The sequence below is a fragment of the Ceratotherium simum genome, chromosome 26 (genome assembly GCF_057802395.1).
Source record: "Ceratotherium simum simum isolate JZ-2026a chromosome 26, ASM5780239v1, whole genome shotgun sequence".
NCBI classification, from domain to species: domain Eukaryota; kingdom Metazoa; phylum Chordata; class Mammalia; order Perissodactyla; family Rhinocerotidae; genus Ceratotherium; species Ceratotherium simum.
This window is the reverse complement of record NC_141925.1, coordinates 40,051,510-40,188,469: the sequence shown is the minus strand read 5'-3', so window position 1 is coordinate 40,188,469 and position 136,960 is coordinate 40,051,510. Positions and strand designations below refer to the sequence as shown.

Sequence of the window (136,960 nt, the reverse complement as noted above, 5' to 3'; positions counted from 1 at the left end):
GGTTATATGTCAAACAAGGCTTGGGATGTCGGTGTTATCTATGTGTGGAGGAAGGCAAGGACCAGGGTTGTTACTTTTTCCCTCAATCTCTAAGAAATGCAGCTGGGAAATGTGAAAGTGAGGTACCTGTTATCTCTTCCTGTTGCTGATTCATCCTGCCAGCGTCTTCAGTCATGAGACGAGGGGTTGCAAGGTCATTTAGACACAGGCTTATGAGGCCTGCATGGCTGCGTCACAGGACAGCATGGATTTCTGTACTGACTTTAAGCCTATGTAGCTGGCTTGCTAGATTTGCCTGTTAGACCAGGGAGAGGGGTCCGTGTTTCTTTCACACAGTGGGCAAAAGACGAGGACCCTGCCCTGGTAAAGCTTACATATGACAGGAGGAAGGGATGATAAACAATAAACATTAACAGTAAGTATATTATATAGGCTCTTAGAAGGAGATACATGCTATGGAAAATTTTAAATATAGAGGAGGTCAGGATTAGGAGCATGGCAGCAGGCAGGTTGCAATGTTAAATAGAGGGTCAGGGTAGATCTCATTAACAAGCTGACAACTGAGCAAAGATTTCAAGGAGATGAAAGTGTTGGCCAAGGATATACCCAGGAGAAGAGGGTTCCAGGCAGAGGGAATGCAATGGTGTGCCTGGTGCGTCTGAGGAACAGCAAGGAAGCCAAGTAACTAGGATGGAGTCAAGGGTGGGAATGCGATGGGGAAAAGACCAGCAAGGTTAAGGGAAGGACATGGCATGACCAGGAAGGGCTCTGTAAGTACATTGGTTTTTGCTGTAAGTGAAGAGAGAGCCATTGCAGGATTTTGAGCAGAAGATGGACATGGTATGATATACATTTTGGGTCCCTCAGACTACTGTGTTGAGAATGGACAGCAGAAGGTTAAGAAAGAAGCAAAGAGACTGAAAGGTAGGAGGCCTCAGCCTCAGGTTGCAGTAGTAGACATGTCTACCGTGATTCATTTCTGGATATATTCTGAAGACAGCACCTATAGGATTTCCTGAGAGACAAAATGTGGAATGTGCCAAAAAGCGGGAACTCACAGATGGCTGCAGGGTTTGGGGCCCACTCACTGGAAGGACAGAGTTGCCATCCTAAAGTGGAGAAAGCTATAAGTGGGATATGTGGGGGTGCAGATCAGGAGGTTGGTCATGTTTATTAGACATCAAGCAGAGATGTTGAGCAGATGGTTAGATACACAAATCTGGAATTTGGCAGAGAAGTCTGGGCTGGAGATCTAACTGTGGAAGTTAAAGTTAGGAGGCTAAGACCACCAAAGGAGGGAGAGTGAATGGAAAAGAGGAGCGAGGTCTGAGCCTGAATGCTCCAATATAAGGAGGTTGGAGAGAAGAGGTGCTCGCAAAGGGGCTACCAGGAGAGGGAGGTGTCCTGGCACCGGAGAAGAGCACATCTCAGGGAGGAGGGAGCGACACTGGACTGATGATGGCCAGGGATGACAAGAGCTGAGAACTAACATTGGATTTAGCCATTTCTGGGAGTGGTGGGAGTGTGACACCGACTGGAATGGGCTCAGTGAGACCAACAGGAGAGTTAAGACTTCTTGCAAAAGGCTCCAAGCACTTTCTGGTAGTCATCATGTTTTATATTTTCTGTATTTTGTGATGCTTTGACATCTTAGGGCCTTGTGGAACTGCCCCTCCCAGAGTTAGCTAACTCGTAGGGTAGCAAACAACTTGCCTTGAGCACACCTTTGATATGCAACCCACCCAATCTTGAGTCCACGCCACCACCCCCGCCTCCTTTCATCAAGCTCTTGCAGCCAGGACACCATCTCCCTGCCTGAAATCACCCCAGGGCCAGCTACCAGACAGCTAAAGACCGCCTCTATACCCCAGAGCCCACCGAAGTTATTCAAACTACTCACTCCTAAACCTGCTCAGCTGCTGACACTTCCTCGCCCATTCCTTCTTGCAGAAGCCACAATAAAGGCTTTTGCCCACATTTGCCCCCTGCTCCTTATGCCTCTTGACTGACTGGTGCATCCCCATGTGGCCGTGTGCCCCACCTCTCAGGAACTGTGAGTAACACACTGTCTTTTCAATGGCAAACACCTCCTGATCTGTTGGCCCCACCATGCCTCAACAAAACCCAAATCCTGGCTACATTTTTAAACAATTCTGCTTTCTGCACTGATGAAATCCCTGAAACCAGGAAACTCAAAGAAGCTGGATCCCTGAACTCCAACTTCCGATCCCTCTCCTGCCCCCAAGCCCTCACCGTCTCCCAGGAGCCCTGACACTGGACGGATGCCCTTGACTTTGAGAACTTCCTCTCTTCCAAGAACCCCCATTTCAACTTAGCCAGGATTCCTTTCTATACACGTTTCCGTTAAGGGCTCCCCTCCTGCCAACTGGTTTCTCTTCAGGAATATGACATTCAAGGTCCTCCCTCAGGGTATTTCTATAATCTGGGTGGCCGGGGAGAGCAACAGGAGTCTGGATAAGTGACACTGGGGCCTGCAGAAAAGGCAACACTTATTCTATGCCTGAGGCTGTAGCCTCTTCTGTCTCCACTGATTGTTTTGCTTACAAATAATTGCTTATAGTTCTGTCCCCCGCACTGGGCTCCCAGCTCCAAAGCCCTCTGGCTTTTACCACCGAGATGTGTGGCACTCACCGTCCAGCTCCAGCAGCTCCTCCTCCACTGCTGACAGCATCCTGGGCTGCCTGGCTGGCCACGTTGTCCACATGATGGGGGACTCCACACTTCGGCAGTGGTGAGAGTATCTGTGTGACACCGTGCCTTGCGAGTGGCCGTGAGGGGAGAGGGCAGGACTCCTAAGAGAAAAGGACAACTAGTGCATTGAGAAGGCGAGTGGCCGTGAGGGGAGAGGGCAGGACTCCTAAGAGAAAAGGACAACTAGTGCATTGAGAAGGCAGAACACAGCTATCTTGTCGATGAGGCAAGATGCCTGGATTTCAGGAGCGTGATGTGGAAGGACAAGGATGCCTGGGTTTGGGGCAGGGGAAGGGGTGGGAAACAAGGTGTCCAGATTATGCATAATCTCAAGAGTTAAGTAGATGGTCAGGGGCTCTAACAGGAGAGTAGATGTATTTGAACAACAATGAGTAGATAACCTTGGCTGGAACTGAGTATTCGCCAGGAGATATCGGAGGAATAGGGTCGGAATTTAAGAAAAGAAGTATAGAGAAAACCAGGGGTTTATCTTATGACATTTGGGAGACACTGAATGTTTTTAAGCAGAGTTTTCAGTTTATTGGGCTGATTGAATTGAAAAAAGAAAACCAAAGACCAGTTATAAGACAATTGTATGGTCAACATGCGAGGTGATGAGAGGCTAGATTGGTAAAGAAATAGAGTGTAAGCAGAAAAAGAAGTATTATTGGAGGAATTGACAGTCCTGCTGACTGATTGGTTCTAGAATGAAGGGAGATGACCAGATAACTATGGATAACTAGAAAGTGAACTCAAAATGGAAGTTAGTGGGGTACCTGACCGGCTGTGGGAGCAAGGTACAGGAATGGGAGAAGTTGGTCATTTATTTTATATCTCTTCATATTGGGTTAAAGAGGTGGGGAAGCGGCTTCTGGGGAGCATGTGGATGAGGCATTTGAAGACACAGAGTTGGAGTTGAAATGAGATGTCAGATTTCAGACACAGTTTTGGTATTTATCCCCCTGAGGATATAAGTTTAAAGAGGTGAGTGTCATGCAAGGTGAGTCCCATCTGAGTATCGCCTTTCATACACAAATTCCACACTATAACATAACACAGGTTAAGGAATGTTCTTTATTAGGGAAAGGGGCAACATGAGAGCCAAGGAAAAAAAGAACACCAGCACCCAGCCCCCTCCCACACCTGTCCTCCCATCATCCCGCAGAGAGGTGCAGGGCCCACAGGTGGGTCTGTGCTCTCATGGAAGGGACCCCCTCCCCACCCCTGCCACCAACAGCCCTCCCTTCTTGCCTAGAAGTGTGAGAGCCACCTTATTGGGCTTCTTGGCACAAAATCATCCGGATGTGGGCTGCCATTTGTTTACAGAAGTTGTCTGAGAATACCAGCTGCCCCCACCTGGAGACCTTGAGGTCTGTGGGATGTTGTCTACCCTTCTGCTTGAGGGATCAAAGCCCCCAGCCTCCCAGGAAAGTTAGTCTGGGTGCAGCCCCTCCCTTTGGGAAAAAAGGAAGCTCCATTCCCAGCTAATTCAAGGTTTAGGCAACCTCAAGTGACCTCCTAGGGTCGCTTTGGACAATTCTGCTCATGGCAGGGTGGAAAGGATAAGTTTCCTAAGCAAGAGATGTTTTTAAAGATAGATAGAAGCTCATGATAGAAGGCTGGGAAAATCAGAGCCTCTGCTAGCTGATCTGGCACCTTTCTGTGAAATAGAGAAAGGCGCCCTCCACACCCACATAGCCCTGGAGCACACAGTGGGGCAGCCAGGCAGGGATTTTGTGCAAAGAAAAGGCCTTTTCTGCAGGTGCGTCCAGCTCTCTGTCAGGGCACACAACTGAGGGAATAGACTGGATTTCAGGAGCCACTGGCCCCCTAGGCTGGCAACCGTTGTGCAAGGACATCAACTGGACATCCCTGAGTCTGTAGCCTGGGGCAAATCTTTATCCAGGGGTTGCTGAAAGGAGCCAATGGATGAATCTGAGTTGGAGTGCTTGGTCAGATAGGAGAGTGCTGAGAGTGACAGCACACTGCCAAGCAAGGAGAGGGTTTCCAAAGGAAAGTCAATGTGACAAAATGCTACAGGAGCCAGGGAGGCTGAGGGCTGAGAATAGACCTTCAGATTTGGTAACAAGGAGGTCACTGGCAATATTATAGATGAGGGAGAGCAAAATCAAGTGATTGGACCATAGGATACTTGAGGTCTAAGAAGAAAGTGATCCTAGATCTTTTGTGTTTTCAAATAAGGAAGTACTGTCCTATGTTAATCCCTAAGCCTCCTCTCTTGTCCTCCCCACAGCCCTGAAGCCAGTGGATCTACATGCCACATATCAGATGGAGCCCCTGATGGCCCTGGAGACCACTTGGGGCATCGTGCTGCATTGGTGGGCCCACAGCTGGCCCCTGCGCTCCCTCTGCACACCAGTGGCCACCCTGCACTCCGTGGTCCGGGAGCTCGGGGGCCTGGCCCGGGGCCCCCACACCGTGGTGGTGCTAGGCCTGGGTGCACACTTCACCACCTTCCCTCCATCCATATTAGTGCTACAACCAGCAGGAATCCAGGCAGTCGTGTCTGCCCCACTGGCCTGGGAACCCCGTACTCTTGTGGTCATCAAACTGGCCAACACCGGCTACCAGTCCATGTATGGCAGTGACTGGTTCACCCTCCAGGTGAACCGGCTCCTCTGAGCTGCCTCTGCTGACCTGCGTGTGGTCTTTGTGGACGCCTGGGAAATGACCTCCAATCTGGCACAGCCCGACAACATCCACCCAGGGAAGCTCATCGTCCACAATGAGGTGGACTTCCTCCTCTCCTTTGTCTGCCCCACCTGAGCGCTTCTACGGGTCCTGGGCTGGGTGGATGGAGAAGCTAGTGCAATGATCAAGCCTGGAAGCCCTTCCCCTCAGCTGCCTATACTGCTTCTCTTACCTCTATCTAATGCACAAGCATAAAATCAACCAGTAAGAATTGGGATGTGGGTGGTGGCAGGAGAGAGAAGCCTGGCAGTGGTCCAATGCATCTTGAGAGGTTTAGTTGCCACATGGAAAAGCAGTGCTGAGGGGATGAGGGTGGGGACAGAGCCAGCAAAATCTATCACATCAGTACATACGAGGATTGTGATTTTCTGTGTTGGGGTGTCCATTTAGATAGTCAATAAAGATGTGAGAGAGAGATTCCATTTCAGTTTATCAGAGCCACCCTAGTGGAAAGCCTGCCTATATATATAAAGACTTTTATAGACTGATTTGTAAAACAAAATATTTCTCCCAGCTGTAAAAATTAATGCATGCTTTTTGTAGAAAAATTTAAAAAGTACTAAAAAATTAACGAAGAAAATAAAAATCACCTAGAATCCCATGACTGGAAGATAATCACTTTTGAAGTACATATATCTCCAATATTTTTTCAATGTCCAAAAAATTTTCTATCCCTCTTCCTTTTTGTTTTGTTTTTTTTAAACTTGAGATATAGATGGGCTTGTTCCAAGGTCCTAATGGACATTAAAGAGGACTTTGATGCGCCCCTTGGTCAGTCCAGGTTCTCCAAAAGGCAGACGCCAAGACAGGATTAGAAGTGCAAATATGTTTGGAGGAAACACTAGTGAGAGGTAATGGAGAGGTAGCCAGGTAAGGCTGGGAGAGTCATCAGACCATGATGCAAGGCTGACCTGGAGTAAAGAAGAGAGGGAAAGAAGGTTGGGTAGTAGAATTCTAGGTCACTGTGCAGTCTAAAAAAGCTTGGCAATACCATTGGGAAGTCCTTGAATCCACGTTGACCATCAGAGGAGTCCTGCATCTCTCAGGAACAGGCAAGCCTCAACACCCCAGCCATGCTGTCACTGGCTGGCAGCGGCCCACGGCAAGAGTGGCCTTTGTTAGGAGGGATATCAGAGTGTAGCAGCTGGGGCTCTTGATCAAGTGTGACCCCTGTAGTCAGAGGTTGAACAAGGCATTCTCATGGCCACACAGTACACCCCTTGCACTGGGCAGATCTATGTTTCCATACAGGTTCAGAGAGCAGCTCCTCCATAGTTCCCATGGGCTTTACTTCCTGAGAGAAAACTCAGAAGAGGGAGGTTAGTGAGATGACATACATCCCCTGTTGCTGCTGTGGGTCTCAGGGCTGCAACTGGCACTCATCTTCTGCTTCCTCCACTATTCATTCTACATTCCTTTTCCGTTAACTATCGCCTCGGCAGGTCTTGGTGGCTCAGCTGGTGGTGTGGCCCCCAGCTTCATTCCTAAGGGACTTGACTCATTGATAATCATGCCCGTCTCAGTCTGGGTTTGCTGCACATGTCTGTCCACAGTTGCAGTGGTGTGTGGGAGTACCAGGGGGTGGCCAAGGACATCATCTGCATTCCACACAGATTCCTCCCTGCTCTCACACTGTGCAAGTAGCCCTCTCTCCTCCTGCTGATCAAGATCAATTATCTCTGCCAAGTTGGTGACTTGTCTTGCACAAGGAGTCCAAAGTGCCCTGATGGCAGCAGTAACTTTAGTTCAATGGCATCCTTGCTGTATCCCCGAACAAGAGTGTGCCCCCTTTGGGGATCAGGACCTCCAACCCTGGAGGAAGCATATAATCCCCCAGTGAGTCATTGGGAGTGATGCTTCCAACCCTTGATTCCTATTGGAGACACAGCACCACATAGGGGTCTCTGATCTAACAAATATGCTGAAGGATGGCATGCCATCCTATTAGAGTGTTTCCTCCAAGCTGGGGCTTCAGCTGCACCTTCAGAAGACCATCCCAGGGTACTGTCAGGCTGGCTGAGTGATGCAGTATGTGATAAGAAAAACGGACCCCACGGTCGGGGGCTCAGTCCCACTCCTCCTTTTCTGTGAAGTGGGTCCCCTATTTGAACGCTGACCCGTGTGGGATTCCATGCCAGTGGATCAGACAATCACTAAGCCCCAGGATAGTAGTCCTGGCTTAGGCTCTGTGGGCAGAAACAGGAAAACCATACCTGGACTGGTATTCAAACCTGTGCAGACACTGGCTTTTTCAGAGCATGGCAGTTGGGACCCTTGGTCAGTTATGCTCCCTGTAGTTGAGGGTCTGTGAGCCACTTTCTCATGGCTGCCACAGTCCCTCTGTGGCTGAGTTATATTTCCTGATTAAAAAAGAAACACAAAGCAATGTGGAGTTTTTCCATATGAACTTTTAATCTTTTGTTATTTAAAGCTTGAATTAAAGGGATGATGTGGCAGACGCGAATAGTTTCCCACTCAAGTCCATTCTTTCCTTCCTACTTACTAACAAAATCTTGATTTTTTTTTTTCCAGAGTAGTCAAGTGCTTGGAGAACAAGCCACATTTCCCAGACTTTCTTGCAGCTAGGGGTTGCCATGTGACATAGTTCTAGCCAATGACCTATATACGCTGACATCTCTGATTTGGGCTTCATGAAAGTTGTTTAACAGGCAGAGAGACTTGGCTGGTGTATGTCTTTTGCCCTTTTCTCTTTCTCTTCTTTACCTCCTAAGATGCAGATATGGTTCTGGAGGGGAGCAGGCATCTTGTGACCATAAGAAGCAAAGTACGTGCTAAGGTTGGTTGAAAGGAAAGATACAGGGATCCAGAGTCCCTAACAGATCTGGTGTCATAGATCTGCTATGCCAGGCCTGGGCTGCCTAATTCCAGACTTCTCATTATGTGAGAAAAATAATTTTTTTCTAATTTGTTTAAGCTCCCAGGTTTGTTTTTGTTTCTGTAATTCATAGCTAATCCATGTCATAATTCACACAATTGTGGGTTTTTCAACTTCTTGTAATTCAGACCATTTTTCTTTCACATGTTTGGAGTCTGTGTTATTACATGCATACCAGAAAATCTGACACAAAACAGCCAGCGTAGGGCATCACTTGTAAAATCACTGGCTTTTAAAGATAAAGAAAGAATCCTTTTGGCATGTAAGCAAAAAAGATTTAAGTCATCTACAAGAGAAAAATTTAGATTAGCTTAAATTACTAAGCAGCAACGTTCAACACTAGAAGACAGTGGAACAGTGCTTGCAAAGCCTGCAAACTAAAATCTCCAAGAATTTTACACTCAGATAAAGTATTATTCAGCTACAAAGGCAACAGACATTTTAAGTATGCAATAACTCAGGAAATATAGCTGGCTTTCGTAAAGAACGACACAAGTCAGTCAAACAAGACATTACTGATATGATCCAGCAATTCCACTTCTGGCATTTATCCAAAGGAAAGGACAACACTAACTCAAAAAGATATCTGCATCTCCATGTTCACAGCAGCATTATTTACAAGAGCCAAGATATAGAAACAACCTAAGTGTTCACTGATGGATGAATGGATAAAGAAAATGTAGTATATGTATTCAATGGAATATTATTCAGCCATAAAAAAGAATGAAATCTTGCCATTTGTGACAATAAGGATGGACTTTGAAGGCATTATACTAAGTCAAATAAGTCAGACAGAGAAAAACAATTGCTATATGATCTCACTTATATGTGGAATCTAAAAAAAAAGAAAAAGATCATACATACAGATACATTGGTGGTTGCCAGAGGCAGGGGAAGGGGGAGTGAGTGAAATGGTGGTCAAAAGGTATAAACTTCTAGTCATAAAATAAAGTCATGGGGATGTAATGTACAGCATGGTGACTATAGTTAATGATACTATATTGCACATTTAAAAGTTGCTAAGAGAGTAGATCTTAAAAGTTCTCACCACAAGAAAAAAAATTACTAACTGTTAGTGACGAATGTTAACAAGACTTACTGTAGTGATCATTTTGCAATATATACAGATATCAAATCATTCAAATCATTATGTTGTATACCTGAAACTAATATAATATGTCAATTATATCTCAATTTTTAAAAAAGAAGGTGTTTCTTGGGTTAGTCATCTGATAGAATTTCTTCAACGATTTATTTCTGTTCTTGCTACAACTTTTTAAAATAAATTCAAACCAAAAAGGATAAAAATACCACCTTATAGCAGTTTATAAATCCTTAGCCTCACTGATGAAGTAATGCTAAGGAATAAAGGTGAGGTGAATATATACCAACTTAACCTTCCACTCTTCCTCCTACTTAAAACTTTAAAATGAGATAGGAGAAACAATCCAAATAATCACAAGAAATGCAAAAAATTAAATAAATAACTAAATGGAAGATGGTCAGAGTTTTAGAAAAGCTAGTAAGATCAATGGGGTTAAGTAAAAACCCTGTAAGCTTTAATTTTAGTTGGAAGTATCAGTATCAAGTCATGATGCCTTTTGAGCTAAAAAATTAAAGTATTTTATAGTTGTGTCCACTGAAACAGTGACTGGAGACATGACCAACCATGTGGAATGGGTACTCCTAGAGCCCAGATTATAGTCTTGAAATATCATTTCCCACTGAAAGGAACCAGGGCTAGTTGGGGAAATGCCTAATTCCAAGTCTGGGATGGAGAATGAATAAGGTTTTCCTGGAATATCTTGCAACGCAGTTCCTCAAAAAGGTAAACATGGAATTACCACATGAACCAGCAATTCCACTCCCAGGTCACATATATACCCAAAAGAATTGAAAACAGGTACTCAGATACTTGTACACAAGTGTTCATAGCAGCACTATTACAATAGCCAAAAGATGGTAACAACACAAATGTCTATAACAGATGAATGGATAAACAAAATGTGGTATCTATACCTGATGGAATATTCTTTAGCCATAAGAAGGAATGAAATTCTGAGACACGCTACAACACAGATGAACCTTGAAGACATTATGTTAGGTGAAATAAGCCAGATACAAAAGAATAAATATTGTATAATTCCACTTATATGAAATACTTAAAATAGAAAAATTCATAGAGACTAAAAGTAGATTAGAGGTTACCACAGACTGGGGGGAGGGAAAGTGGGGAGTTACTGCTTAATGGTTACAAAGTTTTTGTTTGGGGTAATGAAAAAGTTTTGTAAATAGATAGTGGTGATGGTTGTACAACATTGTGAGTGTAAGTAATGACACTGAATTGTACACTAAAAAATGGTTAAGATGGAAAATTTTGCTATGTATATTTTATCACAAGTTTTTTGATTTTTTTTTTTTGAGGAAGATCAGCCCTGAGCTAACATCTATGCTAATCCTCCTCTTTTTGCTGAGGAAGACCGGCTCTGAGCTAACATCTATTGCCAATCCTCCTCCTTTTTTTCCCCAAAGCCCCAGTAGATAGTTGTATGTCATAGTTGCACAACCTTCTAGTTGCTGTATGTGGGACACGGCCTCAGCACGGCCGGAGAAGCGGTGCGTCGGTGCACGCCCGGGATCCCAACCTGGGCCGCCAGTAGCGGAGCGCACGCACTCAACTGCTAAGCCACGGGGCCGGCCCTACCACAAGTTTTAAAAGTTAATAATCTAATATACCAAAACCCAGTCAACTGTACGCTTTAAGGGAGTGGATTGTATGCTATGTGAATTATATCTCAATAAGAGATAACTGTTGTTTTTTTTAATGGGGCCAAAAAGTCTTAACGACGTGTACTAGAAATGAAGAGACACTCTTAATTAACTTGTGGATCAAAAAGAACTTAAAAAGGAAATAGCCAACCACTTGGAAAGCAACAAGAAGGAAAACATGTCCTACCATAACCTGCGGACACAATGAGAGCTGTATGCAGAGAAAGTGTCCTGTCTTACAGGCAATCGTGATTAAAGAAGAAAAGTCAAAAAATGAAATAAATAAAGAATGAAAAATAAAGTGTGGGGGTCTGGCAGAGACTGTTATGTGTTCCTCAAAACCTAGATCCTTTTCCTACCTGTTAACCGAAATGAGCAGCTTTACGAGGCAAAAATGAAATTTCAAAGAAAAAGAGCCTTTATTAAAAGGTTTGCAAACCAGGGAAGTATACCTCAACCCGCAAGTTGATAGGTGAGCCCCTCCATTGGTCTTTGGGTGGCTAGTTTTTAAAGGCAAAAAGTGGAGGGTTTGCAAGGCTAAGGCTGAGTCCAGTTCGGATTGGTCGCCATTCCCAGCTACACTGTACCTTGTGTCCAGGTCTTTCTAAATGTCCTAACTGCAGGGAAAGACTACTGCATTGCTCTCCGGCCATCTGGAGACAGTCAAGGTTAAAATGTAATTTTTTATTTCTGCCCATAATTCAGCCTTGAGGTGGTTATGGTAACCATCACGTCGACTCTGGCCTTGTTCTTATCTCTTTCTTTTATCATTTTCCCTTTTGATCATAGGTTTGCCAAGGCAACACCTTTGATCAATTTGGAGAGTATTCAGGTCCCTCAGAGCCCACGTGCCCCCTTGGCTGCTTGGGTTCCATCTAGTCCCACATGGGAGGCATCAGAGGGAAGCATGGGCTGAACGTAGGTGGTGGCTTGACCCAGCATCAAGTGGGTTGCCTGTGGTGGGGTGGCATCCAGATACCACTGCGCAATGTTTATTCAGGTGAGGGAGAGAAAAGTCAGCAAGCTGCTCTCTTATCAGCAGTCCTCCTATTCTGCAAAACGAGCTTAGAAACTTTGGTTACTTTGTTTCCCACGTCAACCTTGTAGGTATGAGGCACAGTTTTACCCTAATCCAGGGAAAATTTTAATTCCTTCCTTCTTGGTTTCAATCCCATTGTCTTATGATCATTCCTCAATCTTGGGAAATGGCGACAAAGATCTCTTTAGCTACTTCCTGCTACGAACGGGCAAAGATCAGGGTCAGAGGAGTGAAATTGTTTTACCTTTATTTGAAAATATGTTGGGTACCAGGTGAGGGGAGTGAGGAATGTTCTTATGACTAATATTTTAGTACTCTGATCAGTGGCTTTGGAACAACACTTAAGTCCATATTTTATAATTACATAGATCACCACATATATTAGCAAAATAGCCCAAATTTTAGAATCTCCTCCATAACAGACTTCAATCCTTGGGGAATCCAGGAGAAGAGGCCTGTAAACCAATCAATGTTAGGGCCTGGAAACTCAAGTGAAATTTGATGAAACAAAAAGAAATATAAGATTAATGGTTGGAGCAAATTATAAATTAATTCTTGAGCCCAGGAGATGGCCAGTCAAGAAAATTTCTATATGTCAGGGTCAAAGCATTTTTTGCAGTTTGAGATGTCTCTGATGATATCATGGAGTGTTCAGGTAAACTTTTTGAGTGGCTTATATAGCAACAGGCATGAAGAGTGTCTAAACATGGGCCATCATGATGATCTCTCTTAAGTTTATACCAAGCTATCCAGTTTCAGTTTGCAGGGCCCCAGGAAAAAAGGGTGGCCTCAGTTTGCAATGATTTCAAATGAAAAGGATGGAAAAAATTGAAAATATTAGCTTGGAGATTTGTAACAGATATTTGAGGAAACTAGAAGAATTTAGGATACAGTCCTGTTCACAGGTAGAAAACCAAAACCTCAAAGATAATTAATAGAACTAGAATCCATTATCCACAAATGTGTAATATAGTTTGAGAAACATAATTTTTTTCTCTATAATTACCCTTACTTTTACCAAAAATAGCCAAATTAAGACTCATTTGTTTGCAAAATGTCTAGTTTTAATAAAATTGGCCCAATTATTTACATAAGTACAGCAAGAATAGTAATTGATCATATAGGCTCTTTTAAATCTGGTTTGCTGGAACTTTTTATAAAGAATCTCAGATTGAACTTTAAAAGCCTCTTGAGGCCAGGAAAGCCAAGCCAAGGACTTGTCATCAGACTCTGCCTGTAATACCTACAGATTTGGGTGAATTCCTCTCTTCTCAAGGTCCCCCAAATACCCTGAGGTTCTTGCACCTGCCAGGGAAGGGACCTTCTTCACTCACCTGGTAGAGTTGCTGGGAACCCTGTAAGAAAGGTAGCAGGCCAATATTTCCAAGTGGCTTTATGTGATCCATGACGTCAATCCTTGTTCCTCAAAGCTGTTTGGTCACATCCAAGTTCATGCATGTTTTTCTCAAATACGACATTCCAGTCAAAGTTTTGGTAATATAACCAGTGTTTCCAATTGTGTCCTGCTATAAGGAGAACAGATTCTTACTGAACTTACAGAAACAACTATATCGCCATGAAAATAAAGATACTCACTTATCAAAAGTTTTTAAATTTTGGAGGGATCAGGTAGGGAGAAAAAGAGAAATGCTTCAATTCTGTTTACAAATTGCTATAAGTCATAGTTAGCTTAAGAAAAAATATTTCTTTAAATCTGGAAAAATGAAACATTAGAGCATCTTTCCCAGTTCATGTAGTTCCATGTAATTTAATATTTTTTCTGCTTGAATCCAGTTTTTTCACTAGTTTTTTTTAACTTTGTCTGATGATTGAGGATGATAGAAACCAAGAAGTTTAAAAGGTTTTTGTTATGATTCGTATGATTTTCCCAGTGACATGGGTGCCTCGATCACTGGAGACTGTCGAAAGTATACCCCAAGTGGGAAATACATTTTCTAATAATTTCTTTGCCATTGTGAGATTATATTGGCTTTGTGACAAGGGATGGCTTTAACATCTGGAAAACATACATACAATAACAGGAACATAATGACAACCCATACCAAGTAGAATTGGAATGAAATCTAGCTGCAGGTGCTCGAAGGACCCATATGGAGGAGTTCTGAGGCCTCTGATGACAGAAATAGTTTTTCTTAATGCACTATGTGGGTGAAAGAATGTAAAAACAAAAAAATGGGGCTTGCCAGGGAGCCAGGAAGAACCAAGCAGCCATCTTGGGTTTCCCATAGCCCTGACTGTTTGTTTAATTTACAGCCATTGTTGACCTATCTGAATTTTTCTGATTTAGGAACAGACTGTTGCCATGTTACAAGGACATCAGAATGGCAAAAGTCTGGCAATGAGGGGTCAATTTCTTTTGCAAGAGAAACAGAGTGAACTTTATCTATATGTTTCATAACCTTTATAGATTTTGTTGTTACTGCTTTTGTATGAAAGTCAGCTAAGGGTACTTTCCTGATATTCAGTGTAGGCCTCAATTTTGATGACAGACAACATTTTATACAGGGACATATTAGATTTTCAGGAATTTCATATAATTTCTGGAACTCTTACAACATATATTTATGAAGACATGACAAAATGTAATTTTTTTGTGTGTGTGAGGAAGATAAGCCTTGAACTAACATCCAATGCTAATCCTGTTCTTTTTGTTGAGGAAGATTGGCCCTGGGCTAACATCTGTGCCCATCTTCCTCTACTTTATTCCAGATGCCACCACAGCATGGCTTGACAAGTGGTGTGTCAGTGCATGCCTGGGATCCGAACCTGTGAACCTCGGGCTGCCTAAGCAGAGCACACACACTTAACCACTACGCCACCAGGCTGGCCCCACAACAAAATGTAATTTAACATATCAAACAAGTCTAATTAGTTTAATATCTCTCTCTTTATAGAAAGAGAGAATAAATTCTTTGAGAAGTCCCAGGTCTGATTGGAAATTTTCAAAGTTTGTTTTTAAGTCAAAAGAAAGATTTTACCTAAGATTTGAACCCTGGGGAAAGTTTGTTAAAAATATCATGAGGGGGGCTGGCACCATGACACAGCGGTTAAGCGTGTGCGCTCTGCTGCTGGCGGCCCCCCTTCAGATCCCGGGCACGCACCGAGGCACCACTTGTCAAGCCATGCTGTGGCGGCGTCCCACATAAAGTGGAGGAAGATGGGCACAGATGTTAGCCCAAGGCCAGTGTTCCGCAGCAAAAAGAGGAGGATTAGCATGGATGTTAGCTCAGGGCTGATCTTCCTCACAAAAAAATATATATATATCATGAGGTTTTAAAATATTTGATCAAAAAGGATCACAGACTTTTATGAAACAATACTTAATTATCAATTTAACTAAAGTGATAAAGAGATTTTAAAGGCAAACATAGAAAGTTGCATAGTTCTGAGCAAATCCCAGCTTTTCTGAGTAATTGAAGACTTGATAAAGACAAAATACAGACTCTTTGTTTTCTAGGCAGATTATATCAAAGGTAAAGAAATTTTGTTTACAATATTTTACTAAGAGCAGACCAATAACCTGAGAAGACTTCGTCCTTTAATAGAGAGAAAAGCCAAATTTTAATTTTTGTGCCAGCTTGCTTTTGATTTTAAAACTTGTTTTTAAATAAATTTATTTTAATCTTAGCCAGCTTGACCATGCACAAAACTCTTTCCTCAGGGTTTTACTTCCACAAACCTTTTGTCACTTGCTTTTTACACTCAGAATTTGTCCCATGCCTTCTTTCCTTTTTTTCTTCCCTAGTGCGTGAGGACAAATTTCTCTGTCTTAGCAAAACAAACAAAAATATTTCCATTTTTTATACTTTCTTACTGAAAACACATATTTTATTGTCTACTTTTAATATGCAGCCATTTTCTCAATTTTAAACCTTATGAAGTTTATCTAGAAAAGAAATGATTCAAGGCAGTTGTTACAGAATAATTACAGATTTTACTTTTAGAGGATAGCATGATTGCCTATGCATTACATTAAATAAACATAAATTTCTCTTATATAGTATAGTTAAAAGAGACCATACACTTTTTGGAAATTACAGTATGAGATTTACTTATGTCTATAGTTCTGCCAAACCAGGAATGATAGAATAGGCAGAGTCAAGAAGATCCCCACATTATTGCTACAGAGGGTTGCTCTGAGTTGAGTAAGCAGAATAAAGATTTGAAAGATGGAATAACAACTTTTAAACTGATGGCAGTTTAAATATCTGGAAAGCCACTACAAATATCTGGAAAGCCACCACCAGAATTTTTAGCTCTCCGAGTAGTTATAAGAAATGGGGGAAGTGCTTTTAAACAAAGATTGTTTCTTGGCTGTAATTCTGAAAAGACAAGGCAAAAGAGTTTGAGCCTGTCAGAGAGTGATTGCAGCTCGGCCTTGAGGAGTTGTCATTGTGTGTGCAGGACAGAAATGGTGGTTGTCCTTTGTTAGTTTCTCCATCTGGCCACAGAGACCCTTCTGTTGTTCAGTTTACTGTGGTAAAGGGCAGTGGCTTTCCAACATGTTGGAGCATTCCATAGTAAGAAATATAGTGTATGTTATGGTCCAGCATATACATATATATATATATATGTATATAAAATCATATAAATAACAAATAAAAGTTTAATAAACTAACGTGTATTTTTTTTTTTTTTTGGTGAGGAAGATTGGCCCTGAGCTAACATCTGTTGCCAATCCTCCTCTTTTTGGCTTGAGGAAGATTGTTCCTGAGCTAACATCTGTACCAATCTTCTTCTATTTTGTATGTGGGACACTGCCACAGCATGGCTTGATGAGCAGTGTGTAGGTCCGTACCCAGGATCCGAACCCATGAACCCCAGGCTGCCGAAGCAGAGCACAAACTTAACCACTATGCCACCGGGCTGGCCCTGACATGTATTTCTTCTTTTCAATATATGCCATACATGTATTTTATGAAATTATTTTCTTCTATTTAAATACACAGATTTTATGATAAATTTATCTATGTATTATAAATAAAATTGAAAATATATAGTACCCATTTATCTATAACAATAAGTGTAGATGTCATGTACATTTTTTATTTAAATAAATGTTACTTATAATTTATCAATGGTCTGTGACCATAGTTTGAAAACTAAGAAGTGACAGTAAATCCTTCCATAGTAGGAGAAAGCTCTCATGAGACTTCCATTGTTTCTTATCTTTCAAAGGGGCTCGTGCTGCTTTGTCTGCATTCTCTCAGCATCAGTGCATCCAGGCTGCACAAAGTTAATTTACATTTATTACTGTAAGTGTTCTGACATTTTCTCTTTGATTTCTTTTGTATTTTCAGCTCTTTTTCCAACTTTTTTTTTTAATTTTAACTATTTGTATTCTTTGCTTTCCAGTGAAAACTAGGAAGCAAGCAACTGTGAACTATCTATCATACATTAGCATCCGGTAGTAGATTAGCAAACCCATAAACACATTTCATAATTTCCAGAAGCATATTTCTCTTTACAGAAAACTTTTTAATGTGGCACAAAACATGTCTATTGATAGACCCAAATATTGTTCGTCTCTGTAAAAAAAATTAGAAAGCCAAAACTAGACAAACTTATGTTTAGTAATCAATGTCTCAGTATACCATCCTATCCAGAAATGATTTAGATATTTAATGAATAGCTATTATTTAGTTTAACTTGGTATAAGCTTTTATCTTATTTACATTTATTTTTAACAATTATGTTTGGATTAGACATTAAATACTTAACCATCATCCCAAGTCATTTTCCTTGCTGACAGATTCCACAATAGAAACAGCACGAGCCCATCCAACCAGTAAACCCAGACAGAAAAACGTGTATGTTTGTATCATTTTTAATGTTGATAACTCTGAAGACATGCCTGTTTTTATTAAACCAACAAACTTAAACAAGCTTTTATTTAACAAAGATCATTTTTATATCATGTTAACTTGAAAGACATCTGGGCTCCTTTAGAAATTTTACCATCTGGAGGCAGACAAATATATATAGAGAGAGACTTACATACATAAACATACACACACAAATACCCAGAAACAGAGATTTTAAAAATTTTAGCCATGTCTCAGGTACAAAACTTAAAAGAATAGTTGAGGGCCGGCCCCGTGGCTTAGCGGTTAAGTGCGCGCGCTCCGCTGCTGCCGGCCCGGGGTTTGGATCCCGGGCGTGCACCGATGCACCGCTTCTCCGGCCATGCTGAGGCCATGTCCCACATACAGCAACTAGAAGGATGTGCAACTATGACCTACAACTGTCTACTGGGGCTTTGGGGGGGGGGAAGAATAGTTGAAAGCAAATTGCTCTTTGGCAGATGGACCTACTCAGATGGCCAAAGATTTTACGAAAAATTTTTTTTCTTTTTGCTATAAGGATCCTTTTTAAAGCCGTTTTTGAATTCATTTTGTCTTTTAGAAGCTTCTGCATATTAATCAAAGAATGCATTCTATTGTTTCTGAAAGGTTTTGAATCCTCTCTTTCCCAAGTCAGCACACAAATAAACCAATTTGGGAATATCAAAGGAGCTCCATTGTGACCAATGTAATTTTAGATCATCTGTAGTAATTTGGACCCAGGTGGCAAGGAACTCGCAAGTATTTGGTGCACAATTTTTGTACATAAAGGCCACAGGAATGGTGGCAGGCAACTGGCCATTTGCTCTTTTCTCTAGAGCAATCTTTAGAACAAAAGGTGCCCATCCTGAAAGGAGAAACCTCCCTGTTTACAGAAACCTCTCTGCAAATCAGCTGCAGCTGAACTTTATGAGGGAACTTTCTCTTTAAAAATTGAGGGAATCCTCTCCTAAGAAATTCAGGGAATACCCTCCTTAAAGAGCCTCTAGACCTCTACCAAAGCATGGGAGTTGAGTCAAGGATGTGAGAGGGCCTTACCTTGCTAGTCCTCCTGAGGCGGTTGGAGGTGCAGAGGAGCAGTCAAGGGGCTCTGGGTTGTGCCCGCATGCAGTGTCCCGTTGACCCCTAGGAGGAGATCAGGTGGCTGCTTCACATCCAATCCTCGTCACCAGAAATGTTAACCAAAATGAGCAGCTTTATGAGGCAAAAATGAAATTTTAAAGAAAAAGAGGCTTTGTTAAAAGGTTTGCAAACTGGGTAAGTACACTTCAACCTGCAACTTGATAGATGAGCACCCCCCCACCCCCCCATCCCCTTCCCAGTCTCGAGGTGGCTGGTTTTTAAAGGCAAAAAGTACGGATTGCAAGGCTAAGGCTGAGTCCAGATCTGATTGTTCACCCTTCCCAGCTATAGTGTATCTTGTGTCCAGGGCTTTATAAATGTCCTAACTGCAGGGAAAGACTACTGCATTGTTTTCTCACCATCTGGAGACAGTCAAGGTTAAAATGTAATTTTTCAGTTCTTCCCATAGTTTAGCCTTGAGGTGGTCATGCTGTCAGATCAACTCTGGCCTCCTTCTTTTCTTTTTCTTTTATCCTAAAAGACACACAAAATTATGGGCTCCTATATACCTGTTTTCATGTATTTTTAATGATTAATTTTTAATAGAATATTAAAGAGCTAATAAAATATTGAAAAGGAAGTCTATTAAAACTCACAACATGGGGCCGGCCCGGTGGCTTAGCAGTTGAGTGCACGCGCTCCGCTACTGGCGGCTGGGGTTCGGATCCCGGGCACGCACCAATGCACCACTTCTCCAGCCATGCTGAGGCGGCGTCCCACATACAGCAACTAAAAGGATGTGCAACTATGACATACAGCTATCTACTGGGGCTTGGGGGAAGAAAAAAAAAAAAAAGGAGCAGGATTGGCAATAGATGTTAGCTCAGAGCTGGTCTTCCTCAGCAAAAAGAGGAGGATTAGCACAGATGTTAGCTCAGGGCTGATCTCCCTCACAAAAAAAAAAAACTATTTTAAGTTTAAATATGTTATTCACACCAAAAACAGAGTTTATTATAAATTTACCTTCCTGGCTTTAATGGAAGCAAACTCAATAATATGTTTAAAATCTCCTAGGTTTTTGGCATCCCCTTAAATCTTCAGTCTGAGCCGAGTGCCTCCTTGCCTCCCCCTCTCTTACAGGTCGGTGGGGGTCAGACAACGGATTTCTGGCCAGTGCAGTGTGGGAGGCAGCGACGTGTGTCACCTCCAGAGGAGTGCTGGAAGACCCTCTCGCGCAGTCCTCCACGCTCTGTCTCCTCACTTGCCAGGTGAATGGAGAGGACCCTAAGGAACTAGAGGAGGTGAAGCTGCAAGAGGAAGGAGCCTGGGTCCCTGAATCACCGACTGGAGGAGAGATGCCCAGGAAGCCTTTGACCAGGAACGTCCACACTGGAATGCCGTACGATCCAGGACGGAACTTGCACTGTGTTGATCCACGGGCATTGGGGCTTGTCTGTTACAGCAGAACTGGGATTTACTTTATCCCGTGCGCCTCGGGTCCGAGAATGAAAAGAGATAAGCTATTTCTTTTGTTGACTATAGACCCCTTTTCTTCCTGTCTACTTTGTGGCTCTGCTCTCCTGTAGCGGGCTTTTCAGCAATAAATAGAACAGAGAGCCTCGGGGCACTTCTCCCTTTGTGTCGGCCGCCCGGCGGCCAACAGCGCATTCCCGCGCCGCATGCCCCGGTCCAGCCGCGAAGCAGGGCGGGTCCCGGCCGGAAACAGACGGCTCTCTCAGACGAAGGCAATTGGAAGAGAGCTCAGGAAAGGGAATACGTATAGAGGAAGGGGTGGGCAGGGTGCCGGAACACTGGAAGGGACAGAGTGGTGGCCCAAGGCCCGTCCAGCAAGTCTGCAGTTATGTCTCCAGGTCGGAATCCCGACAGGAAGAGGGGGAGGGGCAGCGGAGAGGGAGCGCGCTCCAGGCAGAGGGCTGCTTGACCCGGCCGTGACCGGCACCACCCCTAGAGGCAGACAGCAGCGACCCTGCCCTGGCGCCAGGCTCCAGAAAGTCTTGACCGTAAACGCACAAGTGAATTTATAGAAGACACATGAACATCCGGGTCAGCTGCAATCCAGCACCCAATGCTGCCCCGCGAACCTGTCACGTGTAAGGAGGGATCTCATGCCTGACACCCTTCAAGCCCCAGAGAAGTGCTTCTCCCCACAGTTGCCCCGTGTTCTGGCGCAAAGGGGAGTGGACCCAAATGCCATAAGGGTCTGGGGGCTGTGCCCTCGCTGACATGGAAGATTGTCTTTGCATGGGCCTGTGTGAAGGAACCGAGCAGAGGAGGTACGTAAGTAACAGAAAAGACAAGTTAAGTAAGTTGTGAAATCTTTCCCTCAGATAACTTGAATGCAATAGATTTTGCATAACAAATAATTGTCTCCTGGGCCCGCCCCGTGGCTTAGCGGTTAAGTGCACGCGCTCCGCTGCTGGTGGCCTGGGTTCGGATCCCGGGCGCGCACCGACGCACCGCTTCACTGGCCATGCTGAGGCCGTGTCCCATGTGCAGCAACTAGGAGGGTGTGCAGCTATGACATACAACTATCTACTGGGGCTTTGGGGGAAAAATAAATAAATAAATAAAATAAATAAATTATTGTCTCCTAGTTGAGTCAAACATCTGCTTTCTTTCTTCTCATGTTCCAATTCATGGTTCCTGAGACACAAATTAGCATGCTGTGCATAACAACTGCAAATGGCAGCTGCAGAACTTTAAACAATTCTTATCACATATCTATATAGATGCATATGTGTGTACATATATGCATTAAATAAGCATATATGATATATATGGGTTTGACATATCATGCATGAAGCAAGCTACTGACGGTGCTCAGGGCAAGCTGCCCCAGGAAGCACCACTCTGGTATGCGGATTATTTCGAGCTGAAGACAATAAGGACTCAGAGAGCTCAGGAAAAATATTTGAGTTTCCCCTCCCAAACTGCCTAAAGAATTTAAAACCAAAAAATCTGTTTTAGGAAGGGGTTATTATCATGACTGCTATAAAAGATAATTTAGGATAGAGGTTACAATAGAAAAGGCACCAACAAGCCCATCTTATCGGGAGTTCTGTCTCTCTGGCCACATTCTTTGGATGGCCCTGCGAGGAGTTGTCAGACAATCATTTACAAGGGAAGTCTCCATTTGTAAAGGTATCTCCCTCTCTGTATTGAGAAAAGGGGGGGGGGGTGAGCTCATTTCTAGTAACTTATCAATGTGGAAGATGAGGCCTTGGGGCTGTATAATAAACCTTACTCTTGTTTACTGTGCTTTAGTGGTAATCTCCTGTAACTGACTCCCCCCACCCCCAAAATCCTCCTTTGTCATTGGCTGAAAATGATATTTAAGACGAGAATTTCTGCTATTGTGTTGAGAAATGCAGTGTCCCTGCTTTCTCCCATGTATACATGTTATTAAACTTGGTATTATTTTCTCCTGCTAACCTGTCTGTCGATTATTTGGCCAGCCAGAAGAACCTTAAGGGAAAGGGCAGTGGGAGATTCTCCCTCTTCCCCCGACAGTTTTGGCGAGCCAGGCAGGAGAAGCACTGGCTGGCAAGTTGCCTTCTCTGGCTGGAAGACCTGCCTTCTCCCTGGACTACTGCAGATAATGAGATACGGGAACGCCTGACGAAAGCCGGCAAAAGGTAAGATTTCTTACCACGTCAGCCTCCCGGAATCTCTATCTGCGGAGTCCGGTAGAAGAAAGTGGTGAGAATTTTTTTCTCTTTCTAAATTTATATTGGCAGGAGAAAATATTTGGGAAACTAGTTTCTTGGGCTTTTAGTGACTCTTGGTTTTTGATCTTGATCCCTTTTCCTCCCAGAAATAGTCTCTGTTTTTCTCTTTTGCCTGTGTCTTTTGTCATAAGAAGGAAATACCATAGGGTAGGACGCAGGCATAGGCCCTATAAGCGTGCTGTCCGGGCCGGCCCCACAGACTGGTGAGTTTGCGGGTCTCACCAGACCGGCGTCTACAAACTTTGCTGTGGGTTATTATGCACATGAAGTGAACACCATTGCCGAGGGCATCTTGGAAGCCAAAAATGCCGCAAATTTAAGTGGGCGCGGGTCGAGCAGTTAAGAGCCATTAGGGCGCTCGCCACTTTCAGAAGACTCCCGTGACAGGATAAGTTGGGTCACGGAACGGGGTAGATGACACAGGTCCCCCGCCAACTGCAAGAAAATGTCCGTGCAACGACGAGGTACTCTGTAAAGCACACAGTCCCCAACCCCGCGGCACCTCCCCCTCTAGGTATTATTCTGGCTCCAAGAGACCTAAGGCGTGGCTAAAGCTGTCATTGTGCACATAAAAAATAAAAAGAAAAAAAAACGGATGAGGTTTTTCCTTCTGTCTTGTTCTGTGTCCTGAGAAAACTTGGCTTTGTGACCAGTGAGAATATTCTCCTTGGTCTCCACCATATGGAAGGTGCATTTACCGGGGTGCACCTTGGTGGCCAGTCGAGTAGACTGGGGTTCCGAACTGTCTCTGTCCGGCTGTGCCAAGCTCTCAGGGGAGTCTGAATATCTTTGGGAGTGAATTCTGTGGATCACGGGGGCTACATCATCTGCGCCCTCACCAGGGACGCCTCTTGCGTCCATGGTGAAGATTTATTCTAAGCGTGGAAAGTTACCTCCGGGTCTTTCCTTAAAAAGGCTTATTGGTTCGAGTCACTATTGGAATAAATATACAAATGACGATCCTACTCGTCAATGGCCAGACGACGGATCCTTTGAATTGGAAAAACTTCTAAATTGGGGAAAAAAAAAAATGTTTTGAGAGCTCTCACATAATTGCTTAATTGGTACCTAAGAATTAAGGCCAGAAAAAGGAAGGGAAAAATTTGACTAGTCTTAAGAAGGAAGGGAAAAATTTGACTAGTCTTAAGACCTGGACTCAGGTTACAATTGAATTGAGAACATGTAAAAGTGTAAGTGTTGATAAGATTATAAAGGTTGGAATGTTTGAGCTAATTTTATACAAAGAGGTTACATCAACTTTGCCTGAGTATGTTTTAAAATGTCTGACTGGGAATGCTTCCCTTGTCCAAAATTATAAGACCAAGACCTATTGATAAAAATTTTAATGATAACTATGTTTAAAGGTATAACAGGTGATGAAATTTACATAAAATTTTGTAGAAAAAAACTGATGTTATTTCTATTACAGAACTGGTTAACAAAAATAGTAATTTAAATGATGGCTAATTTTATCTGAAGTCTTATGAAGTCTTGTAGGCAATCTAAATAATTATTGGGAATAAATAACTAAATAGTTGTGAAAAAGATGAATGTTGGATTAACTTTAAACAATAATTATGTGTTATGGTGGTTACAGCTTCCAAACTCTTTTTTGGTGACTTAAAACTTCAGAGTTTTGCTAAGTTTTATGATAAAAATTCTCTGAGTATCATCATTTCCAAATAAGATAAGATATTAGACATTGATTGCTAAATGTACATTTGTCTACTTTTGGCTTTTCATTACAGGAAAACTAAAAGATATTTTGGGTCTATTGGTAAACGTGTTTTATTAAAAGATTGTACTATAAAGTAATGTTTCCAGAAGTTATAAAGTGTTTATAAATTTTCCAAGCCACAAGATACTAATGTAAAAGAAAGTTTACAATTGTTTACTTGGTTTTTACTTACAAATTAAGGTTTCTAAGGGGTAAAATTCCTAATTAATATATGTGATTGAAGCTACTAAAAATTAAGAAAAATATGTCTGTGTACAAGGAAAGTAAGATGTATAAAGGTACAAAGAATGGAAATATTTTGTTTGGTTAAGAAAGATAAATTTGTCCTCAAGTACTAGGAGGGAAAAGAAAGACATGGGACAAATTCTGAATGTAAAAAGAAAGTTATAAAAGGTTTGTGGAAGAGGAATTCTGGAAAAGGAGTTTTATGCATGGTCAAGTTGGCTAAGATTGAAATGAATTTAATTAAGTAAATGAGTTTTAATAGCAGAAATAAGCTGGTGCAAAATTAAAATTTGGTCTTCTGTCTCTTAAAAGGATAATTTGCTTAAACTTGATAAAGAGGTTACAAAAGATCTTTCTTTACCTTTGAGTAAGTCTACCTAAAAGACAGAAAAAAAAAAAAAACTGTTAAAATAATTTCCTACGTTCAAAAGACTGAGGTCTCTCTATTAAGACTTTTGGACTGTTAATGCTCTGTTTGCTTTGATTGTTTATATTTTTGACAAGCTCCCCCAAAATTCATATCTTAAAGTCTTTTTTTAACTTTTAGTTCTTTGAGAATTTTCAAAGGGCCCTGGAACTTCTCAAAGAAATTTGCTCTCTTCCTATAAGGAAAAAGATACTAAACTTATTAGGCTTATTCAATATGTTCAATTACATGGAAAACATTGTCAGAACAGTGATGATAAGCCTGCTTAGGTGCTATTATGTGGGCAAATGTTATTGACATAAGTGTTTTAAAATTGTATAACATTACTGAAATTCTGATCTGTCCTGGTTATCAGTCATAATTCTGGTTATTATTATTTTAAAGTGTTGTATGTCACAAAATTAACCAAATTTCCTTGTCAATTGCCATTTTGAGGTCTTGTTGTTTACAGACTTATTTCTTTGCTCTAATGCTTTTGCAAAATGTTTCAACTTCAGAAAAATTCATGGAAAGGACTCTGACATTTACACTAAAGTACAGGTTTCTGACAAACTTTCTGATCATAAAACTGAACTGGGTAAAAAATTATAGAAATCTGATGGAGAGACTGATAACTTCATGAAGCTGCTAACAAAAAGATTGGGATCAAGAATGGATTACACAGGACTGAATGAACTGATAAGGATGATTATAATTTTTATGATTTCTCGTTTGAAGTATTGCTGAATTTTTAATGTTTTGTTTTTTTCAGATTTAAGGAAAACTTTTTCTCTTTTCTCCTGAGCTAGCTATGACTTATAGCAATTTGGTAAATGATACTTTTGTAAGTAAAATTGAAATATTTATCTTTTTCTCTCTACCTGATCCCTCGAATTTAAAAACTCTTAGTAAGTGAGTATTGTTGTTTTCATGGCAATATAGTTATTTGCATAAGTTCAATAAGAATCTGTTCTCCTTAAAACAGGACACAATTGGAAACACTGGTTCTATTACCAAGGTTGTGACTGGAACATCATATTTGCAATATAACCATACAGCTTTTGAGGAATGAAGATTGGACTTTATGGAATAAAGCCAAGTGGAAATATTGGCCTGGTACCTTATGTTCCAAGCAGCACTTACCAGGATAAGTAAAGAATGTCACTTATCTGGCAGGTACAAGGAACCTTGAAATATTTTGGGGAAACCTCGGAATAGAAGAATTCACCCAAATCTATAGGTATTGCAGGCAAAGTCTGATGACAAAATCCTTGGCTTGGCTTTCCTGGCCTCGAGAGACCTTTAAAGTTCAATGTGAGATTCCTTATAAAAAGTTCCAGCAAAGCAGATTTAAAAGAGCCTATGTGATCAACTGCTATTCTTGCTGTACTTATGTAAATAATTGGGCCAACTCTATTGGAACTAGACTTATTTTGCAAACTAATTTTAATTTTGCTATCTTAATAAAAATGAGGGTGATTTTAGAGAGAAAAATTATATTTCAGTAAAAACTATTTCAGTATAAATTTGCAGATATTAGATCCTAGTTTTGTTGTCTTTTGAGGTTTTTGTTTTATATCTGTTGACTAGACTGGATCCTGATTTCTTCTAGTCTCCTGAAATATCTGGCTACAGATCTCCAAACTAACGTTTTTGATTTTTTCCATCATTTTCATTTGAAATCACTGAGAACTGAACCTGCCCTTTTTCCTGAAGCCTTACAAACTAAAGCTGATGAACTTGATATAAACTTAAGAGATGACCTGACGACACCATCAGAGACATTTTAAACTGCAAAAGATACTTTGACGCTGACATCTAAAATTCTTCCTCACTGGCTGTCCTCTGAACTCAAAAACTGGTTTACAATTTGCTCTAACCATTAACCTTGTTTTTCTTTCGTTTACACAAATATGCTTTTAGAGTCTGCCATGCTGTTGGCACAATTTGAAAATCCTGTGGATTCTTAACTTTGGCAAGAACTCCTATTGCTAATAGACACTTAATTGCAGCCTTATTACAAGCTATTCACCTTCCTTCAAAAATTGCCCTTGTTCATTGTTCAGCCCATACTAAGGAGACTGATGTCATATCTTTAGAGAATGACAGGGCTGACAGAGCTGCTAAACATGCAGCTCACTATGGACCCCCTTATCCGTTTTCCACCCAATTTTTAAATCTGCCTTTATCCCTGACTGATGTTATTAACTATCAGGCAAATGCCCCACAATCTGAAAAAGACAATTGGATACAAAAGGGTGCCAAACAATTATCAGATGGATTAGACATTGGACCAAATGGACTTCCAGTAGCTCCTTTTCTTTTGACTTTTTGGCTTGCACTTATCTCCCACCAAATGGGACATATGTGCAAACGGGGGATAGTTAAGGAACTGAAAGACAATTGGTTTTGCCCTGGCATCCATAAAATTTCTGACCAAATCACCTCCCAGTGCACAACTTGCAAATCTTACCAAGTCTCTGGGAGAAATCAGTGTGATCCAGGAAGTCCTCCCAGGCCCACGCTGCCTTTTGCGGCACTCCAAATGGATTTTATGGACTTGCCTTCAGCTTTAGGTTACTCTCACTGTTTGGTTATCGTCTGCATGTTTACTGGATGGACTGAATGCTATCCACCAGACATGCAGATGCCACAACAGTGGTAAAGAAATTAATAACTGAAGTTATTCCTCGCTTTGGCATTCCTTTATGGATTGTATCAGACCAAGGAACTCATTTTACAGCAGAGATAAACCACTTGCTTGCAAAAACTCTGGGGTATTCATTAAAATTTCATACCCCATATCACCCTCAGTCATCAGGGCAAGTGGAACGTAAAAATCTAGATATAAAAAGAACTCTAGGAAAAGTCTGTCAAGAAACTGGACTTAAATGGCCAGAGGCTCTGCCCTTGGCCCTTATGAAGATTCAAAATACTCCAAATAGAAGGCATGGACTGACTCCTTTTGAAATAGTTTTTGGACGTCCGATACCTACTGGCGTCTCTAAACCTTCAATTCCTGGATTAAATGAAAATTATGGGAACTTAAGTGAACAATTTGATGCTATGACTTGTTATATACAAAAATTAACTGGTATACTTGAAGCATATCGTCAACAGGTAAAAGAGGCATGGCCCCCACCTTCTGACAAGCCTTGCCATCCCTTTCGACCAGGAGACTGGGTGTACATCCAGGTCTTTAGAAGAAAACACGCACTGTCACCTCGCTGGGAAGGACCTTATGAAGTCTTAGTGACGACCTGCACTGCCATCAAAATAAAGGAAAAATCTTCCTGGATCCATGCGAGCCACGCCAAAATAGACCCAGAACATCGCTCTCAAGACAACTGAGAGATAATCCCCACAGGTGACCTTAAACTAAGGATTTCGAGGGCCAAAACCCAGGCCCCAGAAGCAGCCGACATCACGAAGTAGACAGCTTTTCCCAAGATCACGGATCAAAAAAACCTACTTTGACCCATTTCCTCCCCCTTGCTTTAAAATTCCCTATATATATATATATACACACTCACACACACAATCTATTAGTAGATATATATATATATATATTTTAATCATTTATTAGAAAGCTGACTGGAGAGTGCTGGTCTCTATCTGTCCCTCTTCCCTCTCTAAGTCTCCGCTATGGGCTCTTTTCCGATCTGTGTCTTGCTTTTACTAACCCTCTCCTTTTCAACAGGTCGGGCACAGACCAAACACCCCCTTGTGCCAGTTTACCAAGCCCTAGCCACGCTAACTAATCAATCTGACTGTTCGTTATGTCAACAGCTAGATAGTGCAAAAGAACCTGAACTCGTCTTTGTTCCTGCTGATGTGAACACCTGGTGGACTAAGTACGAAAAATGGATGAGTAACAGAGTATGGTATCCGCAACAAGGGAAACTTCACTCTGCTTCTTCTCCTGGTGAGTCACTTGGGCCCCAGAAAGATTACTTAGAAGGTCAAGGACTGTCCCTTGCCCAAGCACAAACAATAAGTGAAAGATTTTCCCTCTGCATTAAAAGTAAACATGGCACTGGACCTTTCCTGGGTGATGTACCAAGACAATATTGCAGTCAAACTCTGTGGTTTGATTCCGCAGGTGGCATCTTCAAAACTCTCAAGGAAATTATAAGTGACTCTATCACTACTCCCTCTGGCACAAACATTTGCCAAATCACCAAGTGCTCTGGATGGCTTACAAGCCACCCGTGTGCAACTTGGGGTATAGCAGCTATCCGCATGGTTAAGCTGCCCAATGCCACAGACTATATATGGGTAGATCAAAAATCTAGACTCACCTGGTCAGGTGACAAGACCAGGCTTTATAGCTGCCAAAATCAGACTACAGGCCTCCTGTACCAGCTATTCCGCAATCTGTTCTGTTCTCGCAGACTGACAGGAGTTCATGGGAAATGGAGATGTTTAGGTAGTAACAGTGCAAGTGGCACAGATCATGAAATAGTCCAGATCCTGGGAACTACAGACTCAATTCTAACCTTGTCTTTAAACTACACTGGTCTTTTCATTTTATGCGGGAACAAAGTGTATAAAGGATTCCCACCTAATTGGTCAGGACGATGCAGACTTGGATACCTGGCTCCTTCTGTCACCAAACACTCCACCTTAAATGCTAGCCAAATTACAAACTTGGGTTTGTTTGTTCATAAGATTGTGCCACATAAACGTGCCAGTCGAGAAATCGTGGAAAATCCACTTGTGTATCACAACTCCAAGTTCTTTTCAGCCTTGAGAGTCCTATTCCCCGGCTTTGAAGATTATGAGTTGAAAAAAACAATATTAAATCTCTCTATGGTAATGGAACAAGAGTTCAACACCACCATACAAACCTTGAACATACTCCAGTCAGAGATTAACAGCCTAGCATCTGCGGTGCTCCAAAATTGACGTGCTCTGGACGTACTCACTGCCCAGCAAAGAAGAACATGCACAATCATTAGAAAAAAAATGTTGCTTTTATATGAATCAAACAGGTCAAGTAATATCTAACTTAAATCTATTAAAAGAGAAGATTGACATTTTTCATCAGATAAACGAAGCTCACACATTTTATTGGACTGACTTATTTCCAGGATTGGGGGACTGGTTTAATGGAGTGTGGGGAAATGTGCTCCGATTTGTTCTTTTCTGCTTGTTCATCCTCATTCTAATCTATGTTCTTTTCTCTCTTTGCAGACTTCTTATCACTCGGGTACTAACACGATTTCTCTCTCCACAGTCACCAGCTCAGCTTTTAATATGTGAAACTTCTAGGGAAGTTTCAGAGGAGGGAACTGACGGTGCTCAGGGCAAGCTGCCCCAGGAAGCACCACTCTGGTATGCGGATTATTTTGAGCTGAAGACAATAAGGACTCAGAGAGCTCAGGAAAAATATTTGAGTTTCCCCTCCCAAACTGCCTAAAGAATTTAAAACCAAAAAATCTGTTTTAGGAAGGGGTTATTATCATGACTGCTATAAAAGATAATTTAGGATAGAGGTTACAATAGAAAAGGCACCAACAAGCCCATCTTATCGGGAGTTCTGTCTCTCTGGCCACATTCTTTGGATGGCCCTGCGAGGAGTTGTCAGACAATCATTTACAAGGGAAGTCTCCATTTGTAAAGGTATCTCCCTCTCTGTATTGAGAAAAGGGGGGGGGTGAGCTCATTTCTAGTAACTTATCAATGTGGAAGATGAGGCCTTGGGGCTGTATAATAAACCTTACTCTTGTTTACTGTGCTTTAGTGGTAATCTCCTGTAACTGACACCCCCCCCCAAAATCCTCCTTTGTCATTGGCTGAAAATGATATTTAAGACGAGAATTTCTGCTATTGTGTTGAGAAACGCAGTGTCCCTGCTTTCTCCCATGTATACATGTTATTAAACTTGGTATTATTTTCTCCTGCTAACCTGTCTGTCGATTATTTGGCCAGCCAGAAGAACCTTAAGGGAAAGGGCAGTGGGAGATTCTCCCTCTTCCCCCGACACTACCAACGTTGCTTTAAAAAGTGGTTAAAATCATGATAGAAGTGATAACAATTTAAATCATTACATTAAAACATTTTGTAATATTTTCTGCAATATCAATCACTTCTGATATGTGACCCCACTGCAACACATGAATGTGTTGTGCAAAATGCATGACATTTCCAAATCTAAGTATTCCTTTAAGAATAGAATTGACAATTCCAGTTGTCGCTGCCTCGACAGAGAGAAAGTTCTCCAAATGGAAATTAATAAAACAACTTCAGAACTACAGTGATTCACGAAAACTTGTCTAATTTGGCATTACTGACAATAGAAAACAAATTATGTGAAAATATTGATTTTAACCACATATTTAATGATTTTACTGATGTTAATGCACAAAGGGCACAATCTGCTTGCGGTGAGACAAAAGCCAACCATCAAGAGGCAAGATAGTGGCAGAGAAAAGGCAGTTTATTACAGCTTGCTAGCAAGGGGGAAAATGGCCAACTAATGTCCAAAAGAACCATCTTCAGGGGGCACAAAATCTTACAGCAGTTATATAGGCTGGTGGGTTATAGGGGAGGGGGTTAGGAATGTTGACCTTCTGGTGTTACAGACTGGGAGTTGCCACACCAGATCTTTCAGTTTTCATTGATGATGGCTATCAGCATAGACTCCTTGTTCCGGGGTCATCACATTCCTAAGGAACTCAAAAGAACGAAGTTATCATCTTATTGCAGCTGGGAGGTACATGCAAAGCAGCGGTCATAAAATCTACAAGCAGTTAGATCTCCTGGAGGGTGCATATCCAGCTGGGTTAGTTTGTCAGAGGTCATTCAAAGTTACAATAGAGTTTCTTTTCTACAATATGGCTTCCCTCATGTCAACCTTGTCTTGAGCCAGTATCACTGAGATAAGTTAAAAAAATAATTTTTACAAAATATATAATAGTTTAAGAATTCCATATGTCTTTAAAATCCTGCAAATATCGCCAGCCCATTAATAGAACATCCAGTCTCCTGGAATAATAATTAAATACAGTTGTCTTTGTTTTGCTAACTTTCATGCTTAAAAAAACACATATTTCTCAATTTCGTATTGTGAAGGTATACTTCTCAGGGCAGACAGATAGAGCATCTGATTAAGCAGATTATGAGCTTGATTGATAACTTTTAAATACTTTGACATAAGGTATGTGGGCATCTGGCTGTGCTCTGGCCTGGGTCCCACTGGTAGGGCAAACCTACTGTACAAAAGGAAGGTGCCCAGCCCACAGTGACCCTGACCACAACCTTGCAGGGCATGCCCAGACAGGGGGCCAGGACACACCCCCGGGCCACTTCCCTCCACGGCCTCCCTCTGATCAGGGTCCTGCCCTGGCTCCCATTGTCTGAGCACAATGGGGAGTCAGTCTATGAGCCCCAGAAAGAGCAGGCGGGACAAGCCTGCAGGGTCGGAGTGGGAGGGAAAATGGGCTACATCCAACACATCACAGCCAGCAATGTCATCCGAGGTGGAACAGGGGGACTTGTACCCTGTTTTGCTACAGGAAGCACAACTCTGAGTAATGCCCGGTGATTTTCGTATCTTCACCTTTACAAACAAAATTTACAAATTTGTACTGAGGAACATTGCTTTTTGCTTGCACCAAATAATTTTCTACAGAGACCACAATTTAGTAAAGTCCTATGACAGATTATGTACTGGGGACAAGGATGGCAAGAGTGCTAACTTCCCATTTGCAGAGATCATCCCTGGACTTTGGAGAAGCCTTTTTCCTCACTCACTCACGACTCCTCTCAGCAGACACAACCTCCCTCTCCACCCTCTCCAGATCTCTTTCACGGTTACCTGCATGGCGTTGTCTGCATTTCAGTGTTAACTACTTTCCTTGCAATTCTTATTTACCTTTCAGTATACCAGTAGCTCTACAGCCACTGGTCCACTTTCGTGAACTGTGAATACAGTGAAGCCCAGTCGTAACGCTAAGAAGTAGACATGGGAGGCAGAGCGTGAGTGATGCATCTACAAGCCAAGGAATGCCGAGGAGTGCTGGGGCCACCAGGAACGGGAAGAGGCAGGAGGCATCCTCCCCCAGAGCCTTCAGAGGGAGCGCGGCCCTGCTGACACCTTGATTTTGGACTTCTGGCCTCCAAAATTATGAGGGAATAAACTTCTGTTTTAAACCAAAAATAAATTAAATAAATAATACGAGGGGCCAGGGACATGCAATGCCATGAAGTTCAGTGGCTGAGATGAACTGCACCCTCACCTCAGATGAGATCCATTTGCCAATTCAGGCCCTGAAAGTACATGCTCAGCCTTTCAGAGTGAAAGTTTACTAAAAATATTTCGCAAAGAAAGAAAGGAAAAAGGAGGATTTACATGTCAAACAATTCATTTAAATTTGAATTCTGTGAAATGCACATAAACAAAAGTATTTCATGGCTTTTCCTTCACAAATTTGTCAAGCCGCCTGAGGACGACTTGTGGGACCCCACGGACAGGGGTGTACTGAAGCCAATTTTTAAATTTTGTGTAATGTTGTGAGCCAGTTATTAACCAGAACCATTATTAAAAATTAGATAACATGTGCACAACAATCTGAATGTACTAATGCCAGTGAACTGTACACTTAAAAATGGTACAAAGGTAAAATTTATGTTATGTATATTTTACCACAATAAAAAATTTTTTTAATCAAGAAAAAATTAAATAATATACACTTGCAATTAAATAAATTTTATAAAAAATGATGGAACCCATGACTTCCTGCTTATTTTACCATATTTACTATTTTCTGTGACTGGAGGTTATTATGCTCGTGTGTCTGCACAGTGGAAACACTAGGTAATGGCATGCTACTGCACATCCTCCCAACTCCACATCCAGTGACTTCACGTTGGTAGTTGTGTTAGACTGCTTGGGCTGCCATAACAGAATACCACAGACTGGGTGGCTTAAGCAGCAGAAATTTATTTCTCACAGTTCTAGAAGATGGGAAGTCCAAGATCAAGGTGCTGGGAGGGTAGTTTCGTTCTGAGGCCTCTTCCTTGGCTTGTAGGCGGCCGCCATCTTGCTGTGTTCACATAGCCTTTCTTCAGCACACGCACATGGAGAAAGAGAGAGCAGCACTCTGTGTCACTTCTTATAAGGACACTAATGCTAGTGGATCAGCCTCCTCCTGACCTCATTTAACCGTAACTATTTCTTTAGAGGCCCCATCTCCAAATACAGCCACACTGGGGGTCAGGGCTTCAACATATGAATTTGGGGGGAAACAAACATTCAGTCCCTACAGGAGTTGTATCAGTATTGTGGGAATATTTACCCCACGGAAACTGGCAAATGCTACAAATCAGGGCTGCTTTTCTGGAGAGCTGTTTGTTGGACATTTATGAGCACACCACTGCTCTGAGGGGAAGGGAGACGATGATCTCCTGTTTCCATTCTTTGTGAGTATCTTTTCTCTTCTCCCAGCGTGGGAGCTCAGCAAGGTCAGGGGTCAGCCTTGCTTCCCAGTCCTCAGCCCTCTGCTCTCATCTTCTAGAAGCTCAGTCAGCATCTGTCAGATTGATCAGGAGCTGAAATGCAGCCTGGTGGCATGAGAAGGAGGCTGACAGGTGAGGAAGTCTCAGTTACACGACAAATGAAACTTGTGAAGATGACAGAGGGAGAAACCAAGGTGGCAGACTCTGGAGTCAGACTGCTGGGGAAATGACTTCCCTTCTCCGAGCCTCAGCTTTCTCATCTGCAAAGGGGGGATAATAACAGTACCTCCCTTAGAGAGTCTGAGTGAGGACAGAGTGAGGCAACACAGACAACGCTGCCCACTGCCTGGAAAGCTACATGCATCATCTTCACCTGCTACCCACCCTTTAAACGCCTCTCCATTCTTTCTCTCCACCCACACTTGGTCAGCACTGACTGCCCCACCACTAAGCCAGGTGACAAGGACGCAAAGCTGCATGAGCCAGTGCCCCAGTCGGTCCTCAAGCATCTCCCTGTGTAGCAGGAAGACAACACAGAAAAGGGGACACTCACTGTTACTGTGGCCCAGAGGACTGTTGACTGTTGTCACTGCACGGGGAAGTGGTCAGGAGCACGGGCTCTGGGCTCACACCCAATGCCACAGCAGACGTTTACTGGCAATGTGAGCTCAGTCAAGGCTCATAACCTCACTCGTCAAGGCTCATAACCTCACTCGTCAAGGCTCATAACCTCACTCGGGACCTCAGTTTCCTCTTGCGTAAATGAGGACCATAACAGACCCTGCCTGCCTCCTGGGCTTGTTGGGAGAGTTAAGCGCTATTTTAAAATACAACCTGGATTTGTTTAAATCGAGTGCGGTAAGATGCACGGATGCAGAAATGACTGTAATGAAGGAAGGAGTTTATACTCAGAGATCCCTAGAAATGGGAGGCACAGCACTCCCTGCAGGGCCATAAGGGGAGGCACCAGGTCAGTCAGGAGGCAGAGGGAGTGAGGGGAAATGTGAGGAGAGGACTTTGCTGTAGTTTCCATGGGAAAGGCAAGGTGAGGCTGGGTAGCAGGTGTAGGATTAACTGGTTAGAATAATTTCTGTGGGTTCTGGGGATTAGGAGCTTTCCCTAGTCATCTGGTACCTGGCCCTGGGGTGAACAGGGCAGAGGAATATTGGCCTCCTGGAGCATAAGAGCCAGATAGAGGAGGTGGTTCAGAGTGTGGGCTCTGGATGGGTTGGTCTGCATAGGAAAGGCATGCTCCTGGGCAAGTCGGTTGCTATCTCTAAGAATTCACTAGCCCAGGGCCAGCCCGGTGGCATAGTGGTTGGATTCGGTGCACTCTGCTTTGGCAGCCTGGGTTCACAGGTTTGGAACCTGGGTGTGAACATAGGCCACTCATCAAGCCATGCTGAGGTGGCATCCCACATACAAAATAGAGGAAGATTGGCACAGATGTTACCTCAGGGCCAATCTTCCTCACCAAAAAAGAAAAGTCACTAGCCCTGGGAGGGGCAGTCTCTCCCTGGTCAGTGATGCCCCAGATTCAGAGCATCAAGAATACAGCAAATGAGGGAACACAGTTAATACAACTGCAAAGCACCCAGCACACAGTAAGTGGGAGATGTCATCCCCACCCATTTCAACATTAACTTTGTGGGGCCTGGGCCTCTCCCTACTTGTTTCACATGAATGAGTCTTCCTTCCCAGCTGGACTCTAATTCCTGGAGGACTTCCTGCATGCCTGTGCCCAACCAGGGGTAGGACAAATCCTCTCTGGGATCCCCCTCCAGCTGGAAACCAGAAGGAAATAAACAGAGTGCTGGTGTCAGCAGAGGCACACAGACAGTCCATCGTCATCTTTCCATGCCTCATGTGGCCTGCTTCGCCTCAGGGTCACACTCACATCCCTCCAGCCTTTGTTTCCCCGGGCCTTGATAAGTGGCCTGCTGAATGAAGGACCGATGAACAACCCTCTCTGGGAACGGTCGTGGGAGGCGATGGGAGGAGAGGGAGGTTAAACTGTTGGGAGTAGGGGCAATCATTTGGGTAAGCAGACAGACCTCACAAGGCAGACAGACCTGAGTGTAACCCAAACTCCAGACCTGCCCCATGGAAGGAACTGGAGTAAGCGAGGTGGCCTCTCTGAGCCTCAGTTTCTTCCTCTGTCAGGTGGGAATAAATTCCTTCATCTTGATTGAGGCAGGTCCTCAATCAGTGTCGGTGTCCTTGCCCCAGGGCAGTGGTCCTCAAACTTCAGCAGGTTGAGGTGGAGCCTGAGAATTCGCATTCCTCACAAGTTCCCGGGTGATGCTGACTGCTGGTCAACACCGTGATACCTGTCAGTGGTCTGACCGGGTCACGTGGTGGGTGTGGGTTTAACTTTGGAAGGAATGGCCAAAGTAGTTGTGCTGTTTCACAGGCCCACCAGCGTATCCTCCACATCCTCACCAACAGTTAGTATTGTCAGTCTTTTAATTTTAGCCATTTAATAGATGGATAATGATATCTCACTGTGGGTTTCATTTGCATTTCCCGAATCACTAATGATGTTACACATTGTTTCATGTGCTTTTTAGTTAGCTGTGCATATTCTATGATGAAGTATCTAGTCAAATCTTTTGCTTATTTTTTAAATTGAGATTTTGTTTTATGAAATTTTGAGAGTTCTTTGTATATTCTGAATACAAGTCCTTTGCTAGCTATGCGATTTGAAAATCTTTTCTCCCAGTTTATAGCTTGCCTTTTCATTTTCTTAATAATATCTTTTGAAGAACAGAAGTTGTTAATTTTGATGAATTCCAATTTGTCAATATTTTCTTTTATGGGTCATGCTTTTGAGGTTGAATCTAAGAAATGTTTGCGTAACCCAAGGTCACAAAGATTTTCTCCTATGTTTTTTCCTAGAGTTATATAATTTTAGGTCTTACATTTAAGCCTATGATTCATTTTGTGTTAATTTTTGTATATAGTGCAAAGTATGGATTAAAGTTCATTTTTGTATATTTTTTTTATTTATTTTTTTCCCCCCAAAGCCCCAGTAGATAGTTGTATGTCACAGCTGCACATCCTTCTAGTTGCTGTATGTGGGACGCAGCCTCAGCATGGCGGGACAAGCGGTGCATCGGTACGCGCCTGGAATCCGAACCTGGGCCGCCAGCAGCGGAGCGTGGGCACTTAACCGCTAAGCCACGGGGCCAGCCCCATTTTTGTATATAAATGTCCAGTAGTTCCATACCATTTATTTAAAGACTATCCTGGGCCGGCTCCGTGGCTTGGCGGTTGAGTGCGCGCGCTCTGATGCTGGCGGCCCGGGTTCGGATCCCGGGAGCGCCCCGAGGCACCACTTCTCCGTCCAACGCGGGGCCGAGTCCCACGTACAGCAACTAGAAGGATGTGAACCTGTGACATGCAGCTATCTACTGGGGCTTTGGGGGGAAAAAAATGAATAAATAAAATCTTTAAAAAAAAAAAAAAATAAAATAAAGACTATCCTTTCTCCATTGCATCTTTGTTGGAAATTAATTGACCATATATGTGTGGGCCTATTTCTGAATTCTCTGTTCTGTTCCATTGATCCATTTGTCTGTCTTGCTGTCAACACAGCTTTATTACAATAGCTTTATATTAAGTCTTGAAGTCAGGTAGTGTAAACCCTCCAAATTTGTTCTTCGTTTTCAAAGTGCTTTTGGTTGTTCTAGGTCCTTTGAATTGCTATAGGAATTTTAGAATTGGCTTTCAATTTCTACAAAAAAGCCTACCAGGATTTTTGTTGAGATTATGTTAAATCTACAGATTAATTTGGGGAGAATTGACATCTTAATAGTATTGTGTCCACTCATGTAAGAATTTATAGTCTTTTTAAATTTCTCTCAGCAATGTTTCACATTTTTCAGTGTACAAATTTTGTCATATTTATTCCTAAGTATTTCATATTTTTGATACTATCATAAATGGGTATTGTTTTCATTTCCATCTCCAATTCTTTGTTGTTAGTATTTGGGAACACAATAAGATTTTTGTATATTGACCTTGTATCCTGCAACCTTGCTTAAATCACTTGTAGCTCTAGTAGCTTTTTTGTACATTCCATTGGATCTTCTACATAAACAATCTAGTCATATGTGAATAAAGACAGTTTTTACTTCTTCCTTTCCAATCTGGATGCCTTTGTCTTGATTGTTGTACATGTAAGATTTTAGTTTATAGAGGTGACTGAGTGATGATGACACAGAGAGGCTAATGCCACTGAAAGACATTTTTTACTACTTACATTTCCTGAGGGAAGGGGGCATTCCACACCCTACAAGGTCATCTGGGGAAGCAGTAGAGTCAGTCAGGAGACAGAAGCAAGAGCAAGGAGAAATCATACATCACAGACTTTATGGTGCTTTCTGCTGGAAAGGCAAGGCAGGACAGGGCAAACAGCTTAGGACTGGCTAGTTTGACTAATTCTGGTGGGCTTTGGGCTATCGATGCTGTCTCTAGCTGCCTGGTACCTGGCCCGGGGTTGATTTAGGGCAGGGGAAATATTGCCTTGGTGTGTGAGTTAGATAAAGGAGGTGTTTTAGACTGTGGGCCCTGGATTGGTTAGTTTGCATATGAAAGGCATGCTCCCAGGAGAGCCCTCTGCTGTCTCTAAGAATTGGCTAGCACTGGAAGGGGCAGTCTCTCCCCAGTCAGTGAGGGCACAAATGGCAGAGCATCAACAATACAAAAATAAGAAAAAAGAGTGAATACAATTGGTCCTGTTTTGAATGGATGCCAAATACATATATACAGAATATTTCTTTCCCCCTTATTGCATAAGCTAGATCCTTCCACACAATGAATGGAGGTAGTGAGAGCAGGTGTCCTCAACTTACTCCTGATCTTGGGGAGAAAACAGGAGCAGGGTGAGGTGCCGTGGACAGGCAAGGAGCTGGGGCAGTGATGGATGTGGCCAATGAGGAAGGGAGAATGGAAGCTTGGGGGAACTCGGCGAAGATCTGAGACAGTGGTTCTCGAAATGTGGTCCACAGCTCACGCCCTCGCTCTGCCCTGCTCCTGATCACACTGCTTCTGACCCCTCTCCCATGGGCACCCGCTGGCCTAAAGGGCTGCATTTAGGCGCTGTCCATCTCTGAATCACAAAACTCCAGGCCCTCATCTTCCTGGAAGCCCCCGTTGCGAGCAGAGCCACAGCTCAAGGCTGATTCCCAGGCCCTCTCATTTCTGCTGGTGGAAGGAGGATGAACAAACCGGGAGACCACACACCATCCCTGAGCAGAAATCACGCCTCACGATTTCTAGCCTCATGGGATCCAACTGGGTCCAAGCGCCTAAACATGACAGGAAATGTGCAGCTTGTGTCTAAGGAGACCGTACGTGGGAGCAGCAGGGCCTGAGGCCCCTGACAGCAGGCACCATGTGAAAGTTATCCAGAGCATCTTCTGCAAAAGTTCTGTGCTGCTCAATGGAATGAGCAGGGACGCCTGGTGGAGTCAGCCCCCTCCTAGGATGGCCTGGCAAGGAGGACACCGTCCAGCCAGGTCCCACAGCTAGTGGGGCAAGACAAGAATGGAATCCAGATGTCACTCCTCAGACAGGGCAGGCTACCCTCTGGAGGCCCTGCCAAGAAACCAATGGTTTCCTCTCTTCTGCCCACATTTCCAGCTGTTCCCAGTTCATCCAAGCAGCTTTCACAGCCCAGAGGACTCCACGACAATAATGATCTGTGCCTCAGTTTCCCCACTGGTAAAATGGAGGTAATGATATGTCCACCACAGAATGTTCTAAAGCTGAAAATGAGGCAATGGATGTTTAAGGCCTGACTCAGACAAGGGGATTCCATGAAAATGCAGAACCTCTCTTCTCAGGCCTGGGAGGAGGGGGCAAGAAAAGCAGTGAGAGAGGGTGGGGGTGCCTGGCTGGCTAGGGGAGAAGTGGGGAAGAACACTATTCAGAATGGGGAAGAAACTGAGAAAGGGAGAAAGGAAGTCGGCCTGCTTGCTTCCACCTCCAGAAGACTGAGGCCACTTCCTCTGATGAAATCAGGTCCTCTCACCCCCACCGTCTACTCAGTAAGCAGATTCCAGCCTCATCCTGGGGAGGGGGTGAGGCAGAGCCTCCTATAGAGCCAGCCCTGTCGGTCACCAGTGGGCCCAGGCCCCAATCTCTCACCCCGGTCCACTACTAGCCACAGGCTGGCAGTGCCCTCTGTTAGAGACAGTCCCAGGGACTGTCACCAGGGTGACTCATTGCTGCTGTGAGCCTTCATTTCCCACTCTGTCCAGGGAAGGCTCTGGATTAGCCAGGGCTCTCACAGCTGTGAGTGCAGTCACCTAAGGAGCACTGTAAACATTCACCCCCCAGAACTCTGCATTCAGGAGCTGAAGCCCAGAGATTCTGTGGTGCAACCAGGCAGAAGCATCCAGAGGGAGCAGGAGGCTCTGTGGACTCAGCAAGACTGGAGTTCGAGTCCTAGACTGGCCACTTGGGAGTCATGGACCAGAAGCAAGGCTTCTGTGGGCCTTGGTCTTCTCATCTGCAGAGAGGTGAGGACAGAGGGACCCGCAGATCCAGTCTCTCATTCTGTGGGTCGAGGTGTGGCCTCCAGAAGGTCCACTCTCTGGGGAGGTGGGAATGTCGGCCTACCCTCACCTCTTAACCTCAGGGAGGGTGTGAGATTGCACAAAGGGAGCAGACCAGGGGCAGGAAGGGGCCTGGTGGGCCTTGGCTCTGCCTAGGGACTGTAGGGGATACCCTGCTGGCACTGGTGCTGGGGCTGGGGGCTGAGGGCGTCTGACCACAGCATCCTCCTCCTTCTCTCTAAGGGGCTGTAGCTGGGCAGAGGCTCATGGCTGCTTTCCTCTCCCTGAAGAGCCTGAGCTGTCCTGCTGCTGCCCCTTCCCCTGGGATGAGAGAGAGACAGGGCCTGGGAGACACTCAGAGAACCAGAGAAAAGGAAGAGAGAGTGAGAGACAGAGACTGACTCCTAAGGAGATGCCGGGGGGCGCTGACAGAGGCAGGGAGCTGAGGTGGGAGAGCAGAGGCCTCAGCCAGCCAAGATCAGGACCACGCCCCTCAGTACGAAGATGGGGGCTGGGGACCTGTATCACGGCTCTCTTTGCACTGACCACATGCGAAGCACTTTTGCAACATAGGAAAAGAAGAAGCCAGATTGATGAAGGAAGTGCTGGGTCACTTGGGGTTGGGTGGGTTTAGGGAAGACTCTCATCCTCCCTCTGTCCTCTGAAGGAGCCTGATCGTCACTCTCTAGGTGCCCAAGAGTTCCCCGAGGTGGCCCCTCCATAGGGCCTCCTCTCTGTCCTTGACGGTGCTGCTTGTCTGCTCAAGCCCCTGGAGGAGAGCAGGGCGATGGGGCTGCCCCTGCTGCTGCCGGTGCTGCTGCCGCTGCTGCCCCTGCTGCCGGCATCTCTGCAGGCTGGTGAGTGGCCAGGACCACGCTGGCTCTGCCCAGGGCCACGGGAGGAGCTCCCAGGAGGGGCTGTGGCCGGGTGTCTGGAGAAGGGGTCTGCTGGGGTAACTGGCCAGGCCTCCCACGCCTAACCAAGGGCTGTTCCCATAGTGCTGGGTCCCCCCAACCCCTCACCTGTTCCCTACCCCAAGCCTGGAGAGGGGGACACCCAGGCCAGAGGGACAGTCCTACCACCTGTCACACTACTGCCCATGCGTGAGGCTGCCAGATGATCTGGGATTATCTTCTTTGTCTCTCCCGGTGGCTTCAAAGTCTCTCCCTCTCCCTCCCTCCTCTAGGTTACTGGGCAGAATCCAGTCCAAAGGTTGGCTCTGGGGTCAACCAACCAGAGCACCTCTCAGCCCCCGAGGGTGGCTCCATCCACCTCCCCTTCTCCTTCTATTACCCCTGGGAGTTAGCCAAGGTTCCCAGGGTGAGTATAGCCTGGAGACGGAGGCACTTCCATGGGGAGTACATCTACAACACCACCCCGCCTTTCATCCGTGAGGATTACAAGAACCGGCTCTTCCTGAACTGGACAGAGGGTTGGAAGACCGGCTCCCTCCTGATCTCCAACCTGCGGAAAGAGGACCAGACTACGTACTTCTGCCAAGTCCAGTTGAACACACTGATGAACGGCAAGCAGCAATGGCAGTCCATCCCAGGGACCACACTCATCATCACCCACGGTGAGTCCTGGTGCCCTGGCCGCTGCCGCACCCACCAGAGGGTCTTGAAGTCCACTGGCGCCCTTGTCCCCCAGGCCTGGCCCAGGCTCCCCTCTTCCTGACCCTTCTCTCAAACTCTTCTTCCTTCCCTCCACTCCTCTGCAGGCCTCTGACAACTTTCCCCTTTTCACCTTAATCTTCCCCAAACCTGCCTTCCTTGCCCCTCCCGCTCACTGCTCCCTCCACATCCAGCCCCCACCCCCCCTCCCCAGGCCTCAGCATCTTCTGGGCTCCCCAGTTATCCTCCCTTCTTACTCCAAGCTGGGACTCCAGCCCTGCCCCCTGCCCTTGCCCCACATTGGGGGACTTGATTTCTCCAGATGTGGCCTGCCTCCCCTTGTCGTGAGTCCATGTGCGGAGTCCCAGCTCACCCCATATCTATATCTCTCTACAGCCAGGAGCTCAGCCAGACACACACGGTAGGCCTGAGGAGCCCCCATACCCTGGCAACGCCCATCACCTGTTACCCAACCTTCTCGCTTCCTCCTCCCCCGCCCCCAGAACATGGCCCTCAACACTCCCACCTCCTCCCTCCTCTTTCCTCTCCTCTCCCATCTCCTTCTTCCCCCATCTCCATCCTCTTTACCCTCCTTGTCTCTCACCACCCCCAGCCCCACCTCTCCCTGTGTTGCTCAGTCACACTGTCCCCATCGTCCACGGTGATCCTGCTCCTCTGTCCCCATCATTAAGAGGCATGTCTGCGGCAGCAATCACGGCAGCTCCCGCCTACTGCGCACTGTGTCCCTCTGAACATCCGGGTGTGCATCACCCCAGTTAGCCTGCACCGCGACCCCACAGTAACAGTAGGCGCTGCTCTCATCTTCCCTTTACAGATAGGGAAACCGAGGCTCCCAGACCTAACACCTGCCCAAAGTCGCCCTCAGGGTGCAGGAGGGATCTGAACCCAGTTTAACCCCGGAGCCTCCCCTCTTAACCATTAGCCCCTCGGCCTCATGTACTGACTGCATTATCTTGTCGTCCTGACCTGTTTTTAACCTAATAATCCTAATAACCTAATAATAATAACCTAATAATCCTAAAAATAGGTCTTCCTCTATTTCTCAGTGGGGTGTGGGAACTTGAACCTGGGTTTATCTGTCTCCAGAGCAGAGGGGGGAGGAAATAGGAGTGCATTGTCTGTAGAAAATCTTTTAGAAAATAAAGATCCACTAAGTCCGTTTGCTTTTTATAATCACTTGTGCTGCCAATTCTAAAGGATGTCAGGGCTGCATTTCTGCTCCCGTGGGAAGGACACTCTCTGTGCCTCCCCCTTGGTAAACCCCTGCCCTGTCTGGACCACCCGGCTGGTTTAAGGGCAAATAGAAAGTGGCTCACCCTGAAGACAGCCTTGGATTTACACTGTCCGCGCCTCCCCCTGTTCCCTTAAGTGGCCTCTGAGAGATGTTCCCTCTCCTTAGATCCCTCTGCTTCCTTCCTGATTCTTCCTCACTTTTCTCATTTCTCCTTTCAGTCACATTCACTACTAGTTTTTCCATCAATAAATTAATTTTTACAGTTAATGCAATTAATTGGATATTCATGCTCATTATTTTTACAAAAATACGGGAAAGTAATAAAAAGAAACATTTTTAATCCAAGTGAAGCACCACCGTGCAAGAACATCACACTAAAGGAAGATTTGTAGCAAATACAACTGATAAGTTTGTGGTTGGCTTGTTGACTTTTTTTACATACAGATGTTTTATTTTTTTAGCGAAATGTAATTGTTCTCCTTTGTAATTGTTCTCTTTTATTTCTAAGCCCAAAATCCCATATCCCACTAGGGATTGAAAATATCTTAATTTCTTCTAATTTTTATATAATTTAATTACTTTTCACAATAAAATTCTTTAATATAGTGAGAATTTCTATTGGTGTTACCACACAAAATTAGGGTTCTCTGCCTGATGCATATAACCAAGCCAATTAATTACAGCATCAGCCTTTGGGAAAAGAGATCAGCTTTATTCTAAAGTCAATCTGCAGGGAGAGAGGGGTGTGTGTCCTCAGATCTGTCTCCCTGATTCAAGAATTGGGGAAAAATTTAAGAGGTTAGAGAGAACAGGCTGGCACGCAGAAATGATGGTGGGACAGGTTTTGATTGGTGAGCTTCAAGCATTTATGGTAAGGTTTTAAACATTTATGATAGGGTTCTAAACAATTATGATGGGGTTCTAAACATTTTTGATGAGGTGGGGAAGGAATTTTAACACTGGATCTTCCTGAATGAGGGACCTCTCACTCTGATAAGAATCTGACTTTCAAGTTCTGGTCGTGTCCCCTTCCTTGGGTTCCATGAGAAGGAGGATCTTTGGTTCCAAGGTCGTTTCAGGTCAGGATTTCTTCTATTGCACATGCCCTGGCTATGTGACTTGGCAGGTTTTCTGAATCTTAACTACTCTGTTGATAAGAGACGGGGTCAGTTGAACTGGTCCTGGAGGGCCCGTGGTTACATTGGCATATGGTGTGAGGTAAAGAATTAAATTGATCTTTATATCAAGAAACAAATCAGTTGTCCCCACCCCATTTATTGAATATTTTTTCTCTTCTCCATTGATTCATAGGCCTGGCTTTTAAGTTCTTTTGTAGAATAGCACCATTTCTGGTCTGTCTCTTCTGTTTCACTGGTCTGTCTTCTCTTATATCACTCCCTCACTGTTTTAGTTATTGTAACCTTATCACGTTTCAGTGGCTGATAAGACTATTTCCATCTCAACCATGTTACTTCTTTCGCAAAAACTTTGTTATTGTTGCCTGCCTATTCTTTTACATAAATGTTAGAATAGGTTTGCCAAGTTCTCAGAAAAACACTCATGCAGATTTCTTACACCAGAATTGCGTTAAACCTATGAAGCAATTGACAAAAAATGGAAATCAGTGTAATATACAATCTTCCCACCCAGGAATGGGTCCTATTTTATGTCGCTCAGGAAACCTTGGAAGTGTTCTTCTAAAGATTATGTAAATGTCTCACAAGACTTTTTCCTATATAGTCTGTATTTTTATTATTAATGTGCAACATTATTTTTGAATGTTTATTTTTTATAATTTTCATTGTAAAAGTAATGCATAAATTCTGTCCAAGCTGGTGGGTTACTTGCACATGTTTACCTCCATGCCTTCCAAAATCTACTAAAATGACAGCAAAGGGAATTTTTTAAAACAAAAATCCACAAGGACAAAAAATATGTGAGCTAGACTGAAAAGAACAAGATTTGGGGAGCTGGACACAGACACAGATAGACTAATGTAACTGGCTTAGGAGACCAGAGGAACTGAACCCTAAGCCAGCAGTGGGGAAACCCAGAAGAAAGGCGATTTATACCACAAAACCACCCGCAGGGAGGCAGGAATGGCGGCCCCAAGGACCCCTGGATGCGGGAGTGAAAGGGTCTGAGAACTGGAGGACCAGTTGAAAATCGATTTAAGAAGCAGGAAACCTCCATCCCCTCACCTCCCACCCGGCAGAAGACTGGAGATTTGCTTTCCAGAAAGGATGAACCAGAGGGACACAGTGGGGAGTACCCTGGGCATACTGGGGGTAATGGTTCAGTTCTTCAAACTGGAGACTTGGTGAATTGACAAACCCTAAACACCTCGACCCCTCAGATGTCTCCCAGGACTCAGGCAGCCAGGCTGGTATCCCCCACCGTGGGCAGAACACCAGGGGATTCTTCTCTGGGAAATCTATCTGATGGGCCCAAAAAAGATCTAGAAATCTAACAGATCACCCTACAGCCCACTAACTGACAAGCACTTTCTACCATACCACTCACACAGCTTCTAATCTGCCGGCACTCTGCATGCTGGGAGCCAAGGGTGCAGGGGAGTGGGGTCTCAGCCTCCCAACAAATCCCCCAGCACTGAGGATGCACCCTCATCTCAGCTGTGCCTGGATGCTCAGGTTAGAGACGCCATTTTCAAATATACTTAAACTAAACATTTAAGGAAAACTTCTCCCATGAAAGGCAGAGAGCAAAAGAAATGGGGGTGGGGGGAGCTGGAAAAAAACAAAACAATGGAGGGAGAGTAAAACTTTCAAATAACTATCATTCTCAGGAAATTAAGAGATCGCATGCATGTCACAAGAAAGAGTGCTTTACAAAGGAGCTTTCCAAACAGTAAAAGAGCTCTTGGAAATTAGAGACGTAATAGCACAGATGGAAAACTCAATACAAGGATGGAAAGAGGAAGTTTGTGGAAATCTCCCAGAAGGTGGAACAAAAGGTCAAAGATTTGGGCTCTGTAGTGGGTTGAACAGCAGCCCCCAAAAGATATGTCGACATCCTAATGCTGAGAACCTGTGAACGTTACCTTACATGGTAACAGATGTGATTCAGTTAAGGACTTTGAGATGAGGAGGTTATCTGGGGTTAACTGGATGGGCCCTAGATGCAAACACCAGTGTCCTTAGAAGAGAGAAGCAGAGGGAGATTTGACACGGATGGAAGAGAAGGCAATGTGACCACGGAGGCAGAGACTAGAGTGATGCAGCCACCAGAGGCTGGAAGAATGAGAAACAGGCTCTGCCCCAGAGCCTCGGGAGGGAGGGCGGCCCTGCTGACACCTTGATTTCCAACTTCTGTCCTAGGACAGTGAGAGGATAAACTTCTGTTGTTTTAAGTCACCGAGTTTGTGGTAATTTGTTACAGCAGCCACAGGAAAGTAATACAGAAACTATAAGGAAAGATTAGAAAAATTGAGGATTGGTCCAACAGGTCCCACCTCTGAACAATGGAAGTTCCAGCAACAGAGACGAGAGAAGGCCGTGGGGAAGAAAATATCAACAAAATTACTCTAGAAATTTTCAGAACGAAAGAACCCAGTGAAGGGGTAAAAGTAAAAAGACCTAGCTCTAGGGCACAGCAACATGAAATTTCAAAATGCCACAGATAAAAAGAAGATCCAACCATTTTCCAAGGAGGAAAGAAAGAAGCCACATACGGAGATTCAAGCATCAGAATGGTCTCAGGTGTCTCAACAGCAAGAAGGGAAGCTGAAGACAATGGTTGAAAGCCTGGAAATTCCAAGGGAAAGTTATTTCATTCATTCATTTAACAAATACTGATTGAGGGCCTACTGTGTGTCAGGTGCTAATCTGGGCACTGGGAAAACAGCAGTTAAAAACAAAACAAAAGAAAACAAAAATGTCCTCAATGATGGAATACACTTGAGTGTGGGAAGAAGACTAAAGAAAGCAAAGAAATTAATTCTGTCTGTGTGTCAGGTGGTGGTGAAAAGAGAAAAGGAGAAAGCAAAGCAGAATGGGTGGGACAGAGGTGGCTAGGGGTGTTACTTTATACAGATGGGACAGGGAAGGCCTCTGGGACATTAGTCAGAGTGCTGGCAGGAAAAGCCACTCAATCAGGATAATGGAAGAGAGTTTTGCGTGGGACACGGGGTAGGGAAACCAGTCAGGATGGTGAGACCCCTGGGAGCAGCACAGGCCTAAGGAGCAGGGGAGGGAGAAGGTATTGGAGCCCGGAGAGGACTGGAGTACACGAGAGGGCCCAGAGAGGAGCTCTGGCCTCTGGGGAGATGGAGTCAACGTGATGATTAGTTTTAAGTGTCAGCTTGACTGGGCTAAGGGATACCCGGAGAGCTGGTAAGACGTTGTTTCTGGTTGTGTCTCTGAGGGGTCAGAAAGGGATGAGCAGTGGGTGGGCATCATCCAACCCCTTCAGGGCCCACACAGAACAAAAAGGTGGAGGAAGGGCAAATTTGCTCTCTGCTTGAGCTGGGACATCAGTCTTCTCCTGTCTTTGGAAGTTGAAGCTCCTGGTCCTCGGGCCTTCAGAACCGGACTGAGACTTACACCATTGACCTCCCTGGTTCTCTGGCCGTCAGGTTTGGACTGGAACTACACCATGGGGTTTCCTGGGCCTCTAGCTTACAGGCAGCAGATTGTGGGACTTCTCAGCCATCATAATTGTGTGAGCCAATCCCTCATAATAAAACTCTTTCTAGATCTCTGTGTATCCTCTTGGTTCTATTTCTCTGGAGAACCCTGACTAATACAATACCTGTCAGGGAGGGGGCCAAGGGCTATGCCCTGACCTACCCTCCCCTCTCCCTCTGTCTCCTGCTGGTACTCCCATTGGCCACTGAATAGGAACCAGCCAGCAAGAGAGCCCATGGATAGAGTCCACCAAGACCAGCCTCCAAAGGCACAAAGCAGGGTAGAGAAGAGTTGGGGGATGGATCTAGAGAAGCCAGCAGAAAAATCCAGCCTAGGCACAGATCTGTAAGAAGTGGGGGAGAGGTCTGGGGAAGAATATTCCAGTCAAGAGGGAACAGGAAGGGCAAGGCTGTAAGGTGGGACAAGTGTGGCTGAAGCAGATGAAGAGGCTGAAGGTGGCAGGAGGTGAGGTCAGAACAGCAGTGGAGGCCAGTCCTGTGTGGCTTTGAAAGCCAAGGAAAGAACTTGCACTCTGAGTGCCATGGGAGCTAGTGAGGGCTCCCTGCAGAGGAGTGCCGTGATCTGATCTACATGGTAAAAGTGTCACTCTGGCTGTCAGTGGAGAGTAAGACTGTCACCGACTAATTGCCCACAGGAACTCAAGGGTGGGTTCAGAAGCCTTTAACTGTTTAAGAGATGCAATCACCAGCCACCCTGATCCGGACCAAGCCTCAGCGCAAGAGCAACACCTATGCCCTTTGCCTCATCTTTAATGCTAAGATCTCCACTCTGGGAGGAGCTGAGGCCTTATTACATAACCTGCAGTGTATGTGGAAGCATGTTTTCCAGCTGAGCCTGTGCAAGGGAATAGACACCTCTCCCTTTTGAGTATTCATTCCCCATCCAAAATAACAAGTCCTTGCTTCCCTTTGTTTGGGGACAGCCACGACTTTGGAAGTGATTCCACGTGGCCTCCTATTTGCTGCAAATAGGTTCTATTTTGTGTGACAACTACTTCTGGTCGATAGTCTGATTTTAACTCCCCAGGAGGTGAACCCACTTTTGGTTTGGTAACAAGACTATCCAGATGAGCAGCGTCAAAAGCAGGGAGATTGGTGGGAGACAACGTGGCTTGAACAAGGCGACGGCAATGGCGGGTGAGATGTGTCCAGATGCTGGTGATATTTGGAAGACGGAGCAGACAGGATCTGCAGGTGATCGGACGTGGGGGGTGAGAAAGAGAGAAGAACCAAAGATGATTCTAAGGCTTTTGGCCTGAGCAGCTTGAAGGATGGAGTTCCCATTTACCGAGAGGGAAAATGGGGGAGGAACGGGTCTGGGAGGCAGTCCAGAGTTCTGTTCAGGACATCTTAAATTTGAGATGCTATCAGACAAACAGACGGAGGCATGAGTAGGCAGTGAGACTTGAGTCTGGAGCGCAGGGGGAGATAAGGCGGGACATGTAAATGTGGGAGTAATCAGCATATCGCTGGTACGTAATGTCCTGGGACTGGATGAGACTTTCTGGGAAGTGAGTGCAGACAGGGAGGAGCTCCTAGGACTGAGCTGTGGCTGCACAGGTGGGAAGACAAGGAGGAACCAACAAAGACTCTGAGAAGGAGCTGCTAGGGAGGCAGGAGAGGAGCCAAGAGAGAGAATGGTGTCCCGGAAGCCAAGTGCAGACCCGTTTCATGAAAGGGAGAATATCAAACGCTGAGAAGTTGAGTAAGATGGAAAATATGGGAGAGTAAGAGACCGAAATCCTCAATTTCAGTATTGGAAGTGAATAGATATACCTAAGACAACAAAATCAAGCAACAGCAGTGTGTGCATGTGATCTAGAAATATGAGGTTAATGCCAAAAGAAATAGCTAAACGTGCTGAAAGTTGTTGCCTCTCGGGAATGGAAGGGAATGAGGAGGCTTATGCACACTTGCTGTTTTTATAAGCTGCATGGAATTTGTTGACTCTTTAAATTAGGTGTCTGTACAACTTTGATAAAAATAAATGTTGGGCCAGCCCTTGTGGCCTAGTGGTTAAGTTCAGCGTGCTCCACTTCAGCGGACTGGGTTCAGTTCCCGGGCACGGACTTACACCCCTTGTCTGTTGGTGGCCATGCTGTGGCAGCAGCTCACATACATAAAGAGAAAGATTGGCAACAGATGTTAGCTCAGGGCAAATCTTCCTCAGCAAAAAAAATAAATAAAAATAAATAAATAAATGTTACATTTTAAAATAATAAAGGTACTAGTAATACTTGCACATAATAAAACCATAATAAAACAATGCTCAGACAACACAGATGGGAGTAAAATGAAAAATAAAATCCTTCCTCTCCACTTTATCTCCCCAGCCATTACCTCTCTCTGTGGAAATGTTTATCTTGCAGATGTAGATATAGATACAGATGTAGATGTAGATATAGATATACATAGGAATATAGATACAAATGTAGATATAGATGCTATATAGATATATATATGTAGATATATAACACAATAGAATCAAACTCATACAATTCTGCTCTAAACTTGCTATTTTTACTTCACGTACCTCAAGTATCTCCCCGTTTCGGTACACAGACATCTGTGCCTTTTTAAACAATGGCCGCCTGGTATCCCATTGTATGATGTATCATAGTTGATTTAATCAGTCTCCTATTTAAGGACATTCAGGTTGTTGCCACATCACAAACAAAGCTGCAGAGAGCACCCTTAAACACAGGCCTTTGAACATGAACGCAGCATTTCCATAAGAGAAATTCCCAGCACTGAAATCAGTGGGTCAAAGGGCATGCACTGGTATTCTACATTTTGATAGATATTCCCAAACGCATTCCCAAAGGCTGTACCAACTTATACTCCAGTTGTGTGTGAGGTTCCTCTTTCTCTAAACCCTTGTCAGTACTGGGTATTTTCCTCCACTCAGATCAGTAAGAAAACCAGCCTCTTGTTGTTTTAATCTGCATTTTTGAAAATTATGAATGGATATTAGCATCAGGGTTATGTTATCATTTTATGAAAAGAGAGAACTGCATAGGTTTCCATATTTCTATATGTTCTGGAAGCTTCTGTCTGAGAATTAGCTGTTCCTTAAACTTTAACAAGAATTTATCCAGAAAACCTCTTGAGCTTGAAAACTTTATGAAAGGTAGTTCTTTGTGTTCTCAATTTCTTCTTTGTGTATCCATTAAAGTTTACTACTTCTTAAATCCACTTTTTAAAATTTTTGTTTGTTTCAGAAAATCATCCATATCATAGAGGTCTTTAGATTTATCAACCAGTAATTGAGCATACACTCACTCATGATTTCAACAGTCTCTTTGGTTGTTGTTGGGTTCGCAAGAGTCTTGTCTGTTTTCTTGTATGTTTTTTCCCTAAATAACCACTTCTTGCATTTGTTATTCCTACCACTGTTCTGTTTCCTAATAAATTTATTCCAACATAGGTTTTCATTACTTTCTAACTCTGAATTTCCTTAGGGCTGCCTCCTCTCTGTTTTTCGTACATTTTCATTGGAAATTGACTATTTCATTCATTTTAAAAATTTCTTCGGGCCGGCCCCGTGGCTTAGCGGTTAAGTGCGTGCACTCCGCTGCTGGCGGCCCGGGGTTCGGATCCCGGGTGCGCACCGATGCACTGCTTCTCCGGCCATGCTGAGGCCGCGTCCCACATACAGCAACTAGAAGGATGTGCAACTATGACATACAACTATCTACTGGGGCTTTGGGGGAAAAAAAAATTTTTTAAAAAATTACTTCACGCTTAAAATAATGAGTGTGTAATACTATGAATTTAACTTTGAGTATAGCTTTAGTTTTGTTTTGCTTTTAATATGCATTACTATCATTTTATTTTATCTGGCATGTTAGTATATATTTTTTTCGTTGATTAATTTTTTATTTTTCAATTGAGGAATGGTATTTACACTTTTATTATTAATTTCTAATAAGAGTGGACAGTAAATTTGGTCCACACTAACCTGAAGATCTTATTGGAATTGGATTTTTTTCCTTTGGCTATTTGGTCAATTTTTTAATGGTCCATTAAAAGAAGGTACGATCTTTTTGTTGGACTTAAATATTAATTCAACCTTAAAAGCACATTCCAATATACACTAGATGTTTTACAGATGTTTTCTCACACATTAAAACAATCCTGTAAAAGGACAAACACTGTTTGATTCCACTGAAACAAGGTCCCTAGAGTTGTCAGATTCAGAGACACAGAAAGTAGAATGATGGTTGCCAGGAGCTGGGGGAAGAGGGAATTCGGAGTTAGTGTTTCATTGGGGACAGAGTTTCAGTTTCAGAAGATGAAAACATGCTGGAGACAGGTGATGGTAATAGTTGTGCAACAACGTGAGTGTACATAGTGCCACTGAACTGTACACTCGTATATGGTTAAAATGATAAATTTTAGGTTATGTGTCTTTTACCACAATAAAAAAATTTTATTAATCCTGTGATTTAGCCATTTCATCCCTATTTGTAGGTGATGAAATGAGGTTCTGAGTTCACACTGCTGATAGGTGGTAGAGTCAGGATTTAAACCGAGTGATCTGGATTCTAAGGCTTCAGCATTTCCCGTTACTCTCCTCCCTGTGTGAGAGCTTCGGGGAGTTCCTCCCCACCCCCCGTATCCCCCCAACTAGGGAACAAGATGTGACAGTCTCACTCGGATACCTCCCCTCCTCCAGAGGAGAATTTGCTTATTTCTCATGTCTCCTCAGCTGTCAAGACGACCACCCCGGGCCCCACCACCCCCACAGCTGGCGTCGGGGTCTCAGAGGGCAAAAGGAGCTCAGCGTCTTGGTCCCTGAGTCTGGAAGCTGTGGTCGGGGTGGCACTGGCCAGCGCTGTGCTCAAAATCGCAATTTTGGGACAGATAGTCTACCTTGAGTGGAAGAGAAGGAAAGGTAAGTGGTCCAGAAGCCCCGCCCTCTCTCCAAGCTACACAGTAGGTTGTTTCTCAGAACCCACCTACATCAGAATGACCCCAGGGCACCCCCGTGACGCAGCGGTTAACTGCCCGCGCTCGGCTGCGGGGGGCCCAGGGTTCGCAGGTTCGGATTCCGTCGCGCACGGACGCTCGGCTTCTCAAGCCATGCTGTGGCGGCGTTCTGTATAAAGTAGAGGGAGATAGGCATGGATGTTAGCCCAGGGCCAGTCTTCCTCAGCAAAAAGGTGAGGATTGGCATGGATGTTAGCTCAGGGCTGATCTTCCTCACACACACACACACACACACACACACACACACGCAAAAATGCACCTCCCTGCTGGGCTTGAGGTCTGGGGTTAGGAACCTGCATTTTTAACAGTCTCCTCAAGTGGATTGTGTGTCTGTCATCGAGTTTGAGAACCACCAGTCCAAACCAGGCCCTCCCCCCAAATCTGATCATTTTCCAGATCTTGTCTCTTGACTTAATCGTTTCTCATCAGTCCTCACCTTTTAGTTCATGGGGAGGGGAGGGTCTGCCCTGGAAAAAGTAAGGAGAAAGCAGAAGGGACAGGAAGTTGGCTCAGCTAAGCAAGCATTGGTTGAGCGCCCGTTTTCCAGGGCCTGGCTTGTAACTGGAGATATAAAAGTCAGTAAAGCATAGGCCCTGCTTTCAAGGACCTCAGCGGGGCAGGGAGGAGGAGGGAGCTGTCTCAAGGGCTAATTGCCTCATTTGGAAAGAGCTGTGGCAGATTGGGAGGAAGAAGCAGAATCAGAGAGGCCTTCCCAGAGGAAGTGACACCTGCAAAAAGTCTCAAAGCTCAAGAAAGAATTAGCCAGGCAAGTGGTGAGGGTGCTGTAGAGGTCACTGTCCATCAGGTGGAGGAAACCACACTGGGACCTGTAAGTAGCTCAGTGCCACGGAGGAGGCAGGAGACGGAGAAGACGACCTTGTGAATCATACCCAAGAGCCTGTGGTCCCAGAGGCCACGTCAAGCAGTGAAGTCGCAGCCTCAGCTTCGCCTCGCAGACACTCCAGTCTGCGGTGGAGGGGCCGGAGGTGGGCCAGGCTGGGGTCAGTCCAATGCACTGGCGGTGCAGACGGAGGGAACGGCGAGATCCTGGAGAAGCTGAAGAGGGGAAACCAGTGAGACTTGGTGACTGGATTGATGTGGGGCAAGGGAGTGAGGATGAGTGCCATGTTTTCAACTTGGGTGAATGAGGCTGTGATGGAACCACCAAGCATCCTAGGGAACATGGGAGGTCAAGAGAATGATGATTCTGCAGTTTGGGATATGTTATGTTTGAGATACCCGTGTGGCATCTGAGCAGAGATGTCCATCAGAAATTTGGATGTATGCTCTCACAGCTCAAAGAGAGGACAGGGCTAGAGGCATAAATTATTTATACCCCAACACCCTCCAAAATGGATTTGAAATTACTTTAAAGAAAATTTGCAATGAGAGGAGATTAGCCCCATCAGATATTAAAGCACAGAGGTGATCAGCATAGAATGTGAACCGCCTGCAGTCAATCCTGCCTCACACCCTAGCGGGGTGCACTCTGGCACACGCTATTATCTGTGCCTCAACTTACTCATCAGTAAAATGGGAATAATAGTACTTACCTAGGGATTGTCGTAACGATTAAATGTAATGCACTTAGAATAGATCCCAGCACAGAGTAAGCACTAAATGAGTGTTACACTTATAATTATTAAGCTACAATAATTAAAACGATTTGATACTGCCATATTAATACACAGATAAATCAATGGAAGAAAAGAGAAAAATCCAAATACAGGCAGAATGAAAACAGACCCAAACATTTACGAGAATTTAGTAGGTTAAAAGGTAGCATTTCCAATCATGGGAAAGAATGGATAATTCAATAAATGGTACTGGAACAATTGAGAAGCCATCTGAGAAAAAAATAATGTTATCTCCCTACCTCATACTTTGCACCAAATAAATTCCATGGAAATCAAAGATTCAAATGAGGAAAAATCTAACCTGAGTACAAGAAGAAAGTATGTGAGACTATTTTATAACCATGGGGCGGAGATGACCATCCTAATTATGACATAAAACCCAGCTAGCACCAGAGACCAGAAGTAACGTTGGCTTAAATACACAGAGTTTACTTTTTTCCCCTCATATAAAAGGATCCAGAGGCAGACAACAGAGGCCACTGTCCTTAGCACTCAGGCTCCTTCCTTTCTGCTCACTGTCCTGGATACTGGCTTCTATCCTGAAGGTTGCCTCATGGTCCAATATGGCTGCTAGGACTCCAACCATTATTTCTGGGTTCCAGGCAGGACAAAGGAAAGGACCAAAACAATTATGCCCCAGCTGTCTGTCCTCCTTTAAAAGAGCCTTCCAGAAAGTCCTATCCACAACGTCCCCCTATATCTTATTGGCTGGAGTTTAGTCATGTGTCCCACATCTACCTGTAGGGGAGCACACTGCCACTCTAAATAGAATCAAGGCCCTGTACCTGAGTAAGAAGAAGGGAATGGATATTGGGTAAGCAAATAGCGTTCTCTGCCACGGAACACGTCCAGGATTGGAGATTTGTCAGCTAGGTAAGGCCTAAGGACACGGAACACGGGAGGCCAAGGAGCTAGTGAGAGCAGGACTGGAGAGTGGAGGGCTCAGCAGGGAGCGTGGACGACCTGGGAGAAAGCGGATTATCAAGGAACAAGAGTTCAGTGAGGCCAAAGCACAGGGATGGCAGCCGGATGACGAAAGAGAGCCGGAAGGAAAGAAAGCTGTAGCACAAGGATGGCACCAGCACTTATTATTTCAGAGTTCTCAGTCTCGGTGATCAAAAACAAAGAGCAGGGTGTGGCTGAGTGGAGGGGAGGTGGCGGAGGTGGGGGCACGGCCAGCAAGCCCAGTGTGTTCAGAGGGTTGTCCCCGTGGATGATGAGACCTCCCAGGAGGGCTGAGAGGTGGAGAGGATGTCTGTGAACCGGGGGCCAAATCCCTGGGAAACGCTGCAGAGAGACTTGACGGGGGTGTCGGGGAGGCACATGGGGACACAGCAGAGGTCAGGGGAAGAGGACGGAGAGGAGCGGGCTGCCCTGCAAACACGGCCTCCAGTCAGAAGGTTCATGAGGTGGGAGAGAGAAAGCGTGGCACTCAGAGGGAAAGGGCAAGACGCTGGAGTGTCAGGGCAGGAGGGAGGGGTGGTGCCTGTGACAAGGGGAGGGAAGGAGAGGGTGGGTGGGGAAGGGCTCAGCAGTGGAAGGAGCAGGTTGGGGGATGGGCCAGGAGATAAAGGAAAGAAGGAAGCAGAAGGAAAGGTCAGAAGAGAGGGCAGGGTGGAGGGGGCGCAGGGTGCAGAGAAGAGCTGCTCTCCTGATTTGGTGTTGAGGACAATCACGGGACGCGGGTGGGCGGCCTCAGGGCGCCAGTGGGTGCCGGCTATGAGTCACAGGCCCTTCCCAGTTGGGTTTCAGCAGAGCTGCTCGCTGCTCTGGTCTCTCCAAGGATGGTCTCAGAGTAGGAGAGAGCAGAGAGGGCAGGAGGAGAGACGCTGTCCGTGGATGGCACACTGACACCCTGTGTGTCCCCCCACAGGTCTGCGCACTAAAGCCAGAACCCCAGCCAGGTGAGTGCTTGACCTCCAAGGGGGGCGGGGTGGGCAGGGGGCACTGGCTTGGAAACAGGAAGTTTCCTATGAGGACAGCAGGAGGGAGCCTTTCACAGCTGTTCTCATCCCTGACTCGGCCAATCCATGTCCCATATGTCCCCTAACAGGCCAGGCTCTTCACTTCCTGAGGCTCCACCTGCTAAAAGAAACAAACAAAAGAACATGGAGAACAGTGGACCTAAGAGTTCCAGCACTTTCTCTGATTCTTTCCCAGAATGTCTCCCTTTCATCTTTCTCTGGTGCCCCCTTTCCTCTCCCTTTCGTCACCATTTCTAAGCTTTTCCTTCTGTTCATCCTGGCTTCTCTCCACCTTGAACGTCATCCTTCCCGAGCACATCGACCTCTTCCACATTTCTGCCTCTTTCTGCTCGTCGTCCAGTCTGTCCTTTCCCTGTGACGTGGGCAAAGGGCCACAAGGATCCTCTGCCTCCAGCTCCTCTGCCTCTGTCTTTTCTCAGAGCAACTTCCCTCAGCTCCCAGCCTCGCCTCCTCTCCTCTGGACGCCAGGCTCCCCTTCCTTTCTGAGCCCTGGTCCTCCTCACCCTCCCACCTCTTCCTCTTCTCCATCCTTTCTTCTCATTTCCACATTCTCCCTTCCCGAGCTCCCTCCCTCCTTTCTCTCCCTCCCCCACTCTTGCCACCTGCCTTCATCGGGTCCCCTCCCAGGATGGCGTCTCCTCCCAGGACCAAGGCCTGAGCACCCGCCCAGAGGACCTGAGATTAGCTTCGCTGGTTTTCATTCTCCAGATTTTAGGGAGACAGTGCCAGCAGAGAGGACAGGAGCTCACCCTGCCAATTTCTCCTCTCTGCCCCCTTCAATAAAAGCCACTTCTCTAGAACAATCCACTTTCAGTAGGCACTCAGCGACCTCTCCTGGGCTACACTGCAAATTGCTTCTCAGTCCTCTTCGAGGCAGCCTCCTGAGAGCCTAAACCACTGCATTCACCTTCTGAGCCTGTCCAGGCAGGTCCCAGAGCCTCCCACAAAGAGAACCACCCCACACGGGTTTTAACTCTTTCCTGCCCAGCCTCTAAAACTTTTCCCGCCCTCCTGTTCCCATGCAGGGGATCCTTCCAGAACACTAAGAAGTACGAGAATATTGGGAATAAAGGTAAGTCCTACCGCCATCACTCCCTACTCTCCACTGTGGCCCTTCCTTCTCCCCCACACACTCCCTACCCACACAGGTGCCCCCAGTATTTTCCTCTTTCCTCACCCACCCTCCCACATGACCCTGGTCCTGACCTAGCAGATAACCTCACTACTGGAGTCCCCTGCCCATTTCCCTACCCTGGCTGCCATGCCACCTGACCCCAGCACATCTTGATTTTTTCTAGGACAATATACAGACCCTAAGCTGGATCATAAGATAAGCAGCTCAGACTAGGGCCTGAAAGAATTAAGGAGAAGCTGGAGAAGGTGGGATGGAAGGACTAGAGGGACTCTGGTATCCGTGGGCACTCAGGTGTGGGATCGCCGCTCTAAGATGGGGACAGCCCCCCCTCCACTGGCTAACCCACTTCTCTTTTGCTGCCCAGGATGATGGCATCTTCTACACCTCCCTTGCCCTCTCCAGCTCCACCTCACCAGCAGCACCTCCCCTCTCAGTGGGAGCCCCCAGGAAGAGACTCTGTACTCTAACTTAAAGGCCTAAGGAGTGGACTGAATGATGACCTCCTTAGAGTGAGCTGTGCAGAGGGTCTCAGCTTCCAATAATAACCCCGGCCAGATACACGACTCAGAAGCCAGCAGGGGTAGAAGGACCTGAGAGACAGAGCCATCTGCTCCCGCTCCCTCTTCGACTTCCTAGCCTTGCCCACAAAAATAAAAGTAGCCATAGAATTTGCCTGGATGCATCTAAGGAGAAAACTGATGTCACCTTCAACCCCGGCCCTCTCGCCAAAAATGAACTCTAGAGAGCTCACACCAAGATCCTTCCTCCAGTACTTCTGTTCAGCGACTGCCTCAGGCCAGGGACCAATAATCCCCAACACTGGTAGACAGCCCAGAACCCAAGGGCCACCCCCAATCTAACCACTCTCCTTCCCTTACGATAATAAGTAGCAGGCGTCGTGTTAAGCGCTTCACATGCATCACCTCATTTCAACATCATCAACAACCTGGTATTGGCTATGCTCACTAGAGGCATGAAAACAAGAACCAGAATGTTACAGTGCTTTTCCCAAGGCCACATAGCTAGTATGTGGCTGAGCCAGGAGTTGAACCCAGACCTGCCCTTCTCCATGTCCTTCCCAGGACTCAGGTGTCACTGCCTTCCCAGATCCCTACACTGTGCACGCCTCTCCCCAGGAACAATGATGTGACACAGTGACATGGAGGAGGAGGGAGAGAAGCCAAAAGGAAGCATCTGGTTAGAGATGACTGAAACCGATTAAATCATAACCTGTTTTATTAACACATAAACTGTACCACTCTGACTTTAGCCAGTTAACCTTGTGGCCAATGAACAACCCCAACACTTATCAGCTTCTCAGGGACCTTCTGAGAGGCTGCCCCTCTTGCTCCAAGGAAGGAGGGTGAGACAGCAGGAAGGAGACGTTAACACACAACTATTCCTCAAAGAAGGCCATGGGGAACTCCTCTGCGTCCTCTCTCTGCTGCGGCTCCTCCCTCTGCTCCAGCTCTTTTCCAACATCTTCCATGAGTTGGTCCAGGTCTAGGTCACTGAAGGCTTCATCGTCAGGGGGGAAACTTCCAGCCTCTTCATCGTCAGGGGGGAAACTTGAGGCGGTGGTTCCTGGGGTCCAGGCCCTTCTTTCCCCACCGTGGGACAGGCTCCGTGATGAGCTGGTGGGGTCCGGCCCTTTGGCACCATTCTAGCTTCTTTTTCCTCAGACAAGCTGGTTATGGGGGCCTTGCTTTGGGGAGTTTTAAATTTTTTATTAGGGTCTAAATGAAAAAGTGATAAAACTGGGATCCCTATTAGGTCATCTGTTCTTACCTTTTACAAAGCAAACTCCTAAATTTCTATTTCCAAAAAATCTCTGGAAAAGATGACCTGTCTCAATAGAAAGAATATGGGCTTTGGAGTCAGAAAGATCTAGATTTAAGCCACGGATCAGCCATATGCTAGACATTGGTCTTAAGCAAATTTTAAACCCTTTGAGCCTTGGTCTCTTAGCTTTAAAATGGCAAATATCCAGTTGCAGAGATATGGAAAGAATCAAAGGGAACAAGCATGGAAGTATTTATTTACCAGCCCACGGCAACACTTAATAAATGTTAGTTCCTGCCTCCTTAACATTCCGCTGTCCCTGGATCAAATCAAATCAATAACCATTATGTTTCTGTAGTATGTACTCCATTTATATAAAATCCTCAATTAAAACCAAAAAAGGCAGAAAAAGAGTAGAAGACAAAAATAAGAAAAAAGAACAAGGGCAACAAATAGGAAATAGTAATGAATATTGTAGATATTAATCCAACTATATCAACAATCACTTTGAATGTTAACAGTCTAAGTGCACCAATTAAAAGACAGAGATTTCAGAGTGGGTCAAAAAACATATCCCAACTACATTTGTCTACAAGAATCCCACTTTAAATATAAAGACACGTATAGATTAAAAGTAAATGGATGGAGAAAAATATACCATACTAACACTAATCAAAAGAAAGCAGGAGTTGCTGTATTAATTTCAGACAAAGAAGACTTCAAAGTACGGAAAGTTATCAGAGATAAAGATGGACATTACATAAGGACAAAGGGGTCAGTTCTCCAAGAAGACGTAACAGTCCTGAATGTCTATGCACCAAACAGCAGGTCGTCCAACTAAACGAGGCAAAAACTGACAGAACTGCCAGGAGAAATAGTTGAAACCACTATTATAGTTGGAGACGTCAACACCCTTCTCTCAGAAATAGGCAGATCCAGCAGGCAGAAAATCAGTAATAATATGGTTGATCTCAACAACATCATCAATCAACTGGATATAACAGACATCTATAGACTATATCATCCAACAACTGTAGAATACACATTTTTCTTAAGCTCACATGGAAGATTCACTACATTATGGGCCACAAAACACACCTAAACAAATTTAAAAGAATAGATATCATACAATATCCACTCTCAGACCACAATGGAATTAAACTAGAAGTCAGTAATAGAAAGATAACTGGAAAATCCCAAAACATATGGTGATTAAACAACATACTTCTAAGTGACACATAGGCCAAAAAAGAAATCTCAAGAGAAATTGAAAAATATTCTGAACTAAATGAAAATGAAAACACAACTTATCAAAATTTGTGGGATGCAGCAGAAGCAGTGCTTAGAGGGAAATTTATAGCATTGAATGCATTTATTAGAAAAGAAGAAAGATATAAAATCAATAATCTAAGTTTCAATATTAGGAAACTAAAAAAAGAAGAGCAAACTAAATTCAAAGCAAACAGAAGAAAAGAAATAATAAGAATTAGAGCAGAAACCAATGAACCTGAAAACAGGAAATCAATAGAGAAAATCAACAAAACCAAAAGCTAGTTCTTAGAGAACATCAATAAAATTGACAAGCATCTAGCCAGGCCAACTAAGAAAAAAAGAGAAAAGATACAAATTACTAATATCATGGGGCTGGCCAGGTAGCATAGCAGTTAAGTGCGCGTGCTCTGCTGCAGTGGCCCGGGGTTCGCAGGTTCGGATCCCGGGCACGCACAGACGCACTGCTTGTCAAGCCATGCTGTGGCACTGTCCCATATAAAGTGGAGGAAGATGGGCACAGATGTTAGCACAGGGCCAGTCTTCCTCAGCAAAAAGAGGAGGATTAGCATGGATATTAGCTCAGGGCTGATCTTCCTCACAAAAAAAAAAAAAAAGAAAGAAAGAAATTGAATCAATAATTAATAACCTTTCAAACCAGAAAACACCAAGCCTAGATAGATTCACTGGTGAATTCTATCAAACATTTAAGGAAGAAATTATACCCTTTCTCTACAATCTCTTTCAGAGGATAGAAGCAGAGAGAATACTTCTGAACTCATTCTATAAAGCCAGCATTACCTTAATATCAAAACCAGACAAAAACATTACAAGAAAAAAAAAAAAGAAAACTACAGACCTATATCTCTCATGAACAGAGATGTAAATATCCTCAACAAAATATTAGCAAATTAAATCCAACAATGTATTAAAAAATTACACACCATGAACAAGTGGAAGGTATTCAAGGTATGCAAGGCTGGCTCAACTTTTGAAAATCAATTAATATAATCCATCACATCAACAGGCTAAAAAAGAAAAATCACATGATCATACCAATGGATGCAGAAAAAGCATTTGACCAAATCCAACACCCATTCATGACCAAAAAAAAAAACAAAAAAAAACCTCTCGTAAACTAGGAATAGAGTGGAACTTTCTCAACTTGATAAAGACTATCAACAAAAAATCTACAGCTAACATCATACTTAACAGAGAGAAACTCAAACCTTTCCCACTAAAATCAGGTACAAGGCAAGGAAGAACCCTCTCACCGCTCTTTTTCAGCATTGTACTAGAAGTCCTTGATAATGCAATAAAAGAAGAAAAGGATATAAAAGGTCTACAGATTGGGGAGGATGACATAAAACTGTCTTTGTTTGCAGATGACATGATTGTCCATGTAGAAAATCTGAAAAGACTTGACAAAAAAAGAAAAATCTGGAAGTAAGAAACGATTTTAGCAGGGTTGCAGGATACAAAGTTAATATACAAAAGTCAATTGCTTTCCTCTACATCAACAATGAACAAGTGGAATTTGAAATTAAAAACACAATACTATTGACATTAGCACCCCAAAAAATGAAATACTTAAGTATAAACCTAACAAAATATACACAAGATCTATATGAGGAAAATTACAAAATTCTAATGAATGAAATCAAAGAAGAAGTAAATAAATGGAGAGGCATTTCATGATCCTGGATAGGAAGACTCAATATTGTCAAGATGTCAGTTCTTACCAACTTGATCTGTAGATTCAATGCAATCCCAATCAAAATCCCAGAAAGTTATTTTATAAACATTAGCAAACTTATTCTAAAGTTTATATACAGAGGCAAAAGACCAGAGTAGCCAACACAATATGGAAGAACAAAGTTGGAGGGCTGACCCTAGCCAACTTCAACACTTACTACAAAGCTACAGTAATCAAAACAGTGTGATACTGGTCAAAGAATAGACAAGTAGATCAATGGAACAGAATGGAGAGCCCAAAAACAGATCCCCATAAATATAGTCAATTGATCTTTGACAAAGGAGCAAAGGAAATACAATGCAGCAAAGACAGTCTCTTCAATAAATGGTGCTAGAACAACTGGACAGTCACATGCAAAAAAAAAAACGAATCTAGAACACAGACCTTACACTCTTCACAAAAATTAACTCAAAATGGATCATAGATCTAAATGTAAAATTCCTAGAAAATAACATAAGAGAAAACCTAAATGACCTTGTATAGTGATGTCTTTTTAGATACAACACCAATGAAAGAAATACAACACAAATGATCCATAAAATAAATAATTAATAAGCTGGACTTCATTAATATTAAAAACTTCTGCTCTATAAAAGACAATGTCGGGGCCAGCCTGGTGGCGCAAGCAGTTAAGTGCACGCACTCCACTGCGGAGGCCCCGGGTTTGCCGGTTCAGATCCCACGTGTGCACCGACACACTGCTTGGCAAGCCATGCTGTGGTGGCATCCCATATAAAGTGGAAGAAGATGGGCACGGATGTTAGCCCAGGGCCAGTCTTCCTCAGCAAAAAAAGAAGATGATTGGCAGATGTTAGCACAGGGCTGATCTCCACACACACACACACACACACAAAGACAATGTCAAGGGACTTAGAAGACAAGTCACAGACTGGGAGAAAATATTGCAAAACACACAACTGATAAAGCAGCTGTTATCCAAAATATACAAACAACTCTTAAAACTCAAAAATAAAAAACAATCCAATTTAAATATGAGCCAAATACTTTAAAGACACCTCACCAAAGAGGATATAAAGATGATAAATAAGCATATGAAATGATGCTCCACATCATACGTCATCAGGGAAATGCAAATTAAAACAACAATGAGATACCACTACACATCTATCAGAATGGCCAAAATCCAGAACACTGATAACACCAAATGCTGAGAAGGATGTGGAGCAACAGGAACTCTCATTCACTGCTGGTGGGAATGCAAAATGGTGCAGCCACTTTGGGAGACAGTTTGGTGGTTCTCACAAAACTAATCACGCTCTTACCATAAGATCTATCTATCATCCTCCTTGGTATTTACCCAAAGGAGTTGAAAACTTATGTCCACACAAAAACCTGTGCACTGATATTTATAGCAGCTTTATTCATAATTTGCAAAACTTGGAAGCAAACAAGATGTCCTTCAGTAGGTGAATGAGTAAAAAAACTGTAGTACATCCAGACAGTGGAATATTACTCAGCGCTAAAAAGAAATGAGGTACCAAGCCATGAAAAGACATGGAGGAATCTTAAATGTATATTACTAAGTGCAAGAAGCCAATCTGAGAAGGCTATATACTGTTTGATTCCAACTATATGACATTCTGGAAAAGGCAAAACTATGGAGACAGTAAAAAGAGCACTGGTTGCTGGGGGCAGGGGGTGGCAGTGGGCAGAGATGAAGAGACAGAGCACAGAGGATTTTTAGGGCAGTGTAAATACTCTACATGATATTATAATGATGGATATATATTTTCAAACATTTGTCCAAACCCAAAAATGCACAATACCAAGAGTGAACCTTAGGTAAATTATGGTCTTTGGGTGATTATGACGTGTCAATATAAGTTCATGTTTGGTAAAAAATGTACCATTTTAGTGAGTGAGGTCGACAATGGAGGGCTATGCATGTGTGGGGGCAAGGGGTATATGGGAAATCTCTGTACTTTCCTCTCGATTTTATTGTAAACGTAAAACTGCTCTAAAAAATAACAGTCTTGGGCCGGCCCCGTGGCTTAGTGGTTAAGTGCGCGTGCTCCGCTCCTGGCGGCCCGGGTTCGGATCCCGGGTGCACACCGACGCACCACTTCTCCGGCCATGCTGAGGCGGTCCCACATACAGCAACTAGAAGGATGTGCAACTATGACATACAACTATCTACAGGGGCTTTGGGGGAAAAAAATAAATAAATAAAATTTAAAAAAAAATAACAGTCTTTAAAAAAAACTATCAGAAATTTAAATAGGAAGTAGATATTTGATGATATGAAGGAATTATTGGTAAATCCTTTAGACTGATAACGGTATTGTGATTATGTTTTTCTAAAGGTCTTCTTAGCGTGTACTGAAGTATACACTACATATAACAAGTTCGCTAAATACACTTAGTGTATACATAAGTACACACAGTGTATATGTACTGAGATACTTCCGGATAAAATAACATGATATCTGGAATTTGCTCAAAATAATATCGGCTTCCAGATAGAATATATAAATATTACATGCTTCTGGATAAAATAGTCTGATGTTTGGGATTTGCTTCAAAATAATATAGAGAAGAGGGAGGGGACGGGGGTAGACATATAAATGAAATGAGATTGGCCATAATTGATAATTATTGAAACGGGTTGATGCTGGTTCGTTGTATTGTTCTTTCTTCTCTTGTATATTATGAAACTTTCCATAATAAAATGTTTTGAAAAGAATTGAGCTATGTTTTGTTTACAGGAGATCCACATAATGCATAAGAATAGAGAAAGGCTGGAATAAAAGAAAGGAAAACTATGTCAGGCAAATTGTAACCAAAGGAATCTGGCTTAACTAGAGTAACATAAGAAAAAAATAGACTTTAAGACAAAAGGAATCACTAAGAATAGTGTAGATCATTGTATAATAATAAAAATTCACTTCACTGAGCGCATATTACGATTCTAAACAAGAATGCATTTAATAAAATAGCATCCAAATTTAAAAAGCAAAAAATTGTTAGAACTACAAGGAAAAATTTACAAGTCCAATACCATAGTGCTTATTTTCAATATCCTTCTCTTAATTATTGATTCAACAGACCAAAAAAAATCCACGTAAATATAGACAATATGAACAACACAAATTGTTTTCCTCATATAAGAGCGAACTTGCATTTCTCAGATAAACTCAACCTAGTTGGGATCTACTACCTTACTATACATTGCTAAATTTAGCTTACTAATATTTTGTTTAGAATTTGTGCATCTATGTTCATGAGTAAAATTAGCCTGTAATTTTCCTTTCTCATAGTATCCTTGTCAGATTTGACCAGGGCAATGCTAGCCTTCCAATAGGAGTGAGAGAGTTTCCCTCCTTTTTTCCTCATTTGGAAGATGTTTGCAAGATAGGCATTATTCGTTTCTTACATTTTAGATAGCGCTCACCGTGAAGCCAGCTGAGCCTGCAGCTTTCCCTGAGGGAAAATGTTTGACTACGAGTTCATTTTGTAAAATGGTGATAGTAATAAGGTTTTCTATCTCCTTGTGAGTCAATTTTGGCACAGCTATCTAGAAATTTGTCTATTTTGTTTAAATACTGAAATTTATTGCCACTGACATGTTATCTTGTTCGTATCTGCACCAGCCACAGTTGTGTCTCCTTTTTCAGTTCTGACATTGGCCCACTCCTGCTTCTCTCTTTTTTACTTGATAAACCTTGTCAGAAGTTTGATAACTGAGTCTTTTCAAAGAGCCACAATTTGGCTTTGTCTGTCCTTTCTATTTTATCTTTGTTTTCTATGAAATTGCTCATTTTATCTTTATTATTTACTTCTTTCTACTTTCTGTGGATTATTTTGCTCTTTTATTCTAACTTTTTGAAGTAGAGATATAGCTCAGTCAATTTCAGCCTTTTTTTTTTCAAATTGAAGCATTAATGCTATAAAATTTCCTGTAAGTACTCCTTTAATTGCATTCTCCAAGTTATTAAAAAGACACTAAAAAGAGTCTTTTTAATTTAACTAAAAAGAGTAAATTTTACAGTATGCAAATTATACCTCAACAACTCCAAAAATTTTTTAAATGACAAAAATATTTTTAATATCTTTAAATGCATTTGATGTAATCCCACTTGTTTATTTTTGCTTTTGGTGTCATATCCAAAAAATCATGACCAATATCAATGTCAAGGAGCTTTTTCCCTATGTTTTCTTCTAGGAGTTTTACAGTTTCAGGTCTTACATTTAAGACTTTAATCCATTTCGAGTTTAATCCAATTTTTGTGTACTGTACAAGGGTCCAATTTTAATCTTTTGCATGTGGATATCCAGTTTGCCCAACGCTATGTCATTATTCATAAAATTGAACACTACACATGTGAAAGTGAATGAATTACAGCTACCCACAATAAATGAGTAAATCTCAGGATTATAATATTGAGTGAAAAAAAAGCAAGTTGTAGAAGAATATTTACAATATGATTTCATTTATATAAAGTTCAAAAACATACAATAACAATCCTTGTGTAGAAATGCAAATATATATGGTAAGACTACAAAAAAATTCAAGGAAAAAATAAACACCCCATTCAAGATAGTGGTTGCCTCTGAGGGGTCAGGAAAGGAATAGGATGAGAGAAAAACATAAAGGAGACTTCAAAGTAATGACAGTGTGTTTTTCTTAAACTGGGTGGTGAGTACACTGGTGTTTACTGCATTGTTGTTCTTTGTACCTTTTATTTTAGAGATGCTCTGGTGACCAATTAATATTTAACAAAAAAAAATTTTTTTAGACTATTTAGGTGCATGAGGAGAAAGAGGATCCCTCAAAGGACACTGAGTGGGAAGTGGGCAGTGAGTAAAGTGGAGAACAGAGCAGTGTGTGGTCAAGGAAGCCAAGGGGGCGTGCAAGTTTCAAGAAGGAATGTCAAGTGTTACTGGGCAGTCAAGTAAAATGAGCACTAAGTGTCCTTTGGAATTGGCAATTACAACGTTCATGAGCAACTTCATCCAGAGTCCCTTCAGTGGTGTGGTCAGGGTGGGAGCCCGACTGAGGAAGACAGTGAATGGAAAATGATGAAGAGGAGTCAGCAAGGATATAAAGGAAATGTCTGGTCAGAGAGGAGGGGACTGCTCCTCTTCTGGAGGTGAGCCTGGGTCCAGATGCTGACGAATTTTCTGATAAGGTGTCTTGAAGCAGAGATAGCTGGGGCAAGGGTATTTGCGCTCTCTGTGAAGTCAGAAGCACTGCCCCCTTCTGGGAGTGAGGAAGGAATGGTGCGGTGTGATTGACAGGACTGCTTTAGGGAATGGGAGAAAGCATAAAAAGATTGCATTTGAAGGGCCGGCCCCATGGCTTAGCGGTTGAGTGTGCGTGCTCCGCTACTGGCGGCCCAGGTTCGGATCCCAGGCGCGCACGGACGCACTGCTTCTCCGGCCATGCTGAGGCCGCATCCCACATACAGCAACTAGAAAGATGTGCAACTATGACATACAACTATCTACTGGGGCTTTGGGGAGAAAAAAAAGGAGGAGGATTGGCAATAGATGTTAGCTCAGAGCTGGTCTTCCTCAGCAAAAAGAGGAGGATTAGTATGGATGTTAGCTCAGGGCTGATCTTCCTCACACACAAAAAAAAGATTGCATTTAAGACCTACCTAAAACTGAAGATGGTGAACTTTTAGCATCACCATTCATGCACACACCCACTGTGTAGATTGCAGCTGCAAAAATGGCCACCAATTCTTTGCAGCTCTACCAGGAGCTGGAGGCTCTTTCCTTATCCCTGAATCTGGACCGGCCTTATGACTTGCTTTAACCAACAGAATGCGGTGTAAGGGATATTGTGCAATTTCTGAGCCTAGACCTCAAGTGGCTTTGCAGCGCCCCTGGCACTGGAAACACTTCTGCCACCATGTGAACCAGCCCGAGCTAGCCTGTCACATGTTGAGAAACTGTGTGCAGAGAGCCCCTAGGCATTTCATCAGTTCCAGCTGAGGTTCCTGATGCATGGGGAGGCCATCATAGCCCATTCAGCCCCAGCCAAGGCAGTCCAGATGAACCACAGAATTGTAAGAAATGATAAATGTTTGTGGTTTTAAGCCACTAGGTTTGGGGGTGGTTTTTTATACAATAAAAGCTAATTGACACCCCATTCATTCGACAACTTCTAAAGCACATTCATAACTGTCTGGATATTTCCTGTCATTTTCCTTTTGTCTGAGTTTTCATCCACTCCTTGATCCTTTTAGAACGTAAACTCAAGGAAAAATTTCTCTCTAAACAAGCTCATATGTTTCCTATTACTAGAAAGGGAAAACTATAAAACACGGTTTGTGTGTGTGTATTGCTAGGAAGTCTAGGGCCAAATGTAATGTTCAGTTTCAGGAAGTGTCCTGGTAAAATTGGCAAGTTCCTGAAAAAATTATCTTCGCCTTCTACTATTTCTAATGTCTCTTTTAATTATACCGTATTGTATACAAATATCTATGGTAGCCACTGGGAATCCTTTTTGGAAATAGGCATAGTTAAAATTATGAATAACATTCTCCCACCTGAACTCAAGCTTTCACCATGTCTTCATTCTTGTCATAGACATTTGTCTCACTAGGAATGTGACAGACAAAGCTCTCCTTCGGGGCCTTTCTGACCCACAGCCAGATGGCAGCCAAGAGAAGAAGCGGCTTGAGTGAGTGCATCTGGGATAGTTAGGGGTGGAGGCTAGCCCACCTGGAGGGTTATGTCCCTAACTGGGATTAGCCGGAGTGGTTGAGGGATGAGCAGTGGAGTCTGGAAGCCTGCATTCTCGTGCTTGCTCTGACACTTACCAACTCACTTTGCTTAATTTCCCCGTCTAGTATAAGAGGATGGTTATAGTACATGCACCTGGCACAGAGTAAACACTCAAAAAACGTTAGCTCTCTTTACTAATTTAGCCGGTTCCATTTTTCCCTTGCCTATAGCCCTGTCCCCATGGCTCCCATGCAGCCCTGAGTTCCTGGTCCCAAAACTTTCTGGCTTCTATCACTGAGATGTGTGGTGCTGTCCTGCTCTGGCCGCTCCTCCTCCACTGTTGACAGCACCCTGGGCTGCCTGGCTGGCCATGTCATCCACATGATGGGGGACTCCAGGGTTTGGCAGTGGTGGGAGTATCTGAAGGTGCACGTGGGCATGCCTGGAAGGAGCAGCAGGCAGTCCAGCCAAACTGGAGTGGAGAGTTTGCCTTGAAGAGGACTGGGCGAGAAAGTCTGGGTTATTCTACAGGCAATGCAGAGCCGTTGAATATTTATGAGTAGAGGAATCTAATCATATAGGTCAAGTTTCCCTAAGAATTTGCTCAACAAAGAAGCTTGAAAGAAACTTCTAAGAGGACAATCACTCTGAGCCTAACCTTCTCAAATCTTAAGCACTGCTTTCCCTGATATCAACCCTTCTCCACACCATCCTCCCTGCCTTGCTCTAACGGATCATTTCCACCAGTGTTTGTATCCATTCCGGACTCCTCTTGTTGTGAGTGACAACACAGTCAAAGAAGCTTAGGCAGGAAAGGAGTTAACTGGCCCAGGTGACTAAAGAGTTGAGTAGTGGACCTTGCTTTCGGGGCTCAAGCTGGTCATCAGGTCTGTTTTTCTTAACTGCTCACTTCTGCCCCCTACTGTTTAGCTTCATTCTCAGTCTTCGTTTGGTGGCCCAGCAGCAGCAGGCTCTTCCAACAAGGTGGCAAGAGGACTCATCCTCCCATGTCAGTCTTGCAGGAAAAAACTAGACTTTTTTCCACCAGCTCCAGCAAAAACCCTAAGACTACCAAAACTGGACCAACTTAGGTGACCCATCTACCCTGGAGACAATCAATGTGGCCAAAGAGACGTGTTGTTCTGGATGACCAGGCCTGAGTCATGGGCAGAAGACGTATGTTCTGGAAAGTAAATCGAGACTGGAATTTTTTTTGTACAAGTTGAGAGTGCATAGTTCTAAATAACCCCTGCACCCAACTCTCTCATCCTCCCCACAGCCCTGAAGCTGGAAGATCTACATGTCACATATCATACAGGGCTCCTGATGGCCGTGGAGACCACTCAGGGCATCGTGCTGCACTGGCGGGCCCACAACTGGCCCCTGCGCTCCCTCCACACCCCAGTGGCCTCCCTGCACTCTATGGCCCAGGAGCTGGGAGCCTGGCCAGGGGCCCCCACCCCGTGGTGGTGCTGGGCCTGGGCGCCCACTTCACCACCTTCCCTCTTTGTGGAACGACTGACAGGGATCCAGGCAACCGTGGCTGCACTGCTGGCCCGGGAACCTGCATTCTTGTGGTCATCAAACTGGCCAATGCGGGCTACGAGTCCATGTATGGCTGCTACTGGTTCATCCTCCAGATGAACCAGCTCCTCCGAGCTGCCTTTGCTGAACTCTGCATAGCCTTTGTGGATGTCTGGGAAATGCCTGCAGTCTGGCCCTGCCTGACAACATCCACCCAGGACGACTCATGGTCCACAACAAGGTGGACTTCCTCCTCTCCTTTGTCTGCCACACCTGAGCGCTTCTGTGAGTCCTGGGGTTGTGTGGATGGAGGGCCTGGGGTCTGAGACACAGCAGAGAAGAGGCCACAGCCATAATAGGACTTCTGGGATAAGGGTAGGTACCATCAACTTCTCTCACCTGGAAGATTGCAATAGCTTCCTACTAGTCCAGCCAATTCTATTCTTGCCCCACTCCAACCACTTCTCCACTCAGAACGAATGATTATTTTAAAACATAAATGACACCAGGTCATTAGCCTGCTCAAAAGCCAAAGGCTTCTCGGTATAAATCCAAACCCCCCACCACAGTCCATGAGGCCCTACATGATGGCCCTGCCTAACTCTGCAGCCTCATTTATTGCCACTCTTCCCTGGGGATCTGCAGTCCAAGCCCACGGTCTTCTCTCAGCTCAAGCAGGTCAAGCAGTCCTGCCTCAGGGCCTTTATACCCGCTGTTCCTATGCCTGGAATGCCCCCTCCCAGATCCTCATATGGCCTGCTTTCTTCTCATTCAGTTCTCTGATCAAACAACATCAACTCTTTTCCCAGACCACTCTTCCACCCCAGCACTCTCTGCCCTTCTCACCCTGCTTTTTTTTTCATATCTCTAACCACAACCTCTAATTATTTGGTTTACTACTATTATTGTGGCTGTTTACTTGTCTGTGTAATCTCCATGAGGCACAGGAGTTTCCCTAGCTTGCTCACTGTTGTATCCCCATGACCCAGAGCAGTGCTCGAGACATGGCAGGTGTTAAATATTCATTGAATGAATGAATGAATGAAGTCAGATGCCTAAGGTGTTACCCTTCTCTCAGCAAGGGGCATCCTACAAGAAATAGGCAATTGGCCAAAGTGTTCTCATTGCAGTGTTCCAGTTGGTGATTACATTTGCATGATTATCGCTATTAACGCTTCACATTTACATTAGCGCAGTATGATGCAGTTTCCTATTTTTATTTTGGACGATCCTCCCAAGAACACTCTCCCGTTTTACTAATGAAGCCCCGAGAGGTGGCACACAGTTGAGCCAGTCCTTGATGCTAGTTTGGTTGTAGAAGCAGGGATATCGGTGACAGCAGTGGCAAGAGCCCTGTGTCCTCGCTGGAAAGCCGGCCTCCTAGAAGAGCTGGAAGTGAGCACCTTGACTCCTCTGACTGGCTGACCAGGTCCTCTGCATGTCCTGGACGTCAAGTCCTTGGCTGAGGGGCTTCCCTGACAGGAGTCCAGTCTCTCCCAGGGCTTATCGGTGCACTGTGGGTTCCTTGTCTCCAACCACGGAATCCTGCCGGCTGTTCCCCAGATCCTTTGTCTCTGGCTGCGAGGCTTCCCTGACCACCCTAAAAGGAGCTCCGTGACCAGGTACAACCACGTCGGCGGTGCCTAGGACCCTCTTCCGGCTCCGCTCCTGTGCCACTGGGTCCTCGCTCAGCGCCTGCCACGAGTCCTCGTCCCCTTCGTGTTCAAACACATCGCCCACCACCACCACGGTGCCCAGGGCCGTGCCCGCCACCACCACGCTCACGTCCCGCTGCCCGCCATGGCCCGGCGTGGCCCACACCTCAAGCCCCGGGCCCAGCCGCAAGGGCCGCTCCTCGCCCAGCCCGTGCAGAAGGTAGCGGCCCCCGGGGAGGCAGAAGTCGTGCGAGACCAGCAGAGCCGCCGCGGGAAACAGCCCCAGGTTCCCGATGTGATCGGAGTGTCCGTGGGTCCCCACCACCAGAGTCACGTCTCCAGGGGCCACGCCCTGCCCCGCCAGGGCCCCCAGAAGCGCCTCCCGAGCCCAGGGGCCTCCGGTGTCCACGAGGATGGGGCCACGGGCCGCCTCTTCCAGGGAAGTCTTCGCCTCGCCGTCCTCGGACAGGGACTCCCTGTGGCTGGAGGCCGGGCCCCAGGCCTGGGGCAGGACAAGGGTCACGGAGCCATCGGCGCGCACTGCGTCGCCTCCCTCGGGCTCCGCGTAGCCCTGCAGCAGAACCACAACGGAGTAGGGATCACCAGGCACCAACAGAGGGGGCTCCCCACGCAGCCGCTCGGTCCGCACTAGACTGCTCATGGCAGGAGAGGGACGGGCTGGGGAAAGAAAGGGGGGCTGTGGGCGACTGTCCACTCCCTCCGGATTCCCACACACGCCCGGCCCCGCCAAGTGGCAACATTCCAAACCTCAGTTCTTCGCCACCCCCCACCCGCACCCTTACGGTGGTATCGCTCTCGCCCCCCTTCCGAAAATGGTATCGCCCAACCTTCCCTTCGGCGTGAATCCGCCGGTCCCTCATCGTCTTTGGCCCCCGCCCCGCTCCTCTCGCGTAGTGGGTCCTCACCCACCACCCTCCAGAGGCTGTCCTTTTCATTTATACCTCACTCTAACCGGAGCCGCTCTCCACCTTGGATGTAGTTTTATCGCCTCTCTTAGGTCTTGCCTCACTCAGGAAAGGCTAGAAATCGGGAAAACGCGTGGCATTTTGTCCTCTGCGAGCTCCCGTAAGCCCAAGTATGGCGGCCGAGATGACACCGCCCTTTGAATTTTAATTCCGGCGCATTCTCCCGCATGCGCAGACGGGCTGCTCTGACACCCTAAATACTACAGTTCTCAGCTTGGTGGTCCCTGCCAGCCTCCTTGGGCTGAAAATTACAAAGCACCATTAGCTTCTAATAGGACGGCGGCCAACGGCCCTATTCTCAGGGCGCTGCCATATCGGCCAGCTAGGATGAATGCACAGCAGTTCATACTTCGGGCCCAGGTGATATTAAAAAACAATTTACTAGCGATATAGAAAATTTGGCACCTGTGAAATTATGTGGTGGGCCCTCGGTGAAATTAAGATGAAGGAGACCAAGTATCTACCCCACCTAACTTATCAACATCACCCCATCCCCATCCAGTGTCCCTTCTCGTTCAGTTTGTGGCCATGTAGCCTCCTGGACGCAGGCAGTGGATCTAAGTCGTAGAGAATGTCCCTTCTGGCTTCTTCCTTGTGAAGATCTAAAAGACAGAGCCCCTGAGGGGCAAAGTGACTTTCCCAAGGCCCACAACCCCTATGCCTTCGCTGACCTCTGGGTGAGGTGGGGGGGTAGTAGAGATATTTAAAGGGGAAAGCCTTCAATACTGTCACCACACACACCTGACAATTAAGGAGCTAGATGGCAGGCAGAGGGCTCATCTGTTGGGGCAGGGCTTCCACCTACTGCTCCGCTGTTTCTCCTTATAGCCATGCCATGCTGCACCACCAAGATCCTGCCTGAGACCAGATGGGAGAGAACAGCTACAAGCTCTGGGGTGGGGTCACTCACACATACACACACACTTAAAGCTGTGGGGCAGGGAGAGCTCAGATTTCAGAGGGTTCTTCTCTGTGACTGCTGCCCCAGCCTGGGGGCTCAAAGGCAAGAGTCAAAGATCCTCTGGGTCGTGCTTGGGGTGGCCTGGTGTGCTGGTCATGTCCTCCTCTTCCTCCTCCTCCTGATCTTGCTCCTCCTCCCCTTCTGTCTTCTCTTGCCCATCTGTGATCTTCTCCTTTCCAGTCCAAGTTTCCTGGAGACATGCTAAGTTGGATGATAGAAAACAATTTAGATATTGGGCCTGGGGGTAGTGGAGGGTGTAGTCTGGCAGGAAAGGAACCAGCTCACACACTTACCAGTTTCAGTAGCTGGGAGCACATGACCTTCACAGAGAAAATGCTGTAGGGGCTGCTCCTGATGGTGGAAGTACCAGTCTCCCACAACATCTTCAAACTCCTCCAGCATCGTCTCACACTGGTCAAATGGAAGGGTCAGAAGGGTATCTGCTCTGCTGGGTTTTGGAAACCCTCCTCTCTGCACTTCACTCCCTGTCTCCCAACCCCACCCTGGAGAGGCAGGTAGCCAAGAGGTTAAACTTGGCTTACTAGATGTGTGATCCTCATTCATTCAACAAACATTTACCAGCACCTACTCTGCCAAGTAGGTTATTAAACTCTGAGTCTCAGCTCCTTGCCTGTAAAATGAAAAATGGTAATAGTACCTCCCACGTCAGGTTGTTGTGAGAGTAAAATGAGGCAGCAGCTGCAAAGTATGTGGCCCCGAATCTGGCACATAGTATCTGCTCAGTAAGTGACAGTGCATATTATTAGCCTTCATTATTACTTCTTGATATGCTCCTGGGCCCACTTCAACCGATGGCAGAGTCTTCACTCTGCCGCCTCTCCCTGCTTAGAAGTGGACCTCCCTAGGATCTAGCTCCCCTCCCAGGTTCCCTTCTCTCCTCCCTGGGCAGTGCTAGTATCCCTCCTACCTGCTTCTTAAGGAATGTGACCTCCACGCTGGGCTCGTCCCACAGCTCCAGAGGGATCCCCAGATCCACCTTCACCCCTTTCTGCACCAGGCCTTTCAGCGTTGCCATGGTCTGACTCTGCCCCTGAGAGATGGGAATTTGGGATGAGCCCCGCCCACTGCCCCGCCTCTTCCTTCCCCATTCCACCATATCAGTTTTGTTGACTAGTGGAGACTCAGGGGTGAGTTCCATGAAGGTAAGATGAGGGAGTCTACAATGGGGAGAGGATACTCCAGAGCTGGGGGAAGATGGGCGCGAGGGGATACAGGTCGTTGTTTTTGAGAAGTGAGATCCTGCCTTGGGGAAGTCTGACCTTGGCATATCTCAGTGAGCCCTTGCGCTCAGCATGAACGCTGTAATCCAGAATCCGCTCACATAAGTTCTCCAAGGCCTCTTCTAGCCTTGTCTCTCTGTGGAAAGAGGGGAAACAAAGATGTCCCTGGATGCTGTGGGAGCTCCCAGGGCTCCTTCAGGGGTTGGAAGGTGAAGGAACACAAGAAGGACTCACGAAATGCTGTAGGGGATGTGTCTCTTCCTCTTGCCTGTGTCCAGCACCTGCCCCAGCTCCAGCATCTCTCGAGATCGGCCAGTGCGACCCAGCTCTTCCTGTAGCTCCAGGCTCAGCAACTTACACACTAGATGTCCAAGAGGATGTGAAAGACAAACAAACATACCAGCGACTCATTCTGCAGCTGAGCAAAGGCAGCAGAGAATGATGGTTCTTTTTTTTTTTTTTTTAAAGATTTTATTTATTTATTTTTCCCCCAAAGCCCCAGTACATAGTTGTCTGTCATAGCTGCACATCCTTCTAGTTGCTGTATGTGGGACGCGGCCTCAGCATGGCTGGAGGAGTGGTGCCTCGGTGCGCACCAAGGATCCAAACCCGGGCCGCCGGCAGCGGAGCGCACGCACTTAACCGCTAAGCCACGGGGCCGGCCAAGAATGATGGTTCTAAGTGCAGACTGGAGCCAGCCTGACTGAGTTGGAATCCTGACTCAGCCACTTAGTAGCTGACAATCCTGCCGTGGCTTGGTTTCTTCACCTCTAAAATGGAGATAATAATAGTACCTCCCTCATAGGGGTGTGGTGAGAATTAAATAAGTCAATCTGTGTGAAGCTCCTAGCATAGTGCCTGGCACATAGTGAGCAGTGTATAAGTGTTTTCTGTTGTTCTGCAGTCATTTATTGACCTCCTTCTGGATGCACAATAACAATACAGAGAGCAGTAAGACCCATGATCCTTATCCAAGGGACACTGCCATGTAGTTGGGGACAGAGAAAAACATGATGACAATATGGTGTGATAGACCCTACACTAGGGGTTAAAACCAAGAGACTTAGTCTCACTAGGAAATGCAAAATTCATTCAATGGTCATTTATTGACTTCCTACTAGCCTGTGATTTCCTTAAGGGTGAGCATTGCATCTGTTCCACCACTGTCTTTCCAGCACCTAGCACGTATCCTGGCACAGTGACTCCCAAGAAAAGAGAGTGGCCCATACAGAAGGGCCAAGCAAACTAAACACAGGGGCAAGTAACAAAAGTGCCTAAAATGTGCCAGGCACTAAGCACTAGGCTAGGACCTGGGAGACCCAGGGATTCTCCTTCCCTCCAAGGTCTTATAACATAGTGGGAGGTGATAGAAAAGGAAGAAGGCTTCCAAAGGAGGTGACATTTAAACTGAGTCATGAAGAACCAAATACAGACCGGAGAGGGTCATTCCAGGCAAAGGGAAAAACAACCTGTAAAGGCACAGAGGTGCGAGAGGATAGGGCAGGCTTGGTGACCGTGAGAAGTTCACTGTGGCTGAGGCCTGGACTCTTTGGGGATGGGGGTGGGGTATGGAAATGTAAGAAAGGTGGGGGCCATACAACAAAGAGACTGCTATGCCAAAAACGTTGGCTATATTCTGACCACAGCAGGAGGCCTGCAGAGGGGTTAAAGCAAGGACTGACTGGGTCTGTGTTTAGAAAAACTGGCAGCGGTCGGGGGGAGAAGAGTGGGGACACAAGTGAAAGGAGAGGAGAGATTAGGACCAAGTCATGAGGAACACTGATAGTGAAACGCACTGTGGAGCGAGGTGAAGGGAAAAAGAATCCAAGGAAGAAATTCAAGTCAGGAAGGCAACAAACTAGGGAGCCAGGGCACTGAATGGCCCAACTCTGAAGTGTCCCCTCCCAGCTGGGCAACCCACGCGAGGCAGCCACAGAAGATGCTGCTCGCTGTAAAAGCCCTATAGTACACACCCTCTGCAAAGCCTCACACGTATGGGGAACCTCTCCCAGTAGTGTGGCCTCCTCTTTCATTTATGAGCATCAAGGGCTGATTTACTCACCCCCAAATCCCCTCAGGAGGGCGTGGGGCCTGTAATTTGGGAGCGTCTCTGCCGGGGTGGAGCAGAGGCTATCCACAAGGTACGAGCCTTACACGCTGTTCCTGCAGGCTCTCCAGATTTAGGTCTAGTGGTATGGGGGAAACACAAACACACAGAGGCACTCAAGATGCTCAGTAGAGTGGGCAGTCCTGGGCAGATAGTCCCTTAACTACAATTCCCACAAACCATTGGGGCCCAAGCCAACAAGGAAAAACGGGCTCCCCCTGGATGTCTCATGGCAATTGTAGTGCCATAGTTTGGGGGTAGCGCTATGCGTTCCTTCCCTTGACCCCATTCGAATTCCGCCAACCTCCACCAGAACCTCCCTCAGGCCTTTAAGGAGGTCGAGTGACCCAGCCATCATGGTCCATTTGGCTCGGCCTAGACGAAGGAGGTGGGGCAGAGGGATGCGAACAGAGGCTACTCCCTTTTGATACCTTCGCATTTGCTGGGCAAGCGTTCTGTGTCATCGTCCTCCTCTTTCGGCGTCCCAGCCCAAGCAACGTACACAGCCAAAATGAAAAGCAATATTCCCAGCCGCACAGGTCCCATGACAAAGTGCTGTGCACAACCAACCACCCCTTGTCGTCTAACCAACTTCGGGAAGGCAGCGGGCCCTTTAAATCGCGAGTCGGTCGGCGGCAACTTAAATCCAGCCTGGCAGGGGAGGCGCACGCGCAGTGCTGGCCCGAAAGGGGGTGGGGCCTCACTACGCTCCGGGCTTCCCCGCCTCGATGTGGTGGCGGCTCCGGAAGGTCCTGGCCGCTGGGTGGTGAAGGAATAAACTGAAGTAATTGCAACAGGAGAGTGTGCTCCTTACATGTAGACACAGAAACAGTGTTTTTTATATCATTTCATGCCGTGAGCCTAGGGGACTTATTCCGGCTCGGGGAAGGGGCAGTGTCTTGCTCTCCGTCTCTGCAAGGACCTGCTCCCGGGAGGGGGCGGGGCCAACATGGCGCCGAGCGCCGGGTGAGCGGCGCTTTGGCGGCGGTGAGAGACTTTTCCTGCCCTGAACGCTCGGCTGGCGGGGGCGGGTCTGAGTGGTACCCGGGGCTAGACCCTTTGAAGGGCCCGTGTGGGGACCCGGAGGAGGACGGTTGGTTGTGTGTCCGTGCGCGTGGGGACTCCGTGTGTGTTTGCATTGGAGGGATGTCGGGGGGGATGAGCCGGGCTCTGCGCTTCCTTTCGCGCTGTGCCCATTGCCTGGGGACCAACGACCCGCATCTCTGCTGGGGAGATTCTACACAGATCTAGCTCAAGTTACCCCTCCTCTGAGAAGCCTTGCTGCCCACTCCACTGACCTGAGGGACTCCTGAGGTCGTAGCGTGTTTTATGAGCGTTTACTGGCGGAGGGTAACGCGAGGTATTGAAGGATTAGTAGGAGTTCGCCAGGGAACTGCGACACGACCGCTTCTTGTATACCTGGCTCCAGGCACAGAGTATGTGTTGAATAAATGTGTTCCCTGCAGATAAGACTTATAAACCTGGGGGAGGAGACCTGGGATGGTTTGAGAAAACCAGATTCTCTTTCGCTTCCATCTTCCCAGCCCTCCAGCACGCCCCAGCCGTCCCCCACCTACACCCGCAGTCAGTCCTAAACACTCTGACAGTAGTCTTCTTAATGCCAGCTTCAGGCAAACCACTTTCCTTTTGGCCGCAAAGTAGATTCCAAGCTTGGCCTATATCTTGTTCATTTTGATAATAGTGGTACGAAGTATTTATTGAGTACCTCCATCTCTAAGCCTTACAATTCATTCGTTTACTCAACAAATATTTATTGAGTATCTACAGTGTCTCAGGCACCAGTCTGGGGTCTTGGAATACATTAGTGAATATAACAGAGATCTCTGTCCACACGGTGCGGGAAGGGGAGGTGTGGTGGTGATAAACAATAAGAAATGATACGATATATATTAGCAGATCTTAAATGCTATGGGGAATAAAAGGGCAGAGTGAGGATGAGGTGTGGTATTAAATAGGATGGTGGGAATGGGCAGCCAAGCTGACATAGGGGGAAGAGCATTCCAGGCAGAAGGAACAGCAAAAGTCATAAAGCAAGAGCATGCTTGTCAGGTTTGGACAGCGAGGAGGACAGTGGGGCTGGATCAAGGTGGGATAAGAAAGGAAAGGGGGTCAGAGATGTAACGGAGAGAGGGCAAATCACGAAGGAGCTTGTAGACCGTAATAAGGATTTTGGATTTTACTGTATGACAAATGAGGAGCCATTACAGGGTTTTGAGCAGAGAAATGACCTAATCTGATTGATATTTTGACAGAATCACTCTGGCTGCTGTGTTGGGAAGAGATGTAGGGGGCGGTGGTGGAGCAGGAAGACCTTGTCAGAAGTTACCCAGATGATAGATGGTGGTGACCTGGCCTCGCAGTGAGAGTGAGACATTCAGGTTGGATTACCTGTGGGTTTGATTTGAGGACTCACATAAAGAATGAGCGCCTGGATGGATGGTGTCGCTCTGAGGATGAAGAAAGCTGAGGCTGGAGCAGGTGGGGAGATCAGGAGTTCAGTTTCAGAAGAGATTTTATGTAGACAGTTTGACATACGAGTCTAGAGTTAAGAAGGCTCCGGGCTGGGGATATAAATTTGGCCATCATCAGCCTATGAGCTATACTGAAAGCTGTGAGAGTGGTTGAGGTCACCAAGAGAATAAGTGTAGCTGCAGAAGAAGACCGAGGACTGAGCCCAGGACACTCCAACATTAAGCAGATGAGAAGATAAACCAGTAAAGGAAACCGAGAGGCCAGTGAGGTAGGGGGAAAACAAAGAGAAGGTGGTGTGGCAATGCAGTAAAGAAAGTGTTTTCAGAAGGCAGTAGTCAACTAGGCTATACGCTGCTGGGACGTCAAGTGAGATGGGGAAGGAGAGTGGAACTTGGATTTGGCAATGTAGAGTCATCGGTGACCTTGAGCCGTTTCAGGGACCAAGTGGGGTCAAAAGCCTGATTGGAGTAGGTTCAAGAGAGAAGGAGAAGACAGGAGTTAGAAACAGAGAGTTAAGACAACTCTTTCCAGGGCCGGCCCTGTGGCTTAGCGGTTAAGTGCGCACGCTCTGCTACTGGCGGCCGGCGTTTGGATCCTGGGTGCGCACCAACGCACTGCTTCTCTGGCCATGCTGAGGCCGCGTCCCACATACGGCAACTAGAAGGATGTGCAACTATGACATACAACTATCTACTGGGGCTTTGGGGGTGGGGGAAGTCGGAGGATTGGCAATAGATGTTAGCTCAGAGCCAGTCTTCCTCAGCAAAAAAAGAAGGATTAGCATGGATGTTAGCTCAGGGCTGATCTTCCTCACACACACAAAAAAAAGACAACTCTTTCCAGGGGTTTTGTTGCAAGGGGGAGCCGAAAAACAGAGTATAGCTTGTAGAGAAAGTGGAATGAAGAAAAGATTTTTTAAAAAATTTTTAATTGTGGTGAAATACACATAACATAAAACTTACCATCTTAACTATTTTGAAGTGTGCAGTTCAGTAGTGTTTAAGAATATTCATATTGTGTAACCATTACCACCATCCATCTCCAGAACTCTTTATGGTGCGAAACTGAAACTCTGTACCTGTCAAACAATAACACCCTTTTCTCCCCTCCTCCTAGCCCCTGGCAACTACCCTTCTACTTTCTGACTCTATGAATTTGCCTACTCTAAGAACATCATATAAGTGGAATCATACAATATTTGTCTTTTTTGTGACTGGCTTATTTTACTCAGCATAATGTCTTCAAGGTTCATCCATGTTGTAGCACGGGTCAGAATCTTGCTCCTTTTTAAGGCTGAATAATATCCCATTGTATGGATAGACCACTGTTTTGTTGTTTTAGATGGGAAAAATCACCGCACTTTGTAGGCTGATGGGGATGATCTGGTAGGTTGAGAAATCGACGCTGCAGGGAGATGGGAGAAATGCTGGAGCAGTGCTTGAGCTCATGAGGGGCGTGAGCAGTTTCTCCACAGTAGCAGGTGTGAAGGCAGAGTATGTGGGCCCCGGTGCTGCGCACTGGGTAGATGTGATGGTGGGAGTCTCTGGAGGTCTCTTCTGATGGCCGAAGTGAGGGAGGAGAAGAGGTGTCAAATAAGACAGAGGGGGGACTGAGTGCACTGAGGGGCAATGTGATTGTCTGGCAGCATTAAGGGCCCATTTGAAGTTTACGGCCATGAATTTAAAATGGGAATTGGTTGGGATGGTTGTGTGTTTTCTCATAACGTTCAATTGTACAGGTCTGTAGGCTCAGAGCAAGTGAGAGAGTTCTATTTCACCAATATTGTATTTTTGTCAAGCATGATTAATGATGCAAGAAGGGGCAAGAGAGATGAAGATATTGCACATTAACAACCTTAGGAAAAAAGACATTTTCCACATTTTACAGAGAAGAAACCCAAAGCTGGGAGAATTTAAGTAACGTGCCCAGGTAACACAGCTAAGTAGAGCTAGGCTAGGATTTAAATTAAAGGCCGAGATCATTCTGCTGTACCGCACTTGTCCAGTGCCTAGGATAGAATCTAGAGATTCTAGGATAGAATCAGAGCTCAATAGAATATTGAGCTCAGTAGAATCAAAGCTCAATAAATTGTGTTGAATTGGATCGGATTGCTACTTCCTTCTGTTGCACCCAGTGCTGACTCACGTGGGGATGAACAGAAGCCACCCCTGAGTCCCTGCCCCCCTCGCATCTCATTGTCCTCCTTTTGTTGTGGCCTCTCCTGACTTGACAGCCCCTCTTCTTTGTGTCTCACGTTTTATCTCTTCTGCGCACCCCTCCCCCTGCCAGCGGCTCCATCTCTCCGCCCTGGGGCATCATCCTTGGGGAGAGGGGAGGAGGGGCTCCAGAATGGCTGAGGAGAAGAAGCTAAAGCTCAGCAACACTGTGCTACCCTCGGAGTCGATGAAGGTGGTGGCTGAGTCAATGGGCATCGCTCAGATTCAGGAGGAGACCTGCCAGCTGCTGACAGATGAGGTCAGCTACCGCATCAAGGAGATTGCACAGGTAACCTGGCCCCTCTGCCCAGCCCTGCGTTGTATGGAGGGTGCTGCCCAGGCCGGCTTCTCCCTCAGGGTCTCCGGCTGACGTCTGTTCTTCCACCCCCAGGACGCCTTGAAGTTCATGCACATGGGGAAGCGACAGAAGCTCACCACCAGTGACATTGACTACGCGCTGAAGCTCAAGAACGTCGAGGTGATTGGGAGGCACAGGACTGAGGGGGGCACAGGGTGGTGAGACGCTATCCTCCCAGACACTGCATCTGCCTTCAGCCACGCCTCCACAGGCTCACTTCTCATCCCAGTGTCTCTCTTTTCTGGTATAGCCACTCTACGGCTTCCACGCTCAGGAGTTCATTCCTTTCCGTTTCGCCTCTGGTGGGGGCCGGGAGCTTTACTTCTACGAGGAGAAGGAGGTTGATCTGAGCGACATCATCAATACCCCTCTGCCCCGGGTGCCCCTGGACGTCTGCCTCAAAGGTTGGGGGAGGGGAGAGCAGGGTGGTGGGGAGGAGGGAAAGGAGGAGCGATGCATATGGGTCTGAGGAAGCTCACAAGTGAAGAAACTCAGTGTGAGATCCCTGGTGAATGAGTTGCAGGAAGTGGGAACAGGCATGAAAACGCACATCCCTTAGTGTGGAGTGGCTCCCTAGTGTCCGTGTCCAGCGCTTCAACTTGACACCTTCCTTCCTTGCAGCTCATTGGTTGAGCATTGAAGGCTGCCAGCCAGCTATCCCGGAGAATCCACCCCCAGGTAACCGGGGTTACCGGGCTCTGCACCCGGAGCCCAGCCCTCTCTATCGCACTCTCCCTTCTCCCTTTACATCTGCTGCTCTCGTCACTCCTGCTGTGACGCTTTCCCACCAGCTCCCAAAGAGCAGCAGAAGGCAGAGGCCACAGAACCGCTCAAGTCAACAAAGCCAGGCCAGGAGGAAGACGGACCCTTGAAAGGCAAAGGTCAGGGGGCCACTCCAGCCGACGGCAAAGGTCAGTCCTGCTAGGTCAGGCCTCTCCTGGCTCTTGCCCCAAAGCCAGATGGTCATTTGCAAAGTGGGGGAGGTCAGGGCAAGGCACGAGACCTCAGGCCAGAGGGCCCCAGGAAGGATCAAGAAACTTAAGGGAAGCCGGGGCTCCGTGGGTGGGGGAGTGGAGGTCAAGGTTTGTCTGGTACTGACGCCTCTTCTGGAGCTTTCTTTTCCAAACCCATCAGGGAAAGAGAAGAAGGCACCACCCCTGCTGGAAGGGGCCCCTTTTCGACTAAAGCCTCGAAGTATCCACGAGTTGTCTGTGGAGCAGCAGCTGTACTACAAGGAGATCACCGAAGCCTGTGTGGGGTCATGTGAGGCCAAGAGAGCGGTGAGGGCCCCCCGTCCTGCCTTTACTCCGAGACTCCTTGGAGGCCCCACTAATTCCTCCCCACGGAATCTGCCCCCACTTCACTCGGTGCCCTCCTCCCACAGGAAGCTCTGCAGAGCATTGCAACAGACCCAGGGCTCTATCAGATGCTGCCACGGTTCAGCACCTTCATCTCGGAGGGGGTGAGAGGATTCGGGAAGGCCCGGACCTGGGATGAGGTTCCAGGGGGTGGGGGCAGTGTGAGGAGGCAGCAGAGGGAGCTCATCTGAGGGCTCTCACTGCCCCATCACTTCTCCCTCCCACAGGTCCGTGTGAATGTGGTGCAGAACAACCTGGCCCTGCTCATCTATCTGATGCGCATGGTGAAGGCGCTGATGGATAACCCTACGCTGTATCTGGAAAAATACGTGAGTGGGCATGCCCACCCACCTCTCATTCCGTGGTTTGGGGACCTTGCTGCCACCAATGGGAAGCCATTTGTCAGAATTAGCTGACTCGCCACTTCTCCTTAGGTGCACGAGTTGATCCCGGCTGTGATGACCTGCATCGTCAGCAGGCAGCTGTGTCTGCGGCCAGATGTGGACAATCACTGGGCGCTCCGGGACTTTGCCGCCCGCCTGGTGGCCCAGATCTGCAAGCATTTCAGCACAACCACTAACAACATCCAGTCCCGGATCACCAAGACCTTCACCAAGGTGAGCCAAGAGAACGAGGAGTGTAAGCCGTTTCGTCACTCTCCAAGGCTGTCACCAGAACAGTGAGAGCTTCACCCAAACCAGCGGGGTCAGTTTGGCTGGGGGAAATGACACTGAAAACAAGGGGCCGAGGGCAGGGGGACTGGAACTTGATGATTTGTAATGTCTTAATGATCTACAAGGAAAGTGTGTTTGTCAGAGACTTGGGGCCTTACCAATTAGCCTTTCAGGCCTCGTTATCTGGGTCTATTTTTTGTCCCCTTACAGAGCTGGGTGGACGAAAAGACTCCGTGGACAACGCGTTACGGCTCCATTGCAGGCCTGGCAGAGCTGGGACATGATGTGAGGCACCGGGGGGAAGCACTGAGGGAGAGGAGGCATCATGAGGTCATAGCGGGCAACAGCCCCCACCTGGGAGACCCTGTGGTGACCCCAGGGTCCTGGCTTCTCCCCTTCCTTTCCAACAGGTGATTAAGACTCTGATTCTGCCACGGCTGCAGCAGGAGGGGGAACGGATCCGCGGTGTCCTGGATGGCCCCGTGCTGAGCAACATCGACCGCATCGGAGCTGACCATGTGCAGAGCCTCCTCCTGGTGACCAAAGACCCCTGCTCCTGCCCTCCCCCCACTTCCTCCCACTCCCCACACACACAGGTACAATGTTCAGCCAGCACATGGTGTCCTTTATTCACTTATCCCATCTTTGTCTCATACGTTCAGAGCACACCTCAGGGTCCAATACTGTTTTGCAGATGGAAAGACTGAGGCACCAAGGGGTTAGTAAGAAGTAAGAGGTCTTAACTCTCAGCCTGTGACTTCTAGCCTGCACTGCCCGAGGTGTTTCTGCATTACTCTGTGCAAGGCACACGCCCTCCGGACCAACCAGCCCTTAGCTGTCACCAGTGTATTCAGCAAGTTCTCCACTCACACCAGTGGGAACCTGTGTTTTCTTAGAAAGAAAAACCACAGCATTCCTTACACACACTGCTGTCCCAGCATAGTTTGGCCTCCAAGAGGAACATAACTGAAATAACGGGTCATCTTTTTCGCCACCTTCCTGCTTCTGAGAGTCCCAGCCCTCCCTCGACCAGGCTTTTCTTTGCCTTCTCTCTGCAGAAACACTGTGCCCCCGTTCTGGCAAAGCTGCGCCCACCGCCTGACAATCAGGATGCCTATCGGGCAGAATTCGGGTCCCTAGGACCCCTCCTCTGCTCCCATGTGGTCAAGGCCCGGGCCCAGGCTGCCCTGCAGGCTCAGCAGGTCAACAGGACCACTCTGACCATCACTCAGGTCAGTGACCATGTGGGGAGGAGGAAGGGTGACCAAGTGGAGAGGAGGGGTAAGGTGAAATGAAGAAAACTTCGGGGCTGGGACAGAGCTGGGTTCCCATCAGGGCGGGGACTCACACACACACACATACACTCAGGCACGCGCGCTCACTTGGAAAGTGCAGGACCATCTGATTCAGCAGTCTTGGGGGAGTCTAGGCCCTCTTAGTGAATGATGCCCCAACCCCAGGCAGACCCACTGAGGAGGAGCCAGAGGAGCCCTTTTCTTAGCTGTTGACATTTTCTTCTTGCCTCTTCTTCCTGCAGCCCCGTCCCACGCTGACCCTCTCGCAGGCCCCTCAGCCTGGTCCTCGGACCCCTGGCTTGCTGAAGGTCCCCGGCTCCATTGCACTGCCTGTCCAGACACTGGTGTCTGCGCGAGCTGCTGCCCCCCCCCAGCCTTCCCCTCCTCCCACCAAGTTTATTGTAATGTCATCATCCTCCAGCGCCTCATCCACCCAACAGGTATGTGGAGCCGTGTGGGACCAGGGATGAGGGGGAGTGTGTCACAATGCTGCTCTGAGGGGCCCGGGCTACCTCAGAGCACCCTAGGCGGCTGAGTAGAACCCAGTCACCTCTTGGCCCAAGGACAGGAGCTGGAAGGGGCACTTCCCAGGGGCCTGCAAGGCCGTAGCTGCTCATCCTGAGCAAGGCTCTCCAGGTGGCAGCAGCCTACAGGCTCAGAGGGTGGGAACAAATTATTTGGTCTGCACAAGTGTAGTATTCCCCCAGGCCTGGGGAGTGGGGAGGGCGCGAGGCAACCGCACTGCCTTTTCTTTCTTCCCCCAGGTCCTATCCCTCAGCACCTCAGCCCCTGTCTCAGGCTCCACCACCACCTCTCCTGTCACCACCACGGTCCCCAGCGTGCAGCCCATTGTCAAGCTGGTCTCCACCGCCACCACCGCGCCCCCCAGCACTGCTCCCTCTGGTCCAGGCAGTGTCCAGAAGTACATCGTGGTCTCTCTTCCCCCGACAGGGGAGGGCAAAGGAGGCCCCACCTCCCATTCTTCTCCAGCCCCTCCTCCATCCTCAGCCCCCTCCCCACTTGGGAGCAGCGCTCTCTGTGGGGGGAAACAGGAAGCTGGGGATAGCCCCCCTCCAGCTCCAGGAACTCCAAAGGCTAATGGCTCCCAGCCCCCCGGATCTGGCTCCCCTCAGCCTGCACCTTGATGCTGTCACACATCTGCCGACCTTCTCCTCTCCCCCGATTCACACACACACACATACGATGGGTGGAAGGAAGCAGTATTCTGCTTCCCCCACATTACTTTCTTTTTAGATATTGTACAGCCAGTTCCCCAAAATAAAAGTTTGATTTGTAAGTTCTGATCCACCTCAGTCCTTCCTAGGTTAGATACCACAGGAGGGTCCAACCAGTCAAGCCCACCTGGTCTCTAGGACTCAGGACTCTTCCAGCCAGATGCATAGCCATGGGCCAGAAGGCTGGAAGAGACAGTCTTGTCCTGCCAATCCACAGACCACTGCCTTTGCTGTCTGCGTCCTCGTGTGGGGAGCCTCAGATCCGAATGACATAGGCATCGCTGTGGCTTAGGTGTCGCACCCACTTGTGGGGATTGGCATTTCCGCAGGGTCTGAACACCAGCCTGAGGAAGCGAACCTGGAGGCCGGAGCATGTGTGCCGGGGAAGTTCAAAGGAGAGGCTTGCGGGGCCCAGCCCCAGAGGAGGGGCCGAGGTGGAGGGCCCTTGGCCGGGAGGGCCAGGGAGGCCTGGGACATCCATCTGTGAGGGGCAGAGGCAGGGGGAGGGGTGCTGAAAGCACAGAGAGAAAAAGCAAGGGAAGCCAAGTGGCCAGGAAGCTGCTCACGCTGGCGGGGACAATGCAGCGTCTGCGTGAGGAGGGATGGGTCAGGGGGCTGAAAATGGAGGTGGGAGGAGAGGGCCTGAGAGGATCAGCAGCTGATACCTGGAAAAGGCCTGAGAGCTGAGAGCCTCCTTGCACCCGAGGCAGGTCCCAGTGAAGGGCTCCCTCACCCAGCTCTGCCTTCTGCTCTGGGCTGCTCAGCTCCTGAGATAGGCTGGAGTTTGGAGAGGAAAGGTGCTGTGCTCAGCCTCTGCCTTCATCAGGAGCAGGCCAGTCCCACCCCTAGCTCACTCCTCCCCAGTCCCATGCCATTGTCCAGGGAAGCTGGTAAAACCACCCGAGCCCCCACAGTGCACAGGACTAACCTGACCACCCCTCGTGGCAGGGGAAGATGCAGCCTGACGTTAAGAGCCTGGCTGCAAAGAAAGGAACAGAGTCAGCCCCAGGAAGGTAGTGATTTGTCCCCACTCTTCATTAATGTCACAATTGGAGTTCCACACAAGTGCCACCCCATCCCCTTCCCAAACTCTACAGCCTCTAACTAAACTGGATTCCGAGGCTGGTGGCTGTATCTGAAGGTGGGAAGCAACAGGTTACTGGGCCTGGTCTCCTACCCCACAGCTGAATTCGGCTTGACCACCCCCACTTGTACCTCTTTGGGGGCAGGTCACATCGTAACTTCAGATAAACCTGGAGCCTGGGTGAGAGGGTACAATACCGTTACTCAGGCCATACCCTCCTGGCATCTCACCATCCCCTACCCAGGGCCCCCACGCGTGGCTGTGTCAGTGCCCCAAGAAGGAGAGAAGGGCTCCACTAGCCACAAGCGTTCATGGGGCTGAGTGCACTTCGGGGGAGGATGCCTTTTTCCAACTTGTACCATATTACCTCGACCACCACCACTCCACCATAAGTCTTGAGAACATATAGGTATCAGCTTGGATTCCAGAGAATTTCTGGAACAGGGGAAATGGTCTTACCTGCCTGAGCCTCGGTCCCACTGCACAGAGGGAAAGAGCCGGAAGGGGAGCGGGGAGGGGAGGTCATCTGAGAGTTGGTACCGCATCACAGTCAGCTGAGGCCAGAGAGGAATGGAGGTCAGTTTGGTCTCCTCACACTTGAACTGCCTCCCTTCCCCCCAGCAGATGGAATATCTTAGGCCACCCCGATCCTAACCTCGCCCTGAGGTGGCTGCAAGCGGAGGATTCGATGAGACTCAAACTCATCCAGATGCACCGAGCTGTGAAATGAGACCTCATCTACCCGAATTCCTGGCCCATAACCTGGAAAGAGAGAAAGAGCTCTCCTAACCCATCTCTGGGGAGAGAAGAGCAGGGAGGGGGGAGTCTGTCTCTAACTTCGCTCCATGAAACTTTTGGCAGTGACCTATACACCTAACAGAGAAAGACCCCTCTCTCCTCACCTCTCAGTTCTGACTTCCCCACACAAAATTCTTCTGTCAAGCCGATGCACATCTCTGTCAGAGGAAAGGACATCAGAAAAGGCTACCAAATGCTGCCATGCACACCACCAAGGAGCCTGTCCCAAACCCCAGCCTGGGGCCAGCCTGCAGACTTCTCACCAGAGCCGCTGGGAAGAAAGCTCTTGAGTCGGATCTCTCCCTGCACATCCACCTTCAGCAGCGAGCCCTGAGAGTGGCAGGGAGATTAGTGCCCAGAGGTGACCTCCCTAACACAGTTTCCAAATACCATCTGTCCTCAGCTCCAGGGCTGGGGGCCTAAACTTACGTTAGATGCTATCAGTACGGACAATCTCTCCACCACATCCAAAAACACTTCATTCTTTTGGCTCTGAGGAAGAGAGGGGATTTGGGTGGTTGGAGGCTGAAGGGCCTGTGTTCTAAAGTGGGCAGGCAGAAAGGACAGGATAGTGGAGGCCAGGGCCCTGGGGTGGGGACACGGGGGTAAGGGATTTATCCAGCTCTGGAGAGGTGAAAAGAGATGCCAGGATCTTAGACCTGGGGTCCCAGAAAAAAGCCAGAGGGTCTGAACCCATCAGTCCCTCCCTCACCTGGTCGGAGCGGCTGGACAGGACGGGGCGGCTGGCTGCGCTGCTGGGGGCCACTTTGCTCTGTTGGGTCTCGGCCCCAAACTGTAAAGCACCCAAAGCAATCAATCCTCAGGTTTGATACTCCCTGCCAACCCTCCTCCCTCCTTGTCCTCCTCTCTCCCTCAACTGACCAAGCCAACGCTGCTGAGGTCAAAGAGGCTGAAAGGCTTGCTGACCACGGCCTCTGTCTGGATGAAGTTCCTCAGCATCTCTGTGGATGTGGTCTGTACATAGCCATAATCCTATGGACGGGGGAAAGACAGTCTTTGAGTAGTCAGTGGAGGGAGGGGGTGAAAATGCATGGACTTAGCCTCGCAACCACAGGATATATCTTCAGGGATCAGGGGACAGTGAGGGAAATCCTTGGAACTTACCAGCACTTCATCCAGGAGTTCATAGACAAGAGCCACGTTGCGGGAGATGGTCCCCTCACCCAGGGAGCCACAGTAATCGCCCAGGAGAGTGGCTAAGCTGAGGACACAGGATGGAGTGTGCATATGCCCCTCCTCTCAGCCCCCCACGCCCAGGTGCCCAGGCCTGCCCTCCTCACCGGGACAGCAGCTCTAGGAGGCTGAAGGGAGAAATGTTTTCTGAAGTCGTGGCTACCAAATAGAGGCCGCTGTGTCGGATGTGAATAAAATGACGGTCATCGTGGTGCTGAGGCAGAGGCGGGGGGGGGGGGGGGGGGGCGGAGCATTAGGAAAAGAGAGTTGAGAGTCGTCCTGTTTAAGGGCCCATGAGCCTGGGGCTCCTTTCCTGATTCCCCTACTGACTACCAGTGTGACTTCAGGCGAGATATGAAACCTCCCTAGAGCCCACCTTCCTAATGTGTAAAGGGAGTTAATGATGGTACCTACCCCAGAACTGCTGAGGATCGAGACATGTGAGCACCTGTGCCTGGTATATTGTTACCGCTCAATAAACTTGCGTTAATATTATTTGGAAGAATGTACTCCCCCTGGTGGAAGCTCTCAGGGAAACATCCTGGGAGGAGGCGCCCCCCGCCCCGGCCCGCCAGGCGCACCCCCCAGTACTCGCCCCCTCCCGCTCCACGAGTGGTTACCATGACAACCGGGGACTCGTCTCCGGGCAGTCCCGTCAGCTTCCGGTAGAAGAGCTCAGCCACATCCCGGCCACCACTGTCCCCGCGAACTGACCGGGTGGAAGGACAGCTAAGGAGCGGGCGACACAGGCTTGCTCTGGGGCACTATTCCCACCCAGCCCCTCCCCCGCGCCCCGCGGGTCAAGGATACAGTCCTTGTAGATGAGCGGGTCCCCTTTGGAGGACAGAATGAAGAACTGGGAAATCATAGGCGTTCGGAAGAGTAGACAAGGAGACAGCGAAAGTTGGGCCTACCCCGCCCGGCGGCCGCGGAACAAAAGGACGCGCGCGCTGGCCCTTTAAGAGCGAGTCTCCTCCGACCGCGGGAAACCCGGCGCCCGCCCCGCCTCGCCTAGTCTTTCCCTCTCGACACCCGCGCCGCTTCCCAGTCACTCAGTCCAGGCTCGCCCGGTGATTGGCCGAGGCGGGGGCCTGCGGCGAGCGGGGAGGGTGGAGGGCCTCCTCTCCGATTGGCCCGCACGCAGTGGCGCCGGTCACGTGAGGGGCGACGTTTCGCGCCAATTTCGGTTGGTCGGCCGCAGTCAGCCGCGCGGACGTTCTCTGTTATCCCGAGAGTGAGAACCTTGAGGTCGCCAACTGCTGCCGCACGGCCCTCGGCAGTAATGGCGCTTAAGGACTACGCGCTCGAGAAAGGTAAGGGTGTGCAAGCCTGGCAGCGGCGTCCGGCCAAGATCTGTTGGTGTGAGCTGGGGTCCTGGGGGGCCGGGGGCGGCGGGCGAGACCAGAGCCAGGGTCGGGAGGTAGTGGGTTGAGGCAGACGGTGCCTGGGAGGCGCGCAGGGTGCTGAGGGCGGAGAAGAGCTGTAACCGTGTCAGGGAAGGGAGGACGGATCGGGCTGGGGGTGCGGGCAGCCTGGCTGGGGCTCCAGAGGGGAGGGTCGCGCCCAGGAGAGACCAGGACATCAGGGGACCCTGCTTAAGGCTCAGGCACCCCCGGGCCCCTTTCCTCCGCGCCCTTAGGCACTGCGAGTGCCCACGTCCTCCCGAGACACGCCGAAGCCCCGGGGGTGGGCGGTCTCGGGCCGCTGCGCGCCGGGATTGGCCATTTTAGGCCAACCTCCAAGCGGAAGTGAAGGCGGGCGGAAGTTGCGCGACGAGGCTGGAGGGAGTGTCGTGTGTAAACAGTGTCCTTCCGCGCGGCGGCCTCGGAGCGAGCTACTGAGGGTGGGGGCGTGCCTGGAATTGGGGGGCTTAGCGGGAGGCCGAGAGGGGAGATAGTGGGGGAGTACGGAGTGTCCCTGGACGAGCTGGCCAATCGCCGGGCGGGCTCCCACCGTGGGCGGAGGAATCCCGGGCTGTGAGGCGGCGGCATCGGGGTCCATGTGCTTCTTTGTTTACTAAGAGCGGAAGCAGTGGCGGGAGAGCGGGTGGAGGACGGGCCTAGTGGCCTCGATCCCAGAGAGAGCAGAGGTTTAGGGGACCGAAAGAAAAGGGGGAGTCATACGCGTGGAAGAAAAGCTGAGAACCTTGATTGCTGAGTGTGTTGCTGGGTGTGAGAGGCCTTTGGGATAGGCTACAAAGGTTTCTAACTAAGGTAGAGACTGGAATTCCCCTGGGGGCGGGTGTTGGGTAATACTCCTGCCAGGGGCCCCTGATTCTTCTCTGTTAAAAACAGACTTGTTAAAAAGGAGTTCTGCCCAGTTTGGGGAGAATTATTTAGGCTTATTTAAATGTTCATATAATTAATTAGTTCACAGATCTTGTTTTAAATGGGGTGGGTTTCTTAGATTTCTATCAGAGGGGTTTACGGTAAGGTTATCTGAAAGAAAGAAAGGTTGATCGTCGTGATTTTACGTTTACATTATAGAAAAAGTGAAGAAGTTCCTACAAGAATTTTACCAGGATGAGGAATTTGGCAAGAAGCAGTTCAAGTATGGGAACCAGTTGGTAAGTGTAAGACTAGGTAGAGGTAATGGGGTGGTTGCTTAAGGAGTTCTAAGAGGTGGCCTGGCTTATTTCAGCAGTTACATTTGTCGGTAAGGGACACACATTTAGCACCATACCTGATACTGGTAAGTGAATAGAAAGCTATGTTCATGATAACTAAGGTGTTTTCAGGAGTTGGAAGGCTGTCTTTTGGGGGCTGAGAAGTGAGTTTTGCTATGTCTCACACCACTCTTGCTCTCCTGTGGAGACCTGGAACCTATGTGTTGAGCTCACAATGATGGGGTCCTTGCCTGTGAACACTGGTGAGCACAGTCATCTTAGCTCTGTTGCTGTCTCTTCCCCACCGCAGGTTCGCCTGGCTCATCGGGAACAAGTGGCAATGTACATAGACTTAGATGATATAGCTGAGGATGACCCTGAGTTGGTGGACTCGATTTGTGAGAATGCCAAGCGCTATGCACGGCTCTTTGCTGATGCTGTACAGGAGCTGCTGCCTCAGTACAAGGAGAGGGAGGTGAGTGGTTGCAGAATAATGCAGGGCAAGGAACTTAGGTTTCTGTTAAAAAGTTTCTCAGATACTGATGGTTTCTGAGCTGGCAGAAAGAGGGGCAGTGATTTCTGCTTGGTGCCTTTTATGCTGTCTTTTTTCCGTTCTGCCACTCATTTTTCGTATCTTCCTCCCTCTTCCTTTAGGTGGTAAATAAAGATGTCCTGGACGTTTACATTGAGCATCGGCTGATGATGGAGCAGCGGAGCCGGGACCCTGGGGCACCGCGAAGCCCCCAGAACCAGTACCCTCCAGAACTCATGCGCAGATTGTAAGTGGTCTCAGTGGGGAAGGGTGTGAGAATTTATCCTTCAGGACCCTGCTGATGACTATCTTCTCCCTTAGTGAGCTTTACTTTCAAGGCCCAACCAGTAACAAGCCTCGTGTGATCCGGGAAGTACGAGCTGACTCTGTGGGGAAATTGGTAACTGTGCGTGGAATTGTCACTCGCGTTTCTGAAGTCAAACCCAGAATGGTGGTGGCCACTTACACTTGTGACCAGTGTGGGGCAGAGACCTACCAGCCGGTATGTATGGAGCAAGAAACAGGCACATGCTTAAATTTGTTCATTTTGAACAAGAAGTAATTTTGTCTGCTGGTGTTTGTCATTTTCTCTGTTGTAAAGTATGCCTGTATGTTCACGTTTTATTCTTTTTCTGGTATGTGGTGGTCTTTTCTGTTCATTTTATTCTTGGTGCCTGTTGATGTTGATGCAGAATAGTTCAAGATGTTCTTGACAATCCATGGTATTTGCCATGAAGAAGAAATATGATTTGAGTGACTGATTCTAAGGGCCTCGTTTCCTTCTGATTTCCTCTGTTACTTCCTTTCTTACATCTTAGATCCAGTCTCCCACTTTCATGCCTCTGATCATGTGCCCAAGCCAGGAGTGTCAGACCAACCGCTCAGGAGGGCGGCTGTATCTGCAGACACGTGGCTCCAAATTCATCAAATTCCAGGAAATGAAGATGCAAGAACATGTGAGTTTGGGGTATGTGGCGCAGGGTCCAGGGAAGGTGGAGCTTGGGAGGCTACTCGAATCCTGCAGTCACTCGTGGACTAGAAGAGAGGGGAACAAAAGGGAAGAGCTGAGGCAGAGAAGTTGCCAAGAGCAGGAGGAAAGTTTAACTGGAACTTTCTGGTTGAGTGAGGAAGAGGTAAAGGTCATCTTAGCTTTCCTCCTCCTGTCGGTTTGCCTGAGGCTGGGCAGGCCGAAAAGTAGAAGTGGTAGGCCTAGGGAGGGACGGTCAGCTCCTCATAGGCCTCGTGTTCCTTTCTTCTGGCCTCTTGTACCCTCCTCCCCCGTAGAGTGACCAAGTGCCCGTGGGAAACATCCCTCGTAGTATTACGGTGCTGGTAGAAGGAGAGAACACAAGGATCGCCCAGCCCGGGGACCACGTCAGCGTCACTGGTATCTTCTTGCCAATCCTGCGCACTGGGTTCCAACAGGTGGTACAGGTAAGAAAGGGAGTTTGCAGTGAGGGGGAAATGTTCCCCTTTCCTCTTCACCCACTCACTCTCACCACCCCCACAGACAAAAGTGTCAGCAGAAAACCACCAAACAAAATAGAACAAAGCGTTCTCTCAGGCACTCCTTGGGGACTCACATGGATGGGCAAGTTAAAGGAACTTCATTCATCTTCTGGCATTTTTTTTGCTTAAGGGTTTACTCTCAGAAACTTACCTGGAAGCCCATCGGATCGTGAAGATGAATAAGAGTGAGGATGATGAGTCGGGGGCTGGAGAGCTGAGCAGGGAGGAGCTGAGGCAAATTGCAGGTGAGGGGCCAGGGGGAAGACTGGGCTTGTGAGTTTCTTCCTGGGGCTTTTTTTCTCCCCAGAAAAAGTATTCTTTCTAATCTTCACTTTCCCACAGAGGAGGATTTCTATGAAAAGTTGGCAGCCTCCATTGCCCCAGAGATATATGGGCATGAAGACGTGAAGAAGGCGCTACTGCTCTTGCTAGTGGGTGGTGTGGACCAGTCCCCTCGAGGCATGAAAATCAGGGGTAAGGGGAAATGAGGGAGAGGCTTGGGTGAGGGAAGGCATTTGGGCGGAAGAAAGGATGACAAGGACTGGTGTCCCAAAGGTTACAAAGTAAAAGTCGGCATCTTGGCTTCATGGGCACAGGATGGGATTAGAAGAAATAGTGCTGGGTGTGATCGGGGAGCAGACCTCAAAGGTATTTTTGTCTGCTGTTGGACAAGTTGCATTGAAAGAATAGTCACCTAGGGCTTCCTTCCCTTCCTCAGGCAACATCAACATCTGCTTGATGGGGGATCCTGGTGTGGCGAAGTCACAGCTCCTGTCTTACATCGATCGCCTGGCCCCCCGCAGTGAGTAATCGGACCTGGGAGAGGTGAACGTAGAAGACAGGGAAAGGACCACCATGTTGATTCTCTTCCTAGAGGTTGGGGAGGGTTGGGGAAGGTTGGGGAAGGGATGTGTTGCCAGCGCCAACAACCCACAGATCTTCAGCTGTCTTAGGAAGGCCTGGGGGGTGAGTAGAGCAGTTCAGTGCAGGCCTCATTTCACTGTCCCCATTTGTTGCCTCTTTTGCCCTCTGCTTGCTCCCTTCCTTGTTCCTTCTCCTCTTCCTAAACATGTTTGCTTATTTTCTCTTCCTGACCCTGCTATTCAGGCCAGTACACAACAGGCCGGGGCTCCTCTGGAGTGGGCCTTACAGCAGCTGTGCTGAGAGACTCTGTGAGTGGAGAACTGACCTTAGAGGGTGGGGCCCTCGTGCTGGCTGACCAGGGTGTGTGCTGCATTGATGAGTTTGACAAGATGGCTGAGGCTGATCGCACAGCCATCCATGAGGTCATGGAGCAGCAAACCATCTCCATTGCCAAGGCGGGCATTCTCACAACACTCAACGCCCGCTGCTCCATCCTGGCTGCTGCCAACCCTGCCTACGGGCGCTACAATCCTCGCCGCAGCCTGGAGCAGAACATACAGCTTCCTGCTGCGCTGCTCTCCCGATTTGACCTCCTCTGGCTGATCCAGGACCGGCCCGACCGAGACAATGACCTACGGTGAATGAAGTTCAACACTCAAGGAGACATCACTTAGTAATGATCTGTAGGAGGGGAGGAGAAATTAGAAAACCCCTCAGATTGTCTGCTTGTGGAAATTCCAGAGCCTTCCTCTCTTGTAGCAGGGTCTGGTCCAGAGTTCTTAGTGGGGGTCAGGGCTGACATGCTGAGCGTTTCCTGGGAAAATCTGTCCCTGCCACACTGTGAGGGGATGGTGAAGCTGAGGGAGGAAGATGTAGAGTTGGGGCATGGGGTGTGTGACACCAAAAAGAGTGTTCCTACTTGCCTCCACTCTTCCCAGGTTGGCCCAGCACATCACCTACGTGCACCAGCACAGCCGGCAGCCCCCTGCCCAGTTTGAACCTTTGGACATGAAGCTTATGAGGTAGGAGAGCTGGGTACTTCAGTAGCCGTTATGTGTGGCAATGTCTTGGGCCATGTATGCGTCTCCTGAAAAGCTCTCAGTTTTAGGGTGTGTGTGTTTCACTCCCACCCGTCCCCCTTCTACTATGCTGTGGGTCTGAGAACAGTGAGTCTAGGTCCCCCCGCAGGCTGGCCACATGAGAGGAACACGGCATCAGAACCTGCCTTTCTCACCACCTCCACCGCCTGCCTATCTCAGGGTTGAGGCAGGTTCAGATTTTAGGGAAAGCTGGGTCCTGCTCCGTGGATACTTGATATCACTGTTTTCTCCACAGGGTCTGTCCAAGGGCTCCCAGCAATCTCTCAAGTTTTTCTTCCCTTTTACCTGTTCTCTTAAACAAAATATATTTCTGCTCCCTTTAGCCATGTCTGTCATGTGTTCAGGGGAGTGGACTTGACCATCTCTTATGACAGGTAGATTTGTTTTATTCATGCAAAAGCTATTTTCCTGAAAGTTGGAAATAATTTGAAATATGCCATTTGGAGAAACCCATCAGTAATATTCAAGCCAAACAGTCATCCACTAATTTGTTTTTCCTACTTAAAAGTCTTCCCCATCTCCCACAAGAGTTGCCCGAGTTTGCTTCCCAGTCACAGAACCACACCAGCTGTCTGTCAGTTGCCATGCTGTGGCGGCAGCTCACATAGAATAACTAGAACTACTACCACTAGGATATATAACTATGTACTAGGATTTGGGGGTGGGGGACACACACTCTCCCCATCTCCCTTTTCTGCTTTCCCACAAACCTTGTCTCCCATAGACGGTACATAGCCATGTGCCGGGAGAAGCAGCCCACGGTGCCAGAGTCTCTGGCTGACTATATCACAGCAGCGTATGTGGAGATGAGGCGAGAGGCGTGGGCTAGTAAGGACGCCACCTATACTTCTGCCCGGACTTTGCTGGCTATCCTACGACTGTCCACTGCTCTGGTGAGTGCCAGGCCCTGTTCTGCTGGAGGGTGGTCTGTTTTGACTCTTACTGGGCAGCCTGCCTTAATATTGTCCTCTCTCGTTGCCTCCTCCCTCCCACTCAGGCCCTCCCGGGGCTAAAGTGCTGACAGTGCAGATAGTGGTCCTCTCCGTGCTACCGCACTGTGGGTACTTGCTGCTCCAGTAGGGCATGCACAGCGTCCATGGAGGGAAAGGCCGCCTCCCTGCTTCTCAGACCTCACCGAGGGGATGGATGGGGTTAATTTCACTCCCTGTGCCCTACCTAGATCCTGTGCTAGAAACCTTCATTTCTGTCCTCACGTCTTGGACCTTAAGTCCTGGGGGCTCCAAAGTGCTGTTCGTGCAGGTAGTGTGATTACCTGACCTACTGCTGAGCTAGCACTTCCCGAGCCCCAAGGACACAGCCTCTCTGCCAATCGCCTTCTTGGCTGAGCTCCCCAAGCTCCATCTGTCATGGTGGGGAGCCCAGTGGAGTTGAGAAGAGTCTGGTCTCCCTCACAGGACAGCTGAACACCGGGACTGGCCAGTGTTGAGAGGCGGAGACTTGGGCAATTGCTGGACGCTGCCCCGGGCATTGCACTTGTCTCGGTCTGACAGTGCCGGCCCCACACGGCGGATGTTTGGGGGGACGGGAGGGACCTCCACTCGTTTTGTGAGTAGGCAACACATGTGTTGCCCAGCCTTAAAGCTGGAGCAAGGGGGTTCCCTGACCTTGTTCCACTCCCCTCCTCCTGTTCCCATCTCTCCCTACCTTCCCCTTAGGCGCGCCTGCGAATGGTGGACACAGTGGAGAAGGAAGATGTGAATGAAGCCATAAGGCTAATGGAGATGTCAAAGGACTCACTTCTGGGTGACAAGGGGCAAACAGCTAGGTGAGTGGTTTAATGAGGGATGAAATCAGGAGTCACCTTGACTTTCCTTGAGCAGACAGACCACTTATCCTTGTGGCTTCTGTATCCACATGTATATGATATTGGCCTCAGAATTCTAACACTGACCACTGTTGTTCTCTGATGACGTTGGGTGTTCTTCTTTGTACCCTGACCTTACACACCATGCCTGTTTCCTTCAGGACCCAGAGACCAGCAGATGTGATATTTGCCACTGTCCGTGAGTTGGTCTCAGAGGGCCGGAGTGTCCGGTTTTCTGAGGCAGAGCAGCGCTGCATATCTCGTGGCTTCACACCTGCCCAGTTCCAGGCGGCTCTAGACGAGTATGAGGAGCTAAATGTCTGGCAGGTCAATACTGCCCGGACACGGATCACTTTTGTCTGACTCCAGCCTGCTTGAGACACTGGGGTCTACCCTGCACACCGTGCTAACCCCCTCCTTCAAAGGTCTACCAATGCCCTGGAGGGGAAAGGAGCTATGCTTGTTTTTCCTGAGCTGCACTTGTCTCATTCATTCCTTTTGCTAATAAAGTGTTTATAGATTGCTGCCTTCTGTTACAACAAGGTATTGTGAGTTTTCTAGATTGATATCTTGTTTCTTTATGCTTGTCTTACTCCATTCACTCAACAAATTTCCTGAGTAAAGTACCTATTCTACCTGCCAGGCACCAATGCAGACCCTGGGGTGCAGTGAGGAAGGAGAAGGTCCACTATATAGATATTATGTGGGTGATCTCCACTCCAATCCCTCTCCCTTTAGTCTCAAATATTTGAGCTTTACTGCTGTGTGCCCCTCAGGTTCTGGGGACGCAGAGCCTCTCGGAGCCACTGCCTCTGCATTTCTGCTTCTTGACTTGAGACATCTCATCACTCAAACCTCCCTAGTCCCCAACTCTCACTCTAAAGCCTTGTATAGGGGGTGATGAAAATTGGGGAACTGGAGGGTGGCACATGGAAATGTGATACGTGGCACAAGTAACTATATATATATATAACACTCCCCATGTTGAGACCAACTCCTGACCTCTCTAAAGTACAGACACCAGTACTGCTGCCTCCTAAGGTTGAGGTGTCCTATGGGTTAGGCACCTATCAGTGTAGTAGGCACTTAATGTTAGTGGTAATTGAGAAACATCTGCTTGGCGATACACCGTGCCCATAAGATCAAGGCTTTGAGATGTCCCTGATAGAAATGTGCTTAATATCCCTCTCCCTCCCACTCCCCTTTTTGTGTGTGAAAAACAATTTAGCTTGGGAAAGGAGTCACTTATTTCCAGAGTTGGTCTTTGTGAATTGATGTCACAAGGAGACATTAAAGAGCAGAACAGAGCTCTCTTAGGTGGAAGGCAGGCTTTGGCTCAATAGATAGTCTACCTGACTGGACATGGGGTCACTTCAAATGGCAATAAGCTCCCAATCTGAAGGGTGTCGAGAAGAGCTGACGATAAAGAAGGGACTGGGGCCTCGGAGCGAGGCTGGAACCAAGGGCCTCTAAGATCCAATTTGAGAAACCTGTGTGGTGCCTAACAGAGAGGACAGAGCCACTGGAAGGGGTGCTGAGGGGCTGCTCCCCTTTTATTAATGACAGGTTTCTGTGAAGGGAATTGAGCACGCCTCCCATCTGGGACAGCTGTCTGACCCCTTTGCATCATTCCTTCAAGTACCCTCTCATCAGAAGAAGAGCCCCCGCATCCGCCTGCCGATGCCTTGTCGATCGTAGAGGACGTTGAACTTGTTCACAAACTGGTTCATGGTGTTGCATGTTTTGGTGATGGTGCCAAGGTAGGCCATGAGCCCCACGTCATTGCATTGCTGAGAGGGAAAAGACAGAACCAGTTGCCCCGGGGAATAGCTGAGTCCCATGTCCTGCTATGCATAAACCCCACTTCCCCATCCTGGGTTTTACACTCACATCATAAAAGTCTGTCTTGAACTTGTCTGTGCTGAGCACTGGGAGGCAGTGACACAGAGCGTAGGCCTCTCGCAGGATCTCATGGTTAAAGGGGACTTCCCCTAAAAGCACAAAAAGAGGCTGCATTAATGTGGATGCTGTCATTTCCCCAGGAGGGAGAGGAAAAGTGGTAAAAGTGCCAGGGAGACACCTGTCCTACCTGCTTCAGAGGCCTTGACATACTCCAAGATGAGCTTGACGCGGCTGTGCAGCATCTTGATGGCGCTGTGCTGTGCTATCAGGTGTTCAGCCACTGCATGGGGACGAGGACAGGCCAAGGTTGAGAAGGCATGTGGCCACACCTTCCACCCCCACTTCCAAGGAAGCCCCTCCAGCCTCCATTACCAGTGGAGTTCTCTCCACTGCCTGTTGCTGTCATTCGGGCCACGTGATCTACACCAATGCGTTCAGCTTCCTCTGTCGCCAGAGTGTAGGTCAGCTCAGCAAACAGCATTGTGGCCTACAGGGCACGCAGGGAGAGTCAAAAGCCTGAAACACCAGGGGCAATTTCCTTCTGCGAGTCCAAGGGCAGGGCTTTACCTCTCCATTGATTATATCGATGACAGACTCAAAAACGCTGACGGGAAGCTGTAAAGGAGAGACGGAGAACAGCTCTTACTAACATCAAATGCACCTGAGCCTATATTATGAACCAAAAATTGGGCCTGGCCCTTTCACATTATATTTTCTCATGTAAATCTTCCCAAGGACCAGTGAAGTAGGGATTATCTCCATTTTACACACGAGGAAAATGCAGTGTAGAGGTTAAATGACTAACCCAAAGTCACACAGCTGGTTAAGTGGCAGAATGGAGACTCGACTCAATAGAGATGGCATACAGTAAAATAACAGGCACAGTGATAGAAGAGCAGGACAAGTGGGCATGGGGTCAGTATTACTCACATCTGTGTGCTTGGTCATAGGGTTCAACTTAAGAAAGAGGGGGCTCTCGATTATCTCGCACACCTGGAAGACAGGGAAGATGGACACGAGTGTCAATGCCCATCTTTCTTCCCCTCATCCTCTATTCTCTGTCCCCCCTAGCATGCACGTGTGGCAGCATGTATACCTGCTTATGGACGTGGATGTCGGAGGGGTCAGGCGGCCCCCCTGTGGTATACCAACCCAGAAACTCCAGCTCCTTGAACACCTGTTTAACTGGAGAGGAAGGGGCCGGAGAACATAGTATTGCTTTAAACCATACTTCCTTTATTTAAAGCTCCTGGTATATTTTCATCAGTTTCTCCCCTCCCCCCCAAATCCTGGCTCAATTTAGAATGTTTTCTTTTTCTGAGATCTTTTCAGCTACTCTCTCTTGACTTTTCCTCCGTTCTCATCCTCTTCTGTTTACTTCTTCCCCACCCTCTCCATCTGCCCCACTCTGCTTTTTCTTGACTCCCACTCCTCTCCCCCACTTCTATGCCCCTCTCACACTGCTCCTCCTTGGTGTAATAATATTCCTTGTCAATGATAATCTTCTCCTCCACGGTGTGGGACAGCAGCTCAAAGGAGTTCATCACCTCGATATTTCGGCCCTCCTGCTTCCCGATCAGAGCCCCAATCACTGGGGGAGAGAACGACACACAGAGGTGAGAGTAAGGAATCCTGAAACTTTTTCCTAACCATTATCGCCTGAGGGTCTGAGGTCGGTTTGAACCAAGTACTGGGGAAACGGTGATTTGGGAGAGGGGGAACTAGCTTCAGGAAAGGAAGAGGAAGAGACCACTATTTGAGGGAGATGACCAAGGAAAGGAAGTTGGAGAATTATGCCCAACACTCACCCTGCATAGGCCGCCCCTCCTGGGAGCGCATGCGAATCCAATGGTCTGAGATGTTGAGAATGACGAGGGGATGAAGAGCGACTGAGACACTCCCAGTCACTCCGGAGGCCATCACGCTGGGGACTACTAAGGGTGGAAGAAAAGGAGGGAGGGTGAGAGTCCGGGCCCCACGTTCTTCCCCAGAGATGACAGTAGGGGACAGCAGAGCCGGAGCCATACATCCCTCCCGCAAGTTATCCCAGGGAGCGATGTTGCCGTCCTGCCCTCCTGACTTCTCGGAGGAGTCAGGTCTTGACGCAAGGAAGGCCTTGACGCACCCCAGAGGGCATTTCCAGAAGCCGCCCCCGCGCCCGTTACCTGCTGCATCCACCTCCATCCCGCTGCTCCCTCCGGTCCCGTTTGTCGCAGCCGCCGACGCCATTTTCCCCGCGCCCAGCGCTTGGCCCCGCCCCCCTCCCGGCTTCCGTACGGCAGCGGCGCATGCTCAGTGCCCCGGCGGCCCCTCCAGCCCGGTCTCGGCTGGCTGGTCTGGCGACTCGGGGTGGGGTAAGCTCGAGGCCCGCGAAGCCCCAGAGCCAACAGATTTTCGTAGACCCTGGTACCGCTTCTCGCCTGCGGCTGACCTTAAACAAATTACTAACCCCACCCTGCCCCAATCTTACCGTTCTCGTCGGTAAAATTGGGATAAGACTGCCTAGTTTCTAAGGCTGTTGCAGAGTGAACGCAATGTCATGTTATTCCCCAGAATAAAATCCAAGCTCCTAACCACGGCCTGCAAGACCCTGCATGATCTAGCCCTGCCTGCAGCTGGCCCTGGCCTCTGCTTTCCTGCCCTTGGTCCCCGTGTGCAGCCACGCTGGCCTTCACGTCTGTTCCTTTCACAGGCCCCACTCAAGGGCCTTCTGTCGTGTTCATCGCTGTATCCCCTGTGACCAATACGGTACCTCACACTCGGGCACCTGAATAATTTTTGAGTGAATGAATGAATGAGTAGTTTGGGGTGGAGCCTGGTCTTGAGTGGCTCCGTCTGCATGTCCTATCTTTCCTCCTTCTAAGCATTGGCGTTACCTTCAGTACTGGGAACGTCCCCGGCATTTTCTAACCCCTCTCAACCTCCGTCTCTATTCTCTATCTCCATCAGTCTTTCAAAACTCCCCTCTGGTAAACCTAGCCCACTCCAGCCGTCTCCCCTCTCCTACACCCGAGCAAGTTGTGTGCACTGCCTTTACCTTCTCCTGCTGCCCCTAAATGGCTGGCTGGCTCATTTAGTATCTGTCTATACCCCACCCAAAGTGTAAGCTCTAGAAAGCAGGTAGAGACCTGTGTCTTGATCCTGTAGAGCCTATTCTGGTGCCCAGAACTAGCAGGTACCAGGAGATGTTTTCTGGTGATAACGGTGACTTATGTGAATTAAGCAATCTCTCCATTTAGGAGCCTTGATGAAGGGAAGTTCGAGGGCCAGCAGCCCTCAAAGGAAGGGGCCTGAGAAATCCTGCTGCGAGAGAGGTCTTCTGGCCAAGGGGAAGTTAAGAAACAGTTTATCTCATTCTAATCCCCAGTGTAAAACCTCCCAGCCAACTGAGATGGTTATGGAAGAAAAGCATATATGCCTCTCTTCTCTTAGGAAAAATGAAGTCAGAAAAACGTATCTCTGTTAGATGGTAGGCAGCTTCTAAGGAATATAATGCTTGTCAGCTAGATTGAAGGCTAAAATAAAGATAAGAATTATTGTGGTGTTAATAAAGTTGATAGTTTGCGTTGCTGTTTCACACACTAAAGAACTCCTTTGTCTTTCTGTTGTTTCAAATGCTTTTGAAACATTGTTGAGACAACTATACAACTGGTAAAGCAATGGTTATTGTGAAATTTAAAGGTGACTTTGAAGTTGAATCCGTTGATTATACATGCCTTGGAAGTAAGCTCATTGAGCATTTCTTAAAAGTGCCTTGTATTTAAAAACTACTGAAAAAATCTCAAGTCCCTCTGTTCCCATTGTCACATTGCCTTCTGTAGTAAAATCTCTATTTCCCTCTTATAAGGACAGTTGGGATAACATTTAGTGCCCACTGGAATAATCCAGGATAATCTCCCCATCTGAAGATTCGTAACTTAATCATATCTGCAAAATCCCTTTTACCCTATAAAGTGACATATCACAGGATTAGGACCTGGATATCTTTTGGGAGCCATTGTTCAGCCTGCCACAGCATGTGCGGGCCACTATAGGGGGTCTGGAGAGCAGTGTCTTCAATCAAGTGGTCATTGTCTTCACGATCTAGAACGATGTCAGTCCAAAAAGAGAATCCTTGTGGCTGGACCAGATTTAAGTTGGAATTCCCTAGGCTCTCTTTTGGCCGGGCTGTACCCAGAGGGTCTACCAACCAGGCTGGCCTGTGGTAGCCATTAGGAGAAAAAAAAAAAGAGTCATCCCAAGGAATGGTCAGGGCAGAATCTTTAATTTTCAAAATAAGTCTGGACAGCTCCCCACTCCTTTCATCCCGATCATTACCCAAGAGGTAGCTGACCAGGAGGAGACAGCCACATTCAGTGACCAGGCTGCCTTACTAAGGTGTGTGGACCAGGAGGAGGTGAAGGAGGTAGAGCTGATTTTGAGGAGGCCGTTCCAGTGCTCGGCAACCAGATGCTGTGGATGGTAGGGGGTGTGGATTGTCCATCCAACACCCTGACTATTGGCCCATTTTGGGGTGGCTTTTGTGACAAAAGGCGCACCAATGTCAGACTGTAGAGGGTCTGCAAACCCTAAAACATGACCAGTTTAGTTTCCGGGGCATAATGATGTGGCCTGAGTCAGCAGATCAGACTGGAACAAAAACACCAGCACCAGGGGAGCCTCTCTAGGGAAAGGGTGTCAAAGGTTCGCTGGAGTCAGTTTACCAGGAGCGGAAGGGCGCTTCTGGAAGGTGCAAGTTTGATCAGCAGCTTGGTGCCAGTCAGTCTTATCAGAGACCAGGTGCCCACCATGAGCATCCACATGAATGACCCAATTGTCAGATAGAGATAAGGTGTGTTTGCATAGTTCACTGCCCCAAAGGATGTGTCTTTAATTTTCCATATCTGTCATCTTCCAAGTGGCGAACCAAGCAGCCAGGCCATTGGCTAACAACCCAAGTCAGTGAAATGTAACCAGGTTCATCAAGGGGAGTGCTGGCCAGACTTGGGCTGAGAATGGCCTTGAGTTTTGCCCACTGAGCAGAGTGATGATGTCCACTTTCAGTTTTGTATAGTTGTCCCTGAGGCTGGACAGCAGCAGCCACCCAATGGGCCCCAGCAGTTTTCAACTCAGCTAAGCCATCAGTGAACAAAGCCCAGGCATTTAGGGGAACCTCTGAGATCTGAGGGACCTATTGATCCATGTCTTTGCTTTAGGTGATTTCTCCCAAAGCGGTAACTGCCATTTTTTCATGAAAAACTCCTCTAGGGCCACGCTGACTGCCCTCTTTAGCATACCATTTCCACTTGACTAGCGAGGCGTTTTAGGCTCTTCCCATCTTGTTAATCATCGGTTTGACTTGATTCACCCCAAAATGGGGGTACTAGGCTGGAGAGCTACAAAGCCTCCTGGGCCTGGAGTTCTTCAGTAGCAGGTGTACCGGGCGTCTGCATCCGACAGGCGGCGCTATTGCACTGAGAAATGGCCTCTGCGAACACTGGCAGCAGCAATCAAGTTTTTAAGAAAAGCTGTGATTTAACCTCGTATTCTTTATTGTTTATGCTGGACCATCCGGGAGGGGAAAGAGAGGCGGGTTGGGGAGTGATCTGTGTGTCCCACTGTCACCCTCTACATACAGCAGTCCCTGAATGGGAAAATTGCCTCTAACCCTTAAGGCACTAGAAAAGTGCAAGCATATAATCCATCAGTTCCTGCAACATATTCAGGTGTAGAAGCAGCAAAAGACATCGGGCTCCACACAAGATCACTTTAGCTTCATTTCTCTACTGCAAACCTTGTCCAACCCCATCAGTTGAATTCAGGCGCCTCTTCCCCTACAGGAACAAGGACCAAGAAATCTAACTCATGTTTGTCAGGGGCTACAACAACCATCAGGACACCGCTCTAATCCCCCTGGCTGCGGGCGCAGGGCAGAGAGGGAAGCTAGCCTGCAGGGCATGCTGGAGGCAGCAGAGGGGAGACTTAACTGTCAGCCTTTTTCCTTCTGTGTCCTTGTACTCTAGGGTCAGCGCTCACGATTTAGTACTGCCTCCTCCCTCGTGGGGTCAGGTGGTACTTCCTGGCATCCTGTAAATGCCCTAGCCCAAGGAACCCTTTCTTTCTGCATGGATGCATGTTGCTGCATTTTATCCTGCAGTCCTTGACACCTCAGCCACCCCTGTGCCCAGCACCCTGTCCATACTGATGGCTTGTAGCAGAAACCAGGTTCTGTAGCTGGGTTGTGAGCCCAGCCCAGAGGACACGCAGGCCACCTGCGTGCAACACTGGCCAGAGATAACGGTACAGACACCCTTGCCTTGTACAGAGGGGCAATGTCTCACAAAGGCCCCCTATGACTGCTCCCTCCAGGCCCACATTAATGAAAACTAGCAGCCTAGTTATTGGGTTGGGACTGGACAGACCTCCTGAATCAGTCACTTTTGGCAGTGCCCCATGTGGCAGGAGGAGAGGATGAGCTGGCCAGTTGCAGCTCACAGAATCCCTGTCCTAGGGGCTGGCCTAGAGTATGTTCCTAGAACCCATAATAGGTTGGTCATCTGTGGGCAGTCCACAGCGTGTGGGCACTTTCTCCACCCAAACCACCACAACCACCATCACACACACACATACATACACACATACGTGCACACACACATCCCAATACCCTTAAACCATACACACACACCCCCATCACCATCAAACCCTACACACACACATGCATGCATACACATATGACTCCACTCTTTACCCAGGAGGAGGGACTGAGAAAGGATAAGATGTTCACTCTTCATTTAGGCTTGGAGGTGGCTAGAAGGGTTTAATCTATAAATAAACCATCATTAATTTTCTAATTGATCAAGGCTCTGGGGGTACAAAGATAAACTTGCCCTCGTGCCTCTCCCGTAGGAGTTACAATCTGAAAAAGAGAGTGAGTAGTATTTAGATGTTGTAGGAACTAGTACACTCTGAGCCCATCCCAGCGCACTGAGGTCAAAAAATTGTCTCTTCTTGTCCTCATGTCCCTCGTCCTGGGCATTTAATCAGTTGTCAAGTGCTCTTGTTTCTGCCTCTATGAAATCTTCCATACCAACCTCCTCCTGTTTTTGACGACAGTACCCTAAAACCACGCAGCCTGCTGGGCTGGGCCATCTTGAGTACCAAGGATGTCTCTGCTCACCTGTAACTCATCTGAGGCACCCAGGCTGGGGCACGTAGTGGGAAGCCCTGATCTCCACAACCCTGACCCCTCCACTCTTGCCCTGCCTCCTGCTTAACGGAAAATCGAGGCTCTCTGGTATGATTTACCTCAACTTCCTGATCTCTCACCTAACCTAGAAGGTATATACATCTATATCCATCTCCTCACTTGTAGCTTTAGAGGACAAAATTTACCTGTAGTTTCATTGGAACAACTTGCAGGAGCATCATGACTCGATGGCTACAGGCGTGCCTGGTGGAACAAGCAGTGGTGGAGATAAATGGATGGGCCACAGCCAAGTGGTGGCCACTGGGAGATGACCTGCTGGGAGCAGGTGGGCCACACCCTCCACCTGCAAGAAGTGGAGAGACTGGACGTGCCTTCACGGGGGCTTCTGGCTATTTATTCAAAAGTGAAAACTTCATTTGCATAAACCCATATGGATTTTTGCCAGAGCTGAAAATAATTGTTTTCGGAGTGAGTTGACCTCACCTGCCAGCTCCCCCAAAGCACAGCACCCACATCCCAGCTGAGGCCTCCCTGCCCTGTGGCCATCGATGGGAACCAGTCCTGGATGTAAAACTGACTTTCCTCCCTTCCTCTAGCCTCAGGGAAGCCTTCCTTATAGACAAGAAGGTGTGGCTGAGCCCCGTTGTGCCTCCAAAAGTATCCTGGGGTCCCGTGTGCATGCTTGTGAATAAGCAGAGGGGGCTTGTGTGCAGAAAGGAGGACGGAATGGACCCACAGAGGAGGGGTCAGATCGATTAGAGAGTGCCTGCTTCCCTTGCAGTCCCGTGAGCCCCAACTGTGACTTGGATCCTGCCTTTAGATTCTGCGAGTTCTCCACGGCCCTACATCACCCTCCCTTCCTCCACTTTTCCCTGGAGTTAGTCTGGAGAGGCTAAATTATAAGCACCAATGAAGCACTGGATTGCAGCGCTGACAACTCCCTGGCACTATCAACCTCTGATTACTGGGCAGGAAACACACCGTGATGCCCGGAGCTGCTGTTGTCATGGAGATGTGTGTCGTAAAGTAGAGATCCAAAGGAATTAGCAGGGCAGTTCTGACCAAAACGTAAGGGTTAAGAGGCCCCTCCTATTCCAGGTTTTGCAGAGAATGTCATCTTCATACAGAGTCTCAGGGCACCTGGTTTAAAGGTGAAAGAGAACTATAGAATCATGCATCCATTTCCAATAACAACTAACAACGAACCGGAGTGTCCCTCTAATTCAGTTTGGGATCCAGGTGGAGCCTTTACTGCAATGCTTACACCCACAGAGCTGTAAGAGGAGGCGATCCAGACGTCCTGTCTGTCCATCTCAACAGCTTCAGCCTGCACCCTCTCCACTTGTGCGGGATTCCCGAGGACTTAGATACGTATCTTGAGTCCTCTGGGATGTTGGACAGGAGGGGCCAGGCCATGAGAAGCAACTGGCCGAATGGTGGGGGTTCCCAAGCACACTGGAGAGAGGTCTTTCTCCCTGGGCTGGCCTTGGGGCAAGCCTTCTGCCCTCTCCACAGTGTTTCACTCAGTGAAGGCAGCTCCCAGACAGATGGGTTAAAGCGCTTTATTTTTACATCCAGGGTGCTAGACTGCCCTGGAGTAGTGGAGGTGGGGAGGCTTCCATGTCAGTTGTCCCTTAGGAACGGGGCTGCAGCTTGAGGTAAGGCAGCTGAGGAATGTGGTCGAATCTCTCCCAAAGGAGATGCCAACTGTATGAGCAACGACGTTGTTCCCCAAGCCACGCTTGGAGTGTGGTCGTAGAAGCTGGTCACTGGCTCCAGCAGCTACTTCTGGAGCCAAGGTGCCCTTACTCATCCTCAACAGTCCTTTCAGGGAAGGCACCCGCCCTGAACTAAGCTCAGGGAGAGCATTTTTCACCCTAGCCCAGTGGTTCTCAACCGGGGGTGATTTTGTCCTTCAGAGGACATTTGGTCTGAAATGGTCTCAAATGTCTGGAGACATTTTTGTTTGTCACAACTGGGGGTGGGTGCTACTGGCATCTACCCGGTAGAGATCAGGGATGTTGCTAAATATCCTATTATGCACGGAACAGCCCCCCACAACAAGGAATTATCCAGCCCCAAATCTTAGCATCAGCCCTTCTGGTACACACACGCGCACACACACACACATACACACCCTTCCCAGGACTCAAGGAGGCCTGGAGAGGACCAGTTCCAGTGTTTGCCGCCTCAAAGATTCCTTCCCCCTCTTCCTCCTTCCCTTAATGGCCCTGTCTCTCTCCAAGCATTCTAGGTTTATTTCAGTGGCCCAGTGCCCTTTGCTACAACTGAGATCTTGATAGGTCTCTCTACCTTGGAACCATCTCAGGAAGCAGGCAGGGCTGGAGAGCCAGGGCTTCTTACCTGAACTGATCCACTTCCTCTCCTGCAACCAGTTCTGTGGGGTGATGAAGCTTTTGCTAAACCACAGACAAAGGGAGCCCACATTTACACAACTCGGGGAGACCACTCTGGGGGCTTCACTGAACAAAGACCAGGAATTGATGGGGATTTTCTGTCCCTAAGTGGCACCTCTCTTGCTAAAGAAAAACGACAACAAAAACGTTTTATAAGGGGCCAGCCGGGTGGTGTAGCAGTTAAGTTCGCATGTTCTGCTTTGATGGCCCGGGGTTTGCCAGTTCGAATCCTGGGCTCAGACCTACTCACTGCACATCAAGCCATGCTGAGGTGGCATCCCACATAGAAGAGCTACAACTCTACAACTATGATACACAACTATGCACTTGGGCTTTGGGGAGAAAAAAGAAAAAGAGGAAGATTGGCAACAGATGTTAGCACAGGGCCAATCTTCCTCAAAAACAAACAAACAAAAAATGTTTTTTAAATCTCTCTTTGGAAATACCCTAAAGAATTGAAAGCAAGGACTTGAACAAATACTTGTACACCTGTGTCCACAGCATTATTCACGATAGCCAAAAGGTGGAAGCAACCCAGGTGTCCATTGACAGGTGAATGGATAAACAAAATGTATATACATACAATGGAATATTATGCAGTCTTGAAAAGGAAGGAAATTTTGACACATGCTACAACATGGGTGAACCTTGAGGACATGATGCTAAGTGAAATACACCAGTCACAAAAGGACAAATATTGTATAATTATTTGAGGTCCCTAGAATAGTCAAATAGAGACAGAAAGTAGAATGGTGGTTGCCACAGGCTGAGGGGAAAGAGAATTGGGGAGTTGTTCAATGAGCACAAAGTTTCAGTTTGGGAAGATGAAAAATTTCTGAAGATGGATGGTGGTGATGGTTGCACAACAATGTGAACATACTTAATGCTACTGAACTTTACACTTAAAAATGGCTAAAATGAGGGGCTGGCCTGGTGGCATAGCAGTTAAGTTCATACATTCCTCTTCAGCAGCCCAGGGTTCACCAGTTCAGATCCTGGGAGCGGACCTACTCGCGACTCATCAAGCCATGCTGAGGCAGCATTCCACACAGAAGAACTAGAAGGACCTACAACTAGGATATGCAACTACGTACTGGGGCTTTGGAGAGAAAAAAAAGAAAAAGAGGAAGATTGGCAATAGATGTTAGCTCAGGGCCAATCTTCCTCAAAAAGAAAAAAAACAAAAAAAATGGCTAAAATGAGAAATTTTATGTTATGTATATTTTACTTCAATAAAAATTGTTTTTTAATCTCTCCTAAGAGTGCCCAGGAGCAGGCTGTGGACTTTGCTCCAGTGCTGTGGATGGGCTGTGACCTTCAGTGGGTCAAGCAGGTCGTTGAGGCTACAGATTTTATTGGAAATAAAATCACCAGTCCACTAATGTCCTTTTTCTGATCCAGGATCCACATTGCAGTTTGGAGTAATGTCTCTTGTTACCTCCAGCCTTTAATATTTCCTCAATCTTTCCTTGTCTTTCATGACCTTGATGTATATTTATTTTTTATAATTCTTATGAAGAATTTTTTGCACTTCTTATGAAGAAGTTCTCTCAACTAAACTATGACAATTAAAAAAAGCATCTCTCTCAGGGTCACTTAGGCAGGATGTATATATTTGAGGGCATGGAGGTAAACACAGAATTCGGTAAAGATTCACTTGCTCATTTGTCAGCTGTTGAACAGGTGTTGTTGCAGGCTTGCTGAGTGTCAGGCAGGGTTCTAGATTCTAGAGGGTCACAGTGGTAACTAAGACAGTCAATGTCCCTGCTCTCAAGGCCTCTCAAAAGGGCTGGAGGAGGGGGAAAGCTGATAATGAAAAAGTAGATAGATATACAAAATAATTTCAGCTACTAATATTGGAATATTTTTAAATAGGTTAGAAAATTGTATTTTATGTGTGCAGATTTGAGAGGCTTTATAGGTGACGACCATTGTTTATTATTGTCTGCCGAGGAATAACATACAAACAGCAGTGTGCACAAACCCTATGTCTACAACTCATATGCGCTGAGAAAAAGTCTTGTATATATAGTAATCCCTCTGATTACAGATGGCAAAAGTTGACTGAAATAAAAAATTAAAATTAAAATTTTATTATTCAAAATTCACAAAACTAAAGAAGTGTAAAAGAAATTGAATTAATCAAACTGTTTTAGGCCCTGGTATAGGCTCTACCAATTTATAGGAAATACAAGGGACTAAGGAATGTGCTAAAGGACAACGCAGGGAGACAGGAGACTCCAGACAGCGGGAAACTCTGCAGGATAAATCATCCTTTTTCTTTTGTTTTTTTTTTTTTTGGTGAGGAAGATCAGCTCTGAGCTAACATCGGTGCTAATCCTCCTCTTTTTGCTGAGGAAGACTGGCTCTGAGCTAACATCTATTGCCAATGCTCCTCCTTTTTTTTTTCCCCCAAAGCCCCAGTAGATAGTTGTGTGTCATAGTTGCACATCCTTCTAGTTGCTGTATGTGGGATGCAGCCTCAGCATGGCCGGAGGAGCGGTGCGTCAGTGCACGCCCGGGATCTGAACCCGGGCCGCCAGCAGCGGAGCGCACACACTTAACCGCTAAGCCATGGGGTGGCCCATCCTTTTTCTTAAATATATGAATCACAAAGAGGAAAAATAAGATGAAGGGAGAATTTATAGATTAGACGACACTTAAGATACATATCATCTGATGTCAATATTGATCTTATTCAGCTCCCAATTCAAACAGAATTATAAAAAAAAAATTTTTTTAATTTAAAAATTAATAAAATTTCAAGAGGCAGCCTGGTGGCGTAGTAGTTAAGTTCACATGCTCCACTTCGGCGGCCCAGTGTTTGCAGGTTTGGATCCCGGGCATGGATCCATGCATCGCTTATCAAGCCATGCTGTGGTGGGTGGCATCCCACATACAAAGTAGAGGAGGATGGGCACAGATGTTAGCCCAGGGCCAATCTTCCTCAGCAAAAAGAGGAGGATTGGCAATGGATGTTAGCTCAGGGCTAATCTTCCTCACACACACACACAAAATTAATAAAATTTTAAGGCAATCAGGGAAATATGATCACTGGCTTGATATATAATGTTAAATTGTTATTGTTAAAATTTTTTAGATGTGATAATGGCATCACTTATTTTTTTAAAGAATCCTTATCATATAGGCAATTATACCGAAATATTTACAGATAAAATGATGTTATGTCTGGAATTTGCTTCAAAATAATCAGGAGGAGGATGAGTGGGACTATAGATGAAACATAATTGGTACTTTATTGATAATTGGTTGACAGTATAATTTGCTGCAAAAAAATTGTATATAAATTGAAATTCAATCAATTTTTAGTTTTCTATGAACATAAAGCCTTAAGTATTAAAAATTTTCTCCTGGATTGGGTTATCATTATAAGTAGTACTTCACAATTTATCAAAATATAAATGTATAACAAAATGAACTAAATTAACAAACATAAAAAGTTATTTTTATTAGATTTATCTCAGTGAGATAGAGGAGACTGTCCTGTTTTTCTCAATAGATGGGCATTAGTTATTACCGGAATGAAGTATTAAGTCGATTCCTCCTTTTGTGTTTATAGATGTAAATATGGAGCAATCCTCCTCACAGAAATGGGTAGACGAGTGGTGAAAGGAATATAGTTATAGCAATGTCAATTTTATCTGCCCAAATCACATGGTGATCTATCAACAGATGCTCTTGTCCTCCTCTCATTTTACTGGAGGGAAATAACAGGCAACCACTTGAATCACAAAGGATTTGATCACTTAGTATTTATTTATTTATTTATTTATTTATTTATTTATTTAATTTATTTATTTTAGTGTGTGTGTGTGTGAGGAAGACCAGCCCTGAGCTAACATTCATGCCAATTCTCCTCTTTTTGCTGAGGAAGACTGGCCCTGAGCTAACATCCGTGCCCGTCTTCCTCCACTTTATATGTGACGCTGCCACAGCACGGCCTGACAAGCGGTGTGTGGGTGCGCACCTGGGATCCGAACCCCGGCCGCCGGCAGCGGAGCACGCGCACTTAACCACTTCGCCGCAGGGCCGGCCCCCTGATCACTTAGTACTGGCAGCAATATTTCAAATGAATCCTTTAGTTTGGTACCCCAGAAGTTGTGACACCCCAAAGGCCCTGCTGTAAGATTTGGGGGTGACAAGCCTGACTATCTACTGTCAGGTGGGGAAGGCAACCGTGAAAAAGGGTAGCCTGGCCGTGGGGATGTTTTCCAGAGAAACAGCTTTAAAGGTGTACAGATAGAAAATAAGGATCATAAGAAATATGATTCTCTCAAAACTTGCTGTCTCCACACACATCTGGGAAGATTTGAGTGTTCTCAATTCCCACCTCTCCTATCTGGGTTCTCATATGTTTATCTGAAGAATGCTACAGTCTGACAAGAGACCCCCAGGACGGTACTATACTACCCTTCTTCTTACTGACTTTTTTACAAAGCCTACTTTTGTTTACTACCCTTTTATCTTTCTTTTGGGTAAGAACTATAAGGGAAGCATAAATGTCTTCTTCCCCACCTTGGTGGACTGCCTTGAGCATCCCAAGTGACTCATGGTGTGTCTGTCAAATGTTTTTCAGACAAGAAGAAACTATGCGTTCAGTTTTGCAGAAATTGATTTTGCAGATGTTGCTATGTTGCGGAGAAACGTACACGTCTACAGCAAGATGCCTGCAAAATGTTCCAGCCCCAAGCTACCTTAAACTCATTAGCATCTTAAATTCTCCTTCTCCAGGAGGGTCTAAGCAGCCATTTTCAGATCATGCGATGCATGTACCAACATGTTTACCTGCTACACATGCGCCCTAAATGAACACAGCTGTTACACAGTAGTTACAAATAAACCTGCTATCCTCTGCTCTCCTGTGTATAAAGTCTCCACCAGCACGGATCTCCGTGAGACACTGCTTTGGGAGATATTCCCAGTGTTCACCATTGCTTGTACAAGCAATAACCCCTTTCTTGACCTACGTCTGCTTTGGTTGCGCTTTTTGGCTCCAAACTCACCAAGAGACCAACCCATTGAGTTTGGTTACAATGGCACTATGCAGACCACAGACTCAGAAGAATAATCATTAACTGGGTGGCTTTCGAGGTGGCTGGGTTTTGGGGCAAAAACGAATGGTAAACTGCAAATTGACTTAGCCCCAGAGTAATAAAATTGTATTGAAGATGCTGGGAGGCTAAGAGCTGTTCCCTGAAGATTGTCACTGAGAGAACTTTTACAAAACAAACAATCCCACTTTGAGGAGCCTCACTCTACTTCCTTCCTTCCCTCTTCTTGCCACTGCCTCCTTCTTCATCTCTGTTCTTGTCCTTAAGGGAGGAGTGGAAGAATAAGGAATCGAGAAGAGGAAAAGGAAAAATGCCCAGTTTTGTTGGGGGGGAGGATTGAGTTTATTGAGTGGCTTGGCTATTCCAAGTTTTGCTCAAACTCTCACTTAGGTCTAGAAGAACTGGAGATGGGTCACACACCCACACCTCTCAGGCCACCCTCAAGTTTTCTTAGTTACTTGTGCATTGTTCTGTCTTGCCTCAGGGCCTTTGCACTGACTGTTTCCTCTGTGCAGAACACTCCCCTTCCCCTCATCCAGCCTGCTTCACTTTTGGAGCGTCTTCTTGCCTCCCCACAGGGCCCTGCTCTTGGTCCTCTTTTCCTAGCACATACCATATTGTACAGGAACTGGTTATTTAAATACTGTCCTTAGACTGAAGTCACCAGAGGGTAAGGTCTGCTGCATTCGAAGAGCTGACTGGATGCGCTACAAATATTGGATGCGGTAAAAATTGGGATCAAATGCCAGGTGGGCTTATAAGGGGACTCAGGAGGGCCTTGGTTACTCAGGATCACAAGATTTCCTTTTGTATATAATCTGTAAGGATTTAATTCGGACACTTACAGGATTTCTCGTGTGAGGACATAACAGTGAGTGCACGTGAGTGAACCGCGAAGAGTCGCCGCCCCTGCCCTCAAGAGTTTCACACATTAGTCACACCAATGGGATTTCCCAGGTCTTGTCTGCTCTCATCACTTGTACGGGTTTTGTCCTCACGTGAACTCCCTGAAAGGCTGGAACGTTTTCTTCAGATTTTAGTAATTTAAAGGGCGCATTTTTACATGAAACAAAAAACTCTGGACGCATAAACTTGGTTAATTTGGAAGCAATTTCAAATAAATGTGAATTTTTTTTGTATCGATGAATCCTTCAAGAGCCCTCCGCGATCGCTCAGGCGCCGTGAGCTCTCCACGGCCCTCGGCGAGCAGCAGAAGACCCCGAGCCGAGCGCCGGCAGGACGACCACCGTGCCCACGCCCCGCAACGCGCCCACCGCCCCGTCTTGGGCCCGCAGCGCCCGAGCATGCGCCCTGAGGGCGGCGTGCGCGGCGTCCCGCCCGGTCCGGCCAGCAGGGGGCGCGGCGAGCGGGAGCGTCAGGCCCGAGTGCCGCGTCAGCTCGGGGCCCTGCGCCCTGGCCGCAGGTCAGAGGCCCTGAGTCAGCAAACCATCGAGAGGCGAAGACCTCCCATTTTCCTAGAGAGAACAAGTGGGCGTGGGGGACCCGGGGGTGGGGGGTGGGGGGTGAAAAGGCCCGACCCGGAAGCGAAACGGAGAGAACTTCCGTTCTTTGTTCTGTCCCTGGTGTGTGGGTCTGTGACAGGGTCCGGCAGGGCCTGTTCTGTGTCCGGCCCTCCCCAGTCTCCCGTCCTTGCCCCCAGGGTGAGTCCGGCCGCCCCCGGGGCGCGCGGTGAGACGGAGGCTGTGGTCGCCGGGGAAGGGGGTGGTGGCCGTGCTGCTGCGGCCCGCGGGGTCCCCAGGCCCCCCCGGAGCAGGGTGCCGGGAGGCGCCGCTCGCTCCCCCGCAGCCGGTCCCTGACTCCGCTCCCCCGGAGGACCCCCGCGCCCCCCGAACGGGGCCCTGCGAGGAGGGGAGGAAAGGGGCTCCGGTCTGGTTTTGTGACTTAAACAGCGCCCAGCGCGATCACTTAAAAGTTCCAGTATGGCTGTGGAGGGGTCCCTCTTTAAAACAGCTGATGACAGCGACCCTAACTTAGTTCTCCGAGATGCTTTTATTTCACCTTAACACGGTTACTCGCGCCCGCCTCAGGAGAGGAGGTCAGTTTTACTTAGCTGGGTCTGAGGATCAGAGCGTGAGGAGAGCTACGACGTCCGCGCAGTTAGAACAAGGTCTGGGAGGGAGTGCAAACTCAGCTGCCGGGAATAAGCCCGCTGGCGCCCTGTAAACCGAGACTTTTACGGGGAGTGGTACAGCTGTGTCTGTCTCCCGTTTCCAATTGTGTTAGATCCCTGATTTGATCCGCTTTTGAAGTGGGATTGAACACAGACCGGTGTGTATGCTCTGAGGAGCGTACGTAAATTCCACAGAGGATAAGCGGGATAATGAGCCTGAAATCTATGGAATAATTAGAGGAACGAAAGGTGTTATTCCCCAAGAAGTTTGTGGAGAGTGGGCATCATTTGGTTTCCAGTGTTTGGTGAACAGTTATGTGGAAGGAGAAGATCTTTCTTTGAAGCTCCGTAGGACAGTAGGCGTCTGTGAGGTGAAAGTCCAGGGGGATAGGTTTTCAGCTTACCATCCGAAGACCTCTCTAATGGCTGAGCTGTGCAGCCGTGGAACAGACTCCCTGCTGAAGTAGTTGAGAGTATCTAGCAAATTAGCTGACAGAACGTAGGAACTTGAGAAGGCGATTCTTACACTGGGGGGAGGTTGACCTGGAGAATCTTCAGTCCCCTTTCAGCTCTCTCCAGGGGTGCAGTGCCAGTACCAAGTTGTGGTCTTAATTGGTGTTTATTAGAATATGTTCTCTCTTATTCTTGTCTGTGAATATTTAGATATGTAGATTAGAGGTGAAGTTTACATGAATATTTTAAATTCCTTTTTCTTTTCTTTTTTTTCCTTAAATCATACAGCATTGGCATCAACTAAAGTCAGAATTCCTAGGAACTTGAACAGAGGCTGCTAAATTCCCAGTAATTGCTACTCTAGCCTTCTAGGGACTAACTCCAAAGAAGGAAGGAAAGAATCCATCAGGTAAAGCTTTCGGTGACTTGCTTTCACCACCAGGTCATCTTTCTCAGTCCCCAGGAACAGCTCCAGGGAGAGGGGTTGGCAGCAGGGCAGGAGAAGGGCCCTGCCTGGACCTGAAGCTGTGGGGCACAATGGAGATTTTTCTTTCTATGAGAAACATTGTTTACTGATCTTGACACTGGGGACTTGTTCTCAACAATGTGCTTTTGAGTTCCAACTTTGGTTAACCCAGCTGTGAGGAGAGTGTCTGGCTTTTTTCCTCTGGAGTCAGAGCTTCTGACTTTCCTCTCTAAGGAGAGTTTGGACTGAGAGCTGATTTATTGGAGGTGTCTGCTTATAAACAGTCCTGGAAATTGTAAAGTTGCTTGATAGGAACAAAAAGATGACTGGCTCTGAGATTGTTGAAGGGACCCAGCAGGGAGGGTGATGGTGACAAGAAGTTGTGGCACCTTGGTTGCCGGTGGGCCTGGCTCACACCTGATTCAGTGGTTTTCACTGTGTAATGGCATTAGTGGTGGGCATTCTGTACCCCCTTGTTGCCCAAAGATTGGACTTCTCTGAACTCTCAGTGGCTCTCAGACAGGGCCCCTCCATTTTTTATGCTTTATGTGAATGCAACAGTCTCTAATGATGAAGCAAATACTTTTTGTGTTCCTGTCTTTTTATTCCTTTCAATAGTGCTTTGCAATATAGTTGGTACTCAACAAATGTTTGTTATATGAGCAAATAAATAGAGAGAGGTAGACAAAGTCCAAGGTTTTTTTTCTTTGCTCTTGTCTAAGTGTAAAGATGCTCTGGTGGCTGCTGCACCTAATCTAGGTCTGTTGATTCTTGCTACAGCATTCAAGTGTGAAGTAGAAACTTCTACTTGAGACCCAAACCTTAGTCTAGCTCCTAATGTTGTATTTTATTCACTAGAGCCACAGAGAACAGACCTCTTTTGATCGTCGTAGCAAATGGGGAGTAGGGACATTAGTAGGGATAAAAACGAAGTAATAAGTAACCGTGTGTTTTTGAAAACGTATTGGTCCCTGCTTTAGGGACATAACATTCTGACCCAAGGAAATGTATTATGAGAGAAGGGAGATAAAAAGAAGGCTGCTGCTACCTTACCAGTGAGAGGAAACACAGCTCCCAGCCTTTTAATTATTATTATTATTTTTTTTTTTTGAGGAAGACTAGCCCTGAGCTAACGTCTGATGCCAGTCCTCCTCTTTTTGCTGAGGAAGACTGGCCTGGGCTAACATCCGTGCTCATCTTCCTCTATTTTCCACGGGACGCCGCCACAGTGTGGCTTGACAAGTGGTGCGTCGGTGCGCGCCCTCGAACTGAACCTGCAAACGCTGGGCCGCCAAAGGGGAGCGCACGCACCTAACCGCTGCATTACCTGGCCGGCCCCAACTCCCAGCCTTTTAGATCCTCATGAATATCTGCACTTGCTGCCTATAATGAGACTCTCCAGGACCACAGAAAGGCCCCACTTCCTCAGTCATATCCCACCTTTGACTGGGACTGTGAGCAGAAAACTGTCTTAGAAGAGAGAGAAGAAAGAATTTATCTGATTTCATTAAATAGATCTGAACTATTTGCCCTAGTTCTGTAAGACAGGTGTTGTTTCCCTAAGTTTTTTTTTTTTAATAATTTTATTTATTTATTTTTTTTCCCCCAAAGCCCCAGTAGATAGTTGTATGTCATAGCTGCACATCCTTCTAGTTGCTGTATGAGGGACGCGGCCTCAGCATGGGTGGAGAAGCGGTGCATTGGTGCGCGCCCGGGATCCGAACCCCGGGCCGCCAGCAGCCGAGTGCGTGCACTTAACCGCTAAGCCACGGGGCCGGCCCTCCACAAGTTTTTAAAATGAGAGGCAGAGATCTCGTGGAAACTTCCTCTGGTCTCTGTTATTGGGGGCTATTTCATTGCCCCTTTCCTCTAAGGTTAGCACCCAGATTTAATATAACAGCTAGAAACCTACTAAAGGAAGTTTATTTTCCTTCTACTAATTCTAATGTTTATGAGGTCTTTTTTTTAATCTCTAAACAGTTAGTTTTATCCAGTATCCCAAATATTCTTTAAAGTTGGTATGATACATACACATTTTGCAATCTTTGTGTACACACTTTTTCACTTTACTCTGATATTTGTGACTTCAATAGTTGCTTAGTATTTCATTCTGTTAATATTATTTGGCACCAGCGTTCCCTTTTTTTTGTTGTTAACAAATATCACTCAGTGTGTTGAGGGACCTAAAGGTGGGATGTTGTTGAGGACCTTGGGCCCTCTCTGTGGTCCTCGTGTAGTCTCATTACAGGGAGTAGGTGTCTATATTCACCAGGATCTAAAAGACTAGTTCCAGTTGCTGCATTTCCTCTTGCTCTTCTTGGGTGCTAACTGAACTGCTAGTTCCCTTCTTTCTGTATTCAGGAGGTGTTTTTTTTTTTATTGTCTTTGAACCCTGAATTTTTGCTTCTGCAGCACTTCCTCATTCTCATTCACCTGCTTCCTGCCGAGTCTGCAAATAGGAGACCAGAGCTTCCAGCCCTACCCATGGAAACTCAGACTGATCGTGTATCTCAGGAACCTCAGGCCCTGCTTGAGAGTGGTAAGGAATAGGGATTCATTCATTCTTTTCTTCAGTCATTCAGCAATCATCTGTTGAAATCTCTTATTCACTGGGTACTGGGCTAATCCCTAGAGTCCAGGCGTGGATAAGGCACAGTGCTTGCCATTCAGTAGCTCACAGCCTAGTGAGGAAGGCTGACTGAAGACAATATAATGTACAGCTTGATAGGTTTCAGAGCTGAGGCCTTGTTAAGGGCTGTGGGTTCCTTGTGCAGGATTAAGAAAATTGTGACAATCACTGAATTCCATTTTCCAGGCACTTTGTAACAGCTGACTTCATAGTCCTGCTTTGTGCTCTTCAGGAACATGCACTTAGGGAAGCTCTTGGGAATCGCTTTGTAGGTCACAGGCAAAAGGATAAAATGTATAGGAAGCCATGAATGTTATTTGTATTTTGCTTTCATAGATTGCCGCTGACTTTGGAGCCGGTTTCAATCCTAATGGGTATTCCCATGCTTCTCAGGAAAAGCATTTAAAGACTCTTTTGTCTGGGTGATTCTATACAATCTAGTATCTCTAGGGGTTTAGAGTCTCTAAGGGACAAATATGTTAACATAAGAATTACAGGAAAAGATAACGTGATCAAGCACAGAAACAGAAAACATTTGTAGTGTAGATTTGATCTAGGGATGGAGGAAAAGGAGAAGCGCCATGGGCATTATGTCTTCAGTCAGGATTGAGGTGAAGCTCCTAGTCTTCCTCTGGTCTAAGAGAACTTCACGCAGTTGTGAGTTTGAGTTGAGAGAATGATTGAAGGGACATGAACAGGATAGTCTGTGTTTCTGGTCAAGCTTCGGAGAATGGACAAGAAGACACTAATCACTAACAGTGGCCCTAGCTTCATTGAGAGTAGAGTGACTGGAGAGAAAGGAAAGGACCTGGAGCAGATTGGAAGCAAGAATTAACAGGGCTTTGGACATCTCTCCGACAGGATGGACCCACACTAGATGTGCCTGTTGTAAGCACTTTTCGTGGCTGCAGAGGAAAGGAACTTAGAAATGTAAGAGGGAGTGGGTCTGAGGTTGTTCCAGGACCCCATGAGTTTCCTGTAGCTCAGGAGGCCAGAGATAGACTCCCTCATGGACCCTTTTATTGTTCTTCAGCTCTTCCCTCCTCAAAAATTCCTGCATTTTCCGACAAGGACAGCCTGGGGGATGAGATGCTGGCAGCTGCACTTTTAAAGGCAAAGTCCCAGGTGAGCTGTAGTTCCCTTTATCCTTCTTCTTTTCCTTCCCATTTTGTGGAAATTCTTTGTGCAGTGACATTGCATTCAGTGCCCTAAACCATGATTCCCTCCATCAGGACCTCCATCTCTTCCTCTATCCTAACCTCCTCCTCTCCCCTCTTCTCAAATGTGCATTGTTCCATCGCATCCGGAGTTATTTTTCTGGCACTGCCAGTCGCGTCCCTTGCCGTGAAATTGCATGCGAACACGTCTCGTTTCAGGAGTTGGTGACATTTGAGGATGTCGCTGTGTACTTCATCCGGAAGGAGTGGAAGCGTTTGGAGCCTGCTCAGAGGGACCTCTATAGGGATGTGATGCTGGAGAATTACGGGAATGTGTTCTCACTGGGTAAGGAGTTATGCTTTCTCAGTAAAACTCCCTTGGCATTTCTTTACTTCTTTGTTTGCTAGTAACAGTTGAGTTACTGAAAATAATTAGCTAAGGATTGACTGAGTCTCAGAAAATTCTAACAATAGTAACTCCCATTTGTACAATAACCTGCAGTTTATAAAGAGTGTCCACATATAGATTCTCATTTAATCTTCACAGTAACGCAGCAATTGAGGTAGCTAGAATTATCCTCCTTTTATAAGTGAGGAAACAGAGGTCAGAGGTGTTAAATGCTTTACACACGGTGATATAGCCGGTGAGTGGCAGAACTCAAGCCCTGGTCTTTTGACTCCAAGTCTGGTACTTTTTTGCATATTATTCTTAGGACTTAACATATAATTCAGAGACTTCCAAAAGATTAGCACATTGGGATCCCTGAATGTGTCAACATTCTGGAACTCTGTCTCCTCCCCATCTCTGTTGGATTACCTCTAGGGACCTGTCGCATTGTTCAGGACCTAGGGCCACTGCTGCTCTTGTAGAAATTGCAGCTGGTTTTAGGGAGCAGTTAGCTTCTTAACCTTTAGTCTGTGGACTGTGAATTCCTCGTCTCTCACTGACTCTCAGGGAGAACATTTTTCTGAGCACTGCCAGGGGGTCTTCCTAATTCCCATGAGACCTCCCTGTACATTTCCTTTCTGTCCCCTGCAGATTTGGGGTCTGGGTTTGAGCTCTGGGACTGCTCAGTATGAGCAGGATAAACCTTGTCCCATGTCTTTCCCTGTGAGCAGGGTTCCCATTTCTGAATTTTGACATGATCTCTGGGCTAGAGTGAGAGGAAGAGCCGAGGGTTCTGGGTTTGAAGGGAACTGAGAGCAGAGAGGTCCTGTTCAGGTGAGGGAGAAACAGCTTTTCTGTCCTTAACACGCATTGCCTTGTTTTTACTTTTTAAAACATTGACAAACTAAAAACTAACTTTCTAGACCCTTTACCCTTATCCTCTATGCCTGAAATTCCCTTTAGAAACCCCAAAGCAGTGACAATAGAGAAGTCAGACATATCCTCACATTTTAGCATAGCCTTCTAGGCCTAGGGCCCAGAGATAGACTGAACTCCGTCTTTTGCGCATTTCCATGGATTTGGCATGTGTGGCTCAACTGTAGACATGATTGTTCTTTTCACCTGGGGCTTAGGGGTCACTAGTGGCCTTACTATTGTTGCTTCTTCCTGCTGTGCTACTGTTTCTCATCACCTTCCCCACTTTTCTCAATACCTGTCTCTGTTTGGTTTTCTGTATTTGCTCTCCCCTATCATTCTTCAACTGTTATGGTAGTCACCACGTCCCCAGTTATATCTATACTCTCTGATCTCTCTGAGGACTTTGTCACCTCATTAAACAGCATGTCTTTCTCTTCTAGTTTTTGTTCCCTGCCTTTGCCTGATCTGTCTTCCTCTCCTTGCATATCCAGCTTTCTCTGTACTTCCAGCTCTTTTTGCTTTCTGCCTCACTCCTTCCCTGTTTCCTCCACCCAGTTCTCTTATTCTGCCTCAGCTGCACACAGCCCAGGCGGGCCTTTCTGCACGCAGAGAGGAGGCATGTGCTTTTAGCCCTGTAAACATTACTCACGTGATTATCCTGTCCTCTGATTTTGATTCTTCCACAAGGACCAAGTGACGTTTGTATTTTGTATTGTGCCAGATGGTGAGACCAGAACTGAGCACAATCAAGAAATTTCTCAAGATACGGGATCACATGGGGTGCTATTGGGAAGACTCCAAAAGGATATTTCTCAGGGTCTTAAGTTTGAAGAAGCCTATGAACAAGAAGTCACTCTAAAGGGGCAGCTGGGGAGCTCCTCTGGAGAAAGATTGAATAGGAAGATACAAGATTTTGATCAAGTGACAGTTGAGGAAAAGCTAAGCCCCATGGGAGAGAGAAGTGAGAAATATAATGATTTGGGGAACAGCTTCACTGTGAGTTCCAACCTCATTTCACATCAGAGACTTCCTGTGGGAGATAGACCCCATAAGTGTGATGAATGTAGCAAGAGCTTTAATCGAACTTCAGACCTTATTCAACATCAGAGAATCCACACTGGGGAAAAACCCTATGAATGTAGTGAATGTGGGAAGGCCTTCAGCCAGAGCTCACATCTTATTCAGCATCAGAGAATTCACACTGGAGAGAAACCTTATGAATGTAACGATTGTGGGAAGACCTTCAGTTGTAGCTCTGCCCTCATTCTGCATCGGAGGATCCACACTGGGGAGAAACCTTATGAATGTAACGAGTGTGGAAAAACCTTTAGCTGGAGCTCCACCCTTACTCATCATCAGAGAATCCACACTGGAGAGAAACCATATGCTTGTAATGAATGTGGGAAGGCCTTCAGTAGGAGCTCCACCCTCATTCATCATCAGAGAATCCACACTGGAGAGAAGCCCTATGAATGTAACGAGTGTGGGAAGGCCTTCAGCCAGAGCTCACACCTCTATCAGCACCAGAGAATCCACACTGGAGAGAAGCCCTATGAATGTATGGAATGTGGAGGGAAGTTTACCTATAGTTCAGGCCTTATTCAGCATCAAAGAATCCACACAGGGGAGAATCCCTATGAATGTAGTGAGTGTGGGAAAGCCTTTAGGTATAGCTCAGCTCTTGTTCGCCATCAGAGAATTCACACTGGAGAGAAGCCTTTGAATGGAATGGGAATGAGCAAAAGTTCTCTCCGAGTTACTGCTGACTTAAATATCAGAGAGTCTACATGAAAGAGAGCCACACACCTGTTTTCCTCACTTCTGCTGAGTCTGAAGAGCTCCTGCCTTACAAGTATGAACAACTTAGAATGTGTCCCTTCCAACTCAGACCTTTTACTTTAGATAATGGGGCAAATTGGGCCAATCATCCTGGTACCGTGATTAGCAACCTAGTCAGTTTCCCCAGGAATGATAGCAGCCTTGAAAAATTAGGAGGCAAGCAGCAGATGAAGTGCTGGGAGTAGAGGGAAGCTCTGGGACCAGTCACCTTCCATTTGGAAGGGAATTTGCACTAGACCATATTTCTCACACCAGGGGAGCCTTTCTTTCCGAGGTGGGGATGGAAGCACAGTAGGAATAAGATTCTAAGGATTCCTCTAGGTGGAGTCAGTATCGTTAGCACAGGAGGCAGTAGAAAGAATGTTCTGGGTCCTGTTATTTGCTAGGAAGGGGAAATGGAGGCTGTATTTCAAAGCCACTATTCCTAATCCAGCTTTAAGTTTTGATAAGTAATGTGCTATTTTGTTTCATGATTTCATTAATTATGGAAATTTGGTGCTGGGGGATTTGTTATTTTATTGAAGAGGGGGGAAGAGCCCAAGAGAGGCTTTCTGTGGTGACTATCGTTTAGGGCTCTTGGAGCAGCAAGACCAGGTTTCCAACAGCAGTCTGGCAATTTTGTTGGGAAACCCATTGTCCTTCCCTGTTGTGACAGAACTAACTGGGAAATCCATCTAATCAGTGAGTCTGACATGAGGGAGAGGATCAAAAGCATTTAGCCTTGGCCTCTGTTTCCTTTCCTCCCTTCTCTCTCTCACCACTCCTGTGATGAAAAGTGATTTAATCTGAGCCTCTAGTTACTGAGGATGCTTTTAAGGAGCTCGTTCAACCAGCTTGCCCTGTCCCATGTTACCTGTGACCTGTGACATCTGGCCCCACAGCCAGCCCTCCCCTGACCGCGCCTCTGACGTCAGCAGCAGAGTATGAATGTGAACATAGAGCAAAGCCCAGAGAAGGAAGGCTCTGGCCTGAGCCTGGCGGCAGGGCTCGTTGCTGGGTGAAGATGGAGCTCCTGAGTTTTCCCAGTGGAAGGGGTGACCTCTCCTTATGTTTTCCCAATCCTGCTCATCCTGTAGCGTAAATGAAGTGCACTATTAAACAGAATAGTTTTTCAGAAGGAGAGATGGAGTGTGTTTCTGTGCAGGGGCCAGATTTATTTCAGTTAAAGCATTTTTTTACAGACAGACCTTTTCTCTTAGTCACAAACACATGACCTCTTTCCCTCAAGACTCCAGTGTATTTCTCTAGATACTGCCACAGACTAAATCGTTTAGACAGTTGCTCCCACCTTCATACACACATGTAGGATTTTACGTGCTGCGTATCATTCTGTGGTACGATACTTAGGACCAGCAACTCAAACTAGAAAGGTGTTACTGGTAGGGTCCCTGACAAAAGCTGGGTAGCAGTGGGCGTATTTAGATTTCTTGGTTTGGTGGGAGGATGTTACAGTCATGGAGAAGATGAGGAAATGTCTGGAACTCTGGCCTCTGAAAAATTTTGGATCATATATTGTGATTGACCATCTAATATGTTTTTAATTTCTTAAAGCTATAATGAAACTCAGCATTTTGGCTCTTCTTTGACATGATTCACCACATACTTGCAAGTAAACTTTTTTTCTCAAAGTGTAGACCACAAACTATCCATATTAGAATCACTAGGCTGCTTGTTAGTAATGCAGGTTTCTGTCCCCCAAATCAGACCTATAAAATAATTTCTGAGGGTAGAGCCTAAAAATTTACGCTGAGAAGGAGGAAATAGTAATGGAATAGTTAGAGAAAAGTTCCAGGAGGAGATAAACTTGCGCTGGGTCTTACAGGACAGATGATCTGTGGTAAGGAGTGGAGCTTCTGGACAGGACATTTTGGGGTGGGCCTGAGCATGGCCACTGATGTGGAGGTTTCTGTTGTGGAGCTCCGGAAAAGACCCTTGAACAGGTAAAACTGCTAGGTGATGAATAGTCACTATACATGAAGGATCAGCCCCTTCTCTGCCCAGATGCTGAACCCCCTCCCCCGCCCCAAAAAGGCTTCCTGACTTCCTTCAGAGCGTCTCAGGGGGACCTGAAACTGATCAGGGCGATTGCATGAAAAATGTTAAATATCTTTGAACTACTATAATATTTTATTTACTTGATTCTCCTGATTATTCCTATTTCCCATAATGATTCCTCTTTTCTCAGTCCCAAACTGAGCATTCCTTGATGTTCAGTCATAGTATGAGTTTGTCTCTGTGCCATTATCCTGGGAACCCATTTACTCCCATGGCTTCAACTATTACCTCTATGCAAATAAGTTTTTTTTTCTTTTTCGCTTTTTTTTGAGGAGGATTAGCCCTGAGCTGACATCTGTCACCAATCCTCCTCTTTTTGCTGAGGAAGACTGGCCCTGGGCTAGCATCCATGTCCATCTTCCTATACTTTATATGGGATGCCGCCACAGCATGGCATGACAAGCGGTACGTTGGTGCGCGCCCGGGATCCGAACCCTGGCCGGCAAAGCGGAGCCTGTGCATTTAACCGCTACGCCACCGGGCTGGCCACTATGCAAATGAGTTTTAAATCTGTGTGTGTGGTACTGAGCTCTCCCAGGCTCCAGTCTTGGGTCTCTAGCAGAATGCAGGGCATTTACGCTTGGACTGCTGGAAGTTTCAAATTACATGTTTCAAGCCAGATACGTCTTTCTCGTTAACTGCCCCTCTCAAAATTTCTGAAACCTTGCAGGGTTAAAACTTCTGAGTTTTATTTGATTATTCTTGTCCTGCATCTAACCAGCGTCACGTCCTGGGCGGATTCAATAAGCATGGAGTGAAAAGATAAGAGATCGTTGTCAAAGGGAAAGGTTTCAGAGTTGAGGTCATGGAGGAGGTGGGATTTCCAAGTGATGGTACTAATAGTAGCTGTCATGTAGCATGTGCTCTGCCTGGCCCTTTTCGAAGTGGTTTTTATATATTAAATCATTTAATCACAACAACGTGTGTACAACAGCCTGTTTGTGAGGCAGGTGTTAGTATTAACCCCATCTTACAGATGAGGAAACAGAATTGAACTTGCCCAGAGAGATGACAATGAGATCAGAGAATGGAAGACTTCCTTTGGGTGGCTCTACTTGGTGGAAGGCTGGACAACATGGCCTAGATGGCTTGGATGTGAGGTGGGGAGACATGTATGAGGAGTAAATCTCATCCAGGCGATTGTCGTGTCCTGTCAGTTATGACTACAATCTCCTCCATAGTTCCTCCTCTTCATTTCCATTGCTACTAATGCTAGAGTTCAGGTCCTTATTACTTCTCCCCTGGATTATATAAATCTTCTCCTAATGGATTAATATATTTTCTCTCAAGGTAATCTCTCCAAAGCACTACACCCATCTTGTTACTCCTTTATCAGAAAGTTTTAGTGGCTTCTTCCTTATAGAATAAAATTTAAACTCATTAGCTGTATAGTCAAGGCTTTCCTTGAGTTGGTCTCTCTATACCTGCGTAGGCTTATCTCTTACTGGTCTTCTTTACACATCTGAAAACCAGGTTTTATTCAGAACTATTGCAATAGGGGAAAAGAGACCTCAGTATAGAACTGGCTCAATTCTGAATACAGCATGGTCAAGTGGGAAGTTATAGCCAAGCAGCTAGGTGGGAGTGAGTGGATGGAAAATTTCTAAGAGGAAACATCAAGAGTAAGAGGGGTTTTGGCTAAACTGACCTAACAGGATTCTTGCTGAAGACAGGTCAGGGTGATCAGACATCACCCTTGGGTGATGGTGGAGAGAGAAGAACCGGATTTGAGACCGAGGGGAGATCAGATATGGAGGATGGGGGAGCTCTTGCTAAACTGGCTTAGCAGCATTCTTGCTAAAACTAGATTTTACAAGGAAGTGCACTGCTGGGCCTAGGAGAAAGTTCAGGAGCCTGAGTCAAGTTTGGTCAAGCAAAGAATCTGTCACTTCAAATAGCAAAATGATAACAAGGCTTCATACACGCCCTACGTTCACGCCCATGAGTTTGTTCACTCACAGTGTTCCCATGACCTGCCCCAGCTCCTCACATCCAGTAGTCCAAGAGGGCCTTAGGAACCATCTTCAACCTCTCAGTGCAGACTTTCAATAGTATCCCTGACAGATGGCTGTCCATTCTCTATCGTAATATCTTCGGGGATGAGAGGCACATTGTAGCACCGGGCAAAAGCAGACCATTCCACTGTTGAGCATTCTGATTGCTGGAAATTAAGTTGAGCTGAATTCTGCCTCCTTGTAAGCTTCTGGTTTTGCCTTCTCATCTGTGCAATGAGAGGGATGGGCAAGATTTCCCAGGATATTATCGGTCATAGCAAAAGCAGTTTCATTCCTAATGCCCCCTGCCCATCCCAAGTCATGCCTGTTCTTTGAGATCCAGCTCAAATAATTCTAAGAAAGGATATTATGTGAGAAATTCCCAAGTAAGGGAAGAGCCTGAACACTTCAGCTAACAGAAGTGTGAACCATGGAGTGGTGGTGGAGAAGAATATCTTAAATTGTTTCTTTTTCATTAAAAGATTGTTTTTAAAAACTCACCAAAGATATTTTCTTCTTTTTTTCATAAATTGTTTATGGAGTTTAAATTTTTTCTACTTCAAAAAATAAAGGAAAGCCCAGTCAAGTGCATTATTTTAAATATGTCAGTAATGAAGAACTAAAGATTTTGAAATGAATAAAAAATTACATGGACTATTTTCAACATACGAAGGTAAATATGGTCACCAGAGTTGTTCCTCCCAGAATGACAAAGGATTCATATTATCTTCCTCCACAAGTGTATTTTTCCTTACTTACATATATTCCCTACTTTGGTTGCTGGTATCATCAACTTCCTAGTCAGCCAAGCCAGAAACCTGGGAATTGTCTGGATGCCTCATTTCTCTCCGTCTCCTTACCCCTACAGCTTGTCCATCAGTATCTCTAGCCCATCCTTTTTTGCCCATTCCTGTGACCCCTGCACTGGCCTAGGCCATCCTTAACTCATTTGTGGACTTTGGCACCAGCCTTACAGCAGGTCTGTTTGCTTCCAAAGTCTTTCTCCTCTAATCCATTCTTCATACCTATGCACGTGTTGTCTCTCTCAAATTCTAATTGGGTGACACCACCTCAAAACCTTTCAGTGGCTCCTTTTCATCCGCTAGGTCAAAGTCCAAATTCTTTATCAGGATGTAGAGCTTTTCACTTCCTAGCCCTGCCTACTTCCCCCTCTTACCCCCCAGCACCCGTCTCACCCCAACTCCTCCCTCCCACATACTTTACACTGAAGGGATGCAGAACTACAGTTACAGGAGCACAAATGCTGTTTAATGCCTCTATGCCTTTGCACATGCTGTTCCTTCTTCCTGAATGCCCTCTCTTCCTTGTCCACCTAACAAACTCCTATTCATCTTTGAAAACCTCATCATAAGCTTCACCTTTTCTATGGAGCCTTTCCAGGGCATCATGCATGCCCTCTTCCACCCCCACTGAGCTCATCGTTTTCTCCAAACTGCCTCTGCATCTTGTACCTACTTTCATTATTGGCTTATTCCCCCATCTGTTACTTATTATTTGTTCATACATCTGACTCCCCTACTATGGTGGGTTTCTTTTCCTACATTTTCACACTTTTCTACTGCAAATAAGTATTGCTTTCATAATCAGAAAAAAATAAATATTAAGAAAAAGAGATGGGCCGGCCCCGTGGCTTGGTGGTTAAGTGAGCGTGCTCCACTGCTGGCGACCCGGGTTCGGATCCCGGGCTCGCACCGACGCGCCGCTTCTCCGGCCATGCTGAGGCCGCGTCCCACATGCAGCAACTAGAAGGATGTGCAGCTATGACACACAACTATCTACTGGGGCTTTGGGGGGAAAAATAAATAAATAAAATCTTTAAAAAAAAAAAAGAAAAAGAGAAAATAGAAGTAGTAACATCCATTGAGCACTTACTCTGTCAGGCATTGTTCTAAGCACTTTATACGTTAACTCATTTAATCCTCATAACAGTCCCGTGAGGAAGTACTACGATTGCCCCCATTTTTATTCCTTTTCTTCAGGAAAGAAGGAAGGAGGGAAAGAAGGGAGGGGAGTTCACCAGCCGCACAGTAAATGGTGCAGTGAGATTCAGACCACCAGAGGGAACCCCAAGCCCCTCCTCTGATGGCCCTGTCCTCTCACTGATGCTTGAAGCTCTTCAACAGCAGGTCAGTGAGTTCTGTGGGGGATCCAAAGATGAACGAACCACGGTTCCTGCACTGGAGGAGGCTCCTGTCTAATGGGAGACACAAACCCTGTGTTGATAATACAAGACAGAATGAGATGCCAGGAGATGTACAACATCATAATGATAGCTGATGTTTATTTTTATTAAGTTAATTTTTTTATTGAGGTAACATTGCTTTATAACATTATATAAATTTCAGGTGTACATCATTATATTTCCATTTCTGTGTAGACTACATCATGTTCACCACCAAAAGACTAATTACCATCCATCACCATACACATGTGCCCTAACACCCCTTTTGCCCTTCTCCCTCTGCTCTTCCCCTCTGGTAACCACCAATCTAATCTCTGAGTTTATGTGTTTGTTTGTTGTTGTTGTTTTTGTCTTCCACTTATGAGTGAAATCATATGGTATTTGGCTTTCTTCCTCTAGCTTATTTTGCTCAGAGTAATACCCTCAAGGTCCATCAACAGCTGATCTTTATTGACTTACCTACATGCCGGCATGTATTGTCTTCACAATACGTATTAGCTTGTCTTCACAACAGTTATATGTGCTGTTCGTCCTATTAATCTCTCCATTTTACAGATGAGAAAACTGAGGCACAGAGTGGTTAAGTAACTTGCCTAACGTTAAAGGGTTAGTCAGCAGTGGAGCAGGGATTTGCACCCAGGCAGGCTGGCTCCAGAGCTTGGGCTCTTGATTACACCACTGTCCTGTCTCTCTACAGGTGAAGTGGAGGGTTTCAAAGAGAGTAAGCTTGCGTTCTGCTTGGGGAGGGGTGAGGCACATGGTGGTCACAAAAGGCTTCATGGAGGAAATGGCATTAAAGCTAAACTGAGAATATAGATAGTGAAGGGGAGGAAGACTATCCTCTACCCACTCTGGGTCCTTTCTGGCTGGGCTACACATTAAATTGACATGAGACCGAATAGCAGGAGAAAATCAAACAAAGCTTTATAACATGTATACATGGGAGAAACTCAGGGAACTGGGTAACTGGACAAAATGGCGGAGGTTCTCATGTTAAATACTATCTTCAGGTAAAGACAAAGGAGGATGTTGTGTGTGGCGGGGGAGAATCAGCTATGGGAAATTACCAGAAAAGCACAGTAAACAAGAGTAAGGTTAATATGTAGATTTAACTCCTTGCCTTCCACACTGATAAGAGTTTCTAGAGATAAGGTCATCCCCCCTTCCTGGTGCAGAAAGGGAGATACATTTACAAGTGGAGATTTCCCTTATAAATGTAAATGTCTCTTACAAAGGATAACTTCTATTTTTACTTGGTTTTCAGAGCTTTGATAAGAATGGGCTTAGCAAAGACCCTCGCAGTCTATCCATACCCAGAATTATCTACGGTGATGGCCTAGTCCTGGGGACAGGGCTTCTATCTTCATTTTTTTTTTTTTTTTTGTGAGGAAGATCAGCCCTGAGCTAACATCCATGCCAATCCTCCTCCTTTTTTTCCCCTTTTTCTCCCCAAAGCCCCAGTAGATAGTTGTATGTCATAGTTGCACATCTTTCTTAGTTGCTGTGTGTGGGACACCGCCTCAGCATGGCCGGAGAAACTGTGCGTCGGTGGTCGCCGGGATCCGAACCCGGGCTGCCAGTAGCAGAGCGCGCGCATTTAACCGCTAAGCCACGGTTAGCGGCTTAAATTCTTTTTAGGCAGGTAGTGGCGCGGGGTGGGGGTGGGGGGTGGTCAAAGTTTCTTTCTGAGTCTTCTGAGCCTTTATTGTCTTCAGCTTGAAATAATCCATATACCAGAGTGGCACATCTTGGGGCAGCCTGCCCTGAACCCCATCAATAGGTAAAATACAGACAGCCATTTCTCTTTTAGTCACAAGCATGTGACTTCTCTTTCCCTCAAGACTCCATCCTATTCCTCTAGATACTGCCACAGACTGCCTCAGGCTTTACTCAGTCACTGCCACCTTCGTACCCACACATGGGATTTTATGTGCCACGTGTCATTCCGTGTGGTACGATACTTAAGACCGTGGGCAGGCAGGAATCATTAAGACAAACTAGCCAGAAACGTGAAATACCACTGCCACCTCTCCCTCCCATTCCTGTCTGCTTCGTCGTAGTTTGGACGCAAGGATGAAAACTTCCAGTGAAAAGAAGGTTTAGATTGTCTTTTCCGTAGGAAGAAGCTGATGCACCATGAGACTCATAAAGGGCAACAAATAATCAAAAAAATTGCTTTTAAAAAATCACCTTTTAAATCACCTGTCTTGTATCCTGAATTGCACATATAATTTCTTAGTAATACTCATCTGCTTTAATTACACCACAGAAAAACCTCACCCTGGCAGCTGCACGCGATTCCCTGGGGGTAGCCCATTGCCCCATTTTCTTCATGTCTCGCCCTGTTCAGAAACTGTCCCGTGCCCTGTCATGAGTTTCCATCGCCTACTCCACGACCTGGCATTGAAGGCCTGTCAACTCACCAGCCTCCCCAGGTCCCACCCAGCTGCTTCTCTCATGAGTGTGCCACTTACTCTCCACTGCCCTGCCCTTGCTGGTGCTGTTCCTCTGTTTGCAATGTCCTTCCCTCCTTTCCCTGATTGCTAAAATCCTAGTATGTTAATATCAGGGGAAAAGTATTTCAAGCAGAAGGAACAGCAACTGCAAAGGGCCTTTGGAGAGGAACGTGCTGGGAACAGTGAGGGGCATTGCAATCTAGGAAGGGTTGCATTCTGAAAGTCAGATCATCAGATGTGAGGGGGTTTTCTCATACAGAATCCTTGATCCTCAATCCAGTGAAATTCTGATAGAAAATTTCTCTACAGTTATCACATGCAAGGGTCACGCCATATGAATCTTCTCACGTCAAGCCACGTGTGACCCCGGGTGTAGCTTCTCCTACTAAGAAGCCGCATGTGTTTGTGTGTTTATTTGCTTGAGTTTCTTCGTGGTTTTTTTTAAATAACATTTTTATTGAGATGATAATTCACACACCATACGATTCACCCATTTAAAGTATACAATTCAGTGGTTTTTAGTATTCACAGAGTTGTGCAACCATCACCACAATCAAGTTTAGAACATTTTCATCACCCTAAAAAGAAACTCCAGGGGCCAGCTCAGTGGCATAGCGGTTAAGTTCACACATTCCACTTTGGCGGCCTGGGGTTCGCTGGTTTGGATCCTGGGCACAGACCTATTCACTGCTCGTCAAACCATGCTGAGGTGGTGTCCCACATAGAAGAGCTACAACTCTACAACTATGACACTTGACTATGTACTGGGGCTTTGGGAAGAAAAAAGAAAAAGAGGAAGATTGGCAACAGATGTTAGCACTGGGCCAATCTCCCTCAAAAAAAAGAAAAGATGATTGAAAAGCATCCAAAAAAAAAAAAGAAACTCCATACCATTTAGCAGTCACTCCCCATTTCCCCCTAACTCCCCCAGCCCTACGCAACTACCAGTCTACTCCCTGTCTCTATGGATTTGCCTATTCTGGACATTGTGCACAAATGGAATCATAATCATATCATAGGTGGTCTTTTGTGTCTGGCTTCTTTCAGTTAGCATAATGATGTCAGAGTTCATCTATGTATGTTGTAGCACAAATCTGTACTTCATCCTTTTTTATGGCTGAATAATATTCCATTGTATGCATATGCCACATTTTGTTTATTCTTTCATCCATTGATGGACATTTGGGTTGTTTCCATTTTTTTTGTTATTATGAATAATGTTGCTATGAACATTTGTGTACAAGTTTTTGTGTGGATATATGTTTTCATTTTTCTTGACTGTATACCTAGGATAGGAATTTCTGGGTCAAATACTTTATTTAACCTTTTGAGAAAATGCCAGACTGTCTTCCAAAGTGGTTGTCCCATTTTACATTCTTACCAGCAATATTTAGGCTTCTGATTTCTCTACATCCTCAACACTTGTTATTATCTTTTTTATTGTAGCCATCCTAGTGGGTACGAAGTGGTCTCACTGTGGTTTTGATTTGCATTTCCCTGATGACTAATTATGTTGAGCATCTTTCCATGTGCTTATTGTACATTTGTATATGTTTTTGGGAGAAATGTCTATTCAGATCCTTTGCCTATCTTTTAATTGGTTGTCTTTTTATTATTGAGTTGTAAGATATATTCTAGTGCCTTATCATATAAACAAGATTTGCAAAAATTTTCTATCATCCTGTGGATTGTTTCACTTTGTTGATGATGTCTTTTGAAGCACAAAAGTTTTTAATTTTGTTGATGTCCAGTCTATCTCTTTTTCCTTTGGTTCCTTGTGCTTTTGGTGTCTGTATTCGTTAGGGTTCTCCAGAGAAACAGAAACCATAGGATATATATAGATATATAAGAGGAGGTTTATTATGGGAATTGGCTCATGTGATTTTGGAGGCTGAGGTATGTCACAATATTCTACCGGGAAAGCTGGTGCTATAATGCAGTCTGAGTCTGAAGGCCTGAGAACCTCAGGTGCTGCTGGTGTAATTCCCGGAGTCTGAAGGCCTGAGAACCAAGGCACTCCTGATGTCGGAGGGCAGGAGAAGATGGGTGAACCAGCTGAAGAAGCGCGAGAGAGGGGCCGGACCATGGCGCAGCGGT

At 46.6% G+C, this 136,960-nt stretch overlaps 8 protein-coding genes, 1 long non-coding RNA gene and 2 pseudogenes across 18 annotated transcripts; 6 read left to right on the top strand and 5 right to left on the bottom strand.

Annotated features, from left to right (window-relative positions):
* LOC101402247 (NXPE family member 3-like) overlaps window positions 1–5,499 on the top strand; it is a 16,006-nt pseudogene extending 10,507 nt beyond the window's left edge.
* Window positions 5,500–19,036: 13,537 nt separating this feature from the next.
* On the bottom strand, window positions 19,037–19,885 carry LOC147913668 (uncharacterized). The gene is made up of 3 exons (XR_015556446.1): window positions 19,711–19,885; window positions 19,474–19,588; window positions 19,037–19,186 (listed from the first exon to the last, which is right to left on the bottom strand). It is a non-coding gene; the product is annotated as an uncharacterized LOC147913668 (long non-coding RNA).
* Window positions 19,886–41,827: 21,942 nt separating this feature from the next.
* LOC101401992 (paired immunoglobulin-like type 2 receptor alpha) lies at window positions 41,828–58,966 on the top strand. Its single transcript, XM_087417624.1, has 6 exons — window positions 41,828–42,054; window positions 42,384–42,773; window positions 53,443–53,628; window positions 57,234–57,264; window positions 58,371–58,417; window positions 58,845–58,966. Exons 1-6 carry the CDS (start codon window positions 41,985–41,987, stop codon window positions 58,847–58,849), a joined length of 729 nt encoding a protein of 242 aa, XP_087273750.1. The 5' UTR covers window positions 41,828–41,984; the 3' UTR covers window positions 58,850–58,966.
* A 12,180-nt stretch (window positions 58,967–71,146) lies between these two features.
* LOC147913667 (NXPE family member 3-like) lies at window positions 71,147–71,793 on the top strand (annotated as a pseudogene).
* Window positions 71,794–72,708: 915 nt separating this feature from the next.
* MBLAC1 (metallo-beta-lactamase domain containing 1) lies at window positions 72,709–74,375 on the bottom strand. Its single transcript, XM_087417623.1, has 2 exons — window positions 74,125–74,375; window positions 72,709–73,840 (listed from the first exon to the last, which is right to left on the bottom strand). Exon 2 carries the CDS (start codon window positions 73,821–73,823, stop codon window positions 73,011–73,013), a length of 813 nt encoding a protein of 270 aa, XP_087273749.1. The 5' UTR covers window positions 73,824–73,840; window positions 74,125–74,375; the 3' UTR covers window positions 72,709–73,010.
* A 134-nt stretch (window positions 74,376–74,509) lies between these two features.
* Window positions 74,510–79,080, bottom strand: CNPY4 (canopy FGF signaling regulator 4). Its single transcript, XM_004442854.3, has 6 exons — window positions 78,889–79,080; window positions 76,585–76,711; window positions 76,390–76,486; window positions 76,038–76,160; window positions 75,403–75,520; window positions 74,510–75,310 (listed from the first exon to the last, which is right to left on the bottom strand). The coding sequence occupies exons 1-6, from the start codon at window positions 79,001–79,003 to the stop codon at window positions 75,159–75,161; spliced, it is 732 nt and encodes a 243-aa protein (XP_004442911.1). The 5' UTR covers window positions 79,004–79,080; the 3' UTR covers window positions 74,510–75,158.
* Window positions 79,081–79,391: 311 nt separating this feature from the next.
* TAF6 (TATA-box binding protein associated factor 6) lies at window positions 79,392–88,148 on the top strand. Of its 4 annotated transcripts, none has more exons than XM_004442850.3 (15): window positions 79,392–79,444; window positions 83,240–83,455; window positions 83,558–83,644; window positions 83,775–83,928; window positions 84,146–84,202; window positions 84,316–84,435; window positions 84,659–84,804; window positions 84,909–84,986; window positions 85,110–85,211; window positions 85,317–85,499; window positions 85,767–85,841; window positions 85,967–86,092; window positions 86,615–86,788; window positions 87,094–87,291; window positions 87,616–88,148. In XM_004442850.3, exons 2-15 carry the CDS (start codon window positions 83,300–83,302, stop codon window positions 87,994–87,996), a joined length of 2,037 nt encoding a protein of 678 aa, XP_004442907.1. In that variant the 5' UTR covers window positions 79,392–79,444; window positions 83,240–83,299; the 3' UTR covers window positions 87,997–88,148. The 4 variants fall into 4 exon arrangements, with proteins under 4 accessions (XP_004442907.1, XP_087273746.1, XP_004442909.1 ...); XM_004442852.3 differs by lacking the exon at window positions 79,392–79,444 and adding an exon at window positions 79,466–79,550; XM_087417619.1 differs by lacking the exon at window positions 79,392–79,444 and adding an exon at window positions 79,466–79,893.
* AP4M1 (adaptor related protein complex 4 subunit mu 1) lies at window positions 88,051–92,345 on the bottom strand. 3 transcript variants are annotated; one of them, XM_087417621.1, is made up of 15 exons: window positions 91,973–92,345; window positions 91,783–91,871; window positions 91,270–91,376; window positions 91,094–91,190; window positions 90,851–90,961; window positions 90,681–90,761; window positions 90,398–90,460; window positions 90,232–90,298; window positions 90,073–90,126; window positions 89,826–89,932; window positions 89,630–89,724; window positions 89,302–89,346; window positions 89,015–89,065; window positions 88,752–88,863; window positions 88,051–88,597 (listed from the first exon to the last, which is right to left on the bottom strand). In XM_087417621.1, the coding sequence occupies exons 1-15, from the start codon at window positions 92,028–92,030 to the stop codon at window positions 88,343–88,345; spliced, it is 1,392 nt and encodes a 463-aa protein (XP_087273747.1). In that variant the 5' UTR covers window positions 92,031–92,345; the 3' UTR covers window positions 88,051–88,342. The 3 variants fall into 3 exon arrangements, with proteins under 3 accessions (XP_087273747.1, XP_004442910.1, XP_087273748.1); XM_004442853.3 differs by having other exon boundaries at window positions 88,051–88,567; XM_087417622.1 differs by having other exon boundaries at window positions 91,783–91,891; window positions 92,077–92,345.
* Window positions 92,313–100,122, top strand: MCM7 (minichromosome maintenance complex component 7). 3 transcript variants are annotated; one of them, XM_087417617.1, is made up of 16 exons: window positions 92,313–92,475; window positions 93,649–93,728; window positions 94,078–94,242; window positions 94,422–94,546; window positions 94,621–94,801; window positions 95,118–95,255; window positions 95,584–95,733; window positions 95,939–96,053; window positions 96,151–96,282; window positions 96,527–96,610; window positions 96,916–97,309; window positions 97,611–97,694; window positions 98,096–98,146; window positions 98,497–98,665; window positions 99,449–99,558; window positions 99,759–100,122. In XM_087417617.1, exons 1-16 carry the CDS (start codon window positions 92,445–92,447, stop codon window positions 99,958–99,960), a joined length of 2,211 nt encoding a protein of 736 aa, XP_087273743.1. In that variant the 5' UTR covers window positions 92,313–92,444; the 3' UTR covers window positions 99,961–100,122. The 3 variants fall into 3 exon arrangements, with proteins under 3 accessions (XP_087273743.1, XP_004442906.2, XP_087273744.1); XM_087417618.1 differs by lacking the exon at window positions 92,313–92,475 and adding an exon at window positions 93,213–93,375; XM_004442849.3 differs by lacking the exon at window positions 98,096–98,146.
* Window positions 100,123–101,117: 995 nt separating this feature from the next.
* On the bottom strand, window positions 101,118–103,744 carry COPS6 (COP9 signalosome subunit 6). Its single transcript, XM_004442848.3, has 10 exons — window positions 103,665–103,744; window positions 103,308–103,433; window positions 102,959–103,090; window positions 102,596–102,684; window positions 102,430–102,492; window positions 102,067–102,114; window positions 101,872–101,986; window positions 101,687–101,779; window positions 101,488–101,588; window positions 101,118–101,387 (listed from the first exon to the last, which is right to left on the bottom strand). Exons 1-10 carry the CDS (start codon window positions 103,726–103,728, stop codon window positions 101,247–101,249), a joined length of 972 nt encoding a protein of 323 aa, XP_004442905.1. The 5' UTR covers window positions 103,729–103,744; the 3' UTR covers window positions 101,118–101,246.
* Window positions 103,745–117,748: 14,004 nt separating this feature from the next.
* On the top strand, window positions 117,749–130,709 carry ZNF3 (zinc finger protein 3). 3 transcript variants are annotated; one of them, XM_004442846.3, is made up of 6 exons: window positions 117,749–117,835; window positions 119,047–119,167; window positions 121,637–121,763; window positions 122,887–122,978; window positions 123,230–123,356; window positions 125,038–130,709. In XM_004442846.3, exons 3-6 carry the CDS (start codon window positions 121,709–121,711, stop codon window positions 126,105–126,107), a joined length of 1,344 nt encoding a protein of 447 aa, XP_004442903.1. In that variant the 5' UTR covers window positions 117,749–117,835; window positions 119,047–119,167; window positions 121,637–121,708; the 3' UTR covers window positions 126,108–130,709. The 3 variants fall into 3 exon arrangements, with proteins under 3 accessions (XP_004442903.1, XP_087273741.1, XP_087273742.1); XM_087417615.1 differs by lacking the exon at window positions 117,749–117,835 and adding an exon at window positions 117,866–118,230; XM_087417616.1 differs by lacking the exons at window positions 117,749–117,835; window positions 119,047–119,167; window positions 121,637–121,763 and adding an exon at window positions 121,785–122,783.
* The last annotated feature ends 6,251 nt before the right edge of the window (window positions 130,710–136,960 follow it).

Excerpts from the sequence above, each read along its gene's own strand:
- LOC101401992 (XM_087417624.1), top strand. The coding sequence starts at position 41,985 with ATGGGGCTGCCCCTGCTGCTGCCGGTGCTGCTGCCGCTGCTGCCCCTG. Across the intron at positions 42,055-42,383 it reads GCCGGCATCTCTGCAGGCTG|GTTACTGGGCAGAATCCAGT; the intron begins GTGAGTGGCCAG and ends TCCCTCCTCTAG. Across the intron at positions 42,774-53,442 it reads CACACTCATCATCACCCACG|CTGTCAAGACGACCACCCCG; the intron begins GTGAGTCCTGGT and ends ATGTCTCCTCAG.
- MBLAC1 (XM_087417623.1), bottom strand. The coding sequence starts at position 73,823 with ATGAGCAGTCTAGTGCGGACCGAGCGGCTGCGTGGGGAGCCCCCTCTG.
- CNPY4 (XM_004442854.3), bottom strand. The coding sequence starts at position 79,003 with ATGGGACCTGTGCGGCTGGGAATATTGCTTTTCATTTTGGCTGTGTAC. Across the intron at positions 75,521-76,037 it reads TCACATTCCTTAAGAAGCAG|TGTGAGACGATGCTGGAGGA; the intron begins GTAGGAGGGATA and ends CCATTTGACCAG. Across the intron at positions 75,311-75,402 it reads GCTCCCAGCTACTGAAACTG|CATGTCTCCAGGAAACTTGG; the intron begins GTAAGTGTGTGA and ends CATCCAACTTAG.
- TAF6 (XM_004442850.3), top strand. The coding sequence starts at position 83,300 with ATGGCTGAGGAGAAGAAGCTAAAGCTCAGCAACACTGTGCTACCCTCG. Across the intron at positions 83,929-84,145 it reads CCTGGACGTCTGCCTCAAAG|CTCATTGGTTGAGCATTGAA; the intron begins GTTGGGGGAGGG and ends CCTTCCTTGCAG. Across the intron at positions 86,093-86,614 it reads ATGTGCAGAGCCTCCTCCTG|AAACACTGTGCCCCCGTTCT; the intron begins GTGACCAAAGAC and ends TTCTCTCTGCAG.
- AP4M1 (XM_087417621.1), bottom strand. The coding sequence starts at position 92,030 with ATGATTTCCCAGTTCTTCATTCTGTCCTCCAAAGGGGACCCGCTCATC. Across the intron at positions 89,725-89,825 it reads TGCAGCCACCTCAGGGCGAG|CTGACTGTGATGCGGTACCA; the intron begins GTTAGGATCGGG and ends CTCTGGCCTCAG. Across the intron at positions 89,066-89,301 it reads TGTGACCTGCCCCCAAAGAG|CCAGGCTCTTAACGTCAGGC; the intron begins GTACAAGTGGGG and ends CTTTCTTTGCAG.
- MCM7 (XM_087417617.1), top strand. The coding sequence starts at position 92,445 with ATGGCGCTTAAGGACTACGCGCTCGAGAAAG. Across the intron at positions 93,729-94,077 it reads TCAAGTATGGGAACCAGTTG|GTTCGCCTGGCTCATCGGGA; the intron begins GTAAGTGTAAGA and ends TCCCCACCGCAG. Across the intron at positions 94,802-95,117 it reads GGGCAGAGACCTACCAGCCG|ATCCAGTCTCCCACTTTCAT; the intron begins GTATGTATGGAG and ends CTTACATCTTAG.
- COPS6 (XM_004442848.3), bottom strand. The coding sequence starts at position 103,728 with ATGGCGTCGGCGGCTGCGACAAACGGGACCGGAGGGAGCAGCGGGATG. Across the intron at positions 102,685-102,958 it reads TTACACCAAGGAGGAGCAGT|TTAAACAGGTGTTCAAGGAG; the intron begins GTGAGAGGGGCA and ends CTTCCTCTCCAG. Across the intron at positions 102,493-102,595 it reads ACATCCACGTCCATAAGCAG|GTGTGCGAGATAATCGAGAG; the intron begins GTATACATGCTG and ends CCTGTCTTCCAG.
- ZNF3 (XM_004442846.3), top strand. The coding sequence starts at position 121,709 with ATGGAAACTCAGACTGATCGTGTATCTCAGGAACCTCAGGCCCTGCTT. Across the intron at positions 122,979-123,229 it reads TTTTAAAGGCAAAGTCCCAG|GAGTTGGTGACATTTGAGGA; the intron begins GTGAGCTGTAGT and ends GTCTCGTTTCAG. Across the intron at positions 123,357-125,037 it reads CGGGAATGTGTTCTCACTGG|ATGGTGAGACCAGAACTGAG; the intron begins GTAAGGAGTTAT and ends GTATTGTGCCAG.